The sequence below is a fragment of the Cricetulus griseus genome, chromosome 4, assembly GCF_003668045.3.
Source record: "Cricetulus griseus strain 17A/GY chromosome 4, alternate assembly CriGri-PICRH-1.0, whole genome shotgun sequence".
NCBI lineage: Eukaryota > Metazoa > Chordata > Mammalia > Rodentia > Cricetidae > Cricetulus > Cricetulus griseus.
Genome location: NC_048597.1, coordinates 16,840,238 through 16,984,416, shown reverse-complemented (window position 1 = coordinate 16,984,416; position 144,179 = coordinate 16,840,238). Strand labels below are relative to the sequence as shown.

The window sequence follows — 144,179 nt, the reverse complement described above, 5'->3', positions numbered from 1 at the left end:
CCCTGAAACAAGAATCTATACTCTAAAATCTCTTATTTCCATTGTCACATTAAATCACAAAATCACAAAATGGATCAGAAAAAATGATAAGAGGATCATTGAGAGAATAAAGTGCTAGAATATATTTACACAGTCCAGAAATAATACTGATTTTTATCTATTCGACTTTTTTTTTTGCCTGTTCTATCTCATACAAGATACTTAGCTTTGTTATTGTACTTAAACCTCATGACAGTTTTAGGTGGTTACCATTATTAATATCTCCTTTTTATTGTGAGGAATTAAATCTGAGAGACTTAAAGTAGATTTCACAAGAAATTGCACCTAGCCTTGCCTGGTTTCAGAGGATGCATACAGGTAGTAAGGTATGATAACATCATTATTTATCATAAGCTTCAGGGCCAATAATCCTATAACCAAAGGTGGATTAACAAAGATAAAACAGTTGTACACACCATAGAAAGCTTCAGGAATGAGAGTGCAAAGAATCAGGAAGTGTGTAGGACATGCATTTTGTATGTGTGTATATGCAGATTTGTTTGGAGTTATTGGGTAACCTTCCTCAGGAGCTGATCACCTTAGTTTTTGAGACAGGGTCTTTCACTGGGACCTGGAACTCACTAATTTGGCTAGGCTGTTTGGCCCGAGAGCCCCAGGAACCTTTCTGTTTTCTTCTTCCCAGTGCAGGCATTACATTTAAGTGTCACATCCTTGACTTTCCTTGCATGTGTATAGTGTGTGGATGTGTGTGTATGCCAGGTGTGCTCACCCATGCATACATATGTTGAGGCCAGAGGTCCATGACAAATGTCTTCCTTTATCACTTTCCATCTTTTTTTTTTTTTTTTTTTTGAGACACTGTCTCTCATTGAACCTGGAAGTCACTGATTCATCTAGGCTCTATTTATGTCATCTAACCTTCAGTTCGAGAGTCACAGATGTGCAACACCATGGCTGGCTTTTATTTGGGTATCTAGGATCTGAGCTCAAGTCTTCACACTTGCCAAACCTTCTGCTCTGTAGGCGAACTTTTATGTTGATATTGGGGATCTGAAGTTAGTCTTCATGCTTGCCTAAGAAGCAGCTTACTAGCTGAGAAATCTTCCCAGCCCCCAGGAAAGCTTTTTATGCTCAAGTCTGGTCAAGACTTAGAAATGCGACTGGACAGAGTGATTCTAGGGATGACCTGTCCACAGAGGGAGGAAACCCTGCATGGCCTGGCCAGGTTCTTCCTGACTCCTTTTTTTGTAGCATGCCTTCCTTCCATTTGCTAGGGTAGGATCCTTGGAAAACTATCCTGGGAACAGGGAAAGGGTAGAGTGTCCTTTGTAGGGGAGGGACCAACCACTAACCGCCACCATGCGGTTTGTAGGGGAGGGACTGCACCTTCTGTGGTTCAACTCAGAGATGGGCAAGGGAAAACTGACTTCAGTGCAAAGTACTCAGCAAACTTAAATACAATTTGTAAGCCACAGCACTACTAATTATGGCACTTGTTGATGTAAACAGTCAAAAGAAAGAAGGAAGCCAGCAAGGAAGCAGCCCGAACTCCTGAGCCTGGGTAGATGCTACGGGAAGAGGGAATGGTATAAACACAGAGCAGGGAAAATAGGTCGCGAAAGAGAATCGACCTGTGCCGTGTTCAGAGCACGATCACCAGTGTGGGTTCCAAGTGCCAAGATGCACTTGAGGGGACAAACTGACTCTGGTGCTGTGTAGTATCCAATGTCAAGTGCATCCCCAGGTCAGCTGACCAAAGCAGCTACCAAGAGCTCCTCTCAAGGAGAGGCAGCCAGAAGCTGGGAAGTAGACTTGATTCTCACAAAGCGCCCCCTTTTTAACTTAGAGATTTTCCTCTGCCCCAGAACAAAATTACTTATGCTTGCATGTAAATTTATAGCTTCATATTGGAAAGCAGAGCTAGTACATGCTTTTTAAATAGTTTCCAATGTGCAAGAAATTGATAAATATTTTATTTGTTAAGCAGTGTTTCTAGAGACTGAAAAATGGTTGTTAGATTTTATGCTGTTCTTAGAAAGTCAGGGTGGGTATAAAACAGCGTTAATCAGATTTCGTCATTGCCCAGGACACTTTTAGAAGTTGATCCAGAAAGTTGCTATTCCATATGAAACCATTACAGATGAGATGTAAGATAAATTGGTGTCTTGATATGATAAATTGGAGTCATAAAATGGATCCCCGTTAAGTTAATGTTATGGAAAGGACAGTAACTGTAAGCCACCACTAGAGGGCATGTTGGTACTTCAAAGATCAGTGAGTTGACAGTAGAAGCCATGAAAGCACAAGGTGCAAGCCTGCTTGCTCTTCTGCAGCTGCTGAACATGGAATCTGTACTTTTTTGATTTGTTTTGTTTTTGTCATTTCTATGGTACTTGAAAATAATAATCAGATTTTGCTGATTTTCTCCCAAACTAGCCTTTTGGTCATAGTGTTTCATTGCAACAGTAGAAACCCTAACAAATTGGTGACAGCATAGTGGGGTATGGCTATGACAAACCTGATTGTGTTTTTGGGAGGATTGTGGAAGGACCACCAGCCCAGGAATGGCACCACCGGAATTGGGATGGACCCTCTCCAGTCAATCACTAATTGAGAAAATGCCCTCCAGCTGGATCTCATGGGGGACTTTCCTCACCTGAGGCTCCTTCCTCTCTGATGATCCTTTAATGGCAACTTCTTCAAGAGGGAAGAGCCAGGGCAGCATCTCAATCTGCACCATGCAAAACCAAACTCCACCAGCATAAATAACTTCAATGTCCAATCATCTGGGATCCACTCACGATCTTCTAGACTCCAAAGGACTTGGCTCACTTTGCCAGCTCGACCCTCTGCAGCACACACAGCTTGTCTTTTAGGCTCCTGCTGGCTCTACTCCCTGCCGCTAGTGTTTTTAGTGGTCTTCCCATGGTACTGGCATCTCCAAAATGCTGGCGTCCCTTGCTCCAAATAGGTTACACTTTCACCAGTAGCCTTTCACAGGCTCTCTTCATGGTGTCAAGCATCAACTTCCTTGCATGACCTCTTCAGTCCTGAGCCTTCAACTGTCACCGAGGCTGCACCTTCACCAATGGCCTCTCACAGTGCCAAGCTCAGATGCTCTCCATGACTCCTTCATGCCTTCAAAACCAGTACCACCTGGGTGACTCTTTTACATGACCCATCCAGCTGCCAGCATGAGGTACAATCTTGGTTGTCTCTAGAACACAGCTTCTCTGTGCTCTCAGGAAACACTTCCCAGAAGATTTCACCTCAGTGATGCTGGTCTCTTCTTAATCACCGCTAATTTCTTATCTCCAGCTGACCAGCATCAATTGTCCCAATAACATAAAGGTTTCACTTTAGTAGTTCTGGTATCTTATTAAACACAGCTGATTCTTCAGCCCCAGCTAACCAGAAACACAAGAACTTAATTCAGAATAGCAAATGGCCCTGATAGAGTGTTTACCCTTCCCTCAGAAATTTCACAAGTGGGCCTCTGTCCTCTGCACTGCTCTCAATATTCCAATCTTTTAAGCTCCCACAGAACATCCCATAGAGCTCAACACTCAATGGCTCTTGTAGCCCAGAGTTCCAAAGGTCCAGTCCATTGAAACTGGTGCCAATCCTGGGCTGGTGGCCCTGGGATGAATAAGAAAGCAGGCTGAGCAAGCCAGTAAGCAGCACCCCTCCATGGCCTCTGCATCAGCTCCTGTCTCCAGGTTACAGTCTTGTTTTCATCCTGTCCTGACATGTGGAAGTATAACCCAAATAAACTCTTTGCTCCCCAACTTGTTCTTTGGCCATGATGCTTCTTCATTGCAGCAGTAAAAACCCTAAGACACTGACTTAAGTCTTATTTTGAAGAAAAAAAGGTTTATTTAGGTCACAATTTTGAAACCCCATTGGCAAGGACCTAATGGTAAATAGCATTAAGACAAGAGTATGTGTGGAGATGGAATTGTTTCACCTGATGGGAAGCTGAAGTGTTTTAGAGTCAGGCTTAAGTCACTTGTTTTTAAGAGAACTCGGAGTTCTGTGAGAATGGCTTCTATTCGTTCTTTGGAAAGCTCTCCTATGACTGAATGACCTCTCAAGAAGCTCCGTTGTCCATGGGCTTATCACTTCCCAACACTGCTACTTTAGGGACCAAGCTCCTAACATATGAACCTTGTTGACAAACCACATATGACCCATAGCAAGCCAGATTGGACATAACTTCTGGCTTTGTGGGGAAGATAGAAACTGTCCCTCTGGCTATTGTTACTGTGTGTGATAGCCGTCAGAAGCAAGCCTGTGAGTAGGTATGGCATGTTTGCATTCCATTAAAACTGTGTTTAACAAAACAAATACCAGGCTAGACTTGGCCTTCTGGCTGTTGTTTACTGAACCAAACTTTTCATCCATTGTACACTCCTTCAGCAAAGAAGAGAATGAGGAGACATTAATTTCCAAGACCTGGCTTTGATATGGAATACAGAGACCCTCATCTATCTGGAGACCAGAGAGAAGCAGAAAGTGCCATCTCAGTCCTGGAAGGTGTCCACCAGTGTCCTTAGCAAAGAGCCAAAGTTGCCTCAGGGACTAGGCACTTTAGGGAAGTGGTTGAAACACTTGCATAACCCACATCTAGAGTAAAGCTGATGGTGCAGTAAGTCTAAAAGTCTATGCTAAGGGTCTATCCTGGCCACTGGAAGGACCGGGATGGTAAGTAAAGAAAACCATGACCCTCCGGAAAGGGCTGAGCTCTACAAGAGTTGTGTGTGATTAATTAGCCCCAAGAATATGCTCCCATTCTCTAAATTTAATTCATACCCAAGGGACAATTTCTAAAAGACCACTGCAATTTTGAATATTTTAAAATTGCATTTCATGGTTCAAAGAACGATGAAGTTTCCTAAATGCAATAGAGTGATAGGTGCATTATATGTTGATTTAAGAAATCAGCTAAGACTGTGATGGTTTGTAAGTCTGATTACAGACAGCCATTGAGATCTTTGAAAACACCATTTCCCAGGTCACACTTCAGACTTACTACATTAGATTTCTCTAGAGCCTGTGACCCAGGCATTGTCCAGTGCTACTCAATTGGGTCTTGGTAGTACCCGGGCTAGTTCCTGCTCAGGGGTTGATACTTGGGAGCCAGAAAGATGAAGGACAGACTTCATTCTTTTTTTGTTTGTCAACTCTTTTGGTTTTTAATGTTGGTCATCCAAATCTAAGCTCTGTTTTCTTGAAGTCATTTGCATCTGAGCTAGTAAAGCATGTAACATTTCCAAGTTCCAGTTAGCATCTTCATGACAAGGAGCAGTGTTGGCCTCTCTTGTAAGAAGTGAGACTGTGACAGTGTGACTCATGGGCACTTGCAGACACAGACATATCTGAAATTTAGATCTTTTTTCTTTTTCTTCCTTGGGACAGTTGAACTAGTTTTGCTTCACTCATACTGATGAATCTCATACATAGAATTGTACTGAAATAAAATCATTTTTAGAAAGTAAATATATAATTTTAGTTTCATCCTAAAACCAGCATTTCTTGTAAAATGCCTTGAGAACTTTGAGTTCAGGTGGAATCTGTGGTGTAGAGTAGCACAAGCGATGGGTTAGCATGCCCACCATTGTTGGCCTTACTACCAGCTGGAGAGATGCCAACGATGGTGAGGTCATGGCCCAGTATGTGCTGACTTTCTCTGCATTTTGGCATAAGGTAATTTTGTCTGCGTGGGAACTGGCTTTCAATTAGAAATTGCTGCCAGGCGTTGTTCTTACACGCAGAGGTAGGTGGTTCTTGCTTCTTTGTTACAAGTGCAGTTAGTTAGGCCATAGTAAATTAGGCCACATCTGTTGCTCTTTTAAAAATTTACTTTTATTATTTTATTTTCTTCCTGGTTTGTCTGAACAAAGAACATCATTCCCTCTCAATCTTGAGTGTGGAAAAACTCAGGGCAACCTAGTGGTGGTTACTTGGCAGGAGACACAATGCGGAGAAGGGAGCTGGCAACTCCCTTCCTCAGGTCAAGTGGCTTTCTTCTTCCTTGTGAGCAATAGTTCATCTGCTCTTTGGAGGACACTTTGCTTTTTCCTGAACACACAAGTCTACCAAACTCATCAAGGAAGAAGAGAATTATACAGTGCACATTGTTGATGCTCTCTCCACAGTAGAAAGTATCTGTGGGACAGAAAAAGAGTCTGGAAACCATTCAGTTATCTTCTTAAAAGAAGAAAGCCAGGAAAAACAAAATTGTGGTTAATGGAAGCATTGCTTCAGATTCCAGGTCCACAGTGTTGTCTTCAGTGGGTGTAGCTTATGGGTCAGAGGCTATAGGCTATGTGGATTCTCAAAATGGGCCAGTGTCTTTATACACAACATCATGTTTGCATTCTAATTTAGAGTCTGCCATTAGTGAAAGTAGGAGTGGGAAATCCTACTTAATGGCTCTGTCGGTTCTACCTAGCTTCACAAAGCACAAAGTGAAGGAGATAGTGAGGGTTTTCAAGGAATCAAGATTTGGCAACTGGACAGTATCATAAGTTAATGAGGTTTTTCCTGGGGGGAAGGATCATAGCTCTATGAATGGAATGAGAATTGTAAGGTCCAAACAGAAGTAGAATTTGAAGCCATTCCTTTAAATCAATGCACATCTCTCAGAATCTTAGGAAAAATAAATATTCCAAAACCAAAACATGGCTCTTATTTATAACAAAAAAGTTGTTTCCCAAGCCAAATATTAAAGCAATGCACAGATGCTCAAATTAGTCAGGAGTACATTTGTCAAATGGGGCTGTAATGTGCATGGGGGAAAACAGGCAAAACAAAACAAAAAGAGTAGTTGCTTGCTGCTACTTCAGAAGTATTTTCTTCACAGTAGCAGTGCAAATTGGAAAGAAGCTCATCTCTAAGATAAATTACTTATTCTTTTATTCTACTACAATAATGGCTCAAGGGATTGCTTAGAGGGTCAAAATAATAGCAGTACGTTAGGTGGTTGAAAACAATTGCTTTGTACTTTCCAGACATGTTTGGTATTTGTGATTGGGAAATAGTTCTAAGCCAAGAGAAAAACATTTAACATCATGGTGTTCATAATTCTTTCTCCAGATGGGTTGCTCATAGTGACAGCAGTTCGTAATGGTCGCTCTAGCATGTGCCAAATCCTCAAGTACAAATGAGAAATAAGGGACCAGTGACACAGAAGCAACACAGCTGAGCCAGCTAATGAAGGACTTTAGGAAGCTTGGTGCCTTGGTGTTATCATTGCCCTTTTTCTCTAGTTACCGGAGTGTTCAGGAGAAATTCTGGTCATAGGCAGCCATGAGAAGCTGGCCTAAGGACTTTCACCAGAGGAGTTACCCAGATCAGTTCCATGCTCCAACATGGGTCCTTAGTGTACAAAAATCCATATTTCTTCCTTCAGCAGATAATTTCTTTCTGTGATATGGATTTCCCCTTTTGCTTGTTTAGTGGTCTGTTGGTTTATTCTGAGCTAGTTCTTGGATGACTTCTTATTTGTTTCAGAGCATTTGTGTGGAACATTGTTTGTTAAGATTCAGCCTATTTCTTGATCCTCTCATACAGTATCTAGCTCCATATACTTTTGGCCCCTCTCTCTTGCCTGTTGCAACCTTTTACCTTTTAATGTAGAAATTATGATTTATTATTAAGATGTAGAAATTGGCCAAAAGGGTAGAGCTGTCATTCTTCAGATAAGCAGTAGGCTCCCAGAGAAGACCAAGACTATACACATGGTTGCCCAAAATAACAAACAGAGACTTATATTAGGTACAATGCTGCTGACAAATGACCAGAATTTCTTATCTGCTAGCTCAGTCTTAATTATCAACCATAACTATTAAACTATATAATCTATAAACTTATCTTATTGAGGATGCCGGTGGCAAGTGTCCGGTCTTCCCGGGCTCACATGGCAACTCTCCCTCTACTACATTTCCCAGAATCCTCCTAGACTCCTCGTCCCACCTATCTTGATTTCCTATTTGCCACAGTGCTTTATTCATCAACCAATAAGACAAACATATACACAGAAGGACGTCCCCTATCAGGAGGGAATATTGGGGAACCTTCCCCTATCATTTGGTATCATGCTGGTTGGTTTTGTCAACTTAACACAAACATACACATCTTGGAATCAGGAATCTTAATTAAAAAATGTCTCAATAAGATTGGCCAATAGGTAAGTCTATAGGACATTTTCTTGAGTAACGTCAAATATCCCAGCCCACTGGGTCAGTGACACCCCTGCAGTAGCCTTGGGGTATATAATAAAAAGAAACTGAGAAATCCAGGGGGAGTAAGCCAGTATACAGCACTGCTTTCTGGCTTCTGCTTCAGTTTCTGCCTTTAGCTCCTTCTTTGGATTCCCTCAATGGATAGGATATTTTTAAATGTCTCAAAATTTAATAAAGAGATGTAAAATAATAGGACATTAAGATTTTAGAAGTCACTGGGTGTTGGCAGCACATGCCTTTAATCCCAACACTTGGGAGACAGAGGTAGGCAGATCTCTATGAGTTCAAGGCCAGCCTGGTCTCCAGAGCGAGTGCCAGGATAGGCTCCCCAAAGCTACACAGAGAAACCCTGTCTCGAAAAAAAAAAAAAAAAAAAAAAAAAAAAAAAAAGATTTTAGAAGTCATGACAACTAAAGATGAATTCTGAGAGACCTAACCTAACTTTTCTCCTTCTCCTGTTGTAAGCCATTTTTCTCTGCCCTCATCCCTTCCTCTGTTGTCAGCCTTACCTCTGCTCTCTTCCCAATAAACAGAACATAATTCCCTTTCAGAGACAGATGGCTTGTTTATCCTAGAGTGCAAAGAGAGCTAACACTAACTCAGCTCATTGGCCAAAACCTCGTTTATAGGACTTTGTGCCTTATCAAGACTTTCTGGGGTTTAACAAAATATTTCAAATCATTTGATTGGCCTATACACCGGCACTTTCTGGCTTTTACTAATTCTTTTTGTATTTCAAAGAGTATTCTATCCCAGTTAGCTCTTTTATTTGTAGTTATGTGGGACTTTTATTAGCTTCAGAACAAGGAAAGTCATAAAGCACTGGTGAAGATCACAGGTTGATGGGTTACAGCAAAGTGGAGAAAATTCTTCTGTTGCCTCAGATGCTGCCTGATGACAGCCTTAGCATCCGTGTTGGTGGAAGTTAGTGGTCTACTAAGAATGTACTTTAAAGGCTTTACCTGGAGGTAAAAGGGTGTTAACGTAGGGGAAGCCAAGGCATAACTGATAAGGCAAATAAAAACATTACCCAAGGTAAGTGGTCTCTGAATCTGTAACATTCTTCTTCTTTTTTTTTTTCAAAGACAGGGTTTCTCTGTTGCTTTGGAGCCTATCCTGGAACTCGCTTTGTAGACCAGTTTGATCTTGAACTCACAGAGATCTGCCTTTTTCTGACTCTTGAGAGCTGAGTGCTGGGATTAAAGGTCTGCTCAGTGAATCTGTAACATTCTTAAAAAATTATTCTTTGAAATTTCACACATGTATACAATGAAATATAATCATATACACCCCAATTTCCTCCTCCAAACCATTCTTTCTCATCTTTCCCAATATGTTCCCCTTCCATCTTCATGTCCTCATCTTTTTAGCAACTTAATTCTTCATCTTCCAACACCATGGATGCTATTTGGCTGCTGTGGTATTTCCTTCCTGGCCCCTTGATGAACTGTTCTGGGCTTATTTATTCTTTGTGTTCTCTTGGGTGTAGTTAACCTTCTCTGCAGACTGAAGTTTTCCTTCCAGTGTTTTCTATAAAGCTGGATTGGTAGACAGAAACTGTTTAAATTTGTTTTCATTGTAAAATGTTTTTCTTTCTCTAACAGTTGTAATTTTCTGGCTATAGTAATCCATATTGGCATCAGTGGTCTTTCAGAGTTAGCAGAATATCTGTCCAGGCCCTTAAGGCTTTCAGTCTCTACTGAAAAGTCAGGTGTTATTCTAATAGGCTTGCTTTTCTTTGTATTTGACTTGGTCTTTTTCCCTTCCAGCTGTTAATACCCGTTCTTTGCTCTGTATATTTAGGGTTTTGATTATTATGTATTGTGGGGAGTTTCTTTTCTAGATCTCTCTATTCAGTGTTCTGTGTCAATTTGTACCTTGATAGAGACTTCCTTCTTTAGATCTGGGAAATTTTCTTCTATGATTTTTATTTTCAAGATGGGGTTTCTCCTGATAGCCCTGGATGTTCTGTAACTATCTTCATAGACCAGGTTGATCTGAACTCAGAGATCCATCTGCCTCTGCCTCCCAAGTGCTGGATTGAAAGTGTGTGCCACCATGGGCAGCTGTGTATGATTTTTAAAACATATTTTCTGTGCCTTTGACTTGGATTTCTTCTTTCTCTATACCTATAATTTGAAGGCTTGGTTATTTCATAGAATTCCAGGGTTCTTCGATGTCTATGTGGGAATTTTCTCAGATTTATTTTATTTGACTGAGTTTTCCATTTCTTATGTGTTGCCTTCAAAGGGTTGTTGATAAAGATGTCACACTTGGGGCTTAGTCCTCACCGTCAGTTTATCTCAGACCTTTATGAGACTTTACAAGCACTCTTAATTACCAAACCAGCTCGCCAGCTCCAAGGGGTTCTTATTGTGTTATTGTTGTTTTATTCTTTACTCTTTTCTCTTTAGGCTTTTTGTTCTTTTCTCTTTTGGGTGTCTGCTGCCCACATCCCAAATAAATCACACATGGAGACTTATTCTTAGTTATAAATGCCCAGCCTTTGCTCAGCTTGTGGCCAGCCTTTTTCTTTTTTCTCTTTTTGTTTTAAGATTTTATTTACTTATTATGTATACACATTCTTCTTCCATGTATATCTGCACATCAGAAGAGGGCATCAGATCTCATTACGGATGGTTATGAGCCACCATGTGGTTCCTGGGAATTGAACTCAGGACCTCTGGAAGAGCAGTCGGTGCTCTTAACCTCTGAGCCATCTCTCCAGCCCATGGCCAGCCTTTCATAAGTTAAATGAATCCATCTACCTTTTTCCTCTGGGCTTTTTCCTTTTGTTTCTTCTTTATATCTTACATTCACTCTCACTCTGTGGCTGGCTGGGTGGGTGGTCCCTGACATATCCACAGACCAACCCAATTTGGATAAGCCCTATCAAGACTCCCTTCCAATGTGATCATAGGCTGTATCAATTTGGCAATTGAAACTAAGAATCATGATTCTATAGCTATTTATCTTTGTGGGTTCTCCAACTCCCTGTTATTGATGATATTGCTCACTTTTAATCTGATCATATTTTTTCTCATTCATTTGAATACTGTCTCAGATTTTCTCAAGTTGGGAAGAAGTTCTTTATTTAATCAACATCTAAGTGATTAGCCAGACTATCAGTATATACTTGTTATCCCAGCATTCAGAGGTTGAGGTAGGAGGATCTCAAGTTTTAAGCCTGACTAGAAATTCAATTGAGCCCTTGGCTCTATGCTGCTGCTGCTGCTGCTGCTGCTGCTGCTGCTGCTGGTGATAACGACGGCAACAGTAATAAAATGAAGTCATGACTGGGTTACATGCTCCTACTAAGAGAATTAATTGCTTTTTTTGTGTTCCCAATGTACTTTATTCATACCCCCTTCCAAGCATTCTTTATTATCCGAAATCTGTACTTATGAATTCAAGCTGTTCTGAATCACAAAGAGATTTTGTGACATCAAGTCATAACTGCCCCCAGATTATTTAAAGCACCTGCTTATCACAGTTGAGTTGTTTTCAAGTCTTTGCTAGTAGAGATGTGAGCTCTTAGAGATTGGAGGATGATGAATTCAACAGTGTTCTCACCCAGCCCTTAGGAAGCATCTAACAAGTGCTCAGTATTCCCCCAAGTATGGCACTACCAGTCAGCATTCCCCTATGTATAGTACTACTGGTGTGAGGCTTAGGATATAACTTTAAAGTTTTGTTTTATCTATTTATTTAGATAGAGTATTGCTATGTAGTCCATTGTAGTTTTGAATTCTTGATAACTCTGCTTCAACCCATAGAGGAGTAGGATTAAAGTGTATGCCAGCAAGCCTGGGGGTGCTGTGTGGGGGTCTCGGGGGTCTCAGTGCTCTCAGCAGTGCTGCTCAGAATTGGAAGGACCAGTCCTGTCTCTGAATGGAAAAGTTTTATTTCTTTGTTCATTGTCATAGTTCGGTTAAGATCAACTATCAAAAATACTGGAAGAGCTGCAGGTTAGGTCGGGGAAGTGAGGGCAGTGTCTATAATCAGGTGGAACATATTGAACTTGGCTATAGGATACATGTAACCCCCCACTCTTAGAAAACTTGAATTTTGATTAGGATTATGGGCCAAAATAAAGTAGAAATATATCAAGTTGCCTTTCTAGGAAATAAGCAAATCATTGATAGAGTGATTCAAATAGTGCTAAACATTATAAGGGAGAAAAAGTGATATTCTGGGAGGGGAGGCTGTGATTCTTGAGAGAGGGAGGTAAGGACTGGATGCATTAGGGATTGGGAAGGGCTCTTGGAGATAGTGCTGAGTTGAGAAGTGGCTATGACAAAGAGCCAGCAGGGGACAGTTCCAGGAAGAGGGATATTCAAGTGGTACAGCCTTGGAGGTGAGTGTGTTAGAGTAGGAACAAAGGAGTTGTAATGTGTCCAGAGGCATTAAGAAAAGGACCAAGCTGAAGAAGTATGGATGGAGAGGACAGATGGCAGAGGACGTGGCCGCAGCTTGGAAGTACACATTTACACTAAGTGTAGCAGGGAGCTATTGGAAAGTTTTAACAGGAAGGGAAAGATCAAAATGAGAACATTAAAGCATTTAATGAGTAAATTAGTAGAATTAGGTGGTATCTGTGTGGTGCTTTTCATAATTTTTTTAAATTTTAATGCTGTATAAGCTGTTTAAAAAGTGTGTGAGGTGGCTCCCAGTAAGATTCTCCTCTAAAGGTTTATAAATGTAATATGAACTGCTTAGAAGTTTTGAAAACTCTCTGGAGATACTGTACATGCTGTTTTTGTGATTATCACAGGTCAATAGAATACCTCTGTTTTCACTGGGCTCTTAGTTTGTTCTGTACATCAGAATCTTTTGTCCTGTTTTGATTCAGGAAATGTCATACTTATTTCAAAATGAGAAAGCCATTTAGCTAAAAACATTATCAAAATCTTTATCCTAAGAAAATCACCCAGTACTTCTTGGAGAACAAATTAGTGAAGAAATTAGACACAGAAACTTTTACGTCTTGGTTATCATATGTACTGGAATTTTTCTTAATATTCCCACTGGAATTTCCCACTGGAATTTTTCTTTAGTTTTAACTACCTATATGCCTCTGTTGAGCAAAATCAGAAGCCTCTAAGAAGTCCTGACTCTGATGTCATAATACATTTTAAGAAAAGTAAAATACTCTTGGAATAGAAAAAAAAGATAATTAAGTGATTTCTAAATGTATTTAAAAGAGAGACTGAGAAAAAGGAAGTTCACAGATTCAAAGGTCTTTGGGTTTTTGCTTGGCCAGTGAGTAGACTAGGAGGGTGCTATTGAGAGAGAAAGCCTAGTTTGAAAGTCCACATGTTGGACTAGAGAGACAGCTCTTCAGTTAAGAGCACTGGCTGCCATTCTAGAGGATGTGGCTTTTATTCCCAGCACCCACATGGCATCTCACAGCCATAGGTAACTCCAGTAGGGTAGCCTTTGTCTTCTGCCTCCTCAGGCACCAGGCACATACATGGTGCACAGACATACATGCAGACAGAACACCAATACATATAAAATAAACAAATTAAACCCTTTAAAAATTAAAAAGGAAAGTTCACTTGCTATTCTGGGCATGCTGAGTCTGGGGTTCCCATGGACATGCAAGTAGAAATGTTGAGTAAGCAATTAAATATGCATGCCTGAAGCTTTGGGGCTAACAGCTTGGCTGCAGTTTCAGGCTAGAGACTTGTACTACAGGTAGTTAGTAAGTCCGTATGTGGTGAAGTTGTAGTGCTCAGCCTGTGTGGGCCAAGAATAGGGTCTGGGAAAGGCCAGCATTTTATGAGTAGTCGAACCAACCAAAAGAAAATACTCAGGGAAACCAAAGCGATTCTTTTAAATTTCATTTTTTTGTTTGCATGTATATATGTACATAACGTGTTCATGCTCATGTGTGTATGAGTGAACATGTGTTTCTGCGTGTGCACATGAATATACACATCAAGGCCAGAGGTCAACAGTGGATGTCACTAGTCAGCAGCATCATCCACATGTATATACATGTAGAGGTCAGAGGTCAGCATTGAGACAGTCTTTTACTGGTCTCGAACTCCCTGATTAGGGTGGCTGACCATCAAGCCCCGGGGATTTCTTCTCTCAGCTGCCTCAGTGCTGGGATCACATGTGCATGCCTGGATACTTTGCATGGCTTCTGAGAATCCAACTCTGAGCTCCTTATGCTTGCACTTATGGCAAGCACTTTCCCAACTGAGCTGGAATAATTTACCATCCCCAGCCTGGAATAACCTTTAGAATATACATACTATTTAGGGCTTTTTTTTTTTTTTTTTTTTTTTTTTTAGTAATACAAATTCTTGTGGAGTTTGTGGTGCTACCTACAAGATATTAAGAGAAACCATGAATACTTAGGAACATTCAGCATCAAATGCTTTTACATTCAACATCAAATGCTTTTTTTCTAATTCAGTGGCATTTTTGATATTGCCAGCACTGTGCAACTGTGGGTTCTCAAATGTTTCCATTACCTTTGCCCATACTGAGTTACTGCAGTGTTCCCTGTTGGGAATGTTTAGTAGGACACTGAATTGGCTGGCCCTTTCTTGTATTTTACACCTTTTAGCACATGACAGGATTTACTTCTTTTCTAAGGTTGAATAATACTCAATTGCACAAATATGCCATGTTGCTTTCCCCATTCACTTGTAAACATTCCTTCTACCTCCTGTTGCTGTGAATAAAACCAAAGGAACACAAGTGTCCAGATACCCTTTTCAGATCCCTCTTTTAATTTTTCTGTGTAAATATCCAAAATTGGCATTGCTGGATCAGGTGGTAACTCTGTTTTTATTGTGCTGAGGACTGTTTGTGTTCTCGGTTATAGTGGCTGTGTCATTTCCATCCCTACAAACAGTACCCACTTCTGTGCCCCTTTCCTCACAAGCACTGTTACTTTCTGGTTTTGTGGCCACTCTGACAATGTGAGTTGAGAGCTCAGTGTTGCCTTGTACTCAGTTCCCTGAACGTTCATGCCCCCTCCTTAATAAGCTCAGTTGAGCTGAGGGGCTACAACCAGAGTATTAAAGGGGAGCACCCCTGCTATAGCCTAAAGAATACCCGGTTACTCAAAATTCTCCCAAGGGAAAGCCCGTACTGCCTCGGTATGAGAACTTCCACTCTTAATGATGCTAAGCGAGTGTGAGCCTGCTTGGAGTTGGCCCTCTTTTCTCCCTTGTGCTCCAGATCTGGAGATAAAGAAGGACACTGTGTGCACAGCTCCAGACACCTGTAAGCAGGATGTGATGGAAGGCACAGTCCAGTCCCAAGGGTGGCTTCTCCTTGAACTTCTCTCTGCTTCCCTAATTACCCAGAGCACTTTTTGTCAGACCTGAGATCAAGCCTCTTTTACGTACTCTTTTCATTTCCCCACATTAGCCAGCCTTTGACTTAATGAGTCCTCTCATAGCCACCGTGATTTCGCTGGCAAGTAGGTGATAAAGAGGGCATCTGGGGAAAGCAGAGGGCATTGCCTCTGTGCGGCATCCTGGCCAATGAGTGATAACTGCTTGTTAGGTGCTATCTCCAGTCTCCTCACCATTTACAGTCCACTTAGGCAGGCTCATGTACTCAGGTGCAGATACTTTAATTTGCTCTTTTCTTGTTGACAAAATTCCTTTTGAGAAGTAGTCATTTTGTTTGCCACCTTTGGCTAGAAAAGGGAGAAAATAAGGTCTTGAAGTGTGTCTTGGGCTGCGGAAGGGAGGGGAACCATTTAGCACAGAAATTTGGTAAAGTGGTTGAGAAGTCAGAGTGACTCAGGAGAAAAGTAAGAATTTTGTATGAGAGAGCAAGGTGCGGCCAGAGGCTCTATCATTTCTGCTTGGCCACCTGAACTTGTCCACTTCAAAAAGTCCTCTCTGTGTGGTGCTTAGTTCTGTCTGCCTGTTTGATGTCACTCAGGCTGGTAGAAAGATTTGCATGTGATTGTGAAGCAGGCAGAGAGAGGTTCAGGAAGAGCATGATTTGGCCGGTGTGTGGTGTCTATGAGACATAGTATTTCATGCAGTAACAAGCACTTCTCAGATGTCGTTGTGTTAGGTGACTCTGGCTACCTTAGGCAGACTAACTTGGAACTTGTTAGCAGCAATCAAGCATTTTATCTGAGGTTTTCAAATCTGGACAAGTGTGCTAGAAGCCTTGGCCATTTAAGACCAAGCCCGTACATGGCACTCACAACCATCTATAGCTCCAGTCCCAGGAGATTTGATGCTTTCTTCTGACCTCAAGAGGCATAGGGCATGCACGTGATGCACACACATAGATGCAGGCAAAACACTCATACATATGAAATGATAAAATAAATGAATTCTAAAAAACTGAAAAAAAATCCTGTTACTGACATCATAGGCCTCAAGGGGGAGAGGGGTCACTACTGTTGTTTAGGTAAATTGACATGATACCAAACTGAAGTTTAAACATTGTTTATACCCATAGAAAAATGCTACTCTTATCTTAATCAAAGAAGCCTCTTCTGGTAGTGAACATGGTGAATGCATGGCTCAGGATGACACAGCTGGCAAAAATAATCAATCAATCAATTGTTCAATCAGTCATGACATTCTGCTGTGCTGTAGCTCCGTGGCTTGTCCAGTCCTCCTCAGTGAGGCTTCCTCCAGCAGCAGATGGGAGCAGGTGCAGAGACGCACAGCCAGACATTATTCTGAGAGGGACTCTAAATTGGAGGTCCCTGTCAGATACCTTCCCTTGGAGCTGAGGGAACATCATGAAAGTCGGGGAGGAAAGATCGTAGGAGTCAGAGGGGATGGAGGGCACCAGGAGAACACACCCCCCTGAATTCACTAAGTAGGGCTCACAAAGACTAAAGCGACAAGCATGTGGCCTGCAAGGTTCTGTACCAGGTCCTGTTCATGTATGGTATGACTCTTAGCTTGGTGTTTTTGTGGGACTCGTGACAGTAGGAGTGGGTGTGCCTCTGACTATTCTGTCTGCTCCTGGGACTGTTTTTCACAAATTAGGTTGCTTTGTCTAACCTCAATATGAGGACTTTTGCCCTGCCTTGTTTTATCTTGTTTTGCCATGTTTGGCTGTAGCCTCTTGGAGGCCTGCTCCTTTCTGAGGGAAAGGGAAGATGAGTGGATCTGGGGGAATAGAGGGAGGGAAAACTGTTTTCAGTGTATGTTGTATGAGAGATGAATTTATTTTCAATAAAAAATAAAAAAGATAGTTAGGATAAATGATTTTTGAATGTTCAGCCTTAAACAAGACATTTATATAACCCTAAGGTTCAGGGAACATTGTGAAAGAGGCTGGGACACAGGAAGGAGGGTTGTGAAATGCTGTCCTCAGGGCATGACATAGCATTGCAAACACGATCTCAGAGCTGCTGTGACTGCCTGCATGTTCTGGGTCTGCACAAGACTGGGCCTGTCAGCAGCCATCACGGATGGATGAGGGGCTCAGAGAGCGTTAACTCTTCCTGCTGAACTGCTGGCAACTAATGATTCTGGGAGATGGACAAGTTGTTGCCTTGCTTGTATATCAAACCAGTGTGCTCTAACGGATATTCCAAATTGGTGACCACACAGATGCTACTGGTTGAAATCAGTGGACCATAAAACAAAACGTGAAGGCATGAACATAGCAAGAGAACCTGTGGGGAGGAGTGGAGAATGGCAGGGCAGGGATGAAAGTAAACAGAATGTACTGTATGCATGTATGCAACTGGCAAAGAACAAATTTACAAATTAAAAAGAATAAGTTGAAAGTAAGTTATTTTTAATTTTCTTCTTTTGTATTTTTCTTTTCTCAACTATCATCAGTTCTAGGGACATTTGGAATTTCCTAAACTGATTTTTTTCTCTTTGGTATATTTGTTTCATGTACCCCAGACTGGCTTCCAATTCACTGTGTAGTTAAGAATAGCCTTGAACTTTTGAGCTTCTTGCTTCCACCTCCCAGGTACAGGAATTACCAAGTGTACTCTACCACAGTTGGTTTTATGCAGTTCTGGAGATTAAACCTCAGCCTTCATGTATGCCAGACAGTCTACTCACTAAACTGTATTCCCAGACCTCCTAGAATGTTCTTGATAATAAATGTGGAAACCATTTTTTTTTTCTTAGAAAATAGTGATTGGGGTAGATACAATCAAGGGTATTTGCTCTAATGATAGCAGATTCTGAGTAAGAAACTTCATTGTGATAATTGCTTCAAATTTACAATTAACCACTGACATTTCTTCTTTGGTACCAGAAAGACACTCCTCTGTTAGTTTTATAAGACTATCATAACAAAATGCCACAGGTCAGTTGGTCTAAAACAAAGTAAATTTATTCCCTCAGCTTTAGAGACTGGAAGTTTGAAGTCAGTATGCCAGAGGTGCCTTTTCCTTCGGGAACTTCTGAGAGAAAAATCAGTTCAGCACCCCTTAGAGCTTCCAGTGGTTGTCATAATTCTCAACATGAATGGCTTCTAGATGGCACACTTCCGTTTCTGCCTGTAGCCTCACGTATCTTTGTATGTATCTTTTTGTCTCTAAATCTCCGCCATCCTTGTGTTCTTGTGTTGGGATAGCTGCACTAATCCAATATGACTTTATTTTAACCTGTGTACGTTCATAAAACCCCTATTTCCAATAAGATCATACTCACAGGCCCTAAGGATTTGTATATTTTGAGGTACAGCTCCATTTATTCAAGTCTCTAACAACAGTTTAAAATCCAAGCTCATGGTCTTACCCATAAAACTATCCTTGATTTCTCTATTCAACTCAATGATATTGAGCATTTGCTAGTTGTGTTGGTGTTGTATATAACAATGGTAAAGAGATCGACAAAGCTCGTGATCGTGTGTGTATCGATCACTGTGTTAAGTCACTGATACTCTTCCACACCTCATGCTCATTCCTGATTCTAAACTATTACCAGGCCTTGCTGCCTGTATTTCCTCAGTATTTTTCAGACCCATTGCCCTCTTTCTCTTTTCCTTTCTACTTCTGTCTCTGAAGCCTGACTCTGGTATTATCTTGCTTAGTTTATTATAGTCCTCTTCTTCTTTACCCCACTCCACACCTCAGAGCTGAGGATGGAAGCCAGAGCCTTGCACTTGCTAGACAAGTGCTCTCCCACTGAGCTAAATTCCTAAACCCTGTAATAGCCTTTTTTTGAAAATCCAATATAATCCTCATATTAATTAGTTTTATTCCTTTGTTATGTCAAATAGCTCGATAAGAACTTGCAGGACAAAGGATTGATTTTGACTTACTGACAAGAACTTGCAGGACAAAGGATTGATTTTGACTTACAGTTTGAGAGTGTAGTCCATGGTGGTGGGGAAGGCACGGTGGTGGTAGGGGCACCTGCTGGAGCATGAAGGCACTTGCTCGCATCCCAGTGGACAGGGAAGCAGAGACAGCCCTGGAAGTAGAGCTGGTCTATAAAGCTAAGGGCCTGCCCACAGTGATCCACTTCCTCCAGACCCTACATCCAAAGTCTCTCCAGTTTCTGAAAAACAAAGTCATGAATGGACCAGGTGTTCAAGCACATGAACCTGTGGGGGCTATTTCACCCCTAACAGCATCCTTCCATCCATATACATTTTAATGTTGTGGCTAGATTCCATCCCACCACCCCAAACTTAAATACTCAATACCTTAATACTGTTACAGTAAATGCAAACTCCTAAGCATGGCCAGTGAAAGTCTGGGTTCAGGGCGTCCCTGCATGTCCAGCCGTGCTGCACATGATGTTGCACTCAGCACTGTCTGAACAGCAGTCTTGCTAGTCTTCTTTCAGCCTTTCAGGTGTCTAAGTATGTGCAGACAGCTTGAGAATCTTGCTGAGCCACAAAAGAGGCCAGAGTGTCTGCATTTCTAACCTGCTCAAGCGATAGGGCAGCTGGCCCATTGGACACGAAGTTTGGCCAGTGCAAACTCCCCTTTATATGTGTCTTTGCACACATTCCTGTTTTTCTCAATATTCCCTCCCCAATACATACATTGGTAGCATATCTTAATTATTTTCACATCTCAGGCAAGTCTTCACTGGCATCAGCTAAGTGGGTGTGACCCAGTTCTACTGTGAAGTCAGATGGACGAGCCCTGTGCTCTCCTCAACACTCTCCATGGGTAAGTTCTATATTCCCGACAGACCATTTTTTCCTCTAGTATTTGTCTCTCATAAATAGAACATAGGGACCGCAATGGAGTATCTGCAAATGTTTCTGATTTCCACTTGTCCCCAGAGCCCAGCACAGCATGGTCTTCTCTGGAAGGACACTTAACAATACTTGTCTTGTCATTGAGTGCATCAGTGCTATCAAGTCCCCAAGCGACTTCTTCACTACCAGGATAAAGGAGGAGCTTAATAAGGAAACCAATGCAATGAATATTCAGACCCTCAGAAGAAAGTATCTTTGTTTCCCTTTGTTGTCATCGTGCACACTGTCATTTCTGTTCTTGTCTGTTCACGATGACAGCAGCAACAGTCATACACATTCTGCAATGATTTCTGCCGTTGGCTGCTTCGCTTATACAGTGACCTAGAACAATAAAAGCACACCGTTTTGGGCAACAGAGCTTCCCCCTGGTTTTTCCAAATAACAGGGCTCGATGGGTTGTTTGGGAAGCAAGGCATCAAGGGTCTCGGCAGTCCACTCAGGCAGCTGAGCAGAGCAAGGCTGTCCAGGTGTTAGTTGGTGCAGCGGTGGCAACCATTGGGGTGTGGCACCAGGGTGGGTTACCCTCTGCTGTATGGCGCACTATATGGTTCGGCTGTTCTTCCTGTCTCTGTGCTAAGTGAAGCGGCTTCCAGTTCTCGGCTTCCCTCCCACTTGCTCATCTCCCACTGTCAGTTGCTGCACACAGGTCCCTCCTCTCCTTTCGCACCTCTGTTGGAAGATGCATTCCCAGCTCCCAGTCTTTGTGCTCTGCCATTCATCTTCTCCAGGTTCTCTACATCTACACTGGATTATTTCTGACTATATTATTTAATCCCTGTTTCATTTTTCTTATTCCTGTGTGGAAAGCCTAGGACACTGACAGGTCCATGTCACATTTGTTACCTTTGAGTTCTCTGCTCCTCAAGGACTAAGTAGATCTGAGTAGGACAGTGTCCATATCATGGGTGTGGAGGAAGTGGTGAAATATTTGTGAATTCGAAGATTCTCTTTGCTAAATAGTTGAAGCATAAAATCAGCTAGGGAAAGGGGTACTTATACCCCAGAAGCCACCCCAGAAGCCAAACTGCATGGAACACAGATGGAATAGGAAGGAAGTCTTGCCCTCCAAGCAGAATTTGGGCCATTTCCTGTGGTTGTGTTATTGCCATCCTAGGTTTTCCCAGTAGGGCCGTAAAACTGGCAAGTCCGTTGCCTGGCTGTTTTCCTCTGACCCTGTCACTCCTAAGGCTTCCAAAGCAAACAGAGACTCCTTCCATCATCCATGCTGTCTTCATTACTGCTGTCCTAATGCTTGGGTGGAGGGGAAGCAGACCCTGAAAGGAAGATAGGGAGAGGAGTGGAATGGCCATACAGTCAACAGAGAGGTGTCAGTCAACTGCACGAGAGGGTCTAGTGATGAGACTGCGGCTGCTCTGCCAACAAGGTCGCTCTCTTTAGAGACGGTGTCCCAGGAAGGAACTGAGCTGAGAGTCACTGGCTACCAACAATCCTGGCAGGTGGGAGCAAGAAAGAATCCTCTCCTCAGGGCAATCTGGATGGCACACACATACTCCCTACATGTAGGAGGGAAAAGTTCCCTAGAGCACATTGAAGTCATTTTTTAATGAGTTTCCAAGGAAGAAAGCTTAAGTCATTTTAAGTCATTTAAAACAAGTCCTTAAAGCTTGGAATGCTTGATTTATAGTCTATTCATCTTTCAGTGCCCCATGTCCTAGAGAAGAGTTTTGCCACAGTAACCCCACTTCCAGAATCAGAAGAGAAGATAACCGATACTCCATAGTATCACACATATTCCCAATCATCCATGTCCTGCTCTGTTCATCTCAGAGGACTTCTCTCTCCAGCAGGAGGGCAACAAGCGGGTATTTTCTGATGTCTCTGCCTTTCTCTTTGCCTTCGAGTCCTTCTATTCTAGCACCAATTTCAGTGTTTCTCATAGTCTTTCTCTGGCAGGCCTTCTCTACTTGTTCGAAAGTATGTCTCAAGAGATTGTATTGACATGCCCACTTGTAGATTTGTCCCCTTTAAGAAACCATCACTTGGGAAAACCTTGCCAGGTACAGAACATTGGAAATAGCCATAGGGCTTGCCAGATTGCCCAGTGGGTAAAGCTGCTTACTGCCTGCCAATCCTGTTGTCACTGGCTTTCACATGGGTGCCCTGACATGTGCATGAGGCACATGCTCGCCACCCCCCCATCCCCACCCCCACACTAACTAAAAACATGTTAAATACATGACCAGCAAGAAGTTAGGTAGAGGCTAGAGTGTCTAAATGTGGCTTGGTGATCATTTGGACAATAAAAAGTGGCAGAAATAAAGGTTAGGGTCATGGCACACGACTGTAATCAGGCCATGCATTTAGAAAGCTGTCAGTAGGATCATGAGTTTAAGGTCCATCTGGGCTACATACAAGACTAGGCCTCAAAACAGCTGAGGAAAAACCAAAGTACCAAAAACCCCCGACACTGCCAGTTGCTAGGTTAGTCCTTAAGCATTGGCAAATGCTGCCTAGTTGTTCCTAGAAAGCTTTCTGTAAGTGCACTAAGCCCTTTAATAATGCAAGCAGGGCTAGAGAGACTTTCTGCTCTTACAGAGGACCTGAGTTTGCATCCCAGCACCCATAAGGGGTGGCTCTCAACTGCCTGTAACTCCAGTTTCGGGATACCCAGTGCCTCTTCTGAACTCTTCAGGAACCTGCACTTTGTACAAACACACAGACATACACATAACTTAAAAATAAAAGTGCAAGTATTGGAGACCCCAGTGTAGTGTCAGTTCTCTGGTGGCCAGAGGTCCTGTCTGTGCTCAGCTTGCCTGCCTTCCCTGCCAAGGTGCCAGACATAGGAGGAAGGTACGCTGGGCCCTCTGTTAATCTCATATGCCACTAAATTCCCCATGTAAGTTCAGTCAGTGCACCAGGGAGCTAAAGCAGTACCCAGCTGAGTCCCTTCTGAAGTGCCAACCCAAGACTTGCTGTGTGGTGATCCCTTCTGGCCACCAAGGTTTGGGTGATGTAGGGCACAGTGGTGTCAAGTTGTGGCAGCCTCAGCACTGACTGGGACGGTGGTTGTAGGGAGCCGGTTCCTGCAGGTGGTATTCCTGGGGTTCCCTAAGTTATTCCATAGGCGTTATGAGTGAGTGATGTAAAGTGTTTGCCAGCTTCATTATGACACGAAGAATCTACATCCTCTTTGTTTTATTGGCATGGTCAGTGTTCTCAGTTCAAGCCTGTCTCCTTCTTAAAATCAGTTTGCCATGTCATTTTCTTTCAGTTTTCTTTGCCCTCTCCCCTCCTCCTGGATTATAGTCCTTTCATCTGATTTATAATACGACAAAAAGGAATACAAAGTTGGTGTATTAGTGGGGGGTCGGGGGTGGGGTGGGGAGCTGTGGTAATCAGAGCTACCTTCCATAGAACAGAGTGGAATTCTGGGATTCGTAACCATTTGCCAGTTATGGGTGGGTGATAATCTTTCCACAAAGGCAGTGTTGGATCTGGTTCTTGGAGACATTTGAACTATAGCTCTGTTTCCTGGCTCCTACACAGGCTTCTCTAAGAGCATGGAGCTCCTTGAGAAGTACAAGTATCTGATAACTTGCTGAGATGTTTTCTTTCATTTTTCTAGAAGGAAGAATGGGTATATTTGGAGGGAAATAATCAGCTTTTCACTGAAAATCCTAGTTTTTTTTTTCCCCACTGTTTCAGAGAAAATTGAATTTTCAGTGATTGTGAGAAAAATATGGAATTCATGGTAACAAACAGGCTTGAGAAATTATTCCTAAATCAAATAGAACAGTGCACAAAGGAGTAAAACTCTGAACACTGAGGCTTCAGCCATATGAGCCTTACCATTGGGGAGTCTCATGTGGCCAGAGGAAATCAACCACTTGGGAGGCCTCCTGAGAATTCTTTGTGACTTGCATTGCCTGCTCTTCCCGGGTACCCTTGGAGTAAGTATATAAAGGAGTGGTGAGCACACAGAGAAAATAGCCAGAGTGCTATGATCCTGCCCAAGATTGGTTGGACTTCTTTCCCAGCATTAAAATTACAGAAGTGATAATGGGTTTGACTCCATAGCCCCTTTTGCTAATGCGGTCAAGGAGGGAAGTGCAGAGATTTTTAACTGACTTTTCTGTTATCATGTACCCAGTTATCAGAGAGCTGGGATTGGAAAACCAGTCATAATGTGGGTCGTGACTACATCCATTTCTACTTCTCCAATTATAGCCATTCTTTCAAAACCGTTCATTGACCTGTGCCTCATATTATGTATTGTGCTGGGCATTGTTGAAGGATTGAGTATGTTGGAAATATGCGTGACTTCATGGAGTTTGTTGAGAATTATAAGGTGGGATAAAAATTAGTACCACTGAATATGACATTGAGTTAGTAGATGGCAATCAAGTTGAGACATTCTTGTCATAATAGTGCTCACCAAGCCAAGCAGAGCATCCTGGAGGGGAAATTATGTGGAGAAAGGGTTGCACTTCCCACCTGCTGTTGTTAGTGAACTGAGACACAAAGTTCAAAGGCTTTGCCTCAGTTCCTTCACAGTAGGCTTTACTCTTGTCTCAAATCTGGAAGCTGAGTAGTCAAAGCCAGTTCCCTCTGCCATAGCTGATAGTCTTCAAAAGGGTTATCAACCTAATTTTATCAGGAGAGATATCTTATTTGCCTTTTTTTTGTTTAAACATTTTATCAAGTGGAAGTACCTGCTGATATGAGATAAGTATAAAGAAAGACAAGTTGATATAGTGTTATAGGTGAATGTGACGTTAGACAGTGCTTGGAGAAGGATTCTGGGAGAATTAAAGGTGAAGCTATAGGTATACTTAAATAGAAGATTGTCAGAAGCAGCCAGTGGATAAGAACCACAAAAATATGGGGTGGGAATGTATTTGGATAAGCTGTATAAATTGCCTGTATTCATCTGTGACACTGATTCCTCCCCCACCTGCTCTAGTGCTGAGAATCCAATTCAGGGCTTCACACTAAACAAGTGCTTGCCTCCTAGGCTATATTCCCAGCCCTCATGTGTGATTTTTGGCCATGACAGTGACCTATGGTTTAAGCAAATATACTCTATTGCTTGTTTCAAAACCAATTTGGAAAAAAACCAAAATAAATAGTTTGATTAAATTTTACTTATCTATTTTTAATCAAACTCCACAGTTAATTTTTACTTTTGTGTGATTCACTTTCATTCTTTTCAAAGCAAAGCTAAAATAATTTATTTATTAAATACATTTTTCTAGCCTATCTTCTATTGGTCCTCTATAGACAAAACCCCAGGTGTCTCCATGTTTACTCCGCTTTTTGGATTATTTAGGTCTTTCTTCCTCTGCCTCTTAGTCACAGGATGAAATTACTATATTCAAGGCCCCCTGCATCTCAGTTCATTGGATCCAACACATTTACATGCCATCTGTTAACTTTCAGGGTTTTCCCTTTAGATCAGTGCTTCCCATCTCTGGGTGCACCATTAGAAGAGGCTGTCCAGCTTTTAACATGTACAGTTGCCTGCACTCCACCCTAGTGTACTGAGTCTGTTGTTTCTTGGGCATGCTAATACATGTTTGCTTTTTAAGAAAATCCTTAAGTGATTGTAGTACACAGCCTGCACTGAGAACCAAAATGTCTTGAGAAATCACTTCATTCTTGTAGACTGGGGTTGGTTATTTTCTCCTCTTTCAGAATGCCACAAAATCTTGACTATTTATCTAGGCTATGCCTATCCTGTGTGTTTGGGTAGATCAGAGAGCAGAAAAGTGGGAACATTAGCAATCAGCTAAATATCTCCTTCTTCCTTTCTTATTCATTTCTGGACCTAATTCATGGATGGTGCTCCTTTCTGTCATGTGTGTCTTCCCTCTGGAAAGGCCTTCACTGACACATCCAAAAGTGTCTCACCCATGCCCTACGTGGCTCAAGTATTGACTAGCATATGTTAGTCATATATGATGAGTTTCATTATGGCATTTTTATTCATGCATATATGGTTTTTGATCCTATTAACCCTCTTTCTTTGCTTTCTCCACTCTTGCTCATCTCCTTTCTTTTCTGAATTAGAAGGGGTATGTTTTTTGAAATAGTTGTAGAATTTTTTTCTTGAGGATAATATTTACATAATTTACATCCCAGCCTCTTCCATTTTCAACTCCTCCCATGTTGTTCCAACTCCCTCTGAAATCCATGGCCTCTCCTTATTACATATATATGTACGAGTGTGTATATAAATACAGCTGAGTGTGTCTATTTAGTGTTGCTTACATAGGGAGCTGTTTAAGGTTGACAACTATGGAAACAATTTTCTAAATTTCATAAATTAGGTGATTAGGGGTTACAGGAGAATAAGATCCTTCTTTCCCCTTTCCCCTCTCCTCTTTTCTTCTTCCCTTGTCTTTCTTGTTAGAGATCAAACCTAGGTCCTTATGTATATTAAACAAGCAATCAGTCACTAAGTTATACCGTCAGCCTCAAGATTCCTTTTATGTTTGTTTGTTTTAATAGTACATACTTTTATTATCAACAACATCTGTATACTGTTTATCTTGATCATATGCACCCAACATTGCCTTTGTAGAAATTTTTGGTTGCTGCTTTTGCTGAAATGTATCAAATCTGTGACATGTGCTATTACAGGGTGTGGTAGTTTGAATGTAATTGGCCCCCATAATCTCACTAGGAGTGACACTATTAGGAGATGTGGGTTTCGTGGAGTGGGTGTGGCCTTGTTGGAAAAAGTGTGTCCCTGTGGGGGTGCGCTTTGAGGTTTCCTATGCTCAGGACACTGCCCAGTGTGTCAGATGTGTTCCTGTTGTCTATAACATGTATGACTCTCAGGTACCATGTCTGCCTGCATGCTGCAATGCTCTCCACAATGATGATAATGGACTGAACCTCTGAAACTATAGTAAGCCACCTCAGTTAAAGGAAAACATTTAATTGAGGTGGTGGCTTTCATGTTCAGAGGTTTAGTCCATTGTCATCATGCTGGGACATGGTAGCATGCAGGCAGATGTGGTGCTGGAGTACTAGCTGAGAGTCCTACATCTTACAGACAACAGGAAGTTGACTGGCACACTGATCAGTATCCTGAGCATAGGAAACCTCAAAGCCCACCCCCACTTCCTCCAACAAGGCCACACCCACTCCACCAAATCAAGGCCTCCTAATAGTGCCACTACCTATGAGATTATGGGAGCCAATTACATTCAGACTACTACAGTCATTGTGACCTTAGGTATGCTAAAGAGCATTGGGGATTTCACACTGTAAATGGAGATGAAAATGCATTGCATAGGTCTTTGAAAAACACTGTGAGGACTGTGCCAGTGATCAGCTGACATGTTAATGTGAACTCAGTTGTTCATGTGTAGAACTGGGCTTTACTTCCTAAAATTAAAATGGGTCATGTAGTTTTCTTAAAGGTTGAATGCAGGATTAAGATTATATTTCCTAAAAGAGCAAATGGATGATAACAAGGATTATTAAGCATCTATGAATAAGTCTTCACTTATATATTAAATTCAGTGTTTAGTGCAAACTTACAAGAGTCTATTTTACAGTCCTAGAAATCTTGATCCATATGCCAAACTTTCTGTCTAAATTAAAAGCCACTGAAATGGACTGAAACTTTTGTGTCAATCAGTAATAATTTTGTTTTACTAACTAACGGAGGTGTTATTGATAAACAAGCAAAAACCCATAGCCCACTGCTGGTAGAGGCCTGTTATCCCTGGGATAGCTTAGTTCTAGCTGAAAGGAACTCATAAACCAAAATCCACGGACAAGGGTAAAACAGGAGCTACCCATCATTGCTGATCCATCCATCATGCCTTTATCCCACACTGTGTAGGCAGTTGGTCTGCCATGAGTTTTTATCATTGACTGTATTTCATAAGTTGAGAGTAATGGCCAGGCAGGGTTACCCCAAAATATCCCCTGGTGTCACGTGGCTGCACTTCTCTGGACTGGTGGCCTTTCCCAGCAGCTGTAGGTCTTAGAGATATAAAAAGCAGCTTTAAAAATGCCAGAGGGAATGGCACTCCTACTTCCTAGGTAGACCACAAACCACAGGAATTAAAGACAGTGGGAGGGGAAAGGCAGGGCACCAACAAAAGTGACAACAGAAAAAGCAGGAAATAAAACAAGACAACACTATTAACATAACATCAGTACGGGAAAGGAGGCAAGGGAAATAAAGTGAAAAAAAGATCACGCTGATGGGAAGAAACCAGAAAGCCTCCCATCTCAGGAAGTTGCTTAGTTTTAATTTGCTCAGAGGAAAGGCTGGGTTAGGGTAAGTCCCGCACAAAGTTCTCTGTGTCCTGTCTGCTTGTGTCTGTTTTCCTGGAAGCCTTTCATTTCCAAAGTGTTTACAAATTCCTCTTCTCGATGCCCTTTCATTTAATGAGACTGGTAAGGAGGCAAGCTTGGGATAAAGCAAGCAAACACACCAATCTTAAGCCTTTTAACTTGAAGTTTTATTGCATGTGCTTTGAGGATTTGTATGTAAAATGTATATTTTCCATTCTGACATTTAAGTCTTTAATCACTTTTGACTTATTTTTGGTCCTCTTCACACAGACATTCTTTCTTTCCCAGCCTCATTGTTGAGAATATCCTTTCCCCATGGTGTGTTCTTGGCACCTTCATTCGAAATCAATTGACCATGAATCCACAGGTTGATTTCTGGGCTCTCCATCCTGCTCCACTGACGGATGAATCTGTGTCAGCGCCAGCACTGCTCTGTTCTCCCCAGCATAGGCTCCTTCTAGGGTTGTGAGATGTGGTTACACCATCACATAGTTATGTAAACTTCACAAAAGAAACCAGGGCCCTCAGAATGCTGCTGTTGCCCCGCCCCATGCTTTGTCTCCAATTTGATGACATTAGGGAAACATGTAGCAACAGGCTGAGTTGGAGATGCATCTAGATGGGTTAGAATATATTTAGGGGATCTTAGGGAACTTACTGGTACTTGAGTGTAAAGGTGACAGGGGTAGAGTTGTAATGATGAGTCTTGATTGTCAATGTGACAGTATTTAAAACCACCTGGGGAAGAAGCTTGTGGATGTGCTGTGAGGGATTTTCTTGAGACTAAATAGAAGTGGCTAAATCAAAGTTGCCCTTTGAGACTAAGTAAGAGTAGCTAAATCCTGACCAGTTTTATCAGTGGGACTCCATTCGACACTACCGAGAATATACACAGTTAAATGTAGGGAAAGGGTTTCCCCCTTTATCAAATGGTGAATACTCACTCAGGAGAACTAAGTCAAAAGTTTATCCCCTTCCTGGTATGCTGGAGGTCTTAGAATTCCTATACATTGCTTCTTTAGCTTTCATTTGAAACACACTTAATATATGTGCCAAATTGTATGTGCTTTCTCTCTAGGGTCCCTTCCTGTTTTTAATCGTTACTTTCAAAGATTGAAGATATTGTTATAAATGGCTATCTCTATTTCTATAGTATGTCTTCTTTATACCTCCCTTGTAGCTAATGCATCTTGGTGAGGGCAAAGCCCAAACAAGCATGGACAGGAATGAACTGTGAGAAAAGGCTTAATCACCCGCAGCAGGTAAGAAGAGTATGGGAGGGATTTCCAAAGCAATGCCCCTGAACATCCTCTCAGATTCACAGCCTCTTTTCTTTGTTTTGGTTACATATATAATCTATAAATATAAGCTGCTGAGTCTGTTAAGGAGCTCTTCCCTAGGGGAGATGAATTCTCTCCTTCTCAGAAGTCATTTGTTGCCAGTAGTTCTTTATCTCGGACTGGGTCTCCATGTGGCATTTCCCTTCTATGTTGGCATGTCTGTTGGTGCCATTTTTTTGGTCTTGTTTGACCATCCTATTTGAGGTATCATGGGTTTAGCTTCCCTGCCATTTCCTGGTCCTCTGACTCTTCCAGCCTTTCTGCTTCCTTTGTCAACGCCCCTTGCATCTTAGGAGCAGGAGTTGTGTTGCAGATTTATCCACTGGGGCTGGGCAATTCAAGGGCAGTTGTTGTCTGTATTTTGACTAGGTGTGGTTTTCTGTGATGGTCTCTGCTGCAAACAGAAAATTCCTTGATGAGGGGTAAGAGCTACACTTACCCATGGGCATAAGTATTCAGAAGACATTATGATGCTATCACTAAAGTACTTACAAAACAATTATGTAACAACACATGGCTTCCTCATTCACTTTTAATAGAATTTTGCCAGAAACTTTCCAAATTTTATTCACCTACAAATAATGCTTCAGACTAACCATTTCTATTTAATGTTTGCTTAACATTAAACATCAAGATAAGCAAACATTTAGAATAACAATGAGCAGTTTCAATGGACTATTATGACTACTATAGTCTTGTGGGTGGAATCCTCTACCAGAGGATGCGCCAGCTTACAGTCTGCCAGCGCCGCATTTGACTGCCCATTTCCCCACAATTCCACCACAGAATATGGTGTCCAATTTTATTTTCTTCTTGTTGGGGGTGTTGTTGATGAGGATCTCACTATATAGTCTGGGTTGACAATGAGCTGGGGGGCCTTCTTCTTCTGCTCCCCAAGTACTGAGATTACAGATTCAAATGTTTGACTTTTTAGCCACCTGTGAGGAGAAATGAGCAATTCCTTGAGCTTTCATTTGTATCAGATTTGAGATTGCACATCATTTTCACCCTGTAGTCCTGAGAAGTCTGATTCTGTTGCTGTTGAATGAAGCCAATGAATAGAGAAAGAACCATGAAAGGAGAACTAAATTTCTGTCTTCAAAGAACCAGCTCTTCTAACAACCATAACTTAGAGTGATGAAATGGAAAATTTCTAGCCTTAGATGAGTGGGTGCCAGTGTAATCAAGTAGCCTTACAGTGTTACATCTCTTGATAAATATTCTGATGTTATCTGATGGGGTCACCAGACATTCTGTGTTCTGTACGCCGGATTGCAGATTAGAAAGCCGTGGGCCAATGTTTTCCTTGTTTCTATTTCCTGAAAGTAGCTGATTTTCCAGACAACATCTTAATCACTAAGTTGGCTCTTTCTTTAGAATTTTGAATGCCAGGAAAAGAGAAAAAAATGAAAGACAGATTGCAAAGAACAATTTACAGTGTTAAAAAACCTAAAGTCCCAAGACCCATTTATATTTCCTTTTAGTGACCTGTTCACTTACATTTTTATTCATTCATTATGTTCTTCTTATTTACAGAGACATGCTGTGTATTTTAGTGATACTTGTTTACAAGATAAATTTGAAATTCCCCCGTCAACTTATCACTTATTTTTAGCTTTTCTTAGAGGTTTCAGTTTTTGTTCCTCTAGGGCAGGGACCAGATTGAGGCCTTTCTCATAGTTAGGCAAGACAATGGAACCATTGTGTCAATGCTGAGTTGCCTAACTTTAGATTTCTCTTAGTGAAAAGTTCTTTTGTTTCAGCAACTGTTATTTTGTTTTTCCTGTTAAATAAAGCTAACCCTTTTTGTGACTGATGTACTATGGCAGGGAGAATATATTTGGATAGAAGCAGGCAGATCTGCTTTCTTACTTAGGGACACTTGTCATCTGCTTCATGTGTTCTACTCAACTGGTCATCCAGGCAGAAAATCTGCAACCAGTTTGTCTTAGCTTTTCTCCTGCAGTCATTCGCTCACACATTCGCTCACACTTTTAGCTTTTCTTTTCTCATGCAGTCATTTGCTCACACTTACATGTTCTTTGGGTGTTGTCCTGACTTAAAAACAGAAGACTAAGGTGGACTTTGGTGACACCGGGTGTTACCTTTTTCAGGATAGATTGTTAAACTTTGATGACAATGGCCCTTTAATGTGTATGTGGGAATGGGCCCAAGTTTTTAAGTTCTTCTTGCTAGCTGTTTTCCTGCAAAAGTAGCTACATCTTCTATTTTCACATAGGACAATGGTCTCTTGTAAAGGATTTTTTCATTCAAGATTGGATTTGTTGATAATTAAGACCCATAATTCTGTTCTACAGCAATGAGGACTTGTGACTATCTTCAGGCATCCATCAGGAACTGCAATGTTAAATTCTAAGTTGCTCAGTAAGAATCCACAGCTCACTAAGACAAGGAGTATTTATAGAAGACTCTGAGAGAATATGCAGCCTGCCTTTGCTTTTGTGAGACAATCCAAATCCATTCTTTTAACTTGCATCTATTGCCACAGGACTGTTCATTCAGGTTCTGTTATTTTGATTCATGTGCAATGAATTTTACTCAACTACAGCTATAACTGAGTAGAAACATTTTATAACATCTGCTGACATTTAAAAGCATTATAAGGAACCTCTTTATGAACTTGTAATAACTGCTGTGAAATGTCTTTGGATAAATTCTTCATTACACACACACACACACACACACACACACACACACACACATTTGCAAGTGCAGTGACTTTCACTGGTTTGATTACAAATATATTGTGCATCTATTGAATGATTGGTGACTTTTTACTGAGCAACTTGGTTCATTTTTGTGAACGCTGCAATTTGTCTTACATATGGTTTACTAAATACCATTTCCTTGGGAGAAGAGAAATAAACAACGTTATCACCCTCTATCTTTCTACTTTTAAATAACTGAATATGATAGAGCATTTTCCAAAACAATCCACAGGGACTTCTTCCTTTGTCTTCTGTAGCTATTCTCCATAAACAGTTCCCCACTGCTTTTTAAAATTTTTAAACAAATTAGTTATGTGTATATGTGCGTGAATGTGCACATGAGTGCTGGTGCCTGAAGAGGTTAGAGGCATAATATTGTACATGGAACTGGGGTTACAGGTGGTGTGAGTCACCCAATGTGGGTACTGGGAAGTGAACTAGGGTCTTCTTCAAGAGTAGTATCCACTCTTAACTGCTGAGTCATTTCTCAGTAATCAATTTCTTATTCACAATTGTCTTAATTCTTTCTTTAGCTTTTTGTTAGATTTATTTTGTTTTATGAGTGTTTTGCCTACATGTATGTATGTATGTGTACCACTTGCATGCTTGGTGCCTATGGGGGTCAGCAGAAAGCATCAGATCTCCTGGAACTGAAGTAGCAGATGGCTATAAACTACCACGTGAGTAGAGTTGAACCTAGGTCCTCTGCAAGAGTCACAAGTGCTCATAACTGCTAAGCCCTGCTTCTATTTTTTAAAATGCTATTTCAAACTATATTTCATTGATCAATTAAGCTATTTGAGTATTTTGGGAGGATAGATCCCTAGAAGTGTTAACTTTTGGCTGAGATTTTACTGCACGTTAAGTTTCAATGGGCACTGCCAACTCCATGTGCACAGGAGTAGGACTCATTTACATTTCTCTAGCTAGTGTGTGTGTGTGTGTGTGTGTGTGTGTGTGTGTGTGTGTGTGTGTGTGCTTTTTATAAGTGTGTCCCTGAAAGCATTACGTTACTTCATGTCACTTAAATGCTATTCAGAATTAGGCAGAGATGGTGGGTTTTGCCCACTGGAACCAAAGTTGAAAAGAGGTAAATCATGACATGTATCTTTTTAATGGGCTATTTTCTTATTGTGGTCCATTGTTGACTTAGAAAAGTCAGGAGTGTGAATGTAGTGAATTTGGCAGAAGCAGCCAGAAAGGTAGTTAGCAAATGATGATTCCCTCTTGCCTCAGGGCCCATCATGTTGTCATTGATGTCTCAAGGAGGCTGCCTAGTATCCATCTGTGGCACACACAGGGAAGGAGGGTGGGGAGAGAAAGGGAGCTGGAAGTCTGGTGTCTAAAAGTGGAAACTTAAACACACCCTTGCTCAGAAAAAAACAAAAAACAAAAAACAAAAAAAACTCCAAACTGCAATTTACCCTTGACTTAAAAAAAAAAAAAAAAAAAAAAAACTAGAAAAGATATCATCAAACCTATTCCCATGAGAGACCCTGATGTGACATAATGAAAAGGCACTGTGCAAGCAGCACTATCTAGGCTGTTTGGCAGGATCTGTGAGGATGCCGCTGGCTGGAAGGTGGCTGATGGAGCAAAGTGCTTGCTATGCAAGCATGAGGATCTCAGCTCAGGTCTCCCAGCACTGACATAAAAGCACCACACCCATGTGTGGCTCCACAGGAGGGTAGAGACACACACCCCCATCGACTTCCACGTCAGATTTAGGTGAGGTCACCTTCCTCAGAAAATTTGGTGGAGGGCTGGGGCTATAGCTCAGGCAACAGAGTGCTTGCCTGGCATGCACAAAGGCTTGAGTCCAGTCCCCGCCCTCTATAAACTGACTGTGGTGGTCCCACCTGTAATTCTAGCACGGAGTGGCACAAGCAGTAGGATCAGAGTTCCCAGGTCATTCTTGACTACATAGCAAATTCAAAGCCAGACCCTGTGTGACATATGAGTTTCTATCTAAACAAAACAAAGCAAGGTGGAGAGCAATGGAGAAAGACAGTCAAAGTTGGCAGAGTTCCTCATGGTCTATGGATTTAACTCTTCCCTCTCTTGTACCTTTTTTATTTTACCTCACATACACAGTCTTTGTGCTCATGTTGACATCTGTCTCATTTATGATGCATATGATGCAGAAATAGTTGACGTGTGGATAAGCTAATTATGAATAAGAGCCAGCAGTATGACTCAGTGGATAAAATATTTGCTATGCAAACCTGAAGACCTGAGTTTGATTCCTAGAACCCACATAAAGGTGTGTATTAGTTACTTTTATATGGCTGTGATAAAACACCATGACCAAGTCAGTGTATAGCGGAGTTTATTTAGGCTTATGGTTCCAAAGGGTGAGAGTCCATGATGGCAGAGCAGAGCATGACAGCCAGCTGGAGCCTGAGAGCTGTATCCTGAACCGCAGACTGGAGGCAGAGGAGCAGACTGGGACTACAGAGTGGATGTGAATTCTTAAAGCCCAACCCCAGGGGCATGCTCTGTCAACAAGGGCACACCTTCTAAGCCTCCCGTTAAAGCACCACAAACTGGAAAGCAAGTGTTCAAATGCCCAAAACTATGGGTGGGCATCTCATTCTAACTACCGTAAGGTGGACAGAGAGAACTGACCCCACAAAGCTGCACTCTGACATGTGAAATGTGGCATGCACGCCTTGCCCAGTAATAGCGGTGATAGTTACAGTGATGATGAAGTGATTCTGAATGACTAAATACATGACAATAAACATATAGCCTTCCTCAGCAGGTTGGATGATGGAGAAGCTTATCATGATTTTAATGTACTATTTTTACAACTAGAAGCAGATTTCATGAGCCACTGACTCTCAGTAGCAACAGATTTCCCTGAGAGACTTGTTAAAACACAGGTGACTGACCTCATCCTAAGTGTTGGATCTGTCAGTCAGAGAGTGAACAATCTTTTTTTTTTTTAACTCTTTCCCTCCCTCTTTCCTTTTCATTCCCCTCCTCCCTCCCTTCCCCCTTTATTTCTTTTCTTTCTTTAAAACAGGGTCTTATAAACCCAGGCTGGCCTGAAACTCACAAACCTGAACTTGTAATCCTCCTGCTTCTATCTCTTTAAGTTTGTGAGGAGGTCCAAAGGAATCCTTTTTTGATGGCCCTTCTTTCCCAGAGGAAGTTGATAGTGCTTGAAAGTCAGCTTCCAAAGTAACTTCAATACACTGTTGAAATAGTGATGCCTGGGTTGGGAACACTTCATCATGCTCCACACAGACCTAGAAACTTCTTGGCCTTAATTGCTAAGATTTTGAAAATCTGGGGTTATAGGAACATAATTTGTGGGACTCTGCACAAATAAAAAGGAGAACCTCTTTTTAAAAATGAAGAATTATAAAAGATCAATTGGAGAATGTAAGTGTGGGCTCATGTAAGAGGAAGGCCTATGCATCCATGCAGATCACATGTCCATGAAGTCCTTCTGACCCTAACTATGGAAATGCTTTTAGTCATATTTGGAAGAGAAAGTACATTCCAGGGAGGGCACGAGGCACTCCCTGGAGGAGTGGCGTGATTTGTGAAATTTCCATCAGGAGTCTGTTCCCATAGCATCCTGAGCTTTCTTTCTTGACACAGTGCTTATATGGATGGGGGCCAAAATCTGGTGCCTAAATCTGGAGTCTCACCTAGGAATTTGGGGCTGTGTGCTTACATATTAGTCATTTTCCTGTCATTGTGAACAGATACTTCACAGAAACAAGGGAGAGAATTATTTGGGCTCAGTGCTTCAGCTCGTGTGCTTGGGCTGAACAAGAACCTGGGTGGAAATGTGTGGCAAAGGTGGTTTTCACTTGGGGAACAGAAAATAGTCTGGTAAGAATACAGGCAGAGAGCAGCATAAGATCTAGCCCCCAGGGACATGCCCAGATCAACCTGCTTCCTGCCACTAAGCCCTGCCTCTTACCTTTAGCCATGTATTAGTTAGTTTTCAGATGCTTTGATAAAATACCATGGCCAAAGCCGCTTGTAAAAGAGTTTATTTGGCATACAATTCCAAAGGGGAAGTCTCTGATGGCATAGGAGGCATTGCAGCAGGTGGTCTGAGCTGGCTGAGAATATTTCACCACTCAGGAAGCCAAGAGTGAATGGAAAGTATGGTGAGGCTATAAATACTCAAACCCCTCTCCCCCCCAGTGATGTACTTCATCCAGCAAGGCTCCACCCCCTAAAAGGTATCCAGCCTTCTCAGATAACACACAAGCTTGGAAACAAGGATTCAGATGCACACATCTCTGGGGATATTTCTCATCCAAACGATCATAGACTGTCCCGCGCTAACCGCCTCGCCAGCAAAAAACGACACGGGGACACTCCTCAGGATCCTTCTGCAGTAAAGCTTTAATGCCTCTTGAGAGGAAGAGGATAAGCTTACAAAATGGAGACCCTGAACGCCCGAAAACCCCTCCTTATATAGGCTGGCAACCGTCGCCTCAGGAGTGTTACATTCTGACTGGCTGAAACCCTCGGACCATGTGACGTCAGCTGATCGAACCATATGACATCACGGGAGGGGCGGAGACTAAGGGCAGGAAAGTTACAAAGTTACCCATTGCGCATGCGCACAGCTTCCAATGGCTCCTTATATACGCACCGGCTCCTAATAATAGACCACTTTCCATTAGTGACATCATATTATAAGCCCATCAAGGCATGAATCAACTCATTATGTCCCAATCACAGTTCCCCTCCCTCCCCTGCCTAGTCTCCCCACTCTGTTCCCAACTCCCAATCCACTCCTCCTCTATTTCTGTTTAGGAAAAGGCAGGTCTCCCATGGTATCAACAAAACATGGTATATCAGGTTGCAGCAAGACCTCACATGTATTGGGACTGACTTAGGCACTCTGCATATATGCTGCAGTTGTGTAGCTGGGTCCTCTTGTGTGGTAACACTGGGAACAGGGATTATGTCTGACTCTTTTACTGGCTTTTGGGACCCTACCCCTCATACTGGGTCACTTTTTCCAGCCTTAATATATGGGGAGTGCTTAGTCTCACTTTATCTTTTTAAATGTTTGGAAAAGCCTTGCTTTAGAGAATTCTCAAATAGAAGGCAATGTATTTACTCAGAATGATAAAACTATGATTGAGTCTGCCACAACTTTACCCATCCCTCCTTCCTTGAGTATCTAGTAAGACTCCCTCACCTTCTGACGATATACCTGCTGACAGTCAGGATTGGTTAGCCAGCACTTTTCACCCCTTTTGTCACTACTGAGGGAAAATAGGGCAACCCCCGTGTCTTTCTCTTGGGCAGAGATGCTTGAACTCTTGCCTGTGAAATTCTTCTCCAGCTTCTAGAGTTGGGTGCTGGAAAACTGTACAGATATGATTATAGGCTAAGGAACTCCCACTGGTCTTCAGGCGGTCTTCGCACTGTCTGGCAGGCTGTGTCTGTTTACTGTTTCTGACATTACTGAGATTCTCTCCTTCTCTACCTCCTGTGCTGTTGTTGATATGTAGCAGTTCCAGGAATGCAGAGAGGATGGCAGTCTTTGAGTTTTGTTCTTTCCCCAGCATGCTCATCCATCAATTAAAAAACAGTATCCTAAGAGTTAGAAAAATTGTGTTGGAGGGTAGCTGTTATAGCTGCCAGAGCACTCTTCTTTCCAGGTTCCTTCCCCAAGTGGAAACTCTTTCTCTCAAATTGCTTCAATTGCCAAACTAAAGGCAAAATAAAGATGAATTATAGTGGCAACTCTGTAAGAGATCTTCCATTCTTTGCTAATTCAGAATAAGTTGTAGCCATTCGCTTAAAAAAATCACCCACTCAGCAGGATTTGCTTCAGTTTTCACCCTGTAATTTACTGCCTGTTATGGTTTAATGGCACAATATACTCTAGTTCACTGTCCTCATAAAACTTGCAGGCAAGGAAATAGCTACACACTCAAGATACACTCTCATTCTGGGTGGAGAAATGAAATCTTGAGGCTGGGTTGTGAAAGTGGAGCTGTGAAATTACAAATCAAATTGTGTTTGCTGGGCATTTTTGCTGAGATCAAGGTACTAGATGGAGGCTGGCCCGAGAGCCTGCCTCACTGGCTCCCTCAGCTGCTCTCAGTTGCCTGTTGGAACATCCATTTATGTCAATTGTTTGTCACACAGTATTACAAGACTTATGATCAACTGAATAGTGTTTCCTGAACTCTTGCAAAGAGAACACTTTTCAGTGTCAGAAGCATTAAATCCACAGCGTATTCAACAGTTTTTGTTTCTGTTTTCAAAAGAAACATTTTCACTTTATCGGCAGTAAGGGGGGGGGACTACAGATCCATTAACTTCTGGTTCAGGTACTTGTTAACAATGGGAGCTTTAATGATCTAGGTGTAGATGTGTCAATAGGTTTTGACTGATAGCTGAGAATATACCACTTTTGATTAGCTCCTACTTTTTAAAATAAAAAGTCATTTATGTTCTGGACCATTTAATTTCCCTTGACTGTGGTGTACAATGCACTTCATAAGAGATATTCTATCAGGGATGCTATTTATGAGGCAAATTTGGTGCTTAAAATCCTAACCAATTGGAACATATAAAAGGTTATGAGAACAGTATGTTCTACAAGCCAATATCATCCCTTAATATTGGAGCAAGTGATTAAGAACCTAAACCTTAGGTCTAGAGATGTGTCTCAGTGATAGAATACTTCCTAGTATGGATAAAGCAACTTCAGATAATGGCACTACCACTAATCGAAGTCTTGTTATGTAGAATGTCTTGTCTCCTCTCCACACCCTATTGGCTGTCATCACATAATGTGGTCAGTTCAATATTGTGTTCCAGTTTCCACCTGTAATATCATATACCTCTTTTGCTTTCTAACCAGACTAATTCATTCAATGCTTCCAAAAAACAACCAACTAAAGAAACAAAACAGAATAGCCCATAACACTTTGGGATTATGTCACAATTTTATTAACATCAATTCCAAAGTCTTCTAGAAGTTTAGTTCAGTAATCTTTCTATAATAATACTGCAACTCAGAAAAATATGTTATTGCAGTTACAACTTTGTGTGCATTTCATTATTTTTAAATAGAGCAATCTATACTTCAAGTAAATGTACAGAAGAACACTCAGAGAAATCTGTCTCCATCTATTTTGGCATGACATCTAGACTATTGTGATACTTTCTAAGTAGCTATCTCTCTTACCCCCTGCTCCTGGATGGCCTTTCATGCAAGTGCTCGAGTCTGTCCTAGTTTGATTTCTATTACTGTGGTACATACTATAATTATACAATCATATCATTTGGGGTGATAAGGGTTTATTTGACTTACACTTCCAGATCACAGTCCATCATTGATGAAAGTCAAATAAAGAACTCAAGGCAGCCTCCCATTGTAGCAGCTGAGGCAGAACCCATGGTGGAATGGTACTCACGAGTGTGCTCCCAGGATCTCACTGAGCTACCTTATTTATACCTCCTAGGACCACCTGCCCAGAAGTGGCACTGTCCATAGGGGCTGTGTCCTCCTACATCAATCAATAAAGAAGATGCCCCATACACTTGCCTGTAGGCCACTCCAATGAAGACATTTTCTTTTTTTTTTATTTTATTCTTTTATTAGTTCAAATTAGGAACAAGTTTGCTTCACATGTCAATCCCTTCTCCCTCTCCCTCCATTCCCCCCAATATCCCACCAGCCCCTAGCCATCCCTTCTCCACTCCCCAGGCAGGGTAAGGCCCTCAAAAGGGGCTCCCCAAAGTCTACCACATCATCCTGGGCCAGGCCTAGGTCTGAAGACATTTTCTTAGTTGAGGTTTCCATCTTCCTAGATGATTTTAGTTTGTGTCAAGTTGACAAAATACTAACAAACATAGGGCCCCTTCTTAGGGACTTTTTTCAGGTCACAAGTGATGTAGCCAGAAGTTGAAGACTTCCCAAAAATTTGTATCAGGAAGATAGCTTATTGGAAACTCTGTGTACAAATCACTGATAGACTTTGGATCTGACAACTCCTGAGCAGCAATAATGTAGGTAAATACCAGCCCTAAGATTAGAATAGCACATGAAGATGCTGTGTGCTTTTGTAAGTCATTAACCAGGTTTTAATCACTGACCACACTTAGCATGGGGTGATGGGGAAGTCCTACTGTATGTATGTTTCTCTTATTGGTTAATGAATAAAACACTGATTGGCTGATTGCCCAGACAGGAAGTGATGTAGTTGGGCACAATCAGGATATAAGCAGGGACAAACAGGAAACTGTTCTCTTCTCTGCGGAGATGCTGAGTAGTCATCATGTAGCAGGCAAAGGAGTTTCAGGTCCGGCATTCTCCAGTAAGATAAGACCATGTGGAAATACATGGATTAGTAGTTATGGGTTAATAATTAAGACAGAGCTAGCCAATAAGAGACCATAGCCAATGGCCAACAGCTTTAGGACTAAGAAGGGCAATGGGACCTGCTGGGCCAGAAAGCTCATGTTACAATGGGGTTTATCAATTTCAAGAATTTTATTCTGTTCTGAAAACCAAAAGGCGCCTTTACCTAAAGGCCAAAGTATAAATGTGTGACAAATACTTTTCCCTCAGGAGAGTGAGTCACTGAAGATGCACTGACTCCCTATCTCCTGTTTGATATTTGGTCAGTGACCCAGAAGTGGATCTGAAGTAATTTTGTAATGCTACGAAATTGAACATGCGAGATTACTTCTAAAATAAAACTATTTTTACGTGAGTAACCACTATAGCCAAAATGAATAGTTATCAAAAATTGAAAAGAGTGTATTCATAGATGGAAGTCTTTGAACATTAATTTAATGGCATCTATTACCATCCCTAGGTAGGGAGTGAAGATATAAAAGCGGGAGGTGTTCTTATGCTTAGGGACTTTTCAGTCTTTAGGTGAGGTTAACCCTAAGCAAATGTTTTCTAAAATATTGTAAAGTATTGTAGGATCACAGAGATTTGGGGAATTTTTTTCCCCAGAAAATTAGACACTTAATATGAGCATTACAAGGAAAGAGAGAGTATTCCAGAAACATCCATAGAGTTTGTTCAGGAATATAGAGAAATTGTTGCATAGAATGCTGATGTGATTGGAATGTGACTCCTAAAAATTGATGTATTAGACATAGAGCAAAGGATTACTAGCCTACAATCCACACTGCCAGATAAGCTAGGAAACAAGGAGGACACTAAGAGAGACATACATGGTCTCCCAGAGAAGGGGAAAGGGACAAGATCTCTTAAGCAAATTGGGAACATGGGGAGAGGTGAGAGGGAGCTAGGAGAATGAGAATGGGAGAAGAGGAGGGATGAGGAGGGCATGAGGGAGCAGGAAGGTTGAGTCGGGGGAAGAATAGAGGAGAGCAAGACAAGAGATACCACAATAGAGGGAGCCATTATAGGTTTAAAGAGAAATCAGGCACTAGGGAAATGTCCACAGATCTACAAGCATGACATCAACTAACAATCTAAGCAACAGAGGAGAGGCTACCTTAAATGCCCTTCTCTGACAATGAGATTGATGACTAACTTATATGCCATCCTATAGCCTTCATTCAGCAGCTGATGGAAATAGAAACAGACACCTACAGCTAAACACTGAACTGAACTGGAATTCAGTTGCAGAGAAGGAGGACTGATGAGCAAAGGGGTCCACCAGGCTGGTGAAACCCACAGAAACAGCTGACCTGAATAAGGGGGAGCTCTTGGCCCCCAGACTGATAGCTGGGAAACCAGCATGGGACTGATCCAGCCCCCAGGAATGTGGGTGTCAATGAGGAGACCTAGGAAATCCATGGGGCTGCTTGTAGTGGATCAGTACTTATCCCTAGCATAGGTGTGGACTTTGGGAGCCCATCCCACATAGAGGGATTCTCCCTGAGCCAAGACACACAGGGGTGGGCCTAGGCCCTATCCCAAACAATAAGACAGACTCTGAAGACCCCCTATGGAAGGCCTCACCCTCCCTGGGGAGCAGAAAGGGTATGGGATAGGTAGGGTGTTAGTTGTGCGTGGGGGGGGGAGTGGCAGGGGAGGAGGGGAGGGAGAGGGAACTGGGATTGACAGGTAAAACAATCTTGTTTCTAATTCAAATTAAAAAATGGAGAAAAAATTGATGTATTACAGACAATATCCTGAATGTACATATTAATGGTTTTTAGAAGATGGGATCTTTGTGAGGTCATTAGGCTTGGATGCTGTCATGAGTGGAAGTCGTTGTGATGAAATTATTGTCTTTATAAGAAGAGAAGAGAGTCACAAGCTTGTACCCCTGCTCTATCTTACCAGATGTTGTGGTTTGAGTGTAATGTCTCCCATAGGCTCATGAGTTTGAATACTTGATCCCTAGTAAGTAGCACTATTTGAAAAGATTATGGAACTTTTACAAGTTGGGGCTTGTTGAGGAAAGTACATGACTCGGGCAGACCTGAGTTTGTAGCCTGGCTCCTCTTCCCATTCTTGCTTTGCTTTCTGAGTTGATGCAATGTGACTACCTTTCCTGCTGCTCCCGCTGCCATGCCTCCCTTGACCTCTGCCTTCCTCCCCTGACCTCTGCCATCCTCTTCTGACCTGTGCCATCCTCCTCTGACATCTTCCATCCTTCCCTAACCTCTACCATCATCCCCTGACCTCTGCCATCCTCCCCTGACCTCTGCCATCCTCCCCTGACCTCTGCCATCCTCCCCTGACCTCTACCATCCTTCCCTGACCTGTGCCATCCACCCTTGACCTCATCTATGCCTCCCCTGACCCCTGCCATGCCTTCCCTGACCTCTGCCATCCTCCCCTGACCTCTACCATCCTCCCCTGACCTCTACCATCCTTCCCTGACCTGGGCCATCCTCCCCTGACCTCTGCCATCCTCTCCTGATCTCTGCCATGCCTCCCCTGACTGCCGCCATACCTTCCATGAGTACCGTCATGTCTTCTTTAAAATGACCAATTATGACTTGAACGGTGAGCCAAATAAACCCTTGTTGTTTGTTTCAGTATATTTTATCACAGCCACAAGAAAGTAACCAAGAAGTCAAGTGATGCCCTTTGACTGGTCATAGCAGGTATGGGAATAGGGCCTGGGGAGAGGCCAGTGCCATGCTCTTAGACTTCTCAGCCTCCAGAATTGTAATCTACTAAGCTTCTTTATAAGTTATCCTGTATTCATATTTTGTTATAGCAGTAGAATAAGAATCAAGAGATTCTTTCAGAGAAATGACTGGAGGATGTATTCCAAAGGAAAATGTCACACCTGGACCATGGGGTACCCAGCTTTGAATCCTTTTCTGATATGGAATGTACCCTGTCAACTAAATATCCACTCCCTACCTCCTCTTTGTGTCGTCATGGCGCTGGCAGTTCAATCCTGAATCCCTGCATGTGAGCAATGCTTCCTAAGCATCCACACCTCTTAGCTGTCACTGTCACATCCTGCCCCAGAATGGCCTTTCATGCAAGTGTTAGTGCCCCTTGGTTGTGGATTTTTTCAGGTTGTTAGTGGTATAGCCAGAATTTGAAACATCCAAACATGTAAAGAGGGTATTTAACCACAGACTCTACAAATCACTGGTAGAGTTTAGATTCGACAGCTTCTTCTTAGTGATAATGATCACAGACATCAGAAATATCACAAACACAAACAGAAAAAGGTGCTCCAGACTCAGCTGTGTGTACCAGCCCCTAAGTGTATAGTTTTAAGAAATGAAGAGTTGGTAGCCCCAGCACTAAGGGGATAGTGGCAGGAGGTTTAGGAGTTTAAGGTAATTCTCAGCTATATAGCAAGTTTTGGGTCTATGTGTAACCTTCTCTCAACAACAAAAACAAAAACAAACAAACAAACAAACAAAAAAACAGGCTGGGAAGATGGCTCACTCGGTATAGTGCTTACTATACAACCATGAAGACCAGAGTTGTATATCCCCAGTATCCATGTAAAAATGGGTTCAGTGGCAGTGCTCCCGTAATCTCAGCAATGGGGAAGCAGAGACAGGAAGAGTCCTGGGACGTGCTAGCCAGACGCTCTAACAAGGTGATGACTTCTAGGTTTAGTGAGAAGACTTTGTCTCAAAATTATAAGGTGGGGTAGTGATTGGCAAAGACACCCAGTGTTAACACACACATACCCATGAACGGTCTGCCCACACACACTTTCTACACATGAACACATAAAAAATAAACCCAAGCACAAGCAGTCACAACAAAACAAAACAAAATAAAATAAAAAGTAAAGAAGGCAGGATTTGGGCTCTAGGTGTTACTTGTTGCTTTTGCAGGGGAAAAGCACACAGGTGATTCGTTAATGTGGCTATTTCCATTATGTTTCATCTATTTAGAGTTAAGAATTTATCTCATTATTTTCATTTTAGACTTATAGGTTCAATCCAGTTCTCCTTACAGTTGAGATGCCAGGCTTCTGTTTCCCTTACTATATTTCTGTATTGCTCAGCCTTCTTCTATGTAATCTATCTTCTTTTGGCTCCTCTGCCTCTCTCTCTCCTGTAAATTCCCTCTGAGGCTGTGACTCCTTCCTGACAGGCTCCCAGTGCTCTCTGCTGTCCTCATGGCTACCGTCCTTATTGCAGTCTCTGGCAGTCTGTAGAAAGGCACCCACAGGTGAGACCTCCTGATTGCCCCTGCCTTGCCAGCCTCCAACTTCTCCAAGCTCCCATGGACACCTACCTTACTTACTATAGATAACAGTTCTAGAACTGAACAGCTCCAGAAAGAGAGAGGGGAACCTCACAGACATCTGGGTTTTCTCGGGCATTTTTCTGATATTATTTTTAGCATTTTCAGTGTTGGATAGACTGATCAGGACATCCAGCCATGCCACAAAACCACAGGGCACCTACAGATGAGAATTCTTGCTTAGCAGAATTGTTGTTTGTTATTCTCTTCCTGTTCTTCAGCACGACAGGAAACCCAACAGAGGTAATTGGATAGGGCCTCCATTTGCTTCTAACCTGCATCAAGTTAGTGGTAATGACTAGGGGTTTCAGATCCTGTTTAATTGTCTAACTGTGTTCTCATTTCCAATTCATTCACATATGAAGTTGGGTTTAGCTTCCCTATGAGCTTTCTTGCTCAGCTTGTTTAACCTTCTCAGTGGTTCCAGTATGCAACATAGAAATGTATGACCTCTTGCATGCAAAATGCTTGTTTAGTGAGGGATATAGGCTTTTGTACACATCATTTCAGTTTCTTGTGTTATAGGAAATCTCAAACACATCATAGTCAATTCTTCAAATGTTTGACTGTAGTACCTGTATCTCTTCTACTTTGTAGAATCAGTTAGAAGCAACAGGCTATCCCCTCCTCGGAGATAATAGCTACAGATGTTATAAACGTTGAAATTTCACAGTAATCAATTTTTCTGGCACTGGATTTTTGATGTAAGGAGGGCACATATTCATGCTATAATCATGTGAACTCTTCTCACTCTGTCCTGGTTGTCTTCTAAATTAAAAACCTTTAAGGTTCCCGTTGTCTCATGAAAAAGCTTGCCTTGCTTATTTTTTTCCCCAGTATACTGTTCTCTGCTGACTGGTTCTGTGATTCCCCCAGAGTGCAGAGAAAGAAAGTCCATAAGAAATGCTTCTCAAGAGACCAAAGAAAACAGAAGAGGAGGAGGAGAAAGAGGAAGAATAAGGGGAAGAAAGAAAGAAAGGAATAAAGGAAAGGGAAGGGAGGGAGGGAGGGAGGAGGAGGAAGAAGGAAGGAAGGAAGGAAGGAAGGAAGGAAGGAAGGAAGGAAGGAAAGCAGCAGCTGCCATCTAGATGTCCAGGTGAAGGTGGCATATGCCATGGAAGCCATAGAAAGAAAATTAGGAGATGGGGAGTTTGGTCTCTGTCTGTGACTAACAAAACGTAGAATGCATGAGTGTCCTGAGCAACTGAGGAGCTGCCTCAGGGATCTTGGTGGCAGTTCCAGGGCCTGCAAGGAGAGCCACTAAGGTGTACTTGAAGGAAACTTGTCCAGCTAGTGTGTATTTCTTCAGATAAAACCTCAACAGTTCTGCTTTCACATATATTATTCTTGAGTGGTCTATGATTATTTTAAGCACAGATCTCTGCTGGAAGAAAATAAACCAAGATCAGATCAGGCTCCAGAAAGCCCTCTCCACATGTAGTTGCTGGCTGTGGTGGTTACACCACACATGTTGGCTCATTCTGTCTTCTGAGCAGAAATCAGTGTGTAGAAGAGAGCAGTCTGGGACAGGGATTCCTTCCATGCTCGGATGAAGATTGTGAGTTTACTGCCTCATATTTTGTTTATCAGATATAGAGATGAGAAAGAAAAAAGCAGCACAGGATTTGCATATCTCTGGCCAGCTGCTCCCTGCACTTTCTTGTTTGTTTAAGCACAGGAAGCTTTTCAGTCTTCAGTAGACACACACACCTCCTCCACCAGTTTCTTGTTTCTTTCTGCAGTAGCACTGCAGTGACAGCAGCAGCAGCAACAGAAAGTTAGCAGGAGGCCCAGGAGGAGGCTAGTTTCAGAGACATCTAATCAGAGCTGAAAGGAACAAAATACACCCGCAGTGAGAGAGCCAGAGATGCAGCTATTTACCCAGTCAGTGTTGGGGAACATGAGTACTCATCTAACATCCCGGGCTACGTGAATTAGTCCCAATGACCTGATGCCCACAAACTGAGCATGCGTGTAACTTCTTCCCATCCTGTTTCATACAGACCCCAGTCTACTGGGTGGTCCTGCCCAGATTTAGGGCTTCACATTCTCTGTTGTGCCATATGCCAACCAAGTCTAGAAATACTTTCACAGATATCCCCAGTGCTGTGCTTTTCAGACTTCTCAGTTATCTCTTAATCCAATGAGGCTGGTAAGAGTAATCATCATAAAACAAGAAGATTGAAAACAAATAGAAATAGAAATAGAAATAGAAATAGAAATAGAAATAGAAACAGCCAATAAACAAAATGAAACCCGATCACTGTGCTGCCGTGACTCTTTCAAGAAAGAGCAGGTGCTTATCCTGACAGTAGAGAAGGTAGTAGCTGAGAATAAAAGATAGTTCTGTGACTTGAACAAAGACTGTTCTACTAGCTCATGATGTGCAGAGATGAAAGTGAAGCATCGTTTCGGGAATGTGCTCCCGGGAGTGACTCACTTGAATTATGTCATGTCATCATCTAAAAATCTTCTTCAGTAGTTTTGTCTGACAGAGAAATGTGGAAGAGTAACAAGGTATTCAAGCCTATAGACATTTTTCTGTCTCCAGCTCAAATGCTTTCAGACCGCATGTAGAAAGTTGTGTCTCTGTTTATGAACCAGGTTAATCTGGCCACCTTCAGCTTGCTTCTTTGGAAAGGCTCCAGTGTCTTCTTGATTGAAACCACACTTCCTTTGTGGCCTCTTGGCTCCATTGTGCTGTGCACGCAGGAGCTCGAATGGTTGCCACTTGCACGCTTCTTAACAAGGGACATGACGTAGGACATGGGCTCCTTAAGGATCCAATTCACTTCCACCTTTTACAGGGTAGAAGACAAAGTCTAAGAGACGCAGGTGGTTGACCAGTAGTGGTAAAGGAGGCTTAGAAATGAACCTCCGAATGTCAGGTAGCAATACCTGACATTATCCTCTTGCCCCTGGGAACTTCCTCTTACACCCCCCATTACTGTTCAGTCCAGTTGCCTCCTCCGCCTGTAAGAGCCTTTTCCTTTCACACTGCCTGTTCTTTGCTTTGAAGTTACAGATATGAGACTCTGTGGCTAGCTGTGTCTTGGTTTTCTTTCACATTCTCTGTGCTGACTATTCTTGTAAAACTACTTCATTCTGGGCCAGAAATTCCCCAAACTAATATATAATTATTGGGCCTTCAGGACAGTCATAGACCTCTGTCCCTGATACTAGCAGTTACTGAGAAGACAAATAAAACCTGCTTGTAAAACAAGCAAACCAACAAATGAAAATTGGGCTGGGAACATGGATCAGTTGGTAAAGCGTTGGCTGTGCTGATTTTGTATACCCAGCCCCCCAAACAAAAACTAGGGTCTGGTGGCATGAGCCTATAATCTTATTCTGCAGGAGGTTGAGACTAGTAGATAACAGGGAGTAGCTGGCCAGTGTAGCCAAGCAGTGAGCTTCAGGCTTAGTGAGAGACTCTGTCTCAAAAAACAAGGAGGGGAGAAGGTAGACAGCAACTGGAGAAGATACCCAAGGCCAGCCTGTGGCCTCCACATACACCCACACTTATGTACACACACATGAACAAAGACACACAAGCACATATCAATGAAAAGAGAATACTGTATGGAGATGTGGCTAGAGGTGAAGGGCAGTTACTGCTCTTGCAGAGGACCTGAGTTCAATTCCCTGCACCCATGTAGTGCCTACCTCATAACTGTCCAAGTTCCCAGGGATCCAGTGCTCTCTTCTGGTCTTTGTGGGCACTAGGCACAATGTGGTACAGAAAAGCAAACACTCAAACACATAAAAATAAGTCAATCTGAAAAAAAGAATAAATTAAAATACAGAAATCTCATTTTCCCCATATGGCATTTGCAGTAGCTTTAAAAGTTGTTTATAATCCCACACTTAAAATTTCATATGTTGCATAAGGGTTTTTGTGAATTTTCTTCTTGAGAGACAGATGTATCAAAATTTCGGATTTGTTCCAGTAGAGCTCAATTTAATCAGTTTAATTTACTTAAATTATAAAAATCCCTTTGTGTGGTGGTTTGAAATGAGAATTTTCCCCTGCAGACTCAGATATCTGAACACGTGATCTCCTAGATGTAAGGGAGCTCCCCCCACCCCAGGTCAGTACAGGACACACCCAGATACCAAATTCTCAGCACAAAGGAGATTTATCGTCCTGGAGGGGAAAGGGGTTGGGCAGCAAAGGCAGACAGCAGGCAGCAGCTGCAAGCAAGTAAGCAAGCAAGCAGGTGTTTGTGCAGGGGTGGGTTTTTAAGGGAAAACAGGGGAGTGTGTGCTAGGGTGAGTTGGTGAATCCTGATTGGACATGCTAGCCAAATAATGAAGTTTGAATGCTGGACCTGAGTGTTCTGCTGCAGGAATGAGTCCATGGACAAATAAGGGAATGGACCTTGGGGGCTAGCTTCAGGAATGTGTCCTAACAGTTTTTAGCAAGGGGAGAAGAGTAAAAGGTGAAACCTGCCAGGCCCATGTTTGCAATGCTCAGGCCTGTTAAGAGTCCTTCATGAGCACTGTTTGGCAAGCTGTGGAACGCTCAGGAGGTGGCCCGTTGTTGGAGGAAGTGCAGCACTGAAGGCGGCTTTGAGTTTGTAGCTGTTTGTACTTCCAGTTCACCCTTTCTGCATTAAGCCTGCCAAATTGCCCACTCCCCGGCTCCACCCCCTGGCATTGGGGATTGAGCCCAATGGGGTCCTGTGCATGCTAAGCAAGTCCTCTGCTACTGAACCACGTCTCCAGCATTCTAACACAATTCTTTGATGAACTCATTGAAATGGAAAATATGTGGATGCCACATGAAGGCTTTAGATACAGGGCAGTAAGGTATTGGCTTTTATTCTGTAGGCAGTGCTAATCTTCCTCAAAGCTCTTTGAGCAAAGAAGCAGCATTATCACATCCTTTGGGAAAAGACCTCTGGGACAGTGGAAAGCTTCTGTCAGTATGGGAAGCACTGGGCAGCATCAGTGCCACCTGGGGTTTGACAGGTGAAAAAAATCTCCAGTTTAATCCCCAAGCAATTGATTGAGAAACTCTGGGGCTGAGGGACCATATTAATAAAACCTGGAATTTAGAGAATCATTAGTTTGGAGAAGCAATAGGAACCAAGCGAGTGCCCATTATCAGAGGCTCAAGATAGAGAGAAGGAGTGGAGAATAAGGAATGTGGAAAGACTGGTGGTGTGATGGCTAATAGTGATTGTCAGTTTGACAGGCTGCAATTCCTTGTGCACACCCGTGAGGGTTTATCACTATCAGGTTAACTGAGGTGGGAAGACACACCCTAAAAGAGGGTGCTATCATTCTTCAGGCTTAAGTTTTGGACCAGGTAAGGAGAAACCTAGCTAGGCACCAAAGTTCATCACATTCTGTTTCTTGACTGTGGAATCCATGTGACCAGATTCCTGAGCCTCCTACCCACCATGATTTCCTTGCCACAGTGGACTATATATATCTTCTCAAATTTTAAGGTCAAGTAAGCCCTTCCTTGAGTTCTTGGTATAAGAAAGGGTAATTTATCACAGCAAGAAGAAACGTAACTAATGCATATATTGATTGGTCCCTGGAAGACTGAGTGCTTCAGGTACTTTGTGGGGTACTTACTTAACACATTTTAGAAGATGCTCAATCCTGCTCCTGCCTCTGAAGTTTTTCACACATTCATCCATTCCACAGACACTCGATGAATTGGGAATCATTGAGTACTACCCAGGAGAATGCAGGCCAATCTCTTGATGACCATCAATGGTTTTATTGGACCAGCCCTTCCATGAGCCCTATAGGAAAAAACTGAACACCTTTAGTTATTAGTGGCTGTGCTGGTTAATTTTATGTCATCTTGACACAGCCAGTCATGTGAGAAGAGGGAACCAAAACTGAGAAAAACATCCCTAAAGATTGGCCTGTAGTGCTTTGGAACATTGGTGATTACTGGGGGAGGGGCCAGAGCACTGTGGTGGTGCTACCCCTGGGCTGGTGGTCCTGGATACTGCCAGAAAGCAGGCTGAGCAAACCAATAAGCAGCGCTTCTCTATGCCTCTGCTTCAGTTCCTGCTCCCAGGTTCCAGACTTCCAGAAGTGGTGAATTGTTACCTGAAGTATAAGATAAAATAAGCTGTGTCCTCCCCAAGTTGCTTTTGGTCAGAGTGTCTTATCATAGCAATAGAAAGACTAATTAAGAGAGTGGGAGACAGTAGCAAGTTCTCTGAAGTACCTCTCCTGTTAGCCAAAAGACATCTTGAATGGTCATACTAGATTTTGCATGTCAAGAGATTGAATTTCTTTAGAATTTTCCTGTCACTTTTACTTAACTCAGCAAGTAGCCATGTAGTCGTGAGCCATAGTTTACAAAAATCCAGTGGTTCTTAGATTCCTCTCAGAAAACAATTTCATATCATGTCTAGATAGGCAAGTACCTAGCAGACCAAAACAGAGGTAGGTGCAGAGTTCTGTTGCAGTTGAAAAAAAGCTGACTAGCTGCTTCAAGCTGGTAAGAAATTCATCATTGTAAGATCATCCAGAACCCTAGGTGAAGGGCACATAAGCCAGTTAAAGATGGTGCCAAGGGGAAGTCAAGAGGGTGAGTCCTGAGATGTTTACAAAACAGGGTGATTAGTTGTCAAGATCGAACCAGATGAGGTCATTGCATAAACAGCTCCTATTTATTAGGTAAAGTATAGGGTGCCTAGGTGTGAGATTGGCTGACTTTTAAAACCATTGGCTGGTTGTTTTCCTGCTCTGTGGTGTTTTGTTTTAAAAGGTGCTTGCTGTGGGGCAATAAATGAGTTTCTGCTTGACTAGACTCCCTGCTGCATCTGGTTGTCTCCAGGACCAGGGAGGATGGGGAATGGGGAGCAGTGTACTTACCCTTCCTTGGACCCAGCTCAGCCTTCCATAGTTGAGCTAAGACCCTACATCTGGTGCCCTCAACATGGGGCCTGAAGGATCTACATCTCTGCTGAGGCTAAGCTGTCTGTCAGGGCAAGTGAGACCCTTAGTATGGGTAAATATTTTCAGTTAGAAGGGAGAAAGGATGGGACCAGAGAAGTCTGCCAAAGATGAGGTGGAGGAGGAATGAGCCAAACCCATCTGCCCCAGATAACTCCAGATGCCCGCCTCATGCTCCCAGGAATGAGGAGGTTGGGTCCCCTATACTGCCCTCAGGGAAAATCTGCAGGACCTCGACCCTTATGATAGGCCTGACAACGGCAGGTCAAGACCTGGGGGCCGAGTTTATGTGGAGGGACAGGAGGGTGCAACTAGGACCCCCTAAGCCTGCCCGGAAAAATTGGCCCCACAGTCTGGCAGGCCTCTAGACTCCTAACCTTAGGAGGCCAAAGATCTTAAACAGCTCTGCAAGGCTGTGGCAGAAGATGGCCCTAATTCCCCTTGGGCACAGACCCTGTTGCAGGACAATGCTTACCATCCATGTGTTCCCAAAGACTGGCTGAATGTGGCTAAGGCAGCCCTCCATAGTTCTCAGTTTATCAAACGGTGTGTCTTTGATAAGGAGGAATGTAGGTAGGAGCTGAGGCGAATAGGCAAGCTAACGCTGACATCCTTTTTTATCTATGCTATGCTGTCAGGAATGGGAGACAGTTACTCTACTGGGGTCCATCAAACAGGGGTCCCTGGGCTGTATTGGGATCAGGTAAGGCAGGCTGGGTTGAATGCCTGGGCTAAACTGGATGATGGACCTACTGAGTCCCCCATAGCAGGAAGCAGGAAGGGATGACCTGCATGGGATTAAAAGACAGTTCCCTGAGGAGATGGGTGGTAGCTTCACAAGATGTAGGTACCCAGCAACACCAATCCCAGTTCCTGGCCCTGGCCTTACAGGCACACATGTCTGCCATGACAGAGGCCATCACCCAGGCCCTGGCAACCCAGGGTCAAGGGACCTTGAGGCTGCTGGGAAAAGGGGCATGCTTTAGATGTGGGGAGGAGGGACATTTTAAAAGAGTCTGTCCTCAACCCCCCCCACTACCAGGCCAGGAGGGGCAGAGCCCCCCTCCACCCCATGCCCTCAGTACAGGAAGAGATACCATTGGAAGAAAGACTGTAGATCAAAATTTGACCTGGAGGGGAAGCCTTTAAACTAGAGGAGGGGCAGCTTCCAGCCCTGTTAAAAATGGAGGAAGCTCCTCTAAAGGTAGGATTGGAAGGTTTCATACCTCGACAACACAAGCCCACTGGAATGTCCCCTTGATTGAAGGACTTCACCCCAAAATGACTGTTTCTATAGGTGGTAAGAAGTTTCATTACTTGATAGACACAGGGGCAGACAGGTCAGTACTCCGGGAGGAGGAAGTACCTTCCACCTGGGAGCTTGCACTTGGGCCCCTGGTTTTGGGGGTGGGAGGTAACTCCCAATCAAGAGAAACAGTGGCCATAATGCACTGGACCAGCCCAGACAGGGACAATGAAAGATATGTTCCTTAGTGGTCAAAGGCCTTACTGCCAATTTGCTGGGACAGGACATTGCTGGGCCAAAGATCATCAGGCTTTTTATGATACCCTGGAAACGGAAGAGGCACAAAGGGTGGGAAAGGACCTAAAGGGGGTCACAGGGAAGAATTTTTCAACTCTACAACTTCAGGGGCTGAGAGGTCTATCCAGGTGTACCCCTAATCATAAGTACCACTGCCCGCCAAGTGCCTCCTATCAGTTGGGCACTGAGAAAACACATATGGGTGGAGCAGTGGCCACTGATTAAACCTAAGTTGCTAGCTCTCCACCAGCTAGTAGATGAACAATTAAGGCTGGGACATATCTGCCCTTCTGTGAGCCCATGAACACCCTGGTGTGTTTGTAATTCAAGGCGTCCAGGGCTTGGTGCATGCTCCCAGATTTGTGCAAGATAAATAAGAGGATGGCACCCCTTAAGGGGCATGTCCTCAACCCCTGCTATTGCCACAGAACATACATTTATGGTAATTGATATTAAGGATTCCTTCTTTTCTATACCAATACATCCAGAGAATTGTGATAAATTTGCCTTCTCTGTTCCTTCACTTAATTATTCCAAACCTGATCAATGTTTTGAATGGGTAGTGCTACCATAGGGAATGGCTAATAGCCCAGCCCTCTGTCAAGGCCTATGCTAAAGTCAAAGGATTTAATAATATATGCTTACATAATATAGGTGATTTAATTTTTTATTTTTTTATTAGTTCAAATTAGGAACAAGCTTGCTTCACCTGTTAATCCCTTCTCCCTCTCCCTCCCTTCCCCCGAACCCTCCTCCCCAACTCCCTACTTACCCCTTAACCCATCCTCCCTCCTCTCCCCAGGGAGGGTAGGGCCCTCGATGGGGGCTCTCCAAAGTCCACCACATCATCCTGTGCCCGGCCTAGGCCCTCCCCCATGATTCCAGGCCAAGAGAGCATCCCTTTATGTGGGATGGGCTCTCAAAGTCCCTTCTTACACCAGGGAAAAATACTGATCTACTACCAGGGACCCCATAGAGTGCAGAAGCCTCCTCATTGTCATCCATGTTCAGGGGTCTGGCTCAGTCCTGTGCTGGTCTCCCAGACAGCAGTCTGGGGTCGATGTGTTCCCCCTTGTTTAGGCCAGCTGTTTCTGTGGGTTTCACCAGCCTGGTCCTGACTCCTTTGATCTTCAATCCTCCCTCTCTGCAGCTGGGTTCCAAAGTTCAGTTCAGTGTATATTTGTAGGTGTCTGCCTCTGCTTCCATCAGCCACTGGATGAAGAGGATGGCATATAAAATAGTTATCAGTCTCCTTATTGGGGAAGGGCATTTAGGGTAGCCTCTCCACCATTGCCTAGATTGTCAGTTCATGTCATCCTTGTAGATCTCTGGAAATCTCCCTAGTGCCAGATCTCTCCTTGAACCTATAATGGCTCTCTCTGTTATGGTATAGATGATTTAATTTTGGGACATTGGGATCCAGCATATCTGGAGGGTTTTGTGGCCCAGGTGCTCCAATTGCTTAAAAAAGGGGACTTTACTATGGCACCAGAAAATCCAAAAGGTGCCCCCCTTCAAAGTATTTGGGTCACCTCTCGCTGACATAGACAAGCCTGCTTAAGCCTGTTCTGGAGGTGCCTGAATCTATGACCCTGACCCAGCTCCAGGACTTACTGGGGGAGATTAATTGGCTGAGACCCTGGATGTCAATCCCCACAGAAGACTTTGTACCCCTGTAGGCCCTGCTAAAGGACAAGGTGGGCTCTGCCTATGTTGCCTTTAGGGGATACCAAACAACGCCAAGCCACCAAAGATTTCAACCCTGCCAAGGTTCTTCTCAATAAAAGGAAAGGCTGGCTGTGACGTTGGCATTACAGGAGATCTCTGAACCTGCAATCTTTTTTTCAGACAGTCTCTATATCTATATGGTTAACTTACTTCCCCATATCCCACAAGCACACATTCGGTTAGATAATAACCTTATATCCCCCCTCATGGTGGCTCATAAGGACCTTTCAGAAGGTCGAGAGGCACCAATTTACCTTCAGCACCTTCGGGAGCACTCCAGCCTCCCAGGATTCCTGACTAAAGGCAATGAATGGGCAGATAGACTGGCAACAGCCCCAGAGGCACTAACCCTACAGAAAGCCACCCAATTGCATGGTATGACCCATGCCAATTGGAGGGTACTACATAACAGATTCCTGTTACGATAAATCTTTCTGCCAAAACCGCCTGAGCCCCACCACCACGTGTGAGCTTTACACCAGCCGCCCGCCCCAGTTAGGCCCAAATGAATACACAGAAACTTATATTAGGTTCAAAGCTGCTTGGCCAATGACTAGGATTCCTATCTGTTAGCTCAGTCTCAATTATCATAAATCTGTATATTTTATAAGACTTATCTTATTGGACACCTTATTGGCATCCCTCCTTGCTGGTGGATCACATTGTGCCGCTGGAGCAGGAGCAGAGGGGAAAAGAGAGAGCGCTTCCTGTTTCTCCTTCTTTAAATATGCGTCTCCTTGCTATGTCACTTCCTGCCTGGATCACCACTTCTCTACTACATTTCCCAGAATCCTCTTTGACTCCTAGTCCTGTCTAACTTGCTGTCTCATTGGCAAACAGTATTTTATTTAACAATAAGATAAACATACACAGAAGTACTTCCCCCATCACCTCCTCTTTTCTGTCTAAAATAAAAGGATAACTGAAGAAAACTATAACCATAACTGTCTTCAACTCTATCAAAGACCACAGAAGGATAATATATAAACTCTAGAATTGACAGAGACATCTGGCTACCTGGACAGTCATCCAAAGTTCCTCTGTAACGTTGGGGCATCCATCTTCAGCCCATAGGCCACAGTGTGTCTGGCACACTTCTCCATTTCAACAGGAACGCTTTAGTACTGTCTTGTTTTGTAAGTTTAGCAGTTACTTTCTTGTGGGTCCTGCATGTCTAGTTTATTCAGCAACAAACAGTCCAGGCAAGAGCAGTTTCTTGCCCAAATGGCTAATCTTGCCATGTTGAAAGCAAATTCCATAACGAGTTTCTTCGATGCCCATCCTCCTTTCTGAAGTAATTGGTGTGCCAGGAACAGTTGTGTATCACTGCCAAGAAAAACCCTAAACTAATTAAATGCCATATTTCTGTAGGTCTTTGAAAGGTTTGGAGAATACCTATCCGTGTCAAATACATCTCTATATATCTAGAAAACCTAACTAACCTAATTATAAGTTCTGACTATTATAGGTAAAAGATCTGTATAAACACAATACCTAAACAAAAGGAGACATATACATATCACAAAATTAACCTTAAAGTTGTATCAATAAATGAAAATCTATAACAATGCAAAGTATTCATTCCTATATCTTATTCCCCTTTTTTTCTTTAAAAAAAATTGACTATGCTCATTATCATTTATAACCAACCCCATTTAAATGAAAATAAACATTTATAAACAATAGATTCCCAATGATTCCTATAAAAAAGGGGGGGAATTAGCCCCCATTTACAACTAGGAATGGCTTTATTTACTATTAATTTATTATTTGAAGTTTTCTAATATTTTGAAGTTCCAAAAACATTGGGGCCACCTAAACCCAAACCCCAAGTTAAGGTTAAATGGAAAGACCCTCAAGCATCCCAAAGGAGGGGCCCAGACCTGTTAATCACAATGGGAAGAGGATTTGGATGTGTCTTCCCCATAGGGGAAGAGGCACCCAACTGGCTTCCGGCCAGAAATCTAAAATTTCTGCCTATTCCCACAATACAGGAGGATGACCAAGAACAGGGTGACCAACAAGGAGAGGAAACGACAATGATGGTCAAGGCTCGTCTTCTGAAATAAGAGGGCCAATACAAAGATACCTAACCATGTCCAAGGGTGCCAGACGCTTGAGAAGCTCTTATGTTCTTTAAAAATTACAGAGGGTGCCGGGCGTTGGTGGCACATGCCTTTAATTCCAGCACTCCAGAGGCAGAGGCAGGCAGATCTCTGTGAGTTCGAGGCCAGCCTGGTCTCCAGAGCAAGTGCCAGGATAGGCTCCAAAGCTACACAGAGAAACCCTGTCTCGAAAAACCAAAAAAAAAAAAAAAAAAATTACAGATGACGTCCTGCTTCCTAACCACTATAACACGAATGAGGTAGTACCCCAGAGCTGGTGGCCCATGCTCTTCTTCAACCTCTGTGACAGGGCCCGAGGATCTTGGGACATGGGAGACGAGACTCTTCTTCGTCAAGGATAGTCTGAATGTGGAGAGTCTCGGGGGTGCCACCTGCCCCACATATGAACCCCCAACCTCTGGGCTGCTCATATGTCCCCAATAGGGTAGTTTTATAGGACACCTATTTTTACATATCCCCAGGGAACAATCAAACAACATTGGACATATCCAAGTGTGGTGGGGCGGACAGCTTCTACTGTGCACAGTGGGGGTGTAAAAAAATGGGGACAGGCTCCTGGATCAGGCAGACTGGGTGAACCATCCCAAGCTCATCCGGAATGCTCTATATGGGAAACGTATGTCATATCTCACGCTAACCCCCTTAAGATTACCTTTACTAAAGAGGGAAAGAGGGTTCCCCATTGGGAGAGGAGGATGATGTGGGGGTCCGACCATATCAAAAGGGACAAGACCAAGTATCATTAAGAACGGTCCAGCCAACACAAGGTCCCCAGCTCTTTGGGCCATTAACAACCCTGATCTCTACCCTGTTGGGTCCCTTTATAATAATAACCTTAATTTTTGTCTTTGAGCCTTGCCTTTTCAATATGCTCGTCAGACTAATCAGAACAAAGCCTCAAAAGATCCAACTGATGACACCTCATGTACATTGTAATAGGCTCAGCCCTAAGGACATCTCCCTTTTGAGTGAACCTTGACAAAAGGTGCTATAAGAGGTGAACCTCTACGGAGGTGCCAAGAGGCCCATACTTCGAAATGAGGTGGGCCATGGTCTAAAACAAAAAGGGGAATCTGAAGGGCACATGAGCCAGTTAAAGATGACGCCAAGGGAGTCCTGAGATGATTACAAAAAAGGGTGATTAGTTGCCAAGATCAAACCAGATGAGGTCACTTCATGAACAGCTCGTGTTCACTAGGTAAAACATAGGGTGCCTAGCACATTATAGGCTGACTTTTAAAACCATTGGCTGGCTGCTTTCCTGTACTAGGGTTTTTTGCTTTAAAAGATGCTTGCTGTGGAGCAATAAATGAGATCCTGCTTGACTAGACTCCCTGCTGCATCCGATTGTCTCTGGAATCCCAGGAGGTTGTGGAATGGAGAGCAGTGTACTTACCTTCCTTGGACCCAGCTCAGCCTTTCATAGTTGGGCTAAGACCCTACACCTGGGGAGGTAGGCAAAGGGTGGTTAATCAATTACTATGCTTAGTCAGGTTTATAGCAAGGAAGGACTACTCAACACTGGCTGCCAGTGGCCTACAGCTTATTCTACTGCATATGGATAATGGATGCTGTCCTTACTGACACTGTTGGGGTGGGGAGCCCAGGTGCAAAATGGTTAGATTTGGTATCTGGAGATAAACTTGGTAGCCCATGCCACACCCCCCAAGTAGAACATCGAAAAATAGAAACTTTTGCAGATATAAAATGAATTTCAAGATGAAAAGGACCTAACACATCCTTTAGATCAGATTGTAGAAGCAGAGCCTTTAAGAGGCTTCTTACTTAGAATATCATTTACATAAGAGGAGCATTGTTCTGCCTTCTGGTCACTGCCTGTTTTAGCCACTGTGCTTAGAGGTACTTGCCAGGCTCCAGGCACTGTAAAGAATTATGAGTTCTAACAGATCACTGACAAAAATAGAGAACAAACAATTTTATAGCTAATTTGAAACCCTCCAGTTTGAGCAACTGGAATAAAATTGAGTGAATGTGGACACAGAAGTCAAGATGAATTTTTCCTGTCACAGAGAAGGAAAACGGGAAAAGTTCACTTGTGGTCTGGAGCTCTTTCCAGCACTGCTTACAGACGCCACTCCTAGTCTATATTTCCTCTCCTGACGAAGAACTATGACTCGACTGTCAATGGACTTGTTTTTTGGACAGTCTAGCTCCCAACTTGCTACATAGCCAAAGGAGACTTGAATTCCTGATCCTTCTGCCTCCCCCAAAGTGCTAGGCCATAGGCATGGATTGTTAGATTTTTGTGACTTCCAAAGGCAATTAACATTTTCCCAACACATTCAGTGTTTCGATCCTCAGACATTACCATGTAATCTACTTCTGACCTTTCACATGAATGTCTTTGTGTCCCAGTTTTACATTATTACCATAGAAACATCATAAAAATGACTTTAAAAATCATTCAGGAGTGGCCAGTGAGATGGCCCAGTGGGTAAAGGGTAGAAGGAAAAAGGACTCCAAGAAGTTGTCCTCTGACCTTGTACCATGGCCAGTGAGATGGCTCCTCTGGAAGAGCAGCAAGTGCTCTTAATCAGAGCCATTCCGTCAGTCCTCATAGAAATTAAACCATGGATGACTAAAGGCTAATTTAATATTGATTCATTCTGCTAACCACAGTGATCTTGAATACTACACTTTACTTGTTTTAAATATACTTTAAAAAGCCAGTTGAAATATGCTCATGTTTTATTCATTTTTACGAAATTTTACTTTATGTATACGGATATTTTGCTTGCTTGTATGTCTGTGCACTCTGTGTGTGTGTGTGTGTGTGTGTGTGTGGTGCCCTTGAAGGCCAAACCAGGGCACTGGAACACCACTGGGACTGGAGTTGGTTATTAGCAGTTGAACCTGTGTCCTCCAGAAGAGCAGCCAGTGCTCTTAACCTAAGCTATCTCTCCAGCTCCCTAAACTTTTATTCTTACTACCTCAACTTAAAAAACGCAAATTGTTCACAATCAGCTAACTGGATAAACAGAGTTAGATTACACAAAACCTTCAATGTAGGCAAACTATTTGAATAAAAAAAAAGGAGTAGGAGGAGGAGGAGGAGGGAGGATGAAAAGGAGGAGGAGGAGGAGGAGGAGGAGGAGGAGGACTACCACTGAGCTTGATCCCTGGGACTCACAGTGTAGACAACTCTTGAAGGTTCTGGTGGTCGGGTGCACCACTGCCCCAACACACACACACAGTAAATAAATTAATGTTAAAAACAATCAACAGGCACTAGCAGACAGATAACAAAATATTTGTTTTATTACTGTAAAGTTAAAAATAGTAGACAAGCTTATCTAGTTACAGTTTCAAGGCAGTTACAAATATATAAATTATTGCATATAACAACCCAGATGACTAAATAAACTTTTCTGAAACAAACTTAGTTTTCACCACAGCAGTTTCATTTTCATTTTCTAAATGTCAGCACAATTGTTTAAAATAAACTTGTAACAGCAAAGATTAAAGTTCAATGACTACAGCATTTGCTAGTTGGGTTTAAAGCTCCCTCCCTCCCTCTAACACACACACACCACACACACACACACACACACACACACACACACACACACACACACACACACACACACACACACACACACACACACAGAGTCACTACTGAACACTTTTTAAACCTCTTCTGGAAGGAGTAGGATGGGGAAAAGTAAAACACCACCAAAAGAAAACCAGCTACACTCACGAGGCAAATGTCAATGGTGCACTTTGAACAAATACATCTCCATGACACTTCTGCTTCACGTTGGTAAACTTGAAATTGGGGAAAATTATTAAATAATTGTAACAGAGACTCCTTCAAACTAAAAGTAATAGTGAAGGTATATTGTATAAACTAAGAGTTAACGATCCTGAAGTTCCAGACACACATGATCCCGGTCGAATAGAGGCAGATGCGGCCTGAGTTGCTGAGGTGAGGGCTGATGGAGGTGAAAGAAAGGAAATGCAAGGCCAAGTCCCATCCCTTTGAGCCCACTGTGAACTCCCCTTCCTCACAGAGTCCTCTTACTGCAGCTCATAAGCACTTCTGTACCCATCACCACAAAGAGTAACGTGGCAAGGGCATTTATTCAGGGCTCTGTCCTTTAGTGATTTTTTTTAAAACCAAATTTCCTCAAAAAAAAAAATGTGGTCAAGGTAAAAATGGAATCAGACCAAAATCAAATCAAGTCTCTGCTTTAGAATCATATCTTAATAGAGGGCAAATAAAATTTTTTATATTTATGAACTTTTAAAATAGTGACACATCTTGCTTTAGCATGAACAATAGTAACATTTGTCAGTAAATGAACTGGCAAGAAAGTAAAAAAAAAGAAAGTTAAAGTAACAATATATTCTACCATTAAAGTAGTTCACATACATGTAATTACTTTTCATGGTCACAAGTCTGAACCCTTTAAAAAGCTATAGAGATTCCTAGTTAAGTTTGAGCACACCTGTTTTGTGCTACACACAGTGTTAACAAGGAAAGCGGATTTCTCCTGAAAAGAAAGAAAAGAAAACCCAAAGTGGTAAACATTAATACAAATGGATCAGAATAATTGGTTTAAAAATTAACAAAAACCACCAAGATAGACATTATACAGACAATGGAAAAAGGTAAAAGCCATTTTCAGTAGCAGATATGATACAATACAAAACCAAGGAATCATACACTACCTATCAAATAACAACAGAATATATTTCCACTGTATTTCTGAAATCACTTGCCAACATGAACACATTTTGAGAAATAATCCTTAAGTGTTTATAAAAATGGGCACTTTATGGTGAAATGAACATGTAGCTTAGAAACCAATACTGCATCCAAGAATTACACAATAAGACAAATCGACTGCTTGGGCTTACCACTATGGTGTCTCAAGTGGATGCCTTTTCCACATAAGTAATTCAGAAACTAATACTAGAATCAAAGGAAAAGACTATAATCTAAAGAGAAACGTTACAAGGTGGGACAATACAAAAAAGTCCGGCCAGGCATGGCAGTGTATTTTGAGCCTTGGCATTTAGAAGGCTAAAACAGTCAGATAGATGCTAAGTTTGAGGCTAGCCTGGACAACATAATCAAACCCAAACCAAACCCTCTATATATTTACTGTGGTAATGGGAATTAACCTCAGGGCCTGATATACTCAGGCACATAAAAACACCAATCTTTAAAGACAAAAGTCATGCTAAAATCAAATTTGACTTCTGATTTTAAAACTCTTAATCAACTATGAAATCTAGTATGACAAAAATTCACCCCACTTCTCACACTCACAGAAGCTCTGAAACAGAAGGGTTCACTAGCAGTCTGTCTTCTGTTATTTTTAAAAAGTGAAATCACGTGTGAGAGCTTCTTCTGAACTTTCTCAAAACACACTGACAACTATTTAGAAAGAACCAAATATAGAAACCAGTATTTGTGATAGTTCATAGCTCCCTAAATTGTAACTGAACTCTGTCCCCATCCTTATTTATGCATATATGATAATTGCATATTCAATCAAGAGAGCCTGTGAATCGAGGTACAGGATGTACACCTGAATCACAGCACCGTATCTCTCCCTGAGTCAGAACTGCCACCAATTCCAGGTCAGCCCAGCCCACTTAGAAAATTCTAGGCCAGCCATAGCTATGTAACATGACCCTGTCTCCAAACAACCAACCAAAAATCCAGCAACAATACAAGCAACTACAAGGAACTTGTGGGTAAACAATATGAAATACTATACTGCAACAAAATTCACAAGAATGAGTCCTAGTGTTACTACCAGCACCAGGTATAGTCTTAGGAGCACCATCCTTTGACATTTCAGGTGAAATATCTAAGTGAAATGAATTGGTTCGTGGGAAAATCCCAGCCAGTCAAAACTAAACTAAACGTTTGCCAGAAAACTCTTCAAAGAGTTCAGCAAACATTTTCTTTGGATAACACTGGTATTTAGGACTGCACCATATGTCTCCTATGACAGAAACACACTAAGTACTGCACACACCAAATACTAAGAATCCTAGACTCCCATGACTGCCCTGACTGCCTTTACACCACCAAGACAAAAGCCCAAATGTGTGCAATATGCTGGCTGCTAACATTCTTAATGAGTTATGGCAAGCAGGAGAACAGTCAAACATGAAAATGTAACCATAACGACGAAGCACTAAAATACTTCCTGGCATAATCAGGACACATCTTTCCCCAGCTTGTAAATGTAGACACTTCCATATTGCACACATTCACTGTAAAGCTTATCAAAACTAAGGCAATGCATTCATCTCTACTCTCCAGATTTTAAATTCATTTTGGATGACTCAAAACACTGAAACTAAATAGTATTTTTTCAAAAATTCCCTCCAAAATGCTTCAAAGTTAAGTTTTATTCAAGAAAAAGCAAAAATAATGGGGTATCAACTAACGAACAAACCCAGGTCAATTTAATATATCTTGGCATTAGGAAAAGGTGTTTTTGCTACAGGGAAGCATTTTTTTTTTTTTTTTTTTTGCTTAGGCAAATAGAATACCATTTGTGTTCAACATTAAAGTCTAGCACCAGTTAAAAACCATCTAGAGCCTGTCTTAATATTGGATTGGTCATAGCTTTTATTAGTTAAGAATCTAGAATCTAAGTAGCTTATATCTTTTTAAAAACAGGCTCATTTTATTGAGTGTTGATTTTTTTTTTTGATCCGTAATCTTCTCTCTCTTTAGATTTTAAAACTTGGAAAGGTCCTTTTTCTTTCTTTCCCTTTTTTTTTTGGGGGGGGTTAATTTCAGTGATGCTGCTAGCAGAATTTGGACAGTTAACAGGTCATTGGAATTGCATGTGAAGAGACACACATAATTTTATCCCCCCCCAAAAAAAACCAAAACAACTAAAACAAGCACAGTGTGAGGCCAGGAGCTCCACTGCTCCACTGGACTCAGGGCTGAGAGATGATTTACTCTTCCCCCAAACAAGCACATCAGAGAAAGTCACAAGAGTTGAGAAGCAGAGTGGCGCTTCTACATTGATGGCGATGGACAACCAAGAAGCAGGATGGTATTTCCTTCCTAAGCTAATTCAGAACCGCTTCCCTTAGGAACCAGTAATGGGCTTTAGTTTCTCCGATACTTGCTTTAGAGAGTGATTAATCTCACTTTCATATGCTATTAGTATTTTAAACAGCTCAGCTAGGTAGACTGCTTCTCCAAATAATATCCAAAACATATTTATCTTTGGAAAGGAAGATAACAGTTATAAAAAAAACACCGTGTCCCCAAAATGCCGGGATCTTCATATGGGGCAACATATTCACACACTGGAGTGCAAATCCACATGGCCATCCACACACACATTTACAAAGACAATGAAAAATACCCAAAATAGCAATTTGATATATAAAATTTTATATTAAAATATTGCTCATAAATAAGGTGATATTATGAATTCTACTTCCCTCTCAAAAATTATCTCTGGTAGTTCAGACTAACATAAGACCTCATTAGGCTTCTACTGTTCTGACAGCTGAGTTACAATGGAAAATGTCCAATAAAAACACACAGTAACAGTATTGGTAAAAGTTAGGGAGGGGCATTTAGTGACTATAAGAAAAAGTCCCCAAATGAAGCCAAATGATTAACCCTAGACTAGAGTGACCTTCTTTATTAGATTAAGATAATAGATATTATCTTAGGTTTTGCAAGTACAACAACCATAAGAATGGACTATAACTTTCTTCAAATGTGTTCGAGGTACACATACTTGGCAGACTAACAGAGGGTAAAAGTCAGACGCTACGTTCAGTTCAGTTGTTTATGGGCAGGTGTGACCTCGGTCCTGCCCGTCCCACTTGCAGGCATGGTAACTTGGAATAGTTCTTGAGGAGCTGCTCGATAGCAACATGGCGGACATGGAGCTCAGACGCCAAAGAGTCTTTCTCTTGGACTTGGTGTGTTAACTCTTCAAACACTTCTGTTGCGGATTTAAAAAGTAGTTTTAGTTTTAGTGCATGGACCACGTTTAACCCTAAGACTTCTATTTTAAGTAAATACGGACACAATGCATTGGGTAAATTTAAGAAGAAACTAACTGATGCCAAGGAAAACAGCGGGTTTTCTCCTAAGCTGATCAGTGTTGACCATCCTGCTACATTCCTTATAGATAACTGAGACGCCATCTCTTCTCCATCAAGGGCAAGCTTAGAAAGACTATATATAGTATACAGAGCACCGATAGCAGCCACCACTCCAGCCCCTTCTCCATTATAACCCACTAATAGGTTCAGTCAGAATGGAATGACTTATCAGATAAAAACTCATTAACATCCAGGCCCAGAAACTCCCAGATGCTTGCAACAGGTTACCTGGATTTTCAAAATCCTGGATCCTACAATCATATGTGTCTGTATGTGCTTTAGCTAAGTCATCAACTCCTACTTGAATTTCCTTTTATGGATAAATTCAACAGGAATGGCAAACTCTCCCAGCTGTGAGAGTTAAATGAGGTCCTACTTGTAAGTATTTAAGGGACATAAACTGGGATTACTAGTGTTATTTTATTGTTTTCAGAGGCTCGTGTGCTTCAAGTTTTACAGTTAAGTCTGCTACTGACTGAGTGAATAATCTCTGCAAGCAACTTTAAAGGTCTCCGAAGTGCAACTAATTGCCTCACCTAAATGAGAAGGGCTGAAATAAAAGACAATGGGGATGACTAATATAGGTGTTGATGTCTATGATGATGCTAAAGAATTAGTAGTGTTTTGTGTTTTTTTTAAGAGCTGATAAGGAGTATGTAACTGATTGTTTTGTAAACAAAGCCCTGACATATTTATTGTCAGGGATCTCAAAATAATCCATGCAGGTGGTTTGGTGGGGCAAAAGGAATGTAAACAAGGGATAAGGAAAACACAGCTATATTTTAGTAACAGTTGAAGCTGATGACAACTGGCAGTGGTCACTACACTTATCTCACTATTTTCATGTGTTTCAAATGGTTCTAGTTTATATAGATAACCAGGGCTAATCCTACTGCCCTAAGGAAATATCGGAACACATAACCCCAGAGTGCCTGACCCACAATGAAGTCAATGATGGCAAGAGGAGGGCTGAAGTCTCCACTCAAGATTATTTTTCCTGAAGGTCCCTTACTGTTTGCCTCAGAAACCTCAACAGGTCTGAATATCTTAATTTCCAAATTTACGTAATGTGGAAACTAACAATGTTCAATCAGGGGATATTTTGTAGTAGCATTTTTCACACAGAGGAAAAAGCATTGAACTGATTCTTTTACCCTGGATTTGCTGTTGGAGCTTTGTATTCAGTTGTTCTACTTCATCAAGAGTCATTGAATTCACTGAAACATGAAAATACATTCATCGTTACCACAGACAACCTAGGAAAGTATTGGTTCTTAAAGTGTACCAAATTCTAATCACAAAATCCTCATAAGAAACAATTTTATATACCACTACCAGGAACACCTCCATCAGCCACAGGAAATAAGAGTTTGAAAAAAAAAAAAAAAAAAAAAGCCAAAAGGAGCCTAGTCACCGCTGGCCTCTGGTAGCTCCTCTTTCACAGCCCATTCCCACTGACTCCGAGGAAGCTTTGGATAAGGCATGACCCCGGGTTTTAAAACACTAAAGCACTATGAAATGTCAATCTAGTAAAACAACCTTTACACAAAGAATCAAGAACTGGTCTAAAGATATAGTCAAGGTCCCTTTGGAGCTCAAATATTATAAGCCAATTAAAATCATCCCAGTGAAATTTTGTAGAAAAGGTGCAAACAAAATATGCCATTTCAAATTTTAAAATCAATGTTCGTATTTACCTTCTACCCTTTAGTAAATGGCCAGATGTTGGTTTTTAAGTTGACCTTGTAGCCAATTAGTCTTATTAGGGGTTAGCAACATGACAATATATACTGGCCAATAGCTCGAGTTACACAGTATGAACCCTGAACTTTCAATTCACTTTGCTAATTCCATTCTATTTGGTCACTAAAAGTGACAAAGTAAATGATGGTGCCAGGGAAATTCAGTATGTAATACATACTTAAGAACCTTCTAGAGAAGGTTTTTTTCTCCCCCCTACCCCGTTTGATATTTTTTTATTTAAATTAGAAAGAATCTTATTTTACATATCATTTCCAGAGAAGTTTTTAAGCCATCTTGCTTTTGCTGAATCTGTCACTTAAATATTATGTTCATAAAAGTTATAATTTTGCATTTAAAACAGAGGGGGGAGGAAGAGAGAGGGAGGGAGGGGGAGAGAGAAAAAAAATCTAACCAACTGAAACCAACTACTACCCAACCCCCCAAAATGAACAAATCCCACAGTCTCCGCCTTCCTCCTCCTCCTTCCCACACTACTTACGTTCCTCTCTGCTATAACGTGGATTTTGGGTCTGGACATTCTCTGGACCAGAGCTCGTCTCTTCTTTTTTCTGTGCCTGGTTGTGTTTGTGAGGCCACAACGCATCTGAGTCTTGCAATATAGCAAGCCCAAAGTCTGTATTTTCCCTCTGCTCCAAAATTCTTTGTGTGTAGCTTGAGAGGCCACCGGTGCTCCCAGCTATCCCTTTCACAGAGTACTTTGGCACTTGAGAGTCAAACTGTGGGAGTAATTTCTTATCTGGTTTATGCCGGAAATTAAACAGGTGATGTCGGGTATTTTTGGAACACTCAGAATCCAAATCCATATCCTTATTTTGTGCATACTGTACAATCCAGTTTATCTTCTTAGTCAGGAGGGTTTTAACTCCTTCATAAGTACTTTTGGAAAGCTTGGATCGAGAACAATCCTGGTTTGCAATTAAATGATATTTTTCAAAGCAGTCTTTATGGCCCCGAAGTGATCTGGTATGTAAAAGATTAGACTTTGGTACTCCTAAAGCAAAAAGAAGACAGGATAAAAACTCAAAAAATACTCAGTTTTTTAATAAAACATCACTTTAAGTACAAAGGAATTACAGTGAATTCTTGACAGAACTCATTTGCAAATTAGAGGAAAATGTTAAAGGGTATTGACACGATAACACAAAATGTAGCCTAATCTATGTCTCCATTTAGCTTTATACTCAAAATATTTTTATTCACTTACTGTATGTGTGCACTTGCATGTGTATGTGTGTTCATACAGGCCAATGAATGTGTGGAAGCCCAAGGTCAACGAAGTGTGTCTCTCCTGGATGCTCTCCCCTGTATTTCTTGAGGCAGAGTCCTTACTGAACTTGAAACTCAATGGTCTTGTCAATGAGTCTCTGTGTCCATTTCTCTGCCTAGTTGGCCTGCATCCTAGGGACCAGAGTCTGGTCCCATGCTAACACAGTGGGAGCTTTACTTGACAGAGCCATAGCTCCAGCTCAACAGGAATATTTTTATGACTAGCAAAGACTTTGGAAAACTATGATTCAGTTCAGGTCTCAGTCCAGTGGCATAGTACATACAGTGTAACCACACACACTGCTGTTCCCAGCTGTCACTCATCTTCATGGAGTACGTACTTACAATGTTCGATTAAAAAATGCTCAAGGATTGGGGAAGGCCTCAGTGGACAGACTGAGTCTGGATTCTCAGAGCACACAGTGAACTCTGGCCTGAGTGAATAGAGATCCCAGGAGATAGCCAACATCAACCTCGGGTCTCCACACAGTGCACACGACTCTGCACACGTACACACAAACGAACATACACTACAAATCCGTCTACCCCAGAAAGGCGTTTTGCAACAAAACATACATTAATCATATTCTTTAAGAAAATTGTTTTTAAAAAGGATATTATCAAATCCATACTCATTCCCCATTCCTCTTCTTCAATTCCTCCCCTATTCCTCCACCACTATTCCTACCCTGCCACAAGCCTGCGAGTTACCCAGCCACTGGTTCTTGGTCCAGTGTATCAGCTTTGGTACCAGGCAAGAGTTTTGTCTGATAGAATTGGCCTTAAATCAAATCAGAAATGACTGGTTACTCCCGTAACATTGCTGCCACTATTGACCAGTGGGCATGTCTTGTCAGGCCAGCCATTATTCCCAGCTGGATAAGACTGTTTCTCCTCTAGAAGCATGCATAGTACCTTGCAGCACTATGATGACAGATAGTAGGGATGGAAGATACAGGTTGGGGCCAGATGGATACTGTTATATTCTATGACTCAACTCTGTGTCCTCTTTAGCAACATGGTCTTACCATCAAGTTTTGGAGGGTAACCAAGAGCAATGGCAATATCCTGTAATGTCTGAGAGTATGGGATTTCATTAACTAGTAGTTTTCTTGCTTGGAAGATATATACCAGAATCAGAACATATATAATATATATATAATAAACATAAAAGCTTTTCAAATGCAATGAACTGTTTCAATTTATTTTGTAAGAAAATCAGAATGTCTACACCTTCCCCAGTTTAATTTTGCAATTATTAACACTTATCAAGGTAATTTTATCTAGAAGAAATGAATTACACACAATTATTACTCATATAGCACATTAGCTGGTATAAATTCAATCATAAGTATTCATGACACACTATAAAAAAGAAATATTTTGCCTATCCTTTTACAGCTCCCAGTTTTCTTAATGAAACTTTTAAAAATATAGTATACATTTTCAAATTCAAAACATTTTTCAAAATAGTCATACTTTTTTTATAATTCAAGACATTAAAGTCAAACAGTTCTCCTTCCATACTGAAGGTAAATCAGGCATGTAGAGTTTTAAATGAATGCCTGCCAGAATGATTCAGTCTAAATATGTGTGAAAACGGACTAAGGAAAGCCAGTGAGCTGCTAGGTTAAACAACAAAACAAAACTAAACTAAAAACCACATGTCAAGGGACATGAAAAGTTACATTCCTTCTTCCCTTTTAACTTTAAAAGCTCAGACTGTGATTTTATTAGGAATTGAAAGTCTGGTGAACAGTAAGATCATGTAAAATTTGTGTTTCAGCGGCATAAAGTAAGAGATAAAAATGTCATGCTGGCTAGCATCCCCGGGGACTTGGTCAGCTTGCCCCAAATCTCATTCTGGGTGGCCTATCAGTTCTGAGCCCTGCGTGCATGCTCCATATAACCTACAACTTTTGCTCTGCGATGGTCCATAGGCTCCCAGAGTTCACCATGTCAAAATGAGATTCCTCTGCTTGCACTCTCAACACTTAAACTCCAGTCTCTCTGTGAGTGTGGGAACCACTGACCAGTCAAAGAAGAGGGTGGAGCAGTGCTCCTGAGCGCCCTCCTGCTCCATGCTCTGTCGTGGCCTGACATGTCTCAGCCCCAAACCACGGAAGCCATGAGGTTTGGCCTGAGTGGGAGAGTGTGGACTTGGAAACTCCTAGTAACCCAATGGTGATAAAGACCAAACATAGACATCTTATCATCTTCAGAGAGCTCTCAGTTCCATTCTGCAAAACTGGAGTCTCTTCTTTATTCAGCATCTTCCTGGCTGTTTCCTAACTGTGCTTTCTTCCATCTTGATAGACCCTATCAGCAGATATCTCTCAACCATCTCCCTTCCTGTAGACCAATACCTCCAAACTCTCTGTCCTCTCTAGTCAGGTAGACTTGGCCCTCCACCTTGGTGCAGGCCTGTTCAGATGCTTAGTTCTGTAGAGATCAAACTAGGGGACTAAGCCATTCAACAGCAAATCAGCTAGCATCTGCAATTCAATGCAGGGCTGGAGATACTGACCTCGAGAAATTCCTAAGGGAATCAGTTCTCAGCTCCTGACAAAGCTCAGACCTTGGCTACTCATCTTAAAGCTCCCTCCCCCTCCCCACCTTCTCCTTCTCTCCTCCTCCTCCTCCTCCTCCTCCTCCTCCTCCTGCTGCCATACAAATCTTAGCCCCCTCTTCACCCACTGCCAACCTGGGCCATTACCAGCATCTTCTCTCTAGTTCTCACTTCCTCTAAGGCGCCTTCTCTAACCTCCACACCTAGGTTAGTTATTACACCAGGGTTTTGCCAAGGCCTCTTCACTTGCTTTTGTTTCTTGCCAGGTAAGTTCTGTGTAGAAAGGGGTCATTACCTTGCTTACTCATCAGCAATCCCTGGTCCTAATGTCTGCCATGCAATAAGAAGTGGTTAACTACGTCTGGGAAAGTTAAAAGGATATTCAAACAGCAGCAGCATCAACACCAACAATGAAAGCCTTATGTTACCAACTGTCATGTACAGACTGCTTGCCTGCAGTTTTACCATCTTACTTAAAGGGTAGTAGGCAGTTTAAGCCGCTTACTCAGGATAATTAAGGGCACCTGTCAGTGAAGTCATTCCTATGCTTTAGTCTAGAGAATGACACTCTAAGTGGTGAGTGGCAGTAATACATAAATAGATGCCTGTGGTATCAGTCTGCCAAGAAAATCATAAAGTTTACTTCATTATATATTTTAAATAGCAATTCATATAAGAATACAACAAGGGCTGATTCATATAAACTCCTGCTTATCAAGTGAGCCTTGAGCCTTTAACATTTTTGGTTAAATTATAATAAAATTTTTACCTCGTTAAATTTTGAAATTTAATTTGGAAATATCTGCGAACATTCTTTATCCCACGCAAAAGCAAACAAAGAAATAAAACAATAATACCATGCGTACTTTACACAAACTCTTCAGTGATCATGTGTTTTTCTAATTTACCATTTCACATTAACACTGGAGAAATGATTACTTCTATTATCAGAGACCTCAGGACTGAAGTTGTCAAGGACAAACGCTGAGGCATGACACTGTGAGAGGTCAGAGGAGGCTACTGGTGAAGGTGTAGTCTTGGCTGCATTTGGAGACCCAGGATATTGGAGAGGCCAGGACTGTTGAGCAGCTACTAAGGACAGCAGCAGCAGCAGCAGCAGCAGGTGTGGACTGAAGATGTCTTTATCTAGGAGATAAGCATGTGGGCTACTGATGGATGGCAAAGTCAGAGAAGGGGAGCTGCCACAGCCCTTTGGAGCCAAGCTCACAAGTGAGTCCCAGATTTCAGGCACTGAGCTACCAGATTTTATAATTACATTGCTGGACTCTGGTTTTACTTAAGTATGATTTTTTCTTTTAATGCCCTGGTTCTTTCCTTTTAAAATAACAAAGTATTTAACTTACTTTGGATTTTCCAGGAGCCCAAACTTAAGAGACTGTAATTTTAAAGAGAAACTGAAATTTTAAGTGATAGAATTTTTTATTTATTTTTATAATTTTTTGGTTTTTTGAGACAGGGTTTCTCTGTGGCTTTGGAGGCTGTCCTGGAACAGCTGTGGAGGCTGTCTTGTAGACTAGGCTGGTCTTGAACTCACAGAGATCCACCTGCCTCTGCCTCCCTAGTGCTGGGATTAACGGCATGAGCCACCATCTCTCAGAGTGACAGAATTTTTAAAAGACGTAGGACTTTTAAGGCTGTACTGTATTTTATCCGAATATTAACAATAAGATCTTAGGGACAAATGCAAAAGGAAAGGTTATGGTTTAAAGTGGTGTGTCAAGGTGACAAGGGATGGATTGTCATAGCTTCAGCTGTCAACCTGACACAGTTGACAAACTGTTTTTATCACAGCAATAGAAAACAAACCAGAACACATAATTTATACTTAAACCTTCCTTCTATGTCCTAAAAACTCTCCTGATTACCCACCTGGCAGGTTGTCTTCACAATCACATACTTTAACTCTCTCTTTAAAATAAAATTGCCTATCAAAACCCCCAGAGGGGCAAAAACTACTGCAATATGAGTATTTATGTGTAAATGCCACTGTTACTCTTAAAATTGAGGCTATTCCTGGGCTCTTATTTAATCTGCTTACTGTGTGACTAAAACGCTTCTTTCTAAAAGAGAGGTAACTCCAAAAGTCATTAAAAAAAAAAAAAAAGCCACGGATGCCAAAACTCTTACAGAGTTGTACTTCTCGTCCCATCCATTCTAACCTCTTGCAGATCATATTTATGGTTAACTAGAGGTGAAATCAACTAAGCAACTTTTGTCTAGGAGATGTACTAGATGGTCTTACGAAGAAACACGATCTCACACTGTCCCCAATGACGACAAACATGGTCTCTCACACTGTCCCCAAAGATGACAAACATGTTCTCAAACTGTCCCCAATGATGACAAACGTGATCTCACACACTGTCCCCAATGATGACAAACATGATCTCACACTGTCCCCAATGATGACAAACATGATCTCACACTGTCCCCAATGACGACAAACATGGTCTCTCACACTGTCCCCACTGATGCTACACAGCTTTACTTCATGTGTTCTTCAATCACATTACCTGACAACCTGGTGAACATTTAGTTATCAACTAGATCCTGTTCTGATTTTGTAGGTTTTTCCTACTGGCAGGGTGGGTTTTTTGTTTTTGTTTTAATTGAGCAAGAGAGTTTAGTTATGGCTTAGATAATTTTCCAGGATTTAAACTGTTTTCTTTCGATTAATTTACCTTGCTAAGACAGTAGAAATACTCACATATGTTAAGTACTGGCATGTTTTTTTAAAACAATTGTTAATTATAAAAATGATTGGACATGCATATCGTTCCATTAGAGGAGATTAAAATGAAGTCCACTTGAGGAACAAATCGATAAACAGAACATAAAAGAGGTCATGTCAGTAGTAGGGGTGGCACTGAGTGGGTCCATACTACACAAATTTTGTTTGGGAGGGAGGGAAGGGGAGATAGAACAAAACATTGCATTCATACACAATTACTGATTTCTTGGTTGCTATTAAGTCAATTCTCTAAGACACTGGCTTATATAGAGGGGAAGCAACTATCATGAGAACAGAGAATGTGTTCTTCAAATAAAAACAGTCCATACCAATGCCTGAGTGGATTCACACATATCTGTGACATCAAAGGCTCTGGAGCCAGGTCAGGTCAACTCAATGTGTATTCTGATTGTAGTGGTGTTTGTCTGGATTGACTGGTTAGAACAAAGCTTTGACACACCCATTCTGACTACATTAGTATGAATTTGTTTAGCAAGCAGAAGGCAAGCTATGGTTCAAAAGGATACTCCTCTTTTATTGTTGCCAAGCATTGCCATGAGTGGAAGGATGCTCAGGTTGTCTATCCTGCCATGGTTAGACATGACACTAAAGGTGGGTCTGAATTCCCCAAGACAGGTTCCTGCTTAGAAAGCTGGAGCAGCTGCTCCCTGTGCCTGCAGGGATACTGTGATAAAGGAGAACCCTATTCTTGTACCTCTCCCAGGTTTAGCAAACTCAAGTGCCACTTAAACAACTAAATAAAGTCTGCCGTGTTCAAGGTCCTGACACAGCATTTAAAAGCAAGGTAACTGGGTATTTCTGCATTGTGTAGCAGATGGAATTATTGGCGATCACATTAGCCAGCACACCTATGGGCTCAGTGACTTTCCCATATTTGAGAACCCTGACTTGAGAAGAACACACAACAGGTGGTCTTATGAGGCAACAGATTTCTGCTCTGGGCTGGTTTTGCCAAGCTGAAGATTTTGTGTGTTAAGAGGATTAAGCAGGTAATCAAAACAGCTTACTTCAATCAACAAATTATAACCGAAAACTTCAGTTAGCCAAGAGTTCAGAGAAGTTATGTCAAAATAGAAACCTCACCATCAAATAACAGAGACATCAAGGTACAAGTACATGTATGTACTGATAGTGTATATAAATTACAAATGATTTCAAAAACAAAGCAAACAAGAGTATCCTTCTCCTGTGGAGTTCTACTTTCTCATTCAAACAGTTGGAAAGTTGGGGAAACACACCTACATAACAACTGTTTATTACTAAAAGAGTACAAAAACCCACACAAGTCTACTCTCTAATTTGTATACCTGATGTTTTAAGCAGGGAGCTGTCTGTGATGTCTATGCTCTATCTAAGATATTAAAGACTGCAAACACCAGCCACATTGATATTTAATATCAGAAATGAGGTTAGTGTGACCCAGGAACTCAACTCTGAATTTGAGTTTCATTTTAATTCATTGAAATGTAACCATATTGGGCAGGCTACTGCCTAGGACAGGGCTGCTCAGCCACAGACAACTGATTAAGAGGATTAGAACAAGGGCATGGCTAGAAGCCCCAGCCATCTTTTTGGGAGCCTCACCACAATGGAGGACACTTAAGTTTGTAACCACATAGAATAAAAAGACTAGGTCTATTTCCTAAGTACATTAAAATACACCAAAGTCAGATAATTTCAAGTGGCGCAATTAGCCAGGTGTTGGTGGTGCACACCTTTAATCCCAGCACTCGGGAGGCAGAGGCCGGCGGATCTCTTGTGAGTGCCAGGACAGGCTCCAAAGCTACACAGAGAAACCCTGTCTCGAAAAACAAACAAACAGACAAACAAACGAAAAAGAAAAAAAAATAAAGTGGCAAAATTAAATAAAATCACACCATGTTTTCTTAAATAATCCTACACATTCAAGTGGTCCACTTTAAATAAGTTTAATTCATTGTTCTAACATTTATTCTATGTTTTGTATCAATGTTATCATAAAAACTACATTATGATGCAATATAGCATAACTATGAAACAACAGACTTAGCACTTTTAAATATCCACTTCCATGTGGCATACAGGGACACCAACTTTCAAGAAGAGTGACAGTGTCTCAATGGGAAAACTAAAAAGATGAATGTTATTCGAAGACAGCCTGAAAATAGCAGCAACCACATCAATGGAGACAAGCCAGCCAGATGTAGTGGATCCAGAAGCAAGAGTCTCAGTAACTGTCTCAACTGTTTTTGTCTTCTCAATCACCATCTTCCCAGTTAAGGTTCAGACTGAGAAACTGGTTTTCTTACAGGTAAGAAAAGATGAAGAGACCCCAGACTACTTATAGAACAGCTTATGTTTGAATCACTGACTCTCAAGCTCCAGGTAAGTATTTTTTAAGGATTTTTCTAAGATTCTTTAACTCTGCTGTCAAAAGCTAAAATTTTACCTTGTAGTTCAGACCAATGTGAACCACTCAAATGTGGCATTTTAACAGCAGACAATTTAGCTTCTCCTTATTTTGACCACAGTGCTATAAATATTTCTGTTTATAACAAGTGTGCAATGGAGATGAAGAAACCTATTAATAATGCTGCAGCAGCAAACACCGACTTAACGTTTTATCTTAGGTGGGATAAACATCTTTATGTAGTGTGGTTATCTGTCATAACTACATTCTCATAATTCTAGGGTAAAAATAACTTTGGGCTAACCAAACAGAAAGCTAAGGGAAACCAACTTGTTGCATAACGAAACAAACAAACAAACAAACAAAAAAACCCGATTTTTAAATGACAGAGTACCTGGTATTAATTTAGTAGTGTGGGAAGATAATGATAATCCCACCTTCACTGAACTGCTCTGCTAGTCCTTCTGTGACGGCTGAACACCTGCCAGTAAATCAAACAGACTCCCACCTAGTCATTATGGAATCACCCAGGGAAAGGGGAGGGTGCAGGGGACAAACACACAAGCAAGTCCCTACAGCAGTGAAGTGGACACATGGCCACCAAGAGGAGGGCGCAATACAAAGAACAATATTGATGTCGCATCTTTCGTCCCCATTGGTGGGAAGCAGAGGCAGACTGGTCTGCCTAGTGAGTTTCAGCCTGCCAGAGCTACATAGCAAAATCCTGTCCCGAAACAAGAGAAGACAATGAACTTAAGGGAGGTGGTGGTGGGAGGCAGGGCGAGCAGGCTGCTCATTTGAAGGAATGTTTCTGTTTGCGTGACGCAGGCTCTGAGTCTGAGCTGGTTTCAAGTGCACTAAATCTTCCCGCCTCAACTATTGTGTTCCATGAGCCTCAGCCCAGCTGAGGAATTTAACTTCTTAAAGGATTTTAACAGGCACAGTCGTTTTGTGGAAATGCCCTCTTGCATAATTCAGCAAGGTGTGTAAGCCCTTACCACCTCCATACTTCATCTCCAACGGCAATACTTTTGGTTTGCGAGACAGGGAGGATTTCAGTTATTTCATCCAGTCATTCCAAAATGACATATGGTGTAGAAAAATCTACCTTTAGACATGCAGGCTCAGGTGTTCACGGGATATAGTGAAGATGTCTAAAATTAGCTGCAAATGTAGGCAATTTGAGGGGAGGGAGAGAGACAGCAGGTGATCAGCTAGACAGTTTCATGTACACCGCACAAAGACCAGGGGTGAGGCTAGGAGGGCTCGGGCAAAACATACCAGTATTGTTTCAGCGAACAAAACACATACAACACACTACAAAGCAGCCTGAAGGACCGACCCATCAGAGAGAATGGGAAAACTCACAACACAGTGACACTATCCTAGTGAGTGAGTGTAACCATCACAGGGAGGGTACCACTGTCCCAGAGAGAATGTCTCTATCACAGGGAAGGCGCTGCTATTACAAACCGAATGTCACCACCATAGAGAAGGTGTCACTACCAGAGGGGTTGGATGTACAGTTAAACCAATGTAAAAGTAAGAACGTCAAAGAAACACTCTTTACCCAGGGACTGTAGGTCTAACATCTCTGGCACCAGAGACCTGGCACCAAAGGCCCTTGGCTGTCTTTTATATTTATGTGACACTGGAGGGTAACTTTACTTACTTCAGGGCCTTCATTATATCACATACAAAGACGATGAAGTTACTTCTATTTGGCTAACATGGGAGAAATTTACATGTTTGTGCTACAACTGCTAGACTATAGTTAAAAATCAGTTCATAAGGAAAGGGTTTCCAGTTTCCCCGCTCAGGTCTACGGCGTTTTTGCTACAGATTCTCACTAAATGAGAGGAAACATTAGTCATTTCCTGTTGCATATGTAGATGAGCATGAACTTCTAGACAAACTGAACAGTGCAGATGAGGAACTTGCTCGGTCTCGCAGTAGTGGGGATTTCCACCTGGCTCTGGAGTATATATCACTCTGTGGAGCTTGGGACCTCAATGGTACAGAGTACCATGCTCCTTGTCACCCAGCTCAGCACCAACCACTGTGCAGTGCCATTCTAACCATCGGGACAAAGAAACAGACCTATGCTCCATGGCTGGCATTGCTGGATGAATGACAATGATGACAGTTGGGCTTGTTAACTTATACTCTGGCATAATACATCAAGACTAAGAAGGAAAACCATGAAGCCTGTCTTGGAGGTGACAACTGGCAATCGAGACAGCAGTGTTGGCCTTGGTATCTCGAGAAGGAAAGCCAAATAGAAAGTGGCAAGGTCACAATAGAAGACCTGGCCTAGGTGCTCAATTCCAGAGAGTGTCGGAGTGAAGGCTCTCACTCTCAGCTGCCTGCCCGCAGTCTCTACAAGAATACCCAGGGCAAGGGGAGTAGGCCACTGGTCTCCTCTGAACAGAGGCAGAGAAAAGCCAGGGAAGAGTCCCTGCTTAACATACACTAAATCACTTGGGCTTAATTTCATTCATTCTAATCTAATAATAAATATCTGGGGCACTCTTCCTGGGGAGTTGGATTAATTATGACATTCTATGGACTGAGATAGGTCAAAAAAATTGAAAATCCTTACAGCTTTCTGACAAGCCCACTTTAGGTATGGCTGCATGTTGGTCTTCAGAGTACAACCCATTATCCACTGAACTCTCATCCAGTTCAGCCCCAAGGCTAGAGGATTCATCTGAACACTAATTGGTCTCAACTGTAATGGAAACAGTTTGCCTTCACTATAGTGAAATCTTTAGTACTGGGGAAAAAAAAAGTATTTGTGTGACCCATTTTATTAGTTGCCTACTCAATATACACTATACCTTTCTTTGTAAAACATCAATTTTATCTGGAGCCAGCAACTCTTAAACATTCTGAATGTAAGGGCAGGAAATTGGCTGGTGGAACTCAGGGAAAGCTCCTTTTCCACACAGGAGGCAATGGTGACACAATGGTCTTCTAACCTCAGTGCCCCTGGCTTGTGACACAAGCCTGAAGATGGAAACTATGTGTTAAGGAAAGTGAAACAGACATACACCAAGGCTTGGGGCTTCTGTTACCAACTCCAGAGTTCCTAACTCAATTTCTTTTTGGGTATGTATATGTACAGAGTACACATCTGTGCAGCCGCAAGCTAGCGTCCAGGCCAATCACTCTACCCGATTTTAAGAGACAGGGTCTTTCACTGAATGTGGAACTCATCGACTAGCTGGACTGGCTGATCAGTGAAACCCGGGATTCTCATGGCTCTGCTTCTGCTGCACCAGGACTAAGGTGCATGCCACCAAGTCTAGTTCTCACCTGAACAATAGCTAGGTGTCAACATACAAGAATGTGTGTGTATCGTATGTGCCTGGTGCCCACAGAAGATGGCATCACCTCTTTCAGAAGTGGAGTTACAGATGGCTGTGAGCCACCCTGTGGGTGCTGGGAATCAAAACAGGGCCCTCTGTGAAAGCAGCAAGTACTATTAAGGGCTGAGCGTCTCTCCCCACTATTTTTGGTTAACCTTAATATGTAGTGTTGCCACCACAGGATGGGAAACGAGAGAAACCGGCTGATGTTAGGCTGTGTTCGCTGCTTCCTGGCCTCAAGCAGTGGGTCAGTCTGCTTGAGTGGAAAGATGCTGGCATTCAAAGCAGGGTGTGGAGGAAGAGGACCTTAAACAATAAACAATCATTTCCGGCTCTTAAGCAGAAACAAGGATTTAACACCAACTAGTGATGAACAAGGTTAGGGTCTCAAACACAGGATGGAGGGACAGTAGAGGTAGGCACCGGGCTCATCTGTTCTTCACTAAGGCAAATTACAGGTTTTTCTTGCTGGAAAGATTCAGGAGCTGAATTAACCTGCATTCCCATGAAAGGACAAGAAATTAGGGAAGTCAGACAATAGATATACTACACAGAGAAGCCAGACACATGCTCACCCATTATTATCGAGCAATCTCCAGTTCTGGAGGGCCCCATTTGCTTTTAACAGCACGGAAACTGTTGGTGTAACAGGAACTGGTTTAGTTTTATCTAAGGGTTGTTCCCTATAGGAAGGAAAGCTTAAGTTACTTAATTGGAAAGCCAGATAGTGCAGAGTAGCTACTACCCCCCCCCCCCAATCCTCTTCCAGGACTGTTACTGCCTTTGATAGGTTACAGGTGTTCCCACTCAAGGCTCCTAGCACTCTGGCTTCCATTTAGGGAATGGTGATGACTGGGTTATCAAGTAGGTTTAGAGAATTTACCATAATGATCTAGAAGTCAATGAATGTACTTGATCACTAACGCTGTGTAAAATCTGGGACTGTCTTGGGCGAAAATTGAGCCACAGCCATCTGTGCATCTGTATCCCTATCTTACAAGTGCCCAAGCCGTCTTTTTGGCGAGTTCTGGGTGTTAACAGTTAATGACTGAAGCCCCTGAAACACATTTTTAGATTTTTGAGGAATAGGACTATGCCGTAGAAACATAAAAGTTACTTAGTACCCTCTTTCCTTTTAACTACTATGAAACCACAGAAAAAAGACAACTCAGTGCCCTGCCTAGAATACAAAGCCCCTCCAATAAGATCAGACTGTTGGTCGTCAATTCCCTTTCTTCCTCTGTCTTTGTTGTGTAAATGCATGCATGCACACAGCTTTTAAACAAGAGGCCCATTATTAGACCAGTGTTCATTTAATGTAAACAATCCAAAGTATATGAAATGCCATTTGTATTTATGAATATTGAACTAAGAACTAGCCCAACCGCCATGATACTCAAGACACTTTCATTTTAATAGGGCTCTCTGCAGGGAAAAAAAAAGCGAAATGCTCTAGAGGAAAGTTTTGTTTTTTTTCTTTTTTGTTAAGAAACTAAACAGCAGTGATATTACCACACTACAGAGAAAACTACACTGAGTTAGTAGAGGTAAACGTCTTATTAAAGTCCTTCTTACATTCCAGTTGTGGAAAGAAAAATTATAATTCCACTAACAAGGATGAAGAGTATAACCTACACCTTTTCTGATATGCAACTCTATCACTTTTCCCACCGTTGTGTAAAAAATGTGTGTGTGTTTATGTGCATGCCACAACTCAAACACGGAGGTCAGAGGACAATTTGAAGAACAGGGTTCTTTCCTTCCACCATGTGGGATCCAGGAATTGAACTCAGGTCCTCAGCAAGTCTTTTCCCACATTAAGGCATCTTGCCAGCCCTCCATTATTAGTATTATTATTTTTTAAAACCTGGATATTGATATAAAAACTGACATTTGTGGAAATCTATGCCCATTTCCCTACAACAATAATAATACTAGACTAAACATGTTTGTAAAAAATACCTCAGGAGTGCAGTGAAAACTCAAATGTATTTTTGAACAAGGAACTAACACTGTAGATAAACTGGGAAGAATTTTAACTCTAATACACAGAAAAGATGAAACAGTTCTAACCCAGACTGAGAACTGTTTCTGTCTTTTGGAATGATAGACAATGATTATTTCAGAAACAGGATACTGCCATGCTCACCTATCAAGAGCTAAAGCATTAGTTAAAAGGCATATTCATTAGGGCCAGAAAAGCAATTATGAAAATGAGTCTCTAATAAAATTTTGTTATGACATAGTCATTTACTTATCAGGAAGCACCAGTCAGGGAAAGCTAGCTGTACCCAAACCAATTAGGATTCAGCAGGAGAGATCTCTAGCATCCATTCCACAATTAACTACCTATTGACAGTAGATCAATGGAATTAAGGTCACAAACAGGAGAACCAGATGGCCAAGCTTCAAAGCCCAGGACTATCAATTCCTAGCTATGTGACTTCAAAGTGCATTGCTTAGGTCTCTAAGGTTCCATTTCATCACATACAAAATGAGTAATAATAGCAGGCATCCCAGAGCTATTTTGAATGAAGATAATCCATTAAGATGCTTAGTACAATGCTTGGCACAGATGTGCTCCCAGCACACATTTGCCTGGCACATAACAACAGCTTGCTGTCACCACTACAGCAACTGGAGCAGCCCAACAGCCAGACCTCAGTTTCTGCCACAGAAAACACAGCGGCTGCAGCTGATCATTTCTGCTGTCTCTGCCCTTCTAAAATGTAAACTTGCGTATGATGTCAGAATTCACGGGGAAGAGCATGAGTGTGCCCCTTTCACTGTGGGCAGAGCATGGTCATGCAAACTCTACTTGAGGATCAGACTTCTAAGTCATCCTTTTAAAACTAGCTGTAATCACCACATTTACTAAAGCCAGAGTCGCAGGCATTCTCCTTAAGCCACAGAAGCTCTGTGGTGCTCCATGACACACTATTTGGAAGCTGCAACATCCTAAGTAACAAGTCCTGACAGGAACATCAAAGTCTAGGATCACATCGTGTGTGTGTGTGTGTGTGTGTGTGTGTGTGTGTGTGTGTGTGTGTGTGTGTGTGTGTTCACATAAGGAAATTTTGCACCTCCTAACCAAAAAATATATAAATAAAAGATCATGGAATCTTTAACTACTTGGGCCACGGCAAAATGAATGCTATTTTCAAACTGAAACCTCAAACATCTAGATATTTAGTATTATATCTATATCTATATATCTAGTATCTAGTAAGGTTTTCTCCAGTAACACATTACAGCCTCAAAATTCAAAAGGCAAATTTTGTTTTTGGGAATTTTCATATGTCCTTTCAGTGTGATTCATACATACTTGAAAAGATTCAGGGTTTCACTATGACTATGTGAGAAGTTAAGGTTAAATCCCATGTTTCCTGGAAATAAGCTACTGGTATCCAGGGCCCAGTTAACTATGCACCAACCTAACCTTCAGCAAAAGGTTTATTTTACTTTTTGAAGAGTTTCTTTTCCAAATTCTCACAGTAATACTACCACCAAGAAAAAATTTAAAGTCCTTTTGGTTTTTAAAAATGACTAAAAGTAATGGATGTTATTTCAAATTTTTGAAGCTTTCCACAAGATGGGAAGATAGTGACTAAGAGTCTGGGTTGAAAGGAATAAAATTACATCTGCCTGAGTAAATGGTCATGTCGATTCTTAACACAATAGAGATATGTGTGCTAAAAACTCTCATGCTGACAAGACAATACCTGCCCTTCATTTCATCTTAAGTGAAAATGAGGTTAACAATGTTAAGAGTTTTAAAGACAAACATTTCCTCAGTTTATAACTGTTAGCTCTGGCTTCATTTCCAGAAAACTAGCAGATCATACTTAGCACAGTCTCTGGGCATTCAAGCAATTTCAGTTTTACCTTCAAACATTTGAGAAAAAGTTGTACAAAGTTCATGGCATGCAGTTAAAAGCACAGCGTCCTTACCCTCGAGATTTAGCTCAAAACAAATGTGGCAGAAGGAGAGTGTTTCTTTGTCTGTTCCCAGTTTACAAACACTGCAAATGTTGTCATCGTTCAAGTCAATGTTTACAAACTGCTCCTCTTCGTTCATAGTGCCCCTATGAAGAAAGAGAAAAGGCAAGTTACACAATGGCAAGAACTTGCTTAAGGCCTGCAGTACCCACAGAAAAACGAAAAAGGTGGCGATTGCAACAGCCCCACCAGGCAATCATCGCCATGCTTGGATTACAGTATCCCAGTTTTACTGTGAAAAGCACAGGGTTAGGAAAAGGCTGCCCATGGGGGACACCCGCCCCCCGGGGTCGCTCCGGCACAGACTCTAGGTCTGTCAAACAAGTTCAGGTCGGTCCGGGCGACCAGAAGCAGCCGCTGGGACGCGGCTTTGCCAACTTCTCGGCGGGAGCCTGGAGGCGGTCCGCTAACTCGGTTACCCCGATCCCGGCTCCGCCGCGGAAAGACGCACGTGGGGACGCGGACACCCGGGAAGGGATGAGTCACGTCGGAAAGCCGGCAGCCTCGGATCGGAGGGTCCCGGGGGCGCCACTCGAGGGTCGTGGGTGGCCGGCGCGGGGTGGGATCCGGGTCCCGTGGCACACGGTCCTCTCGTCTGTCCTTCCGTCCGTCCGTCCCGGCACCGGCCCTGCGCGTCCAAGCGGCTCGGAGAGGAGCTTTACCGTCCGGTTCCGCGGGCCGCCGTCCGCGCGCCACGATCCGCACTATTGTTTCCGCCGCCGCCGCAGCGCAGACGGCACAGCGCTCCGCCCCGCCCCGGCCGCCTGCGCCACCCCGAGCCGCCCACGGGAGAGAGCGGCGGGGCCCCACAGTCCCGGGGCCCCACGTGCCCGCCCCGCCGGCGAGGAGTGCGGCCGCCCTCGGCCACCCGCGCTCGCACAGCTCCCCCCGCTCGCTCCCGGGCCACCGCAGCGCGCGCCCCTCCGCGTGGCGCACATGGACCCGTCCGGTCCGCCTCCCTCCAGCCCCTGCAAACTCCAGCCACGCGCGGCTTGCAGGAGCTCGCCCACTGAGCACGGGGTTGGGGTGCGGTGGGCGGGGGAGAAAGGCACATACACGCGTGGGGAGTGGATTGCCGCGAAACCAGGAAGCTGAACCACTTGCTGTCCCTGAAATCCAGTCTTACGTTGGTTGACTTACAGAATGAGATAAAAGTTGGTTATTCAGGTATCTCGATTTAGGTATAATCCTAGAAACGAGCTTCACTTCTTTCAGATTGTCTGGATGAGGCGCCCCTCTCCGCAATATGGTACATCCCATGCGCATCCACGAGGACATTCCCGAGGTCCCGCCTCTTGTTTTTATGGCCGCCCTTCTTAAACTTTTTTCTCTCATTAGTATGCAAATTCACTTTCATCATCTGCTTGACTCTTTAAGCCTTTCCTAGGCCAAAAGTCTACGTACCACTTTCAGTTACGTTTCTATAGTAGTCTTTCTCAACAGCCCACAGAAGAGAAACAGGAAACTCAGCTCTCATCTTGCAGCTTAGCGCTGACTAACCCCTTATCGTAGTTCCTTAGAAACAAAAACTGGAGCTTGAACTCAAGGCTGCTAAAGTAAAACCACTAATCCACGTCTCAGAAAAGTCATCTGTGCCCATGCTACTGAAGTGTAGTTGATGACTCGGGGACACTGACTTCCTGTGACATTGTTACAAATGCAGAATCTCCTCCTGTCCTACCCCAAATTCCCTAAATTAGTTCCTGCAGCTGAACAAGACTCCCGGCTCCCAGGACTGGAGGTGTCTCAGCCCTTAAAGTATTTGTTATGGCAAGCCCACTAACCCGAGTTCCAGTCCTGGTGGAAGGAGACAACTGTCTTCACAAAGCTGTCCTATGAGCCCACATTCACGCACTGTGACACATGTCACCCCCATAAAATAATAATTATAGTAATAAAATAGTTTTAAATGTCCCAGATCTCTATGCACATTAAAATTTGAGGTGTGCTAATTGCTAAAATACCTTGCAACTGGATTCTACTCATCTATTCCATAAAAGTGATTTTTTTTGTTTGTTTAGTTTTTTGGTTTTTTGAGGCAGGGCTTCTCTGTAGCTTTGGAGTCTGCCCTGGCACTCACTCTGAAGACCAAGCTTGCCTCGAACTCACAGAGATCCACCTGCCTCTGCCTCCTGATTAAAGGTGTGTGACATCACCACCTGCCCGTAAAAGTGATTTTTAAAAAGGGTGTGTGTGTGTGTGTGTGTGTGTGTGGGTGTGTGTGTGTGTGTGTATGATGTGTGTGAGTGTGGGGCATGTACATACCCTGGCATGTGTGTGGAGGTCAGAGGACAGCTTCACATGTGTCCTCATTTTTTATCTTGTTTGAGAAAGGGTCTCTTTATTGTTCATAGCTGTGTAGTCCAGGCGGGTTGGCCAGTGGGTGTGTCTGGTGATCACCCTGCCCTCGGACCCCAAGTTGCCATAGCGGTGCTGGGGTTACAGACTACCACTTTATAGTCTGACTACTACTGGCTTTATTTGGGTTCTGGGCATCCAAGCTCAGGTTCTCACAGTGGCATCAACACCCTTTACCATTGCAGATCCACATATCTGGGAGTCCTGCTCAGGTGTAGGTACTGATTTAGGGAGTTTAGGATGGGGACAGAAATACTGCATTTGTAATATAGTCACATGAAGTCAGTGTTACTGATTCATCTACTTCACTTAAGTAAGAGTGACACCTATTAATTTTTGTGACATTGATGAGTTACATCAAGTGTCACTTTGATAAGTTTTCAGTTACAGTAGATCCATCTTACCTATATGTTCCCTCGGGTGGAATTGATAGATGATATAGTGAACATAGGCTTATTTTGTGTCAGGAGAGTTACATAAGCACCGTACCCATAAGCTGCATCCTCATTGTGGTATGCATTTCACTTTTAAAGACTAACAACCAAAGAGCTTTTTCCTAAGGCTTATGCCGCTATATACATTGAGAATTGTTAATATACCCTCAATGAATAGATGGATACCCGTTATAGTTTAAACCTAAGATGTGCTCCCCATAGGTTCACCATCTGAAGTCTCGTGCGCTCCTCTTCTATGGGTGGTACTGTTTTAGGGAAGGTGAAAACTTCTGTAGCTAGCAGAAATGGATTACTGGGAGTATACCTTTGAAAATTATTAGCCTAGTCTCTCATGCTGGCTGCCCTCTGATTCCTGATCCACTGGCATGTGAACACCCACTGCCACTTAGCTTACACCAACTGCCAAGAGCTGCACTGCCTCCCCATGCCTTCCTTGCTATGGGATGAACTGAAATATTTCTGAAGTCATCAGACCAAATAAACCTTTGCTGCCTTAAGTTGTTCCTGCGCGGTGCTTTTATTACCGTGATACAAAACTCACAAATACAACACTTTTTGTTTGAAAATGAAAGGGGGATGGTTCCTGTCATTGCAAAGAATATCTCTGAAATGAAGTCTTTACTGGGGCAGGTTTAAAAGGCAATTAGATAGGGCAGAAGAAAAGATCTGTGCTCAGAAAGAAAAGAAGTGCAAAGAGAAAACACAAGAGGACAAAATAGAGTGTTAGTGATTTCAGGCATGACAGCATCCAAATTAATATGTATGACTGCAGTCCTGGTGCAAAGAAACTTCGAAATTTGATAAATAAAAAAAAGTATCCACATATCCAAGAAGCTCAGCAAACCTGAAAGTAGACAAAAGAACCCCAACCAATGGATACTCAAATGCACAAGAACAAGGAAAAGACAAAAATCAAGTAGACTGAGAAGAGCCATATTTGAGGAGTTAAGAACCAATATTGGCTTCTCATTAGAAACCGTGTAGACCCCACCCAAGATGCAATAAAGGCTTTCAGAGGTGGAAACAGTGCCAGACTCCTAAAATTCTTTATTTACACAGTGCAGCTTTGAAAATAAATATGCCTTCAGGCAAAGAGAAACCAAAAGACATTGCTCCCAACACTGCAAGAAACGACAAAGGACATTCTGTAGCCAAAGGGAAATGATGTCAGATGAATCTGAATATATTCAAAGGAGTGAAGGATTTAAGAATTAGTAATGTTTTGATGTAGACTTTCAAAACCAAGTCTAATACTCTGCAATTATAGCCCAGAAAAGAGAAAGTGTAGTAAAATACATACATAATACATACATATATACATACATACATACATAGTCAATAGCATTTATGCAGATGGAATTATACTGTGAACAAGAATTCCTGGAAAGAAGCTGTGTCTACCAAGGCTGATTGGCTGATTAAAAGGTCCATGACTGTGGAGAGGCTGGACTGCTGCAGATCTGGAGCCCAGCTCCTATGTATTTGGGGCTGTCTTTATCCCCTAAAGAGCTATTTCTTTCTCGCCTCTGGGAGCATTCTGATAAACAGATATAATTTCTCAGACTGTGTTAACCTAACAAAACGCTCTTCTGGACCAATCAAAGTGCTAACTTAGAATGCTGTCAGATAGCCTCTGAAGCCGATAGATGAGATTTCAGAGACCTGGCTATAACCTACGTCTTTGATACTTCCACCCGTGTGTTTTAAAAAAATGGTTTGATTTCTGACTTGCTTTGTTCCGTTATTGTAAACATTCCACAAAACAGCTTCCATGGAATTTGGAGCAATTTAAGTTTGTGACTCTAGGCTGTGATCACTCATATTCGGCCTCAGAATAAACCATCTTTATTCCCTTAAACAAGCAGGAATTGTGTAAGGAAATGTACAGACATTTCATTCAGCTTTTAAGTTTATTTGAGAGGTACTAATGGGAAAAATACTGCATGATAATAAGTGAGTGTGATCATAGAAACCCTTAAAAGCAGAAATCTTTAACTGATGCCAGAGATGCATTGAAGACTGAGCCAAAACAAGTGGGGAATGGAGAGATGTGAGTCGCTGTCAGCAGGAAGTGGCAGGGAAGGGGACCTCACTCCTAACCACACTGACTTCCTAATAAACAGAGCATTCAATGGAAGCACACTGTGCTGCATTTCTTACTGTTTTTGTCAATGCTCTATCGCTGTGAAGAGACACCATGGCCAGGACAATTATAAAAGAAAGCACTTTACTGAGGCTCGCTTACAGTTTCCAACATTTAGACCATTACCAGCGGGGCAGGGAGTGTGGTGGCATTCAGGCAGGCATGGGAGCAGTTGCTGAGAGTTCTCCATCTCCATCCACAGGCAGCAGGAAGAGAGAGCCACTGGGCCTGGCTTGGGCTTTTGAAAACCTCCAGTGGCAGTTCTGCCAGCAAGGTCACACCTCCTAATCTTTTCAAATAGTACCACTTCCTGGTGACCAAGCATTCAAATCTTTGAGCCTATGGGGGCCATTCTCATTCAAACCACCACACTCATTCATTTATGAAACAATAGGTGGATATGATTTTAGGCCACAGATGTCCTTAATTTATTATGGCAGTGTTTCAAAATTGATACACTGAATATATGAAGTTTTAAAGGAGTTTGGACTTGGTTTTGAGAGGTTATTTTAGTGTCATTCAGCTCGATTCTCTCCAAACTTGTTTTTATAAACTCAGTTTGTGAATGCCTGTAGCTGTCCCACCCTTGAGAAAATGGCTGCCTGAGTTCTCTGCTGTATGTCACAGATGTTCAAGAAAGATTCTGTGTCTTAGTTGAGTCAAACTCAGACGACTCCCATTCCCGGGAGTTCCAGTGGATGTTCAACTTGTCCCCAGTGGTTGTTCTTTCTCTCTGGGGTATTTTCTTTCCCCCAGCTCCTGAGGTCTCATCCTACACATGCCCCACTTTATCGCCAGCCGAAGACTTATAGGAAAGTTTGAAACACTTTCTGTGTATAGGTTTCCCTTTCTAATACTATCGATTGCTAATTGCCGTCACACCATCATCTCCAAATGCCGTCTCCTTCTCTTCATTGCAGCTTGGTTTTTCCTCACACTTTCTGAAGATACCTCTAGGCATAGACCAGGGGCACCATGGGCCTTATCCCATTTGCCTTCCTTTCTATTAAAAACTACATGCTATATAATCCACATTCCACCATTTAAAAATAGGTATTTTGTATACTGTGTCTGGCCAGCTTTCTTTTATGAGCTATTCTGGTACTCCTTATTTCATCCTGGCTGGCATTCCTGGTTATTATATCTGCAGATCTTTCATCTAGTTTCTCAGTGTATTCTTCAAAGAGTTTTCTGAGATGAAGGCAGATGGCACCCTCCTCTAGAAACTCATGATGGCTTTGTGCCTTTCTCCTAACAGGAATGAATATTTTAATCTCTTTAGCATTTAGACAGTTACAAGCGGACTTCCAGTTTATTGTTTTTGATAAAATCTCATTTATTTATTAAATAGTTATCTTCTGTTTTAAGTAAATTATTGAGAATAGCCAGGATGGTGGTTATCTCTTTCTATTCTGTCTGAAATCACTGAGAAACCACTTTGACCCCACCTTCCACCTGACAATATAGGGAGGAGTAAAGTCATCCTTCCAAAAGGTTGGCCCTCAATGCTCCTAAATCCCAGAGGCAGGCACTGAGGGACCTGAGTGGTTATTTTTACGTATAGTCCTTTCAAAACTAGTAATTAGGGCTGAGATGATAGCTCTGTGAGTAAAGAGCTTGCTGCTCAAATGGGTTTGAATTCTTGGAACCCACATAAGAGCCAGGCTTGGTAATACATGTCTGTAATCATTCTATGGCAAGATGAGCGACAGAACAGGGGAATTCCTGAAAGCTGGTTAATCGGCTGTGCTCTTCTTCTGGATGCAGTGATGGTGAGCAAGAGACCCTGACTCAACAAGGTGGACAACAAGGGCCAAGGTTGCCATTTGACCTCCACCTTGCGCGCGCACACACACACACACACACACACACACACACAGATAATAATAAGCCCCTCAAATTACTGACTCTGAAGTGTGCAAAACTATACTATAAACAAAGATTATCTCTATAATTAGATTTGATCTAAAAATAGTCATCACCCTGAATTTGGGTTTAGAATAGCTACGAATCATTTGATATACAAGGAAGAAAACCCCAAATTAATAACATGTGAATCAAGTAAGGGCTTATTTTGTGTGTCTGAACAAGATCAACAGAGCCAACTGCCTCACAGTTGTCATTGTCAAGACTCTGTGCTTTGCTCTCCTCTCTAGTTAGGCACTGTATTTTCCTCTAGGAAAGAAAATAGCAATGGGAAATGTGGGGACGTCTGAGGGTTAGCTGCATCTTTCACTTTGGTCAGGAAGCAAGGCATTTCCTAAGAGACCACAGCCAATTTTTTGTTTATATATAATCGACTGGTAACAGGTTTGAGAAAAATAGGTCTTATGTGATTTTTTCCTGGCTTCCATGACAAAAAGCAAGAAAAAGAGGTATGTAAGTAAGCCTACAGTGTCATTGGAGAGGACATAACTTTCTTTCCTGAAAATTTCTTGTATATGTGTGACAGTAAAAAATCATCCCCACTCATTGGTCAACTTCAACCCACACGAGTTCCTGCTACTAACGTGCTGCTATTTCTTTCACGTTCTTGCTTTCACAATCCCCGCAGCTTCGCCAGGCATCACCACACCTGCCATACACTGCATCTTCTTTCTGCCTCCTCATCCCCTCTCTAGTCCCTTCAACCTGATGGTTCACTACAGTGATTTGAATGTATTATTTTATCCCAATGAGATATTAATGAGCATGCTATAAATGGGACTCTGTGGGTTAGCTTCAGTTCTTGTCTTCTGTAACATCTTTAGAAATACTTGGTCATTGACTTGTGCCAAGGAGGTGACAGAGTGAGGGCAGTCAAATGTCCAGCCTCAATGTAAAGCTAGGCGGGGTCAGCTGAATGACAGGAGCATTGTCACGCAACATGTTGGGGTGACACTAATTGCAACAATCAGATTCTGAATTCATGAGCTGACCCCTGAATCAGTTTTAAGGTCAACTACTTAATTATCTAGGATGGGGTAGAATTTGATATCTTGACATGGGAGAAGAATGTCCCCAGAGGAAAGTGGTGGCTGTTACCAGAGGAAGGGAGTTGATTTAAACTCACTTGGTAACAGTGTGTGCTGTGCAAGCAGGAGGGCCTGAGTTCACAGCTCCAGACCTGATGTCAAAAAGCCTGGAGGGAGGCTCACACTTGTTACCTAAGTGCTGAGATAGGCAGAGATCAGCGGATCCCCGAAGTTCATTGGTCAGCTAGCCTAGGTGAATCAATGAACTTAGGTTCGTGAGAGACCCTACCCCCAAAATAAAGGTGGAGACCAGTCAAGGAAGACACCCTCTGTCAACCTCTGTCTTCCATAGCATGCACATGCAAATCTGTGACCTTGAACAACTGTGCATGCATCCAGATTAGCAAATACATATACCACACAAACTGTACACACACACATACACACACAAACACACACACACACACACACACACACACACACACACACACACACACACAGACACACACACCAAGAAACAAGAAACAAAATCAAACCAAAAAACTAAGTGGTAAAGAAATCATGAACCACATTGGCATTCTTTATATTGCTCAATTTCAAAAGATTGTCTCTAAGAATTACGTTTCTAATTTGTGCACATTGCAAGTAGCTGGGAAGAGAACATAAAGAAACGTAGCAGCTGTCTTTCTAGGCTATAACCTGGAATCTGCCATGTAGCTTTTCTGGTTACCCTAAAGCTGCACTGAAAGGGCTCCCTTGAGAACCATGCTTTTCTTCCAGGTGTCTATGTGTCCCGCTGAAAAATCATGGCCTCTAGAAGAGGCCAAGCATGTAGGCTGCTTCATTGCTCAATAAAGGTGTTAGCGGAATGTGGGAATGAATGTATTGCACATTACATTAAAACTGGCTAATAAAGATTAAAGACCAGATTCCAATCTTAGACCCAGTACCAGCTTTAAGACTCTGTTTGAGATTAAAATGCAGACTTACATTTCTTTCCTTTTTTCATAAACAGGAGATTGATAACTATGTGTTTTAAGGTTCTTTTTAATTTCCACTCAGACTGACATGTGGTGGTTTTATCTCAGTTTTGTTCATCAATTTTCTAAGTGCCAGATCATTTTCAAGTGCTGCTTGATTGGAATCATTAATCCTAAAGAAAATATCACTCTTAAAATGATGATAATCTAATCTTAGGCAAGCACCTCTTTGAATATTTGGGTTACAAATATTTGCATTTAAGGGGTTTGCTGTCTAAGGAATGTGACATGATGGGTAAGCTGTGTCCTCATCCACTGTCCTGTTAAGAATACATCAGTGCTTTTTTAGCCTGTGGATAAATTCTGTGTGAGCATTTCTGGAAGAAGATTGGGAGTTAACTACCAAGACACTGATTTTTCCCCACAGTAGACCAAAGAGGGTCATTAGTGATGTATACAGTTCTCACTGTTAAAATCAAGGCCATAAAAGGAAAGTTTAAATTTGACATCTGAAGTTAGAGGAAGTTCTGTTCTGTAACATGTTATCAGGGTTGACTTTTATAGCCCATGATGAAAAGATCAAATATCTAGGTGCGGAATACTCAAACCAGAAATTGAAATCTAGACAGATATTGGACTCCACAGCTGGCATGTGCATTGAGATAGACATAAAATTTAAGGTTTCCTTGTGATTCAGAAAAGTTTGTGGCTGAGAGGTGATAGCTTTGAGGACAAGTGAGAAAGAACACTACAGTTTTATTTTATTCTACATCTTTCTCCCTGCATCCTTCTGTTCCTCCCTGATTTCTTTGTGTGGCTTGTATCTGGTGTGTGTGTGTGTGTGTGTGTGTGTGTGTGTGTGTGTGTGTGTGTGTGTAGGTCAGAGAAAAACAAACATTCAGGAGTTGGTTCTCTCCTTGCACTGTGAGATCTAGATATTTAAACCAGGTCATCACACTTTATGTCAGAAGAGCATGTGAGCTTATGCCTGGATCTTATGATAGCTTGATTTTTAAATGACACATACATACTGAGGATGAGGCTCACACTTTGAAAAGCATGTCATTTACTATGAGGCTTACTTACTGTATTTATTGTATCAGACTTAATTAAAAGTTTGTCTGGGGAAATAGTTTATCTAGAAAACTCAAGTAAAAGTAGTGACAAGTTTCAGGTATTTAGTGGAGTTGTTGCTGAGTGCCCTTGGATTCCTGGGTTCAATACCCAGGAGCAACTTAAACTGAGTATGGTGGCACTTGTCTATAGTCTAGATCTTAGGATTGGAGGTTGGAGGATCGAGAGTTCCAGGCCAGCCTGCAAATAAAAGAACAGTAATACTGAGCAGTACACTGATTGCGGACAGATTAGGAGATGGGCTGATGTAATCCAAAATTCATCTCAAGCACATTTATGCCCAAGTATCCCTCTTTTTATCATTGTTCTTTAAGAATGATGAAATCTACTTATGATCACCAAGTTCTCTCACAGGATATGACAGTTGCTTTGGGTTTGCAGTGTATGGTCACTAGATGTAGTTAACTAGATATAAAAGAGACAACAGAATTTTCATTTAAACACATACTAACTTATTATTTTAGTAACCATTCTTTGTATACATTAGCAAGACAAACAAAAATAGAAGATTAGTTTCTAAAAGGAGGAAATATTAGAAAAGCCATCTGCTGTTCCTGGACTAAGTGATATTTTTGATTTTTAGAATCTTTATTTTAAAGTGGTCACAAGAATTTCCTTATGCTCTTGGTAGTCCCAGTGCTACCCAGGGTCATATGCCATCTACAGTTCATATTTGTGACATTGAAGAATGCCTTACAGTGACAGCTCCATGGTGACAGAGATGAATATGACCCTAAGAGCACTAACTGTGGCATCAATAATGAAAAGCATATTTATTTGCTACCATTCTGCCAAGTGTTCTCTGTTGTGTACTGAGTGATTGAAGTGCCCACTAGGAGAGTTTCTAGAGATCCAGGTTCATCAGACTTCCATAGGGATCATTAGATGGATGTAGGGGAATGGGGAGATGACTCATTGGATAAATTACTTGCTGTCAGATATGAGGACCGAAGCTCCATGTGCAGAACACTCACACACCCAAGATAAGATAAATATTTTAAAAAATAATCAGGTGGATGGTTCCTAAGGGGTCTCTGATATCTGTATGAGCATAAAAATGTGCAACACACACACACACACACACACACACACACACACACACACACACACACACACACTACAAAAGAACAAAACAGAAGAATGTAGGGCAAGAAATGCATCTGAGGGCTGCATTGGGTATGCCTCTCCCCTTACATTTCTGCAGCTATCTTCACATCAGCCAGGAGGTGAATTTTGGTTGCCAGGTGTACAGTTTAGGTGCATGGAGATGAGACATGTACAAGTGGTCTATAGTGGCTTAAACGCTCCTGTCTCTAATGGGAGCAACCATCTGTTATGGCAATGTATGAGACACCATTTTCTTTGTACTGAGCCTGACTATCTCCAAGAATCATTCAGAAATCCCCAAACTACTCAGGATGGTTTCTTCTAATTCCATCCATTTCCCTGAGAATTTCAAGATCCCATTGTTTTGTTTTTTTCTTCTGAGTAGTTCTCTGTTTGTGTAAATGTACCATCCTGAGTGAGGTAACACAGAAAGACAAACATGGTTTGTATTCACTCATTAGTGGATATTAGACATAGAGCAAAGGATTACCAGCCTACAATTCACAACCACAGAGAATCTAGGAAACAAGGAAGACCCTAAGAGAGACATACATGCTCCCCCTGAGAAGAGGAAAAGGACAAGATCTCTGGAGCAAATGGGAGCATGGAGGGAGGTAAGAGAAAGAGAAGAGGAGAGGGGAGGAGACTATGAGGGACCAGAAAGATCCAGGTGAGGGAAGAATAGAGAAGGAGAGCAAGAAGAGAGATACTTTAATAGAGGGGGCCATTATATGTTTAAAGAGAAATCTGGCACTAGGGATCCACAAGGATGAACCGAACTAAGAATCTCAGAAATCGTGGCGAGGCTACCTTAAATGCCCTTCCCCTATAATGAGATTGATGACTACCTTAAATGCTATCATAGACCCTTCACCCAGTAGCCGATGGAAATGGAAGCAGAGACCACAGCTAAGCACTGGGGCAAACACCTGGAATCCAGTTGTAGGAAGGGAGGAGTGATGAGCAAAGGGGCCAAGACCACAGAAACAGCTGATCTGAGCAAGTGGGAGCTCACAGACCCCAGTCTGACAGCTGGGGAACCAGCATAGGACTGAACTAGGCCCCCTGAATGTGGGTGACAGTTAGGAGGCCTGGACAGTCTATGGGGCCTCTTGCAGTGGAACAGTATTTATTCCTAGTGCATGAATGGGCTTTGGGAGCCCATTCCCAATGGGGGAATAATCTCTCAGCTGAGATACACGGGAGTGCGGGGCGGCTAGGCCCTGCCCCAAATGATGTGACAGACTTTGATGATGTTCTATGGAATGCCTCATCCTCCTGGGGAGTGAATGAGGAGTGGTATGGGGTGTTAGTGGGGGGCAGATTTGTCTGGAACTCACTATGCAGCCCAGGCTTTGCCTTGGACTTGTGACAAACCTCCTTCCTTAATTTCCACAGTGCTGGGATTACAGACATAAACTACCATGTCCAGATACAGTAGTGGTTCTCAACCTGTCAGATATTTACCTCGAAATTCATAACAGTAGCAGAATTATAGTTTTAAGTAGCAATGAAAATAGTTTTATGGTTGGGGTTCCTCACAACATGAGGAACTGTATTAAAGTGTCGCAGCATTAGGAAGGTTGAGAAACACTGAGCGACAATGTGGCTTAATAATTGAACTTTAGAAGATGTATATGTCTTTCAGTTGATGTGACATTCAGGGCAAATATGTAACCCCCAAACTGGGATACTGCCCACTCTTTGAGCTATATTTACATGTGATGAAATGTATGGATTCTAAGTGCACATTATAACCAATTCATGCATGTAAGTCACACCATTGTCAGAAACAAGGCAAGCCACACTGTTGTCAAGATGTAAAGCATTTCATCACCTTGGTAAACTCCCTGTATTCCTATATGGTCTCACTTTGTGACAATGACAGACAAAAAAATTTCTACTGATATTAATTAGTGTTATCTGTCTTGAATGCCATGTAATTAAGATTGAACATTGTGTACTTGCTGTCATTGGTAAGTGTCTCCCCATGTGTTTAAGGGTTCCCAGTCCATGGTTCTTTTGGAAGGCAGTGGAATTGGACTGTTAAGAGAAAGAACACTGTAGGTGTACTCTGGAAGGAGACATTAGGACCTTGACCCCTTTCTTGCTTTCACTTCTTCACTGGAATAAAGAGAACAGCTTCCCCTGCTATGTGAAACCCACTCAGGTTTCTTCTTCATCACTCACCCAAAGCAATACCATCAACTCACTATGGACTAAGACTGCTGAACCTGTGAGCCAAACAAAACTTTTCCTCCTTTTGTGCTCATCGACTCAATTTTCTGTTACAGTAGCTGAACTCTTTGTATCTGTTATCATTGGCTCAGCTTAACATTTTGTGGTTCATGAATGCCATTGTAGACATCAGTATATGGTCATGTGTTTAAACTAGCATTTGGTTATCTGCTACATGTTTAGGGCAGTGGTATAGTTCCTAATTTAAACTGTTGTGAATATAACTACTATAAACAATGTGTGTGTGTAGATCAGAGGACAGCCTATGCTATTTTTCCTCAGGTGACATCCATCTTACTTTTTAAATTAATTTCTCTCTCTCTCTCTCTCTCTCTCTCTCTCTCTCTCTCTCTCTCTGTGTGTGTGTGTGTGTGTGTGTGTGTGATGCTATGTGTGGCGTTTGGAAGACAACTCTTGAAATTCATTCTTCTTCTCCTACATTGTGGGATCTGGACATAGAACTCAGGTGACCAGGCCCACCATGCACAAGTGCCTCTATGCCCTAAGCCATCTTGCACGTCCCCAGTTTATTTTTTGAGATGGGGCTTATTATAGTCTGTAGTTTCCCTGCAAGCCCCAAGGCATCTCCCTAACTTAGTCTGACAAGCACCTTCCTGAGCTCTTTGTTTGTCTGTTTAATCGAGAGTTCTGGGGATCAAAATCAGGAGGTACCTGTGCTCACAAGGTAAATTCTTTAACCAACAGAACCATCTTCCCAGCCCCTATAAATACTTATGTATACTTGGGGGGCATTTATTCAGTTCTCTTTGGTAAATACCAATTGTGGAATTGCTGGGTCATAGACTGGGTGTATGTTTAAAAGCACATAATAACAGCCTACCAAAGTGCTAGTATGTCTTGCACCTAACAATTAATTTAGGAGATGTATGTTCCATCTATGTACTTGGCAGTTCTGTGCTGTCTACTGTATGTAAAGCTTTGAGAAGACAGAAATACTAAAATACCTCTGAGACACTAAGGTAGGAAAGTATTTCTTAAATAAAACATAGAACTAACTAATCATGGAAAAACACTGAATCAATCAGTTACAACATCTACTCACTTCAAGGCATAGTCGATAAAATGAAATGCAGTCTGCAGATGTCTCCTGTGGTAGAGCACTTGCTTAGCATGCAAAATGCACTTGATTCCATCCTTAGCACCATAAACAACAACAAAACAAAAATAAATAAGCAAATGTGGTGTACTAGTACTTTATAATGCAAAAAAATGATAAAGCATTTGTACCCATAGTCTGTAAACTGCTTTTCCCCCTCAGTACTAAAAGTATATGTATTTAAAAAAAGGTCAAGTACTTCAATAGGCATTTAACAAGGGATTATGCACAGGTGTTCAAAAAGCACACATAGAAGTGTTCGGGATCATAGTTATCAGTTCATTGAAAACTGAAAGTGTTTCATTGAGGCATATATGGGAAAGTTTTAAAATTATTTGCACTACAACATTGGTCACATATTGATGTGTTGGAAGTCATTTAGCCTTCAGAAAGAAGGTTCATTACTTTACTGTACACCAAACTACTGATTATCAAGTTTAATAATTTTTTGGATATTAGGAAGTATTGTTTTCCACATCTCACATTCCAACATAATACTTCATTATTTACAGGTGTTTTAGCAAATTGGCTTTGGGTTTGAGGTTGACATGTACTGTATTATAAACTATAGCAATTAGGTGCCTTGTGTTTTTACATAGTACTCCTTAAGAAAAGAATAATGATCTTAAGAGGGTTGATGACTGACCAGGCACAAGGAGCACAGGCTATGACTCAACTTCTAAAGAGGCTGGGCAGGAAGATTATAAATTCATGGGCCTGCCTGGGCAACAGAATGAATTTAAGGCCAGCTTTGTGAATTTAATGAGACTCTCAGAATTAAAAAATCAATAAGTGTTGGGGAATATCACTTCCTAATAGGATGCCTATTATAGGCAAAACCCTAGGTTCAATCCCCACACACCACACACACACACACACACACACACACACACACACACACCACACAGACAGACACAGAGAGAGAGAGAGAGAGAGAGAGAGAGAGAGAAGGCTGATGACCATTGGTTGATTAAGTGAATGAAGCAATTGCTTAAATAATTTATGGCTTTCTTTCATTCAGAAGTTAGAATATTTCTTCAAACTTCAAATCTGGTGACCATTTTATAATTTAAGTTTTGTATTTTTTCACTTAGTGATTTGTTTCTTAAACTGACACATCTAAAAAGCTGAACCTGTTTCTCACCAGGCTCCTTCCTTTCCTCTGTGTTGTTCTTCCGCACTTCTCATAGTACAGGATTTAAATTCAAACGGGAGTTGAGTGCCATCAGTATGCTTCTTGTTCTTAGTTACAACTAAAACTAAGTTCAACAATGATGCTCTAACCAAGAGCTCTTCAACGGGATGCCCTTCATCCCAACAATTCTAGAGGCCGGTCTATCATGTCCTTCACAAAATGATGGATCTCCTGTACATGGAATTTCTCATATTAAAAATTCAGAAGGATAGGTTAGCTTCCAGAGTCCCCCAAGATTCTAAAAGTGATTAGGCTTCTAATTTACTTGTACCTGATATTGCTCAACCTCAGGATTGTTTACATTTGGGGCAAGATAAATTTTTGTTATAGGGGCTGTCTGTGTATTGGGGAATGTTTAGAGATTTTGTTTTAGCTTCTACTCAGAAAGTTCCAGTCAACCCCTCAGTTGCGATCACCTGAGATTTCCCCAGCCCTTGTTAACTGTTCCATGAGGAAGTTAACAATCTCCCCACTGCCAGAGAATGATTCTACTCTCCTTGACTTTACCCCAATGACAGATCAACTTCAATAACTAATCTGTCTTTTCTGACTACTCGAGACCAGTTAACTAAGCCTCAACTGGACATCTTTGGACTATCTTCTAGCAAGAATATTGGCTAGAATCACTCTGATGATCCAAATAGCATTCAGCTATGAGCAGAGCTTACTGTAGAGAGAAAGGTACGTATAATGAAAATAGTAACTATTCAGCTAAGTCAGCGATTTATGTTTTTCTGTTTTTAACGCAGTGCCTATTGTGGCTCAGAGAAAGGGTAGTCCTTTTAAGAACACAGTAAATTCCTTTATAGCAATGGTAAGTATAGATTTCATACATATGAAATAGGTAACATTTCTAATTGAGCTTGCTGTACTTCATATGCCCTATTTCCTATGATGGTATAAAACTGTAGCCTTTCTCATGCTTTCTTAGTCACTTCAGGTTTAAAATCTGTCAAAGCTAGAGTCCTTCTTTCCCTTTCATGATACTATTGTTTGTTGTGGAATATTTGTCTACACTGTGTGCAGATGTGTCACTGTGATTGGTTTAATACAAAGCTGAATGGCCAATAGCTAGACAGGAGAGAATAGGTACATTTCTGGAGAGAGAGAGAACTCTGGGATGAATCTAGGCACTCCAGAGAGACACCAGTGAGACTCTGAAGAAGTCAGACATACATGGTACAGAGCAGAGGTAACTGAGCCACATGACAGAATGTCAACTAAACAGAATCAGCTTAATTTGAGTTATAAGAGCTAGTTGGGCACAAGCCTAAGCTAAAGGCCAAACTCTCATAATTAATAATAAGTCTGTGTGTTTTTATTTGTGGCCTGGTGGTCCAGACAATAAAGTACTATTACATTGCTCCTTTGTGGATCTTCGGAGGGGTCAGGGAAGGAGATCTCTGTTCTTTGGCTGTTGTATTTGTCAATCATCCAAAGTCTACCTACCTTCTGAAATCCCTGCAACCTTACTTGGCTGACTCATAGTTAAAGTTGAATTAAAAATTCAAGCCTCTTTGGTCTCCAGATGTCTTTTTCAAGTAACTTCTGAGACCTGCTTAGATATAAGGAGAGTTTATTTCTTGACTTCCATTGGCAAAAGGCATTTGTAGAGACCCAACCCACACTGCCATTTCTGCTCTAATGCTGGCCTACCAGGTAGGTGTGTCAGATTTGCTACTCACCTGGGGAAGGGGTAAGAGGCCAGTCATTTTTTTTTATGTAGTATTTACCCTTTCTGCTGTTCCTACATGACTAACTCAAGACATCCTTGGATGGTCATCTCTTTGGTTTTTTTTTTCAGATTTTTAAATTTAAATTAGAAGCAAGATTGTTTTACATGTCAATCCCAGTTCCCTCTTCCCCCTCCCAACTAAAACCCTACCTATCACATATCCTTTCTGCTCCCCTGGATGGAGAGGCCTTCCATAGGGTGTCTTGGCTTCCAAGGTCCACACCTATGCTAGGGATAAGTACTGAACTACTTCAGGAGGTTCCATAGATTTCCGAGGCTTCCTCACTGAAACCCATGTTCCTGGGGTCTGGATCAGTCCCATGCTAGTATCCCAGCTATCAGTCTGGGGACCAAGAGCTCCCCGATGTTCAGGTCAGCTGTTTCTGTGGGTTTCACCAGCCTGGTCTGGATCCCTTTGCTCATCACTCTTCCTTCTCTGCAACCAGATTCCAGTTCAGTTCAGTGATTAGTTGTGGGTGTCTGCTTCTACTTCCACCAGCTGCTAGATGAGGGCTATTGGGTGGCATATAAGTCAGTCATCAATCTCATTATCAGGGGAGGGCATTTAAGGTAGCCTCTCCTCTGTTGCTTAGATTGTTAGCTGGTGTCATCTTTGTAGATCTCCAGACATTTCCCTAGTGCCTGATTTCTCTGTAAACCAAAAATGTCTCCCTCTATTATGATATCTCCATTCTTGTTTTCTTCTATTCTTCCCCTGACTCAACCTTTCTGCTCCCTCATGTCCTCCGCACCCCTCCTCTTCTCCCCTTCTCATTTTCCTAGCTCACTCTCCCCTCTTCCCGTGCTCCCAATTTGCTCAGGAGACCTTGATGGTCATCTCTTTGACCATCATCAGAATTAATTAAGCACCTCTGCCTACCTAAGTCAGTATTCCCTTCTCCCTCACTGCTGCACGGGCATCCCCAACCCCCAAGGCTCTGTTCATCAGAATCCCCTTTCCTACTCACTGCCCATGTACACCACTCCACTCGCAAACCTGTGCACCCTGCTGAAGAACAGGACTTTGTCCAGGAAAGGAAGAACATTTTCATTCAAGGGTCTATCTAGAAACCCCCTACTAGAAATTACAAACAAGGCCTCAGAACACTCTTACTCACTTGCTATCAGTTTGCATGAAGAAAAAGAGTTTAACTTCTTTCTGTAAGCATTCTTCTGAAGTCTTTGCTGTCTTAGAACATTCTTTTTCAAGAAATCGTTTTATCCTAATGTTTCTTTTTCTGAGCAAACATCTCGTAAAAAACAGGATGATGAAAGGGTTTTAGGTTAATAAGAAATGACCATTATCATATTAAAAAAAAAACTATACTTCCCCCTTTTAAAATCACCTGACATATGAACATGGACTTGCTTTTTCTAAGGCTTACTTTGTGCGAGACCCCATATCAGACCCCAATAATAATCGAAAGCTAATAAACACCTCTGAATGACCATTGATGTTAAGAAGTCTGACCAATGAGGAACTACAGAGACAGTGGAAATGCTAATTACTTCGCTAAGTTCCATGTCTGTGTATTTGTTTCATTTGGCCCAGAATGGGAAAGGGGAGAGTCAGAACCAGTTTACTAAGGAAGAGGAAAAGGAGACCTCACAGCAGAGGGTAGGATTGTATTCTGTGTGCAGTTCTCTACATCACTAAAAATGCAGATACGTAACATGATGGCACCTGGATAGCTTTTGTTGTTATTTTGAGACAGGGTCTCACTGTTGCTTTTGCTGGTCTGGAAGTTACTGTGTAGACCAGGCTGGTCTCAAACTCAGAGTCCAAAGAGGCCTGCTTCTGCCTCTGGAGCCTAGGTAGCTTTTTCTTTTAAGGTTTGAGGGCATCCTTCCTGTTATTCTTGCCACAGTTGCAGATCCCCTGTTTTGTTAAGCAGAAAGTATTGAGAGATGGTGACAAAAAGCTAGGTTGTGGGAATGCCACTCATGCTCTGTCAGTCAGACACTGAATTGTGGTTAGCAATGTTCAAAGGCAGAGATCACACAGGGTCTTTTCTGGAGGGGCTGTCAGTGGTGAGGCCAACTACATAGCCCACAGGAACAACAGTTGGCAATGTCAGGTTCACCATCAGTGGGATAGCCATGTAAAAAACAGTTTTGGCGTCTAGAAGGAAGAGTGATAGAATTGCCACTTCGATAATTTGATGGCTTGATTGAAACATTAAGTTTTGTTATATATTAAGCCTCCAAAAATAAATTGCCAAGTGAGAATGATTTTCTAGTTGATGAAACCTTAGATAGGCTTGCACAAATTGTTAAACTTAATTACTGCTGGAACCTTCCCCTCTTGAAATGGTTATTACAGTATCAAGCCTACTATTTAGGTATTTTAACAGAAAGATCTCACAATGAAGTATAGGCTGGTGTCAAATTTGCAAATTCTCTTGCTTAAAATTTTTTTGAACATTATTTTCTCTCTCTCTCTCTCTCTCTCTCTCTCTCTGTTTGTGTGTGTGTGTGCGTGTGTGTGTGTGTGTGTGTGTGTGTGTGTGTGTGTGTGTGGTGTATGTGTGTGTGTGATGGTGGTGGTGGTGGTGCTGGTGCTGGTGGTGGTAGTGTGTGTGTGTGTGTGTGTGTGTGTGTCTCACAGCATGGAGGTCAGAGAATACACTGCAGTATTGGTCCTCATTTCCCCCCTTGTTTGAGGCAGGATCTCTTTGTTATTTGCCATTTCCTAGATCAGGGTAGCTGATCATGAGCTCCCAGGAATCTTCCTGCCTCATTTCCCACCTCGATGCAGGAGTACTGGTATTACAGACTTTATGTGGGTTCTGGGGATTCAAACTCAGGCCCTCATGGCTGAGAACACTTTACCCACTTAGCCATCTTCCAAGCCCTTAGGGCCATCTTCAGATTTATCTTTGACCCATGCAGCTACAGAATTTTGTAACTTGATTAGGTTATAATTGATGGGGAATGTACTGTGTATGTTTATCTTATTGATTGTTAAATAAAATACTGTTTGGCCAATGAGACAGCAAGTAGACGGGACTAGGAGTCAAAGAGGATTCTGGGAAATGAAGTAGAGAAGTGCTGATCCAGGCAGGAAGTGACATAGCAAGGAGACTCATATTTAAGCGAAGGAGAAACAGGAAGGGCCCCTCTTTTCCCCTCTGCTCCTGCTCCAGTGGCACGATGTGATCCACTGACCAGGAGGGACGCCACAAGGCGTCCGATAAGTCTTATAAAATATATAGGTTTATGATAGTTAAGACTGAGTTAGCAGATGAGAATCCTAGTCATTGGCCAAGCAGCTTTGAACCTAATACAAGTTTCTGTGTATTCATTTGGGCCTAACTTGGGCAGGCGTCTGGTGTAAAGCTCACACGTGGCGGTGGGGCTCAGGCGGCATTTGGCAGAAAGATTTATCGTAACATATAATTCTGTGGAAAAACAGCTATGGAAACTGGGTTTAACTGAGTAGCTCTAGCTGCTGGTCAGTAAGGAAGCTGTGTTTCTGTGGTTCGAATGACAGTCACATTATTTCCCCATGGTGTCTAGGGCACTGCAGTCTACCACAAGCATAACACAGGTGATTAAAGTACTATCATATGTGGTGCATGGAGAGCCCCATTATCAGAAGGAAGAAGTTCATGGGACCAGTAGAACCCGTGTTAACCAGCACGCTCACCCCGGTGTCATCACATGGTAGCTCATCAAGTTTCTAAGAAGATCAGGCTTCAGAAGCTTCTGTTCAGAATGGATGCAATTGTCTCTTTGCCCTTGCACTTGATGGGAGGCGTTTCAAGGCCAGGTTTCCAAAGGATGTGGAGATAGGAAGGGAATGATGGGAGCTATTTTCAAACGAGCAAAGACCACATAGCCTTTGAGCTTCATTTTTCAGACCAGGTTTTGGAGCATCATTTAATTGTTAATAAAATTGCCTTTGGGTGTTGGGAAGATGGCTCAGTTGATGAAATGCTTCCTGAGCAAGCTTGAGGATCTGAATTTAGATCCCCAAAACCCACATAAGAGCTGGCACACTTACAATTCTATCACTGGAGAAGCAGAAACAGGAGGGTTCCTGGAGCTTGCTGGTTACCCGGACTAGCTGAAATCAATGACCTCCAGGGCCAGTGAGAAATCCTGTCTCAAAAATGGGGTGTATTGCAATTGAAACAGACATCCAATATCAATCTTCTGCCTGCACATGCATGCACAACACATGCACACATACCCTCCACGTGTACACCCATGAACCTATGCACCTACATGCAAACACTCACAAAATCCCTCTTCTGTATTTCAGCCTAAATTTTATGGGACATAACTCAATATTAAACACTTTAATATTTTCTCTCTCTCTGTGTGTAAGCATACATGTATATTGTGTTTTCTCTCTCTCTTTCTCTCCTTTTTGTTCATGAACTGAGTCCTCACAGTATCTAGTGTAGTATAGTCCACCACAAGAATAAGCCAAACAATTAAAGTAATTTAATATTTTTGGGGAGAGCCACATTATGAAAATTAAGAAGTCAGGGCTACTGTTAATGTTTTATTTTACTAATAGACCATGTGTAGAAAGTCATGAGTCCTTGCCTTCTACTCCTAATACCACAAACATCAAAGACAACTATCCAGGATATCAATACCTCATCTAAGCAGCACAATAATTATTCATGAGTTACCTTAAAGTTTTTATTCTATGTTTTCTAAGTATGTTTAGCATATTATATTACCATCCCTTTTCAGTTTGGAATATTGTTTCAAGTCTTCAGTAGCCACATGTGGCTGCTCTATCTAGGAGGTCATTTTGCCCAGTATGAGTCATTGCTAAGGATTGGACACTGATTCATCATTAAAGTGGACAGCATTGTCCAAAGAGATGCAGAGCAGGGAACTATCATGAATGTTTGTTTAGGACCCTTTGAAAAACACTTTATGTAACATCTTTGATTGTTTTTCACTCATGGATAAACATCTGAATGAAGGTCATTTATGTGAGAGATGGTTCCAGGAAGCCAATTTTGGATGCATTATTGAGCCAGTTATTTCTATGCATGACTGGTGTGTAATTTCAACTGGTTTCCTCGGGGGAATATACAGAATAGGTTTCAGTGCTGTCCCTCAAAAGAACAGAAGATATTACATCTTTTGAATGAACTGGAAGTCAGAAAAACTTTGAAGTTTTGCCAGTATGCACAGAAATTAATAGTCTGCCTCAGGATGGAAACAGAATCAACGGTGGGCCTCCTAAGTGGCAAAACCACTGATGTTTACATTCTATACTTTTTTGACCAGGCTTTTGTATTTGTGTTGAATCTGGGTGACCCACACAACTGAGACTTCTTACAGTGTCAGAGGCTGGGAAGTCTGAGGTTAAGTCTCCGGCAGATGTAGTGTCTTGTGAGGGTTCTGTTTTCTCACAGTGCTCTCAGTGTTGTTTCTGAGTGTAGACTGGTGTGTTCTCACTGTGCTCTGAGTTGGTAGAAGGGAAAAGTATGGAGATCTTAGTCTCTTAAAGGACACTAATTCCATTTAGGAGTTCCATACTCATGACATCATCACGATGATTGAATTGGGGATTGAGTTCATCATACAATTTTAGGGGGGCATAAACATTCAGAGAATATCAACAAACCTTGCAAAATAGATATCATTATTTCCAGTTTTAGAAGGAGAATCGGAATCAGAAAAACTTTGTGACATATTCATAATGAGATAACTCCTGTGCCATAGTAGGTTTCTAGAGAAATACTGCCAGAAGGACAGAATGTAGGGGATTTTTACCTTTGTGAAGATGCTTTTTAAGTTTTTCATATTATTTGTTTATTTCAAAAACTTAGGCAAATTTACAAGGTAGTTATATTTTTCTCTATTGGGCTGGGACCCAGGGCCTTGTGTGGGCTCAGTAGGTACTCAATAGGGCCACTGACCTGCATCCTCAGCCCTGGTCAGTTCTTTTTAATAGGTAGCACAAAGACTTTACCACAGAATATCATGAAAATGTGATATGCGGCTTTGAAAAAAATCAAATTTACCATCGTGCTTAATATATTCTCTTTGTGAGGAAATGCCTTATAAATGTCCTGTGCTCACTCATTCTCATCATTCACTGCTGAATTTGCAGTGAACAGCTCATTTTCAAGTCAACTATTAGCACAACTGATCTCCATAGACAGAAAGGACTGAACACATCACAGACTGGACAGCTCCCATTATCTGAAATAGCCATAAGCGGCTTCAATGTTAGATACTGCATTTGAAGGACTGTCCTCATGGAAGACTAGCTGTAGCTGTTTGCTACACAGCACATTATAAAATGATTTTTGTTTCAGAGATGTATGTTTCTGAATGATTGCTTGAGCATCTCATAAAATGTCTGCTTTAAAAAATGGGTAAAATATGAAAACTTAAGAGATTAACTCATTGGGACTGTATTAAAATGTCTTTGTGTGTCCTAGATACAGAGCCATTAGAGTAGGTTACTTGCCAGGCTTGCTGACAAGAAACCATCAGCATAAAGAAAAAAAGGCAAGCTGAAGAGAAGATGAAAGAGAAAACCTGTGAATGAGTTAGAAACTAAATCTAATCTAGAAAAACAATTCAAGTTTTTCAGCCTAAACTGTTAACTGCACTCCTTCTGCAGAGGGTTGGGGATTCGGGGATAGTCAGGATAGTGTTAAATTAAGGCACCTTTTGTTTTTTTCTGTGTTTATTTGAATTTTAAATGTTCAAACATTAGTTGGGGGTGTAGCTCAGTTGGTAGAGTGTTTACATAGCTTGTGTGAAGCCATGGCTTCAGTCCTCAGCATAAACTGGGCCTGGTGGTCCAAGCTTGTAATAGTAGCACTCCAGAAGTGGGGTGGGAGCATTAGAAGTTCAAGGTCATACTTGGTGAAGTAGGAAGCTCCAGAACAGTCTGGGATATATGAGATAATCCATAATTTATACAACTGTAGCAATAAAAAAATACTGCAAATACGCCAGTCTAATTTTTCAGTTTTGTGCTATTTTCTCCACGATAAGCTCCAAGCCTAACAACATTCAGTAAGTATGTACTGGGCATTCACTGAAGAAGGTAGGAAATCCTTGTAGTTCAAATGTTTCAACGGGTCAATTTTGCCCTTCAGAATGTATTTCAGCATTTCAGTGCTTCCTTAGAAATGTAAATTTGCTCTTAACTGTGATTTTTCTGCCTGTCAGACACATTTTATGCAGTGGAGCACATGGTGCCTGTGGTACTATCTATGCAACTGAAGATTCTGAGAAATCCACATCTGTGGAAAGCTACCTGAAATAGAAAGGATGCCTGAGAAAGGGGAGAACTAAGTTTTAAAATATTGCTTATATTATGTGTCAAATATGTCATGAAAGTCAAATGCAGGTCTTCTTTGGACTTTTACGTGAGGTCCTATGTGACCTCTTTCATTAGAGTTGCCTCTGTCCCTCACTGTGGGATGCAAAATTAGGAATAGTTAAGAGTGAGAAAAGTGGATTGAAGGTGCTTTTCATTTTTCCTTATGATTCTGTATTTATTCAGTTTTTAACATCTATTTATTTACTAGATATTTGTGTGTACCTGTGGAGTCTGTGGACAATTTGCTGGCACTGGTTCTCCTGCCATGTGGCTTATAGGGCTTGAACTCAGGTCATCAAGCTTGGCAGCAAGCACCTTTATCCTCTGATCCATCTTGTTGGCCCTTATTTGAATTTTACAGCAATCACATATTATAAACAGTTATGGAACTAAACATAATTTTCAAAGAAAATGTACCAACTAGTGGGATTCAGTAGTTCCATATTTTGACTAGCTGACTTCTCATTTCTGGTTCCTGTGGATTCAACCAAGCAATTTGATTGAAGCTGAGCCAATCAGCTTGGCTCTTGTGGATTTTTACCTAAGGCAGATACTGACCCGGTCAGATGGTGAAGGTCTTTGGCACTTACCATGTAAAATACCAACCAGTATAACAAAGCGTTAAAGCAACAGCAGCCATTTGAGGGTTCTGCATACTGTCTGGCAAACAGCTAAGGGGATGATGCAGAATCTCAGCAGGAAGCATTCCTAACTGATGAGAAAGGCAAAACAAATTTGTCTTTCATTTTCTGGTTCAGCCTGACTATACTTCCTGCCTTTGTTTATATAGAAGAATCTGGAATGATTATTTAGTTTAGATTGAAGTGATTTTTATCTGCAAATAAATGAGAGGTTTTAAAAGAAAGTAAAAATTTCCTGGAAAAACCATTGCAACTTACTTTGTTTCCTATCTCAAATTTCTTTTCCTTTTTATCCTATGGAAATGATATATGCACTATGTAATATTCTATCTATCTATCTATCTATCTATCTATCTATCTATCTATCTATCTGTCTATCTATCTATGTATCTATCTTCATGACCATCATCTATCCCTTTATAAATTTGTAAGCATTTTTCCATTTTGATTACTACAAAGTATCTATCACATATCTATCTATCATCTATCACATATCTGTCTATCAATTACATATCTATCATCTAACAGGCCAGCTATTTCATAAAGGATCTTGGAACTGTTGTCTATTGATTCTCAGCCCATTGGTGATGCCAACTATAGTCCCCATTTTTACATGTCATTTCTCTGATGTTGTCTTACAGTCTTACATCTGTAATTATATAAAATATATACTGACACATACACATAATACATACATAGATTTACAATTTTCTCTTGATCCTAGATTAAAGAGACTGATTCACTGCTCATTAGCATCTCCGTTACTGAACTTTTGTTTTTTTCCTTTGCCTCACATCCCTAACTTCTCACCTTTCATTCTCCTTGACTTCTACTTGGTGATTATTCTGATCATCTGGCTGTTTGAGTATGGTGGTTTGAGAAGGATGAGAGGTATATGGATGGATTTTAAGATGCATTTGAGCCCAAGCTAGATTGATAAGCTTCTCACAACCTGAAGTTATAAAAGTAAGAATAAGGAATTCTTTGTTGTGCAGCATTATTGTGACACCATCTGACTATTGTTTTGAGGGTGTTTGTCTCCCTGAGGATTTGTGTGTTGAGAGATTTGTCCTCATTGTGGCAGTATGGGAAGGTGCGGGGTCATTAAGAGGTAAGGCCTGATGAAGGTGCTGCTGTTAGAAGAGACTGAGTTAGTTCTTGTTGGTATCCCCATTAGTTCCCAAGAAAAGATTGTAACAAAAGGAAAATCTGGTGCCTTCCCACTTTGGCTTCCTGTATTTCTATGTGATTGAGTTCATATGTAGTTCTACCATGATGCCATCTGCCACCTGATACAGTTAAAGGGGCCAGACTAGAGTGAAACAGATGCCAGAATGAATTAATACATCTTGTCTTTGTAAGTCACTTGACCTCTGATATTTTTAAAAATAGTGACAGAAAGCTAACTAACATACCACTAGAGATAAAAATACTAAAAATTCTTGCTAATAAACAATGGATCCCTAGCTGCCTATGGTATATTAAAGCAACATGGCACATTAAAATTTTCACTATGGAATGTACTACTAATTAAAGCAAGGTTTGGGGAGTCTAATTAGCTTCTTCTAGAAGTGAGTAGGGATACTTGTGTCAAAGCTATAGCGTATATTATTTGCTGTTTAAGTTCCCACGAAGTTTAAAGTAATAGATTTATAATTGTACAGTATATGTTAAAAACCAGTGATTTTCTTTTGATTTTGTAAAAGAAATATCAGATTTCTTGAAGTTATTGGCTTGAGAACCAACTTACATACATTGAACCTGTAGGTTGCCAAAATTTAATGTCAAAATTTCAACATTGCCATGTATCTTATGCAAAGTTTGAGTAGTGATCAAGAAGTAGATGCAAATGATGCCAAGTGTGTTTCTTAGAGGAGCTTGTACTCTCCAATGGGTGTGCTTAGAGGAGTCTGTACTCTCCAATGGGTGTGCTTAGAGGAGCCTGTACTCTCCAATGGGTGTGCTTAGAGGAGCCTGTACTCTCCAATGGGTGTGCTTAGAGGAGTCTGTACTCTCCAATGGGTGTGCTTAGAGGAGCTTGTACTCTCCAATGGGTGTGCTTAGAGGAGTCTGTACTCTCCAATGGGTGTGCTTAGAGGAGCTTGTACTTTCCAATGGGTGTCCTTGGTGGGTAGAGTATAGACTAGCCCTTCTCCTGTCTCTCAAAAGATGTCAAGATTCCTAATGGCCGTTTGAAGACTCACCCAGCACCACTTAGTTATCTGTCCCATCCTTTTCTTCTTTGTTTTCAGGGTTTTTCAGATCCTCAGAAGCACTGGGTGTCATTTTAAATGTAAATTAGTGAAATGAAAGAGTGGCAAACTTTCCTAATTCAGAGCAGAATTGTTCCTGTATGTCAGTATTAGTGTAAGTGTATTGTAAAGGTTGACCTCATAAATTTAGATCAGGTTCATTTTATCAGGATGGGACAGCTTACTGAGATTCTGGATTTCATTTAGGCTGGAAACAGTTCCATTTGTTTGGTTGGTTGAATTGTCTAAGAAACAAAGCATCTCATTGTGTTTGAATCAAAAACAGCTATTATTGTTCTAAAACCCAGCAGATGTTAGTAAAGACAAGCAAATTGAACGGACTTCTCTCCACTTGGAAGATTTCTAGTGGGCACATGCATTTGTAGGTTTTCTACATGAAACATGTAGAAAAATCAATTTTGGCTGTTTGGTGACATAGGTGAAAAAATCAGACAATTAATTCATGAAGTAATACAATTTGGTTACCTAAATATTAGATAATGTTAGAATAATATACCAACAGAAGAAAAGTTCTCACATAGCTGGGTTCAAGTAGAGAAATGAATTAAAATGTATAGTCTGTCAACTGGCCATGTGTGTAAGGAGAAAACATCTGGGCAGAGCAGTCTTTCCAGAGTGCTACAATTTATACAAAGAATTTCCAGACATAGTGTCATGGAGAATGCCACTTTGTGGCAGAAGTCTCAGGAGTTGAGTCAGACTGGCATATCAGAAAGGAAAAATATTTTGTACAGATAGACCTGCTAACTTAAAATTTTGGATGTGATTGTCGTGATGGGCAGAATTAGACATGGTGTTGTAGAGCAGAGCCAGAGAGGAGTATTTATTTCTCTAAGAGGTAAAGGTAGAGGAACACATAGGAAGTGATTATGGATTAGAAGCCAGCATGGAAGTGAGATGATCCAGAAGTCTTCCATCATCACACTGAAGTGCATTAGCCAGGGTCAGAAGGAAGCAGTTGTGGAAATAAGTGCACATGCAATGTCATAGGCTCTCACATTGTCTCCCTGCACTGTACGTCATCCTCATGGGTAAATGCCTCAGGTCAGTTGACTGAAGATGAAAACACTTGATTAAAAAATGGCAAAAGGCTCTGCACATGTTTGCACATAGCAGAAATGGGCTGCTGAACCATCATCTCTTCCCTAAGGAGTAGCCTCAAAGGATTGTTGAGGAAGAAAGTTCTTCTGGTGGACAGATACTCAATTTATCTTGCTTTTCACTTTGCTTTTCATCAGAGAGCCTGAAGTAAGCATCTATACTGATTGATGGCCAGTCCCTAATGGTATAACCAGATTGTCAGGGATCTATAAGAAACAGAATTGTAAGATTGATCACAAAATACCTTGGGAAAGACACATATGTTTGATGCTTTGGATGGAGTTTCAAAGTGTGACTAAATACATCCTACATAAATGACAACAAAGATCACTGAGAGGGATGCTTTTCATTAACAGGTGAACAAGATGACTCACTGTATTCACTTTAGCTTTCTGTCTTTCCCAGTCTCCTTAGTACTTGATCAAAGTGAACATGGTAACACACTCTAAAAATGGGTATTTATTTTTCAAAAATAAGACCTTGCTGCAATTGTCAGCAATAGTTACTACCCTGGAGCTTGTGTGCAATCCCATACCCATCTAGACTACTTCTCTTAAAGAGGAGGCAGGGAGGGCGCTTTAGGTTTTAATACACACACACACACACACACACACACACACACACACACACACACACACACACACACACACGACCCCAGCCAGTTTCCCCTCTCTCCTCTCCTCCCAGTCCCTTCCCTCCTTTGCTTCCACCTTCTTTGTTTCTTTTTAGGAAAGGACTAGTTTCTCATGAGTCCCGACAAAACATGACATGTCAAGTTGCAGGAATACAAAGCACCCCTCCCCCAGCATGCATTGAAGTTGGACAAGGCAACACAGTGTGAAGAGTGGGGTCCCAAAAGCCAGTGAGAGAGTCAGAGGCCGACCCTTGTTCCGTCTGTGAGGATCCCACAAGAGCACCAAGCTAAACATCTGCCACATATATGCAGTCACATCTGTCAGTCCCATGCAGGTACTGTGGCTGCCATTTCAGTCTCTGTGAGCCCTGTGAGCCCAGGTTAGTTGATTCTGTGAGTTTTCTTGTGTTGTCCTTGACCTTTATGGCTCTTACAATCCTTTCTGCCCTTCTTCTGCAGGAGTGTACAAACGCCACCTAATGCTTGCCTGTGAGTCTGCATCTGTGTCTATCAGTTGCTGGTGGAAGCCTCTGAAGACAATTGGACTAGGCACCAATTGGGTCACAGGAAATGGCCGATTCAGGCTAGTATCCACTATAGCTAGGAGTCTTAGCTGGGGTTGTCCATGTAGATTCCTAGGAGATCCCCTAATTCACCTTTCTTTCAATATCATGATCCACAGACTGAGTATTTATATGTTATTTAATATTCTACCAAACTCCTTCTGACCAGGAAAACTTAGTTTGCAGAGAAAGAAGTGAAGTGATTGACAGGTCAAAGGCTATCAATGACCCAGGAAGAACTGTGGTTCGATAGAGTCTCACAGCACAGCTGAGATAGGATATCTTGTGAGTTGAAAACCATTTGCTAATGCCATTTTAGTCAAGGAATAATCTAGTGTATCATATCTACAAAGACTGAAAGTAGAGATTTGGAGAGGACAGAATGGAAGCTGGAGTGGAGCTTACTCCTACCATACCCAATAATTTGCTTGTGCATGTTTTTACCACCTATGCCCATTCTTATCGCATAGTTTGTTAGAAGATATTAGTATTTAAGAATGGAAAGATTCCACTTGGCATATAGGATATAGGTACCTAAAACAGAGCTTAAAGCCATTTAGGACTCTTTATGCCACTGAGTATATAGACAAGAGCAAATTAGTTTCTGACTGATTAATGTTATTAATGGTTTGACTACACATTGGGTCTGGGGAGAAGCATGAGTAGAACAAAAAGAATATTCTTGATTTCCTCCTGTTACTGCCATGCTCAATTGTGTAGCTGAACAAATAGCTAAAGAAACCCTTAATAATCAAGGTAATTGGTAGCTCAGATGCAGTAACACTGAGAATTTGAGTCACTCACTGACTTTAGATCCATGATTGTCATCAGTGCTGCTATTCCTTAGAGGAGGCCTTGCTCGTCTGAGGACTGCAGGAGTTTTCAAAAACTACCTTTTCGTCTTGGGTTTTATACTTCCCCCAAACCCAGGAAATTATTGGAAGCCTTTCCTGTCTTCTGAGCCTCCACTGAAATTAGCAAGTATCCCAAGAGTAACAGTTCTTTCTTTTAGGGTCATCTTATAGCATTTTCTTCTTCTCCAGGTGGGTTTTGTTTTATCAACTGCTCATAGTGTTGGTAGTTTTATGATGTATTTAGATTTGTTTTTTAAGTCCAACTTTTGTATTTCTCTCATTGAAACAATTGGTCTGAAATAGTTTACTCATAATAAGCAAGCTCATAGAACTGCATACCTTTTCTCCATGGCACTTGTCTCAGTTTTCAATTGTAAATGAGTTTTTGTGATTATTTCCTTAAGACTTAACCTCCCTAAGTTGATGTCATTGAATGATGTACCTGTCTGCTCACTCTAGGTCCTTTCTTCTAGCACACGTATGGACACTTGGTAGATAATATTTCTTGAATTGGTAAATGATTAAACCTTGGACAAGTAAGTTGCTTATTATTAAACATGAATAATCACCTAGCTAGTATTTCCCAACATGGTTAAGACCTAGTACTTAAGAGTTTGAAGATCTCAGTTTTCCCATCTTTTTAAAAATTATTTATTCACATGTTAATCCCTTCTTCCTCTCCCTCCCCTCCCTCCAACCTTCCCCTCTAACCTCCCACCTGCCCCCGACCCTATCCACCCTCTGCTCCCCAGGCTGGGTAGGGCCCTCGACGGGGGCTCCCCAAAGTCCACCACATCGTCCTGGGCTGGGCCTAGGCCCTTTCCCGTGTGTCCAGGCCAAGAGTGCATCCCTTCACGTGGGATGGGCTCTCAAAGTCCCTTCTTACACCAGGGAAAAATACTAATCCACTACCAGGGGACCCATAGAGTGCAGAGGCCTCCTCATTGACATCCATGTTCGGGGGTCTGGATCCATCCTGTGCTGTCATTAAAAATAAATAAATAAAAACCAGAAACCAAATCCAAAACCATGATGAATTGTCTATTCTCTGGAACGAGATTCTGTCTTCCACACATTTCAGGAGGGAATGACTACTTGAAAAAATCATTGTGAAGAGTGAATGAGGAAGGGAAACAAGGGAAGTGACTCTGAGATGGTGGAAGGCCCTAAGCAATGCAGAGCCACACAACACTGGATATTGGTAACGTTAAATGCCTAGGGAAGAAGCCACAGGTTGTCAGTGTCGGTTTACCAGGAAAATAAGGTTTAAATTGGGTTAATATGGTGTGAAAACAGCCTATGACACCCCTGAGGAGGCAACAGGGTAAGCAAACCAGTAGCTAGAAACACAAAATATATTTGCTAAGTGTATGACTCAGAATATGCCACGAAATGAACATTTGGTTAGTAGCTGTACATACAAGTGAGGATGGACCTGTAAAATTATTATGGGATAGAAGATTCCTGTCATCTAGTGATATTGTAGTTGTTGCTACATCATAGTACAACACATTGCTCCCATGTTTGTGATATTGTAGACAGAAGCAAACCTGTGTTGCCATAGTATAAAAGCTTAGCACATACAATTACCCTAGTTACATACATGTAACTTCATAATACTAGACATGGCTATGTTCCCGGTTTGTGTGTTTGCTATCCTACACTTTAAATTTTTATCTTAGTTTGAATTCTTTCTATTTCTTAAGATAAGTTTGTTGCAAAACTATGCTGTGTTATGCTAGCAAAGACTCACATTTACTGTTTACTCTTGATTGTATCTGGAGGCCAGTCAACTGATTGATTGGTTTATAACATTGTATGAGCACACACATTATATGAATACACACACACAACTGTTCTCACAGTTTTGGAATCACCTAACAAAATAGTTTTGAGAACATATCTGCATTATTAAGCAATATTTTTGAAATGTGTGTTTTCCTTGTTCCACTTTGCAGTTTATAAATGGGGACTCAGTAATTTGTTTGCTCTCTGCAGATTATTTACTATTGTGAGTGTATATAGATGTAGTTTATTTATAGAAAGCTTATTAATCTTTTTTTTGTGGTAAAACCATCAAAGAACCCTAATTACTGTCTCCTCACTTCTTAATTAGACTCTGTGAAGTTCCCATCATAGTTACTAGCTGTGAATAAGATAAGTATAAAAGCTACTTCAGAAACTAACAAACTCAGGCTCAACTTAAAGTGCCAAATCCTAAGAGCAAAGTAAAAACCATTAAAACAAAGCAGCTCGCTTTTCTTTATAGATTATTCTGCCTCCACTCCCTGGATAAAAATGAGAAGAACAACATATTCAGAGACAAAATGGGCTTTGTCCTGGATGACTGCCACTGCACTGGTGAGTTTGAAATGTGAGCTTGACCCAACCTAGAGCCAACTGAGAAGAGAGTCTTACTGAGGGATTGTCTCCATCAGATTGGCATTCGTGTGTGTGTGTGTGTGTAGAGTCTTGGTTGTTCACTGAGGTAGGAAGCTCCACCCTGGGTGTGGGTAGCACCGTTTCATGTGCTGAGCATTTAGCCACTTAAGTGTGAAGAAAGCCAGTTGCACAGAAACAGCAAGCAAGCAGAGACTCGAGTGTTTGTTCTCTCTCTGCTTTCTACTGTGGATGTCATGTTCTGATCTTCTGCCATGACTTTCTCACAATGATAGGCAGTAACTAGAATGGTAAGCCACCAGAATACTTCTTCCTGGATGCTGCCTTCTATCAGGGTAATTGTCCCAGCAACAGGAATGAAACTAGGACACCAAGTAAGCAGCTTTTTTCATCATCAATCTTAATTAGCAATTGCATAATTTAAGAAGAAATTTTATACAGAGCAAGCAGGTAATAATGAATTCAGATTCTGGGAACCCATAGGCTAAACAAAGTAGGCGTTATAATATGTCATATATCAAAAGATTAAATGAATGCTGTCCTGGGCGGGTATGACAACTTCACCGTGTTTGCTGAATCAGATTTTCAATTTCCTTTTGAGTGTGGCTTTGCATCTTCAACAGCACATGGTGTCTCCTAAAACTCAGTCATTTGAACACAGTGCGTTTAAGAAGCTAGGAATACAAGATGAAAGAACAGTCCCCAGCTGAATTAAAGTGGTTTCCAGAAACCCAGCAGTGAGTTCTCATATCTTACTGTACTTCTACCACAGAAAGCAGAATGGGAAAGTCAGTTATTGAGCAAGGGTCTAAAACTGAGATTCAGTTACACGGAAGTCTCAAACAGTTATTAGATTCAGTCACTGACATTCAAGTTGACTTTAAAAGTTTCCCTGCAATACGATCTTTCCCTCTTCCCTTCCTTTCTTCCTTTCTTCCTTTCTTCCTTCCTTCCTTCCTTCCTTCCTTCCTTCCTTCCTTCCTTCCTTCCTTCCTTCCCTTTCTTTCTTTCTTTCTTTCTTTCTTTCTTTCTTTCTTTCTTTCTTTCTTTCTTTCTTTCTTTCTCTCTTTCTCTTTCCTGGCTAACTCACCTGTGATATTCTGTCCCCAACATTTTAGACACAAATACAAGTATGGAATCAGGCCAGGTCTCAAGGAATTGACTAGTGGAGGAGACCGGATTTAGATTTATACATTACTAATGAACAGTTTGCTGAGGACCTGTGGGAAAGCAAAGATGAGCTCAATTTTACCCAAGGTAAGGCTTGCTGGAGGAGAGTCCCAGAACCTAACCCTGAAGGATGAGTTAAGAGCTGGGTGACATTCCAAGCTGGGGAACATCACTTAGAAAGTGAAGAATGAGAGGCAAATTAGTGTTGGTCAAGACATAGAAGCAGTTGGAGAAAAGCTTGAGAGAAAACAGAAGGCAGATGCACAAGTCCACTGACAGCCTCAGAGGGGTTTAGCCATGGAGATCCCATGGTCATGCTGAAGTTTTCATACACCATTCTAAGAGGTATGTGGAAGAGGTGTCCAAGGAGAGCAACATTGAAAACATACATGGGGGCATTCCTCTATCAGGTAGGAAAGTACAGCAATTCATTGTGCAGGAGTAATAAAGATCAGAGGGATTATAGAACTATGAGGGACTAATTCACAATGGGAAGATGAAGGTGTCAAGATAGAAGAGAGTTTAGATTCCCATTTTAGGAAAACAGGTGGATGATGAACCTTGATTGAAATTATAAATGTAATAGTAGGAGGAGAAAGTGGCTTTGAAGTGTGTGTAATATTCACCTGGAAGTAGTAGACAATTGTATAGACAAATTTAAAGCTTGCGTTCAAGGTAAATGTTAGGTTCTTCAGAGACACAACCAGTCATTTCTCATCTTTATTTGTCTTTCTGTATCTTAACCTTTCCCCTTTCCCAGTCTCAAGTGTATTTGTGCAGGATCCTGACAAGCATACACAATAAACTAATGGGGAATGGGGAATTTGGTATCATGACCAGAAGAGGCATTAATCAAAGTTTGGAGTAGCTGCAGTACTTGTTCTGACATTTAGTCTTGAGCTTCCTGGCAATCAAAGCCAGTAGGAAGACCTATTGCTGCTCTGCAGAAAGGAGGACGTTTCTCAGTTCCTTGGGGCAAAAGAAACTTTGTCTCTAGTACTAAGTTCTGAGAAGTTGTTTTTCCAGTATGGTGTCCGTTCTTGATACCCTTCATAGCAAGCTCTGGAATTTCATACGTATATCATACGATAGTTTCCCGTGTTGTCTTTAGATAACAGTGACACAATCTTACATGTCAAAGACTGTAACTATATGAGGATACACCTCTGATAAAATAAAAGCTGTATAAATCAACCCCTAGGAGCAGTCAAATGGAAAAATGTGTCCACCTTTTCAGTTTGAGCTAAATTAATATTCACTAGCAACATTTTCTTAGTCAAGCACATGTCTCATTCTGAACTCAATCCAATTATGTATTTTTGTTTTGCCTTACTCTCTGCTGTTACAGTTCTTCTAATAGCCATATGAATCATGATAATCAACTCATTTTTGCACTTGTTAAGTTTTCTAAAAGCTTAGAATTCTTTCTTTTAAAATTGTCAGACTTTTCCAAGTGTTTTACATGCTAATACAAATTGTGGCTTTCTAAGATATGGAAATAGTGTTCATTATTTTTGAGCTTATTTGATCATGAAAGCCTCTACTCCTGTATCAAATACCTGTTAGGAAATGTTGCTTAGAGTTGTTCTTTGATAACCTCTTTTAATGTCTCTATCAAAGGGGGCACTGGAAGGCTAGTATAGAATTAGTAATGGCCAGCGGACTTTGGATTCTGAAAGGTATGAGTTTCTGGTAGGACATCTTTGGTACCCTGCCAAGTAGATGAAATACAGTTGGGCAGATGATCTTTCTAGAATCCCTCAGGCCACACCATTAATTTACATGATTGACTTGACTATGAACCAAAAGTATTCCTTTTAGGTTTTTGTTTTTTAGATTAATTTTGAGTTGTACCTGAATAAAGCAACCGGAGACAATGCTGTTGAGATAGTAGAAAACTTACCCAATTTAAGCTGCCAGCTAAAGAGAATGCTACAAAATAGTCTTTGGGCAAGAATTACAATGATAAGCTTTAGAATGCAGCAAGGAGTTATGCTGCTCTAGCAAAGTGGATTCCTCCCTTAGGTCCATAATCTTTCTAGGCCCAAGGCTTTTCCGTACCAGGAATGCTTTCGCTCCCCTTGAGAGTGCCTTAACAGTAGTAAATCAAAGAAAAAGAGGCTAGCAGCCTGGGCGTGGGTGGGAGGGGGTGAAGGAGCAATGACTGGGGGGGGGATGAGAAAGGAGGGGGGAAGTGATATAATTCTGCTTGAATTAAAATCATGAAACAATTGTAAACAATGTGTAAAACAACAGTTCTCAAAAATACACGTTATTCTCAATGGGGACATGTTTAGTGGAGAAGACAGTGAATTAAAATAGTCCATTAGCAATATCAAATGCTTCCTTATACATTTGAGAAATAAAATTTGTTGAAGATCTTGAGATTGGATAGAGTAAAAACACGTTTCTTTTTCTTTTTCATCTTAGAAACAAATATTTGCAGCCGTCTGGTCTCTATTTTCTAGACCAAGGACAAAAACAATAATTTCACAAATTTATCTTTGAAAGTCACTGTCGCCTCTTACTATTCATGGTTGAACAGTACTATATTTTCCCTCATTATATCGAGTATACAATAAATTATCTGTACACTGGAATGATAACATATTAGAATATTTTCTGTTTTGCAGACATATTATTTGATACCAGAGAATAGAGTTCTGTTTGAAGAATCTCTTACTATACTATTCTAAAATAAGAGCAAACTGGATACTCTTTGGTGTCTGTATCTTACTTGTGGTGAATCACTGTCGCTTTCCTTTTGATGATCATTCATTCAGCTTCTGAAACCTCATATGGTTTCCTTTTCTAAGAACATTTTCTTCACCTCTTTTTAGCCTTCTCCAGCAGTTTTCTCAGAATTGAAACATTCCTTCCAGGAAGGAAGGGGAGGCCCCTGAGATTCGGGAAGCACACAAACTTCACATGTTTCCAACAACCGACATTTACAAGAGATAAGAGAGGGCCTAAGATTACTGTAGCAAACCACAGCTGCAGGGACAGACTCTGGCCAACTGGCTTGTAGAAAAGACATTCCGGGCTGCTGAGTTGCCTGCAGATAGTTCAGAGAGCTCCAGGGTTGCAGCTTCCATGAGTCATCACCCACATTGGGCAGGGCCTTTGGTGACTCAACCTGCCTTTGAGTCATCCTTGTTCCTGTAGGTAACCCTTCACCCATGCTCCAGTTAGCAATCCCGATAACTCATTGATTCAGCAGATTGCTCGTTGGGACAAATGTTACATTGCTTGTTGTTGTTTCGGTTTTGGACATGAGTAGAAAACATCTCACACAACTCCGTCACTTGTCTCTTTTGTGCCTATGCCTTTGTACCTCTGCCTGTTTCTATTTTCTATTTACTATTTATTATACTGTGCCTTGATGGACTTTTTACTTTATGTAGAGTGTGAAATCAAGAAAGTTTTGAACTGTATTTTGTTTCTGTATTTTGAGGTTAAGTTTACACAGCAACACTGAGCTGCTGATTTTGTTTGCTGTGACTGATTCCGCAGCTCTGTGCACTCCAGTTCTGTTGCTGCAGAGAGAATGAGCACAGCAGGGAACACACAATGATACTAGTCCAGGGAACCCAGCCTCTTCTGCCTGCATGACTCTTTCTTCCCATATCATATAGTCTTTGTCTTTATGATAAGAACAGACAATAGAGACTGGTCAGGTGGGGCGAGGAGCCTATATTAGCCAGGGTTCTCTATAGGAACAGAACTGATAGGATGAATCTTTCTATATGGAAAGGAGCTGTACTAGAGTGGCTTATAGGCAGTGGTCCAGCTAGTCCCACAGTGGCTGTCTACCAATGGCAAGTCCAACAATTTCGTGTTTGTACATGAGGCTGGGCATCTCAGTTAATCTTCAGAATATGCCAGAACCCTGAAGAGGTAGGCTAATGTCAGTGAAGGGATGAACTCATCAGCATGAGAAAGGCAAGCAGGCAAAGAGCAAAAGCTTCCTTCTTCCATGTTCTTTATACTGGCTGCCAGCAGAAGGGGTGGCCCAGTTTATAGTTGGATCAATCCCCTAAAAGACTGGGACTAAAGTAGGTCTTCCCACTTCAAATGATTTAATTAAGAAAATTCCCTCATAGGTGTACCCGGTGGCTTTAGTTAATTCCAGATGTAGTCCAGCTGACAACCAAGAATAGTCATCACAGGTCCCAGAGCAAGAGTCCTGGAAATGTCTTGCTGGAGACTAGGAAAGACAGGTTCTGGTCCCTGTTTCCATTGTCATCTCCAAAGGAGCTCTTCTGTCTAGAGGATATAGTCACTAGGTGACTGAAATAGAGAGGGTGGACCTAGACAATTCATGGTTGGGCAATTACCAAGTCTTTCCTTTCCCCATACCTCACCCCACATTCTTCCAGAAGTCCTTTAAAAACCCAGAACCACAGCTTAATGCTTCCTTCTACCTGATTTCATAGGATGCCACCCTGCTCTGCAGGACTAATTCCCCTTTCTCTCTCTCTGTCTCCTCTCTTTTTCTCTGTCTCTCTCCCTCTCTACCCTTCCTCTACCTCTTAAAGCTCCTACATATGAATCCATAATAAATTTTCTGTAAAACCCACGTGTGCTCTGTGCTAGCTAGTTTTATATTAACTCAACACAAGCTAAAGTCACCTGAGAGGCCCGAACCTCAATTAAGAAAATGGAACCATAAGACCAGAATATACACAAGCCTGTAGGACATTTTCTTAATTTGTGATTGATGGGAACGGGCCCAGAACATTGTAGGTTGTGCCACCCATGGGTTGGTGATCCTGGGTTCTGTAAGAAAGCAGGCTGAACAAGCCACAAGGAACAGGCCTTTAAGCAACGCCCCTCCAAGGTTCAGTTCCTGCCTTAAGCTTCCTGCCATGCTTGAGTTCCTGTCTTAACTTCCTTTGATGATAAACTATGGTGTGGAAAAGTAAACTGAATAAACCCTGTCCTCCCTAATTTACTTTGGTCATGGTGTTTCATCACAGTAAGAGTAACCCTGACTAAGGCATCACTTTTTGTGGTTCATAGATGTCATTCTTTAAATTCTTGAGTCAAGAACCCAAAAGCCATTGGCTCCAGGCTGATTTGATGGCCACTGAGTTTTCCAGGATCCTAGCCTCCCAAGCCAAGATCACCAAGCACATAGAAAGACTTAATTCTGAAAGACACCTCAGCATCTCATACCATTTAGGATAGCATTCACTTGTTCCTAGCCAATCTTTCCATTCCTCAAATAAAGCTGTCCTTTTCCTTCCCCTTTCTGGAAATGACACTTTTGTCTTAAAGCAAAACTGAGTTGCAACAGTGTTTAGCACAATCTGTCCCAACTGGGCTACTTGTCAGCTTTCTGTGGAGGAGTGGAGTTCTCAGTGGCTGAGATAGAAGCAACCTCATCCACTGGGGCTTCCTTCAGGATCTCTTCCATAGGTCTAGAGTCTGTTGTGTTTGTCTGGGTTTTCTAGGGTCTCAAGTTCTATAACCCCACTCTCCTGCTACAATATATTTTGAAGGTGTCGATATCCAATTTAAACTCTTCATTCTGGGTCATGGAAACTCAAAATTGATCTTCATACCAAGTATGATTCACGGATGCTTGCTACCATTTCCTCATGGCTCATGTTCAGTTCCTACTTCATGATACATTGATTGGGTGTATGAACAAAACATCATCTGAAAATTCGTGTCTGCCTTCTAATAATGTGCGGTCTCTGTCAGGGATGTTATCATTTCTTTTTTATTACTTAACATGAAATCTGGGATGGCAAATCCCTTCTCAGAAACCTAGGCTATTTTCTTAAGTGAAATCCCTCGAAAATATTTCTGTTTTGTTTGTTTTTAGATTAGATGAATTCTCTATAAACTAAATCCTTACTATTTGATCCACGTCAAGTCACTTAGGTCTAACTCCCAATATGAGAATGTATTTGTGTTTTTTTGGGACCACTTTTTTTTTTAAATAAAGGTAGTCTGGCTTCAAGATCAGGGCTTACTGTGAACTCAGTTCTTTTTTTTTTCATTGATTTTTATTAGGTAGTGTCAAATGAACTGAATTGCCATATTTAAATGAATTGTAACTACAGCACATAATGCAGCATGACTTTCACCCCAAAAGACATTCTTTAAGTGACAGATGAAGCCAATTTACCATTGTCAAAAGCCCATGTATGCCTTCTGAAAATTCATGATGTTGTAAGTGGTTGAAGAGAATGTCTATTTACCATTGTTACATGTGAGACTGACAAACAAGTTAAGGCATGCCACCTTTTCTATAGAAATGAGTGCTGTATGTATGTCAGGGCATGCACTTAAAGTGGTTTTGGAAATTGTGGTTCATACCTCATCCCATTTCACCAGTGGCCTGTGACATTACTGTGTAAGAAGACCTACTAAGATATTAGCTTTGATGTGTTAGTTACTTAGCAGAATGAGGCCCTGACAGACTCATGGTAAACTGTCCACTGCAGTCTTAACCTGACTGGGACTGTGCCACAGCTGAGTCAATAGGTAATGTTAGGAAATGTGTCCGGCCATCAACCAGAGACCAGCACTGCTTTGTTGCAGTGTGCATAATTTGCTTCATATCCGGGAATGGTGGTAGCCTCACAGGAAAGACAACTGCAAATTCTTACATTTATTGAGACCAATATATAAAAAGCAGAATTATCTTTTCTGCTCAGGATATTGTAGTTGTGGAATCAGAGAATGCGGGAACATCAAATCTTAGAAAGTGAAAGAAAACATTCCTTTGAAGTAGCTGGCATTCTGGACTTGTCCTTAATAAATCCTCTGCATGTTTTAGAAAGCAATTTTCTCCTTAACTTGTTTGTCAGTCTCACATGTAACAATGGTAAATAGACATTTTCTTCAGCCACTTACAACATCATGAATTTTCAGAAGGCATACATGGGCTTTTGACAATGGTAAATTGGCTTCATCTGTCACTTAAAGAATGTCTTTTGGGGTGAAAGTCATGCTGCATTATGTGCTGTAGTTACAATTCATTTAAATATGGCAATACAGTTCATTTGACACATCGAACAAGATGCTTTTCTGGACTGTTCTATAAGTATTGAAAAGTAAGATGTGCTAATACTGCCTACCTGATATTGAGCATGATAGATTTCATCTCCTGAGCTACAGACTCAAGGGCAAAAGTTGTTCTTTCAGGTCAGTAAAGACAGCATCACTGTTACTTCTAGGAGGGATGTCTTACTTTTGCTCATTATGGAGCTTTCCTTCCAATTATAATGTGAGAGCAACAAATGCTCGCTCACCTAAATATAGAGCAGACATAAAACAATACTCCTCATGGAATGCAGAAGGCTCTGAACATCATTGAGTGGCAGGTGGCATTTGGGGAAACAGTGGAGACAACTGCTTCAACAGCACTATGAGTAAGAGTGGTCATCTATTAGAACACTGAGCAAACCCTGATTAGATGGTAAGACGAACAGCTCCTCTAGGAGGAGGTGATCTCTCTACATGCCCACGAAACATGAAGTGAGACTTCCGACTGAATGAATATAGAAACTGGATAGAGATGAAGGCAGATAAAACAGCCTGCATCAAACCCTAATTCAGTGTGGATTTCATCTTCAGTGTGGATTTCATCTTCTGTGTCTGAGAGGTTTCTTCAAAGAACCGTTGAGGAAAATATTGCGAGTTACAATTGAACCATGTGTCATTTATTGTCAATGCTCAGCATTTAATTATTAATGAACTATATTGGTAGAATGTGTCTAATTTTTATTTTATAGGGCATATGGCTTCTGGCTAAATCAGTCCATTATTGTCGTGAAAGTTTTGAGTTAAAGAATGACTTACATGTTATTATAAATGACTTGTTTTCTATGACATTGGTGCAGGCCCTATATTTTCAGTAGGATGCTTTTCACTTTGAGTTTTTTCATTGTTTCTTCATTGTTAAGAGTGAAATTATGCTTCTCTGGGGGGAAATCTTTTCAATAAAATATAGTAAGTAAAACATTTTGAGCCCAAACTTCAACTGGCACATTGAACAAGGGCTAGAGATCAAAGTGTCTTACAGTGGTGCTCAGTGTGTTTATATGTGAGAGGGCCGCACACTGCCATGGGGACAACTTTTGAAGTCTTTTCTTTCTACCGTGTGGGCTCTGGGTATCAAACTCATGCTGTCAGGCTTGGCAGCAAGTGTCTTTACCTGCTGAGCCATGTTTCTGCCCATCAACTATCTTTTTCATTGTTGCCATCTGGGGCTCTAATGATTTTCTGTTTATCAGCAAGCAGTGATACTGGTTTACTCATAATTTTTTATCTAGTAAATGTAATGTTCTTCTAAATTTTTTTGCTGCCCTCTAGTGGACATAATTCAAGAACTAAAAAATGTAAACTATGTATCACATGTTTTAAGCAGTCTATTATTTGGGTATGTTCACATAATTCCCCCCCCCCTTTTTTTTTTACTTTTGAAAAATCTAGATGCATTTTCCACAGAAAAGAAATTATAAGGAGTAGAATTTTGGATTTCTGTGAAATGCAACTGGCCACACAGGGTCTTTAAATAGATTATGTCACAATGAAGCCAACTGGAGAATGAATATGTCCACTTGACAATAATAACACATAAGCCCACACAAATGCAAGAGATTCAGTTATTCATTTCCTTTGGTCTTTGCTGAGCAATTCATTTAAGGGACTTTCACAACTAATTTATATTTCCATTAGCGGACTAAAAAAAACCGCATCATTAAATGGGAGGAAATTCCTTCCAGTTCTCCCATCTCCTCTCCACTGCAGAAACCAATATAGAGTGGCAGCATTTTTTTGAACTGTGTCTCTTTATTTGACACTTAGAAAGAATCTCTTGTTCCCTCCTCAACTTTGCTCTTCACCTGAGAACACCACCACTAGAGTGTGTGCACACACTGGGTTGTGATACAGAAGAGGGACCTTGAATTTAGCCAATCGGAAATTTGGTAACAGGCAACGAGGACACTTTTGTCCTTTGCTCCATAAAAAAGGCACAGTTTCTCTTTCAACAACACTCATTATACATACTTGGAATGCTATTTCATCATAAAGAGCAGTCATTGCCTCTCTTACACTATAGTCAGAACTCAAGACCAGCAAAAACTGTTTGAGAAAGTGAAGAATACAAAGAGATTTTTAAAATTTCACCGAATAATCTAAGTGCTGTGTTCAGTTTTCTTGTCTATATGACAGAAAGCCTGGCTTAATTACTTAAAAGAGGGAAGAGTGCCCTATCTCATGGCTTCAGCAAGCTCATTCCATCGTGGCTGGGAAATGCAGTTCACACCACACTTCCAGGAAGCAAGGAGGGAGTACCTGTGCTCCCAGTTTCTCCTTTCTCCACTTTTTTTCTGTCTGGGCCCACAACTTATAACTGGCACTGTCCAAAATCATCTCTAGAATCAACCTCACAGATACCCAGAAGTGTACTTTCCTAATCTCCTCCATGCTTCTTAATCCAATCAGGTTGACAGACAAGATTAAAAGACAAAGATATCAGTCTGGCATAGGTGGCAGAATTTAACAAAGGCCCCCTCTTTCTTTCCAAAGAGACCCATTTGCCTTGCAAAGTAGTGCCAGCTATTCCCACGCAGTGACAGAAGAGAGCATGACTTGTACTGTTTTTCCATATCCTTTGCAAACTCATTCCCGCCATGAACAACAGAAGCCCCTGGTGTCAGAATGCACAGCTGGCTAGAGATGCACACACAGCATCGTATAAGACTTTCACCACACAAATGCACCAACCACATCAATCATCTCAGTGGGTGCTTTTAGTAAATAACAGTGGAAGGCTGTCACATTATTAGGAAGTGGTGAACTTTGGGTGTTTATCACATTACTTTTGAAGACTTATTTTGTGGAAAGTATTTATTTTATTTTAAGTAATATTTCACAATTGGCTTGCAAAACTCTAAAACAGTGGTTGTCATTGCGTGGGTCTCAGACCCCTTTGAGGTCACCTAAGACCATCAGAAAACACACATATTTACATTATGATTCATAATAGTAGCAAAATTACAGATATAAAGTAGCAATGAAAATAGTTTTATGGTTGGAGTCAGCACAACATGAGGAACTGTATTAAAGAGTCACAGCATTAGGACCACTGCTGTAGGACATTAACAATTGAGTCTTGTAAGCAGGTTCAAGGAAGCTCCAGCACGGCACTTACTATTCCTCACTACCCATTCCCTGTCTTTGGGGTCTCCTCTTCTCAATTCTATCATGTGGCAGTGTGAATGAGAAATGTCCCCATGGTCTCAGGCATGTGAAGACCCATGCTCATCCCAGATGCTGGTCACAGAACTGTGGGATTTCAGGTTTGCTTGGTTTAGTGATTCCTTCCTGTGCCCCAGTCTTACCCTTTGGAATGGGTTGTTTATTCTATTTCGTTGTATACAGGATATAACTTGATTTCATTTGATAGGAGCCTACAATCACACAATTGCCTTGAGTGTCAGATTCTTGGACTTTTAAATAGTACTGGGACTTTTAAAGGCCAGTGAGATCTGTGATGGAGTGTGCATTTGTATTTTGAGCTGGTCATGAGTATATGAAAGCAAAGCGAGGAAGGCTATGGATTGAAAGGGAGGTGTTAAGTTGAGAAAGTGTGATGGTTAATATTGGTTGTCTACTTGACAAGATCCAGAGTCACTCTAGAGACATCTCTGAGCATGTCTGTGAGGGGTTATCTAGATTAGGTTGAGGTGGGGAAACCCGCCCTAAATGCGGATGGGGCAATTCAGTGGGCCAGGTTCCTAGACTACATGGAGAGAAAGTGAATAGAGCGCAGGAATTCATCACCCTCTGCTTCCTGACTGCATCCACTGTGACCAGCTGGCCCTGTGCCTTCCCAATAATGTCTTCCTTATCATGATGGACTTTATCGCTTACATCTGCTCAGACATTTTTTTTTCTTCCATCAATGAAAATGCAGTTAATACAGTGTGGATATAGAGTGAGTCTTAACTCTCAGGAGTGTCTCTGAAGTAGCAGAGATTGTGTTGGAAGGGTCACTGCTGACCAGGATGGGTCATGTATCTGTAAAAGGGAGGGGGAATGAGATGTTTAGTATGCCAGGAAGACTTGAAGTCAGCAGTGAGGCCCATAAGGAGGATTAATAAGAAGATACAGGGTGGTGGATTTGACACAGGAACGCCGTGCAGTCAGCTCTCTGCTTTAGAAAGCACTGGCTGCCCTTGTTTGAGCATCTGAATGGGTTGTATTTCTAAGCTCCTCTGCAGCTCTGCTTCCTAGGTCTAACTTCTGGTCATTGGGGCTTATTAGTCCAGGTGGTGCTCTCTCTCTCTCTCTCTCTCTCTCTCTCTCTCTCTCTCTCTCTCTCTCTCTCTCTCTCTCTCTCTCTGTGTGTGTGTGTGTGTGTGTATGCTTGCCCATATAATTGTGAAAGATGATGAGTCTGAAATTGACTATGTGAGCTGGGTCTTTGGAGAAGAGGAAAACCAATGATATTATAGATGATATCTGAAGGCTGTTTGCAGGAGAATTCCATCTTACTTGAGAAAGTTGGTCTTTTTATTCTATTGAGGTTATCTGGCAGTAGCTGGCCTACATTATGGAGGGTGATCTGCCTTACTCAAAGGCCCCCAATTTAAATGTTAATGTTCATCCCAAATCATCCAAAAACTGACACAGGAACTGAAACATCACGTGGACTGCTGGGTGGAAGTGATGCATGTCCCTTTGCAGCCAGATGTTAAAACCTCTTGTGCACAGTCTTCCATGACATGTTCTTGCTGGTTGAGGGGCTCAGAGGACTGGAATGAGACTACATATCCACAGAACAAAGAAGTCCCTAGATGGAAAGAAGCTGAACAGAAGCTCCAGCTGGCATCTGACTTTCACCAAACTTCACTGTGAGGCATGTCTAAGTAATGTGTGTGTTGTGTGAAGCTTTGGAAGCAGGGTTGTTTACAGTCGTTAGCATGTCCTGACTGATGCCATCATGCTGGCAGCAATGAGGAGAATGTGCTGAGCTGGCAGTGGGTGGAGGCAGGAAGACCTGTTAGGAATTTGTAGTGCAAGCCTGGGCAAGGGATGGCATTTTGGGCTAGGATGGTACCCTGAGTATGCTGTAGATGTCTAAATTAACCACAGTACATGACAAACTTTTAGTGTTATACCAAATTATCTCAGCATGAACCTCTAAGTTCCTAATTTTGAAGAAAAAACATACATTGATTATCTGCTTTCATTTTAGAATCAAAGGAAACTTATGAGTTATTTTCTTCTTCATTCACATTTCATAACAGAGAGTCTTAGATGCGGTTTAAATGATCGTACTTAAGTAGGATGCACACGCTAGTGCAGCTAGAGTCCATGAAAGGAGAAGGGAGATGGGGAAGGATAAGAAGCAACTTCAGCCTGCTCAACTTGCAGGTCACTGCCGTGTGGCCCTAAAGAGAGTCCACGACTTAGGGTCACCCTGTCAGATAGAGGCGCTGAGAGGAAGTCACATGTCAACTCACTCATGTCTCATATCCCTTGTTGGCTAAAGATCATTCCACAGGGAATTTGCTATGGGGTTCTGTAGTGATTTGTTGATGTGGAGGCCGGGAGAGTAGACAACTGCACAGTCTGGAATTACTTGCTGGGGCTGTAAGGACTTCAAAGCAAGCAGCCGGTGTCACATGAGTCATGTCAGGCTGTGGAGTTGGGAGAGACACTAAGCATGGTCTAATTTGAAATTCGTTCACATTAATTCTAGTGGAAGATTAGGAGTATTATTATCTAATAAGGTACTCTAAAAGTAGGCATTGTTTTTACCTCACATAGCCTGTGTGGTATGTTAATACTATTGCTGTTTATACAGATGTCAAACAGCAAGGCTGTCTTAGTTATGGTTCTATGGACATGAAGAGACACTATGACCAAAGTAACTCTTATAAAAGGAAGCATGCAATTGGGGGCTTGCTTACAGTTTAGAGGATTATTCCATTATCATCTTGGTGGGAAGCAGATGGTCATGGTGCTGCATCAGTAGTTGAGAACTTAACATGAGAGAGAGAGAGAGAGAGAGAGAGAGAGAGAGAGAGAGAGAGAGAGAGAGAGAGAGAAGATGATTTTGGGCCTGATATGGGCTTTTGAAACTTTAAAGTCTACTTCAGTAACTCACCTCCTCCAACAAGGACACACCTCCTAATCCTTCTTAAACAGTTCATCAGCTGGGGACTAAGTGTGCAAACATACAAGCCTTTCTCATTCAAAGCATCACAAGGCTAACATGCTGTGTGTTAGGGATCAGGAAAGGGAAGTGGCATCTTCTATTCCTGAGCTTTAAGGCTTTTCTTTACTAGAGACATAGTCCCTGAGAATTGCCATGGAGAGGCAATGTGGTCTTACTTTTGTTTCTTTCTCTGCCCAGTTCTGTTTAGTAATGCTTAATTTGTATAACAGCTCAACAAAGTAGGTGCTAGGAAGGAATCTCATTTTCTGGACTTAGAAAATAAATTTTCAAAAAGTAACATAAGTGTCTCACTGACTATATATATATAATATACATATACCTCCTTTGTTTTTGAATATTGGCAAAAGCCCCTGTCCTAGTTTGTTTCTCTGTTGCTGTGATAAACACCATGACCCAGAGTGGCTTTCAGTGTGGAAGGTTATTTTGGGCTCAGTCTACCATCAGGGGAATCCAAAGCAGGAAACTGGAGGTGTCAGCTGAGCAGAGCAGAGACCATGGAGGAATGCTGCTGACTGGTTTGGTGTCTAGGTGTGCTTGAGTCTTCAGAAGTTCAAGAATCACAAAAATCACAGCTTGTGCCTGGGGAAGCTAAAGGTGAGAGGTAGAGGCTGCAGGTGCTTCCTCACCTAGGAACAAGGTGTCAGTGCTCAGAGGCAATGTCCTGATGGGATGGGTAGAAAAGGGGTGGTGCCCCCCAGTAAAACTTTCTGATCAGGAAAAACAGACCTAAATCTTACTCCAGAAATCGTTAGGTGGTGGAGGAAATTGAGAAGGAGGGAGAGAAGAGGAGCAAGCGGCCAATTGTATGAAAGGCAGTCGTTCATTCCAGTGGGAATATTTGGCCTGGTCCAACAGAGGGTAGTGATACAAGACTGCAGCGGTTCCATCACATAAAAGCTATGCATTTTCCTGCCAACTCCTCTGCCCCAGGTTTGACCCATGAGGAGAAATAGAGTATAACAAGGAATAGAAAGGAAGCAAACCTCTTCCCGCCGGAGAATTGTGAACTTGAAGCGAGTTAAAAACAAGGGAAGGGAAAAGTTCTAAATTGAAATGGAGATAGTGTGCACATGATGAACCTAGACTGAATTGCAATGGCCTTTGACTCATTTGAAAGAGGCCACATGACTTTTTAGCTGAGTACAAAGCAGAAAGTGCTATAAGGCTTGTTTGATTACTGAGCTAATGAATCCAGAGAACTAATGGAAGGTCTCTTTCCATCTCGGTGTGTTTTCTATCACATCTGTCTTGAGAAATCAACTTGAGCACTCATAACCACCCTGCTATACAGCTTCAAGACTTCTCTTATTTAACTATGGAAAACTGAGGCTGGTAAAGATTTGCCTTGTAAGTGTGAGATCTGAGCTGGGATTCTGAGAACCCACATAAAGTCTACAAGCATTTGTAACTTTAGCACCAAATGGATGTAGAACCAAGGAGAAGCCCAAGCTCTTGGTCTTAGCCTATCTAGGCCACACTCAGCAAGATCTCCTGAGCAAATTGGGAGCACAGGGGGGGGAAGAGGGAACTAGGAGAATGAGAAGGGGAAAAGAGGAGGGGTGAGGAGGTCATGATGGGACAGGGAGGTTGAGTTGAGGGAAGAACAGAAGAGAGCAAGATAAGAGATAATATAATAGAGGGAGACATTATAGGTTTAAAGAGAAATCAGGCACTAGGGAAATGTCTGGAGATCTACAAAGATGACACCAACTAACAATCTAAGCAACAGAGGAGAGGCTACCTTAAATGCCCTCCCTGATAATGAGATTGATGACTAATTCATATGCCATCCTATAGCCTTCATCCAGCAGCTGGTAGAAGTAGAAGCAGACACTCACAGCTAAACATTGAACTGAACTGGAATCCAGTTGCAGAAAAGGAGGAGTGAAGAGCAAAGGGGTCCAGACCATGCTGGTGAAACCCACAGACACAGCTGACCCGAACAAGGGAGAGCTCTTGGTCCCAGACTGATAGCTGGGAACCCAGCATGGGACTGATCCAGACCCCCTGAATATAGGTGTCAGTGAGGAGACCTTGGAAATCTATGGGAATTCTTTTAGTGGATCAGTACTTATCCCTAGCATAGGAATGGAGTTTGGAATCCCATCCCACATGGAGGGATACTCCCTGAGCCTAGACACAAAGGGGTGGACCTAGGCCCTATCCCAAAGAATAAGACAGACTTTGAAGACCCCCTATGGAAGGCCTCACACCCCCCCCCCCTTGGGAGCAGAAAGGGTGTGCGATAGTTAGGGTGTTGGTTGGGGGGTGGCAGGGGAGGAGGGGAGGGAAAGGGACCTGGGATTGACATGTAGAATAATTTTCTTTCTAGTTAAAAAATAAAAGAAACCCTATTTCAAACGAGGTGGGAGGAAAGGAGTAGCACCCAAAGTTCTCAGATCTTCACATTATTGTTGTGTCATGTGTGTATTTACACGTATATTCAAACACATATGTTTGCACATTCACACACATACACACATGTACATGTCCACACAGACATACAGGATACACAAATTCACATGCATACATACATTCATACACACACACACACACACACACACACACACATTCACATACATACACATTCATAGGCATATACAGATTTTCATGTATGTACATATATCCACATATAATGCACAAATTACACACACATACACAATTCTTATAATACAAGTATTTATACACACATATGTATTCACACATGCATACACACATGTCTATGTCTTTCTTTTATATTCTCTCTCTCTCTCTCTCTCTCTCTCACACACACACAACACCACACACACACACACACGGAAAAAAAAAAACAGGCCCATGAGAAGATAAAGACATTAACCAAAGATCATTCATTAGTCCTGTAGTCTGAATCAGCTAATAAAACTAGGAGTCAGAATTAAGTACAAGATATAAAGAGAATTGTCTGGAGCTCAGGGTAATGGAGAAGATGCTTGGGAGTGAATCAGTGTGCAAACAGGACAAATAAGGCCTGAGGAGAAAGCACCTGTTCTGTTGGGAGAAAGGAAAAGGCCAGCATGGTCCCTCTATGACTGTCACATGGTGCACCCTCTAGTGGCCACTTCAATACAGCGATTCCGAATGTATTTCCGAAGTTGAGACTGGTATACCTGGACTAGGACTCCCATTTTCCCCAGTTTAAAAGTCTAAACCTCGGGGCTGGGAGTTGGTGGCGCACACCTTTAATCCCAGCACTCGGGAGGCAAAGGCAGGCAGATCTCTGGGAGTTCGAGGCCAGCCTGGTCTCCAGAGCGAGTGCCAGGAGAGGCTCCAAAGCTACACAGAGAAATCCTGTCTCGAAAAACCAAAAACCAACCAAACAAACAAAAAAAAGAGTCTAGAACCTCGGACCTGTGCCCACAGAGAACTCTTCATACAAACGCTCAGGTGGAGAATGGTGAGTATGAATGCTCCTATGCCAGCTCCTGATAGCCAACTCTCATGCCAGGTGCAACTTGGTCACACACTTCAAGTGTCGGGGGAGACAGGAGGGAACTAAATACATCAGTTTCTCAACCTCTCGTTGGTGTTACTTAGAAAGAATGAATGGAAACCTTGCTATGAATAAAAGCTTGCCAGCGAGTAAATGGTGACTCACTGTCTATATGGGTTGCTTCCTAAATGAAAATGTATTTCTATTCACAGATTTTGATTACTTTTAAATAAAGGGATATCTTTGTTGATAAAACATTTGATGATTCTTCTCCTGGGGTTATTGAATTATGTTTTGCTTAGACAATCATGGATTATAGCATGAGTTCACACATGCTTTCTGAATTCCTTTGAGTTAACTATTATTCCACATTACTTAAAAGGCAAAGGAGACTGGATCCCTTCTATTGGCTAGTGTGGAGGGTGAGGATGTAGTGGCTATGACTTCCTTGTAATTTTCAGAAGGCATTTTGTTTTACTATAGTTCTTAATCTAATTGTGACTGGGTAATTGTAGTCTGTAAATGTAGCTGTAGGAAACCTAGAAAGGAGCACATGAAAAGGTGTGCTTATTGGCGGATGAAATGGCACATTAGTCTCCTGCAGAGGGCAGCAGAGCTGCACTACTCAGTGCTAAAATGCCACAAGCCAGTTGACAGACTTCTTTGACCTGACCATTCACGTCAGTACAGGTTAAGAATAGCATTTGTGGATACATACACATATTGACATTTTACAGAAGGTCTGCTTTGTGAAATGAAAACAGCAATATTTCTTCCTTTTCTTAGACACAGACATTACATTTGCTTTGTCTTAAGAAACACTATTTGAAGAAGGCCACTTGTGTAAGTAAGTGGCTACAGAGAACAAATAAAGACCTTTGCCTCCTTTGGAGTTACAGCTTTTATAATCATAAAGCGATTGTGCTTGACTGGGCCATTCCAGAAATGGCTTGTCCATCTATGACTGTAAAACAGATCTTCAAAATATGAGTTTCCCAGAGCTGCAGAAAACTTGAAGATTGGCCCAGTGAAAATGGGAACTGAGAGTTGAACCCACCCCTGGCCATTGCTGTGAAGGGAATTTGATTTTTTTTTTTAGGTCATTACATGTGAAATTTCTCTTCAGCATGGGTCACATTGCCTTCTGGTATCTCCCTCTGCAGTCTCTGCTGCTGCACTCTCCAGGTTCCTTCCTTGAAATCCTGCCTTGGTTTCTCTAGATAATGGGTTCTGAACTGCAAGCTGAAAAAAAACTGTTTCATTCAGAAATTGTTTTGGCCATGCTTTTATCACAGCAAAAGAAACCAACATAGACCACTGCATTTCTGGAAACTTAATGTTTTTTCACATCCATTGCTGTGCAAACCTATACGAGCCCACAGAGGAACAGAGAAGGCAGGACAGTTTGACACTGGGCCCTTTTTGCTTGTGAACTGTGCACATTATTACTGCTGTTGAGTTGAACCATGATTTCAAAACCATATAATAGAATGTTCTAAGAAAGTAGGCCAAGAAATAACAAATGTGCTTAGTTTTCCATCCGGTAATGGCAAATGATAAATCCTAACCTAGACTTCATTCACCTATCATAGACATAAGAAATCTGCTTAAAATAAAAGATGAGACCCAATCTTGGTACATTTTATTTTTCGCTACGGAACTGCTTTTACCATCAGATGTTAGTATCCTAATGGTTTGCTGGAAGGACATAACCTTTAACAGGACGCCAGCACATTCAGTCAGGACCATTTTACTTGTTCTAAATGGAAATCTACTACAGAAGTGCTCTTTTATTTTCAACTTTTCTGAAATGAATACATATTGCAGAAACACACTCAGGATAATTTCACACATCAAATTGATGTCTCTGTCGGGCCACTATTGGATTTTCATGATGTGAATAATATCTCTAAAAAATATCAAATGGCATATTTGAAAGGTCTTCTCATAAAGGATGAATAGAGAGCAAAGTTAAATAGAACACGCGAAAGAAAGCACACCACCTGAACATAGGGAGAGTAACTTTTTAACGTTCTGAAATTAGGAATATTGCCCACCTGGCAGGATTGGGCAGATGGTGATTAGGAAGTGGTTAACACCTTCTTTACATCCCTCCCCAACAAATGCTTAAAAGTAGAGTTCATTCTCACCTTTGGATATTCTTTGTGCTTTATTTAATTTTTCAATCTATATACCAACCATATTTAAACATTGTTTTGCACATGAAGATAAATACAATACTTTCCCCTTAGGTTGGCTTATTTCACTAACATAGTGATCACTAATTCCATCCATTTCCTGTGAATGACTTATTCTTTGCAGCCAAGTTAAGCTCCATTGTACATCATGCACACACCACATTTTCTTTATTAAGTCATCTGTTGATAGGCAACTAGGCTGGCTCCATATCTTGGCTACTGTGAACAGCGTAGCAGTCATTGTGGAGGTTCAAGTATCTCTGTGATATCCTGAGTTTGAGTTTTTGAAGTACTTTCCCAGTAGTGGTGTAGCTGGGTATTTCTGTTTTCAATTATTTTTTTTCTGGAACTTCCATATGGATTTCCAATGAGTAAGGGTCATCCTTCCTCACAGACTTACTAGTATTTGTTGTCCTTTGCTTTCTTGATGGAGGCCTTTTGACTGGGATAAGATGGAGAGCCTGTGTGGGTCAGCTAGTTTATCCCATGGGTTTGAGTCTGTGCACCAGCCCCTCGCTGTTTTCATGGGTCTGTACTGCAACTTGAAATCAAGCATGATGGTCCCTCCAGCACTGTGCATTTTGATTACTTTGGTTATGGGGGATATTTTGTGTTCAATATGCATTTCAAGGTTGCTTTTCCTACTTCTGTGAAAAATGGCATTGAAATTTTTAAAAATACTTTTTTTCAATTTATGATATAGTTACACCATTTCCCCCGTCCATTTCCTTGCTTCAAACCCTATTAACCCTCTTATATCTCTACCTTGCCTTATTTTCTTTATATATATGCAATTAGATATCATAATCATATAATATACACATAAACATATAAGTGCGATCTGCTCATTTCTTATAATGTTACTTGTATGTTTGTTTTCCAGGAAGACTGTTTCTCTTGCTCTCAGAGTTCCTTAGTTGCCCATGGTTCTTTGTTTAGGGTTCAGGCCTCATGGTCCTTCCTTCTTTCATGTTAGCATGGCTATTGGTGCTGTCTTTGTTCAGGTCATGTTTAGGCCATCATGTTGGTGAGAGCTTTTGGGTATTTCTAGTAGATATAATTTCACAGCTAACTCCTGTTTCCCTGGGTCTTAATGATCTTTGGCAATGATCTCCAAGCCTTAGTTGCAGGAGTTGTGTTGTATATGTTTCCACTGGGTTCCACAACTCTGATTTTGATTAGGTGCGGTTTGCTGTAATGATTTCTGTATATTGCAAAGAAAAATTTCTTTGATAAAAGGTGACAACTGTACTTATATGTGGATATAAGGATGAATATTCAGACTGTAGTAAGGAATTATGCTGGTTTAATAAAATGGTAGTTATAGATTCTCCTCTAAGATCCATGACTTCACTAGCCCTGGGTAGTTGATTAAGATTCTAATGCTAAGAGTGATTTCTTTCTTTTCTTTTTGAGTGGTCCTTAAGTACAATTAAAGGGCTGTTGTTACCTGCAAGGCTTTCACACCACTGCTGGCCATTGTTGTGGTTCATAGGTATCTTAGCTGGGTTGGACTTTTGGTTGTTTTCCTCCTTTGAAAGAGTGCATGGTGCCTTCTAAAACTGTGAAAGTTGAACGCCTCCTCCCTGAGGCATTGGAATTTTGATGGTGATTCTACTGAATGGACATTGCATTTGATAGTATAGTCATTTTCACAATATTAATTCTGCTAACCCACCAGCATAGCAGGTCTTTCCTTGTTTCAATGTCTTCTTCAATATCTTTAGTGTTCATTGTACAGGTCTATCACTTTCTTGGGTAGATTCATTTCAACCATCTCTTACTCTATTTCTAGGGAGTCCAGTGCTATCTTCTGGTTTTCCCAACCAGGTACTCATGTGGTTCACATCTATGCTTGTAGGCAAAAACTTATATAAATAAATAAAAATAAATATTTTTCAAAAAACTCCAGAAACACAATGGGGGAAAGGATGAAGTATTAGTGTTGTTTCACTCCGCTGGCGTCCCAGTGATGTGTTGGCTGCCCAGAGAGGAGAGTCTACTGCTCTTGTTGAGCTTGTATCTAATGTCTACCATCATGGCCACACTTAGTGTTAGTGTTTGTTGGTTTGGAAGATTTTCCTGTCACCTAGATTTTGTGTGGTTTAGAACCTAGGATATTTAATGTGCTAGTTAATGAAGAGAGTGTCTCCCAAGAGCACTGAGAGTGGGGAAACAAACATAGTACTGAGATCTGTGAAAGTGGGTCTGTTTCTGTTAAAGTTTCGGAGCTCTCAGGCTCTATAGCAGCAAGTTCCAGGGCAAGTAGGTGACTCAATGGGTTGAGTCATGCATACATTGGTATATTTAAAGAGATCGTCAGAGAATGTTGATGTGTGGTAATTTAAATAGGATATCCCCCGTAAGTCTCAATCATTTAAATACTGTCCTCCAGTTGGTTGCTGTTTGGGGAAGATTAAGAGGTATAGCTAGGTATTACTAGAGGAATTATGTCACTTGGCAAACTTTGAAGTTTCAATAGATTTAGGTCTCCAGGTGGTGGTGGCACATACCTTTAACCCCAGAACTTGCAAGGTAGAGGCAGGCAGATCTCTGTGAGTTTCAGGCCAGCCTGGCTTGTAGAGTGAGTGCCAGGAGAGGCTCCAAAGCTATACAGAGAAACCCTATCTCAAAAAATCAACTAACCAACCAACCAAACAAACAAAAAAACCCAATAGAGTAAGGTTATTTTGAACTAGCTCTCTCTGTTTCCCGCTTGGGCCTTGAGATGTAAGAAGTCAGCTTTTAGTTTCTGCAGCAGCCACATGCCTGTCACCTGCTGTCTTTACTCCACCATATGGACTCTAACCCCTTGGAACTGTAAGTCCCAATAAACTCTTTATAAGTTGCCTTGGACATCACATCAGTTTTATCACATCAGTTGCAAAAAGTTCAAAGAGTGTGAGGACTTTGGAGGTGTGCAGTTCTGGTTAGGATGGTGGTGGTAGAATATTAGGGTCAGTGTCATTTGGAAGCAATAAAATGCACCGAGTGACAGTCAAGCTTTAAGATTTTAAGTATGAGTTACAAGACTGTCTGCTTTCTTGCTGTGAGCCTGGCAATGATTTAGATGGAGGCTATTCCAACAGTTCCAATCAGTACTAGAAGCACAAAGCAGCCCATATATTAAACTAGTACTAAACTTTCTTGTCATCAGCCATTATGATGTTTGACTTACTTGCTAATGGAGTATCAGGTACCATATTTTCTCAGTTAGGTGACTTTGAATAGTTGAGGAGGACCCAACACTTTGTAGGTGCATTAGGTTGGGGATTAAGGATTGCAAGGTTAATTTCATTGCTGAAGGATAGAAGTTTTCCTTGGGTCTTCATTGCAAATACTCTAATGTTTCTTTCCTATTAACTAGAAGTTGTTAGCAGGGATCAGTTTGAATGTTCAACTGAAAGCTGTCTGGCCATCTCCTACTGAATGCAGTGGGAGCTGCCTGTGAATGGAATTGGGAACTGCCAGACTGGGTGGGGTTAGAGGCCACATTGGGAGCCCCTTCTGTTGTCTGTGTGCTGTCGCCTGGCCTGGGTGTAGGTCAAGTCCATGTGCATCCTAGAGATGAGCAGGAAACAGCAGCTGCAACTTCATCCTCAGCTGAAGGGGGAAATTACCAAACGGGAGCCAAGTAGAAATATAAGGGTATTTAATAGGGAAAAGCCTTACAGCGCGACCTAGCCAGCCGGCGTGGCAGCAGTCTACACAAGCCAAAAAGGGGGAAAGGAAAGGGGAACACAGCCCTAAACCTCTCACTCTACGTCACCCTGACCACGCCCTCGCAGGCGTGCAGAGAGTTATCAGTAGGAAAGCCATAGCTACTTTAAATTCCTCATAGCCAGGAAGACTTTGCTTCAGCCACTGATGCACAGATGACACTTCTCTGGAGGAGATCAAGAGACTGGCTCTCAGTGTAACTTCATTCTGGCCACAGGCGTCCTGATGGAACTTAGTGTGGGGCAGGGATTGCTTCAATTGTCTTTGTCATTGCTAAAATGGAGGCCTCTATTTGGGAACACTTGGTGCAGTCTAGGCAACTCCAGACACCCACCAACTGATTCTGGGCTTCATATCAGGCACAAGAACTTCAGACAGCATGTATTTCTCTACCTTCACCCACTCTGTTGTCTTCCTTTCCATTTTGTAGGTGTTTTCAGTCGTGCTGGGAAGGATGACATCTAGAGATAAGATGCAGCTTGCAGAGACTGTGACTAAACAAAAAGCTTGTGATTGGCAGAGAAGATTCGAGAGTGTGTGACTGTGTAAACCCCTCTCTTCTTATCCTCCTTGGGTTAGTTTTAGAGGTATCTTTCTTGAGACTATCCCACCATCCTGCAGCATAGACCTCCCTGACCTCATCCAGATAGCTTTATTGTTCTTTTGCAGTTGTGAGACAGACTAGGGCCTGTCTTAGTTACTTTTCTTGTAGTGGTGACAAAATGTATTTTTTTTTTTCAAGGACAAAGTTTTCTTTATTGACTCGAGGATACCAGCTACAACACGGACCCCATTCGTTCGGGAACAAATGGAGTGCCCACTTTCAACTGAGGGGTGTTTTTATAAGGGAAACTTGTAGGGCTGAAAACCCTAAGATTACAGAACTTCTGTGGTTACACAGAACTGGACAAAAGATTGTATGCCTCAGGCAAGGTACAATCAAGCAGGATGCTACAGAGGAAATGAGTTTGGCAGTTGGGGCAGAGAGAGACCCACTTTGCATGCCTCACAGACAGGCAGGTAAGGATGGAGAGACAGACTCACCTGTACTGGCCAGGCCCAGCTGTGAGGGCTGCAGCAGTGGTTGGAGTTCAGAGCAGCCGCCTCACCATGTGCTCGGAGACAGGGGACTCCACCGTAGCATACTTTAACCCATGGCACATGGCAGAGGAACTCCTGTCCCAAATGCCACGTGCTCAGGGCAGCAAGAAAAGCCCCCTGACCCACGCATGCCACGTGTGTGGGCAGTAAGGACAGAGAGAGATGCCTCTGGAGTCTAGAGCAGCAGCTGTTCTGAAAAACCTCCACAGTCAGGACAAAGACAGGATTGACAAACACACAGTACAAACATGAAGCTTGGATATACAGCACAGTAACACAGACTAGACAGACTAGGGCCCCTATAATCTTGCAAAAACCTTCAGATGGCCAGCCAAATGTCCCTTTCCTTCAGACTAGGCGACTTTAGGCCCCCTGGCCCCCTTTTTACAGATTGCAGAAGCTGTAGTCTGAACCTCCGCCCTAAATGAGATTGGGGCGTCCCCTCAATCCTTGTCTCCTTCCTTGTAGGCCTACTTACAGATTTCACCCAAGATTTCACCTTACAGATCTTGCTAGCATACCAAACATAGAACATTTACATTTACACAATAAACAAACATAATGGACACAAACAGACACTCACCAACCGGTTGAAAAATGAAACCTTCGGTAGTTGGGGTCCTGGGGGGTTTTGGGGTTCCTGGAAAGTGCACCAGATGTTGTGCCAGATTTTGGAACCCCCAAAGAACCCGCCAACAAGAAGATGACTCACCGAATGCAAGGACAAAGGTTTCTTTATTGACTAGACAAATATTAATCCTTGTTGAAAATAACTGTTAGGGCTGATGATAAATTCTTGAGCAGTTTATTCAATATATTTAGATACCATCCCCCCACCCCTAACTCCACCCTCCCCGCCCCACCTCCCATCTCTACTCACCCAGTGTTTTGTCCTCTTTTTCTTTTCTCTAAGCTCACAAGTAGTTTGTGTTGCCCATATACTTTTGGATGTGTGGCTGGCCACTGAAACATGAACCCACCAGGGGTCATAGCCATAAAGAAAACTGACTCACTGTCTCCCACCAGCTACCAGTTGGAAATATCTCCATGATAGGACTTCATCTGGCTTGAGCTTGTCCAGGTCTTGTGCATTTATCTGTGAGTTTATCTGTGCATTTGCCCTTGCTGGGTCCAGAAAACATTGTTTTCTTATAGCCTCTTAACAGTCTTTCCTCACAATGATAACCTCTGGCTGCAAACACTCCTCTGATGTTTATTTTCTTGCAAATAAGCATAAATGATGGGACTCTGGTAATTTAAGTCCTTAAGGGGAAACTCTCATGTCTTCTTTGTTGTTTTGGCTGCTGTGAGCTTACCAGAGAGACTTCTGACACAGGTGAAAGTCTAAAGCTGTGATTGGCACAAAATTAAACCTTCATGGCATGACTTATGGATGCTACCTGAGTGTTTTATGGACCGGCTAGGTCCCTCAGCCCTTCTCTGCCCTGAAGAAACATGCAGATGCTATATTTGTTATACACTGTTGGCTGGTAACTGGGATTTCTTATTGGCTTGCTCAGTCTTAATTATTTACCCATTTTCTAATAATCCATGTATTTACATATGGCCTTATTATAATGGAGAAAGGGTCCAGACCTCTTACTCTGTTGAGGTGTACATTGTGTCTGCTCCGAGTCTGCACAGAGAAGAGAAGAGGGCAATTTCCTGCTTGTCCCTGCTTATATATTTATTCTGCCCTACTACGTCACTTCCTGCCTGGATCACATGGTGAAGTCATTTTACTACATTTCTCAGAATCCTCCTCGACTTCTAGTCTCACCTATCTTGCTTCCCTATTGGCCAATAGTGCTTTATTCAACCAATAAGACAAACATACACACAGAAGAACATTCCCCATCAGACTGATACTGAAGAGTCAAAGTTGTGATGGTCCAAACACCCCTTCTCTAGTCACATGTGCAGGCTCATTTAATGAGTTGGCTAGCAGACACTCCCTTGTGCTGCATTTCCCACTGTAGCAACATTAGATAAAAAAAGGTTGGTCTCATGTGGTCTTTTCTTGTCCTGTTTCAATAGTGTGCGCTGCACTGATAACAGGAAGACAG

At 41.7% G+C, this 144,179-nt stretch overlaps 1 protein-coding gene and 1 long non-coding RNA gene across 9 annotated transcripts; one reads left to right on the top strand and one right to left on the bottom strand.

Annotated features, from left to right (window-relative positions):
* The first annotated feature begins 28,536 nt into the window (after positions 1–28,536).
* LOC107978585 lies at positions 28,537–80,243 on the top strand. 3 transcript variants are annotated; one of them, XR_004769853.1, is made up of 4 exons: positions 28,537–28,710; positions 29,908–29,989; positions 76,365–76,510; positions 76,592–80,243. It is a non-coding gene; the product is annotated as an uncharacterized LOC107978585 (long non-coding RNA). The 3 variants fall into 3 exon arrangements; XR_003484779.2 differs by having other exon boundaries at positions 76,365–80,243; XR_004769852.1 differs by lacking the exons at positions 76,365–76,510; positions 76,592–80,243 and adding an exon at positions 66,363–67,049.
* On the bottom strand, positions 61,055–121,305 carry C4H21orf91 (chromosome 4 C21orf91 homolog). 6 transcript variants are annotated; one of them, XM_027412389.2, is made up of 6 exons: positions 84,512–84,653; positions 84,013–84,146; positions 80,637–80,744; positions 68,172–68,684; positions 67,084–67,146; positions 61,055–65,766 (listed from the first exon to the last, which is right to left on the bottom strand). In XM_027412389.2, the coding sequence occupies exons 3-6, from the start codon at positions 80,674–80,676 to the stop codon at positions 65,600–65,602; spliced, it is 783 nt and encodes a 260-aa protein (XP_027268190.1). In that variant the 5' UTR covers positions 80,677–80,744; positions 84,013–84,146; positions 84,512–84,653; the 3' UTR covers positions 61,055–65,599. The 6 variants fall into 6 exon arrangements, with proteins under 6 accessions (XP_027268190.1, XP_035300262.1, XP_027268188.1 ...); XM_035444371.1 differs by lacking the exons at positions 80,637–80,744; positions 84,512–84,653 and adding an exon at positions 121,168–121,305; XM_027412387.2 differs by lacking the exons at positions 80,637–80,744; positions 84,512–84,653 and adding an exon at positions 85,201–85,359.
* Between the last annotated feature and the right edge of the window lie 22,874 nt (positions 121,306–144,179).

Coding starts and splice junctions, on each gene's coding strand:
- C4H21orf91 (XM_035444371.1), bottom strand. CDS start 121,205: ATGATCATCAAAAGGAAAGCGACAGTGATTCACCACAA. Junction 68,685..84,012: donor TTTTGAGCTAAATCTCGAGG/GTAAGGACGCTG, acceptor TTTTTGCTTTAG/GAGTACCAAAGTCTAATCTT. Junction 65,767..67,083: donor GCTCCAACAGCAAATCCAGG/GTAAAAGAATCA, acceptor AATCCGCAACAG/AAGTGTTTGAAGAGTTAACA.